A 144,179-nucleotide genomic window follows, 5' to 3' on the forward strand; every position below is an offset into this window, starting at 1 on the left:
TTGGTCATGGGTTTGAACTCTGGGCCTGAGTGCTATCCCTCAGCTCTTCATCTCAAGGGGAGCTCTCTAATACTTGAGCCACAGCGCCACTTCCGAATGTTGAACTTTTCAGAGTATTTGAATCTTTTTTTGGGGGGGGGTGAGTCTTGGGATTTGAATTCAGGACCTACACACTATCCCTGAGTCTCTCGGTGCTCAAGGCTAGCCTAGCATTCTACCACTTGAGCCACAGCATCACTTCTGCCTTTTTCTGAGTAGTTTATTGGAGGTAAGAGTCTCATGGACTTTCTTGCCCTGGCAGGCTTTGAACCATGACCCTCAAATCTCAGCCTCCTGAGTAGCTAGGATGACAGATGAGAGCCACTGGAGCCCAGCTGGAATCTTGATAATAAATATTAGTCATGTGCTGCAGCATAAAACAAGAAAAATGTATACTTAAGCTTTTGAGTTATCCCTATTTTCAAGGTATCCAATGATTTCTGTTTTATTACTATTCTTTTGGTGGCACTAGGGTTTGAACTCAGGGCTTCACACTTGGTAGGTAGGTATTCTGCCGTTGAGTTACATCTCCAGGTTTATTCATATTGTAAATAACTGAGACACCTCTCAGAATGTGTGTGAAATAGTATCTGGCCAGTGTGTAGACTTGAAGCAGGAATTATCTTCATGCTTTGAACTTGGTAGGAAGACTAGGAGATGTGTTTGAACTGGTCTTGATGAGAATTTATAGAGCAATTTCCTCCCCCAAGACAATTAAATAACAATTTGTTTCCATGAATTACCCACAAAGTAATTGAAATAATGTGTTTTTATGCAGCACTTTTATTTTTTTCAGTAATTGTATCTTCTCATTGAAAATTTATTTCTGATGCAATAGGAACTAAATAGTCTTTGGAGGGGCAGACTTGGAAAGTAGTCCCAATTTATAATATTGTTCTTCTAGAAAGTGTGCATTTCTTTCTAAATACAAAATAAAAAGGCTTCCAGGGGAAGGAATAAACAGGTCTATTACAGATTGGGAGCAGTTTCCAGAGAAGTTTATTGCCCTGACAAAAATCAGGTAGATTACAAATTACTTTCTTCCAAAGGAAATGGGGACTTTGAACAAGTCTGTATGTCTGTGTGAGAAGCTACATGTGTGTGTGTGTGTGTGTGTGTGTGTGTGTGTGTTCTATGCTATCACCCCTTTTACTTTTCAGTCCCTGTAGTAGGACACACATTTCAGGTCCCTGCAGTAATTTTGCCCATGTTTTCCTTGTTCACATGCTGTGATTTCTAAAGACAAAATAGTTTCAACTTCCAGTTGAACTTTCAGCATTTCATTCACTCAAAGTACTTTTTTAACCTCAATTCATGCCAGAACAGAGCAGATTTCTTTCTGTATTCTTGAAATGGAACATTGCTTTAAGGAATACACAGAAGTGTCCACTTCTTTGTAACAAAGTAATGTTGATGCTCTATTAGGGAATGCTAACAAGGTTTTCTTTCTGGAGATTCTATAGAGGGAACATGTTCTATAAAATTAATAATGTTGTGATATTTATTGGGACCTGTCCAAATCTAACCCTTTTACACTGTACTTAAACCTTTAAAGATGTTTGGATGATTTTGTTCATTTCTGGGAATTACAATTACACAAAGATTTACACTAAAAAATTAATAATGTTCTCTAGAATATTTGACATGTTTTTCTTGGAAGATTTTTGAAATGGTTGAATGCCAGGGTAGTGGTAATTTCTTCCTAAGTAGGTTTCCCAGGAAGTGTCTGACAGTTCTCAGATGTTACCTTACATTAAATGACCCTTTATTAGAGGTCATTTATGTAATTTAATATCGGCACCCAGAAACTAGGGATTTAAAGAGCCAACATTAGAAATCAATTAACAAGAGATAATATAAGACAAAACCACAACAGTATGATTTCTGATAGGAAATCCCTCAGAACTAAATTAGGAAAGTAACAAAAGCCCTATTTTATGGAGGAAATAAAAGTATTAAAAAATTGGAACACAGTTGGAAACTGGGACATTTCATCAGCTTTATTTCTGATGCTTTTAAAATGGTTTATGTTTATTTCACTTAAGTTATATCAAGCATTTTTCTTTGTAATTAAAATGTCACAGAATAGCATTAAGGAATGTGCAGTTTCCTATCTATATGGCCACAGTTACAACAAATTATTCCTCTAAAGCTGAACATCAGGCTATTTCTGCTATATTTGTCCTTATTACGTGCCAGTGAATGTCTGTGCATGAATCTTTGTCCTGTTGTGACTTTAAGATGGATTCCTTCAGAGGAAATTGGTAGGTCAAAGGCTGTGCATATTTATGACTGTCATTACAAATGACTTCCCAGAAAGACTGTAGCTATCTGTGCTCTATCCACCTTTCGTTATGTATCTTACCCATTTTTCTCTAGGATTCTGAGATTGGGAATTGGTTCACAAACTGATTGACAGCTCTGTTTCCTGGCAGCCATGATATGAACTGTTCTATTGTACCCTGCGCTCCTTACCATGATGGATTGAAACCTCTGTATCCTACTTAAAGGCAGGAAGGCCTTCCCACTTCCAGCTCTCACCGCTACACACATTTCTGTGAAGATGGAGGAGGAGTTTCTGAAGATTCAATTTAGAAGTGTTTGCACTTGAAGATTTGTCTTCCTCTGTTACTGACTCAAGTAAAGAACTTTATTGGAAGCTCATTCCTACAAAGTAGCAGTGATACATTAACTTTTTTAACAACTGAAGTAACTCATAAGTCAATGCTTATTGTAAAAATTCAAACATGTGTCCCTCCATGAAAAATGTTGCATGATTCTTTTAAATTGTCACCAAATATATAACACCACCACTTACAAACATAGTGGCTATATTCCAGTAATCTTCTTCAAGTTTTAAAAGCATTTCTTTCACAGAACTGTAGTTTAAGCTTGATAATTATTTATGTTAATTTACATTGAAGGTGGTTTATTCCAAGTCTTGTAATTTATTTCCTAATCTCATAATACTTTAAAAATACTTCTGCTGTTATTTTGCCTTGGGAGTTATTTATGTATAAATCATTCTCTTTTCCCTAAGCTGTAATTTCAAATGCAATAACTATCCTATTTCTTTTTTTGTGTCTTCAGCTACATTATGCATAGAAATTTAACTTCTCTATATTAAACTTTTGATTTTAAGATAGTTTTGATTTGAGATAATTGTGCTAGATTTGCATCTAGGTCAACACATAGTACAGAGAAAGATCATACACCTATTGCCTGTTTTTTCCCCACACCAGTAACAACTTGAAAAATGATAGTGTAAAATTATAACCCAGATACTGACATTGATTCCAGCAACAGGAAGATCATGTCTGGCATGGGATCCATCTTGATGCTCTTTTGGAGCCATACCCTCCCCCTCTTGACCCATACTTTCTTAACCCTTGTCAATCATCAATTTGTTCTCCATTTCTGTAAATATATCATTTCAAGGATGTTATGGAAATGGAACCATACAATATGCAACCTTTGGGATTACATTTTTTTGTCACTCACATGAAGTTCTGTAGATTGTTGTATAAATCATAGTTCATTCCTTTTTATTGCTGAATAGTATTCCATAGCACAGCAAAATATAGCCTAACATAGCTTAACTGTTCACCATTTTCAGTTCTGGGAAGTTGCAATTAAAGTTACTATGAGCAGTTTTCTTGCAAAGGTAAAGCAAACATATGCACAAGCAAGCACACCTCCCCCAATAACTTTAAAAAGAAGTCAACATTTGCATATAAGATAAAATTGTTGTGTCACAGAAGGTTGAGAAATTAAAAGTAAAACTTTCTGTCATACATTTTTGTGAAGTCCATTGCTCCTGTGTGGAAGGAATCATTGTGCTGGGCAGTGGGCGGAGGTGGAGGGATTCATTGGCAGGGATATCATCAGTTTAAAATTTGTGAACACCTCTTTTCTGTTTATATAAGATTATACTAGGGGACGATGCAAAGTGTTTACTTACAGGGCTTGTATCCCAGGGCCCAATTCATCAACAGGGAAGAATTCTGTAAACATAAGTGCACTCAACAGCAATCTCTAGGAACGGTTCAGTGTTTCTGGGGAAGGATGGATCAGGACACCCAGCCAGGCAGGAAGAAAGGCTAGCTTGTGGTCATCCCAGGACACTTGGTAAAGGCTCATTAATATATGAATAGCATGCATTTGAAAAAGGTGATGCTATCTATCCAGTGAAATCAGATATAGAAAAGGTTTGAAGTACAGCTAGTAGTTTAAAACATTGATGTAGACATGGGAGAAGGGGCTACTCTGTTTTCCACGTAAGTGTGACATTAAAGATACTTTGTTAGCTTAGGTTTTGTTTTGTTTTATTTTTTGTAGTGCCATTCCTTGTGGATAGTAGGCAAGAAATCTATCATGGGGACACATCCTCAGCTCAAGAAAAAAACTTAATTAAAAACATTTTTTTAACTCAAAATCCTCCTGCCTCAGACACCAGAGTACTGGAATTATAGGCATGCACTGGAAGGACAAGAAATTTAAAATTTTAAAATATGAGACAAGCTGAGCACTGGTGGCTCACACTGTAATCCTAGCTACTCAGGAGGCTGATCTCTGAGAATTGAGGGAAACCAGAAATAGTTGTGGCTCAATGTGGTAGAGTACTGGGCTTGAGCAAAAGAACGCAGGGACAGTGCCCAGGCCCTGAGTTCAAACCCCATCACACATCCACACCCACACCCACACCCCCTCCCCCACACACGTGAGACTATATATGGGACTATATCTTGTTTATCTTCCATGATCTTATCTTCTCTGCCCTCTTTTGTCTGACTTAATTTCTCAGCAATTTGAGAGTAAAATATACATGTTGTTATGTGATATCCCTTAATATATATTAAAAGTAAGAACTGTCTTCTGTATTATTCTATTGCTATTATTGCACTCAGTATTTTATATATGTTACATAAATTGCATATAATAGTATGTGATTCCAATAGTATATGCACATATAATGAGTGTATCTATCCAAAAACACACATATATCCATCCTCATACCTGTCTATGCTATTTTTCTTCTTAATTTCTTTGTTTTGAAGACATTTTGTAATATTTTGTACATACAGGGAATATGTAACAATATTTTTGTACAGTATGATGAATGTTTATATAAAGTAAATGTGTATCCTACAAAATTAAAAAGCACAGGGAAGAGGTGGGTAAGGGAGGAATGGGTAAGAATGTTGAAAAGGGTGACATTGATCAAGATATACTGTATTCATCAACTGCTTTGTTAAATGACAACTCATTTGTACAGCTAAAGATAATTGTTGAAAATAACTACAAAACAAACTAAGCATTTTGTAATGTATTTATTCATGTTGTCTATATGAAATTGTTTTTCATAAAACATCTATTATTTATGCAAGATGAGGGCTGCTGGAGATTTGTATGACATAGTGCTTAGTATTTATGTTAATAATATGGTTCTGTGCACTTTTAAATATATTTAAAGTATAGATCTCATGTTATATATTCTTACTATCAAAACAAAATGCAAATATTATGAGGAAGGTTTTGGAAGTGAACGATATGCTTCCGATCTTGATTGTATGGTGGTGTTGCAGTCTATACTTCTGCCCCAATTTATCACCAAATATGTATAGTTATACCTTAATAATGCTTAAAATGAAGAAACTTAAACATTAGGCAACAAAATGAAGATAGTTTCATGTCACTCATCCTTATAATATTTTGTGTGTGCGCACGTGCATGCGTGTATGTGTGTGTGTGCATGCGTGTATGTGTGTGTGTGTGTGTGTGTGTATGGAATCCAGGCTTTGTTCAGTCAAGACAAGTTCTTTATCTTATCAAAGATTCTTCTTTATTCAAGACAGGTAATTCCTTATAAGAGTAGAAGTACATATGTTGTTTACCTTGGCTATGTGTCACTAAGTTACACCATAATTCTAGCTATTCGGGAGTCTGAGATCTTAATCTTGAACTTCTAGTTTTAGTGGGGTCAGATGTAGCATTATGCTATCCAGTCTGTGGTACTAGTTGTTTGTTTGTTTCTTTTATTTTTTGGAGACAAGGACTTGCTATATAGCCATGTTGGTTTTAAACTCATGATCCTCTTGGCTCCTGAGTATTGGGATTACAGGTGTGCACTACTGTGTATAGCTTAGTCAGTGGTATTGTTTGGGCACTGTGGCTGACCAATTTACACCTATCTATTCATCACTATGCTAATCTATAGTGACTCCTTTTAGAGATCTTGGGACATATTTAATTTTTATCACTAATATCAGTGCTACTGAAAGTTTCTTTCCATTGCCCATGTTTACACAGAAATATTGGGAAAGAATGATCCATTTGGCCTCCTATCAATCTCCTCGGAAACTACATTTCCTGTGGCTTCTCTCATGTTATTATGTACTATTTCATTTCTTCCTTGATAGCAATAGCTTTTATGTCATCTGTCCAGTGGACCTGTAGCTTGCATGCAGCAGGTGATTATATTCTATAAATCCTGTCCTGAACAAGGCTGGTGCTTAAAAAAAAGTTAAGTGGTTAGTTGATTGACTTAAATCTTCAGACTGCATTTGGGAACACAGTGACCTTGATTGTTTGTTTACCAGATTTACTTATAAATTCAGAGTTCATGAAGAAGAGAGGGGGACTCGTGGCCTTCTTTCGGAAAATGTGAATTTCAAGATAGGGACACAAACATCTCTTTTCTTTCTTGCTATTGTTTCTAACATATTTATAATGTACCATGTGATTTTCTCTTTGTTTCTTTGCATGTTCCTCCCCCACGGTATAACCCCTGCTTTCACTGTATTTGATGTCAGTGCCCTGCATCTTGTGTATCCACGTCTCTAATTTGGGGAAGGGAAGGGACAAAAAACAAAATGCTCAAATAAGGATACAGGTTGACCCATTCTAACAATGAGATGTACAAGACACTATGTTGAAAATGAACTTTACAACTTTGGCTGGGGGAGGAGGGAGAAGAGTTAGTTGTGGAGGTTAAGAGGGAAGGGTTGGTAGGGAGAAAACAAAGGAGGAGGCAACAATGCTTGATAAGAAATATACTCATTACCTTGCTCATGTAACTGTAACCCCTCTGTACAGCATTTTTACAATAAAAAAGTACACAAAAAAAGAGAATGTGAATTTCAGGAGTCCCTGGTTCTGAGACATGATATTCTGGCCTGTTGTTTTCCTCTGGGATCCAGAGGTAAATGTAGACAAACAGCAGGTGAAGAGGAAGAAGCCAGTGGAGCAGGCCACAGAGTTGTAAGCAACAGCTGCCTTGCTGTAAACAATGGAGCTATATTAAGAAAAGCATCTGCAGCATCTATTTGCGTCCTGCCGCCTAGTGGCCATACTCCTGAACTTTCGCTGGACAGTGATGTGACATGATGTAAAACAGACCTGAGTTCTTAGACATATTATTGTGCAGTTTCTCACGGTCTTATTGTGACATGTGAAATGATTTCAGATGGCTCAGAAGATGACATTAAAAGAGGTGAGTACACATCAACACAAATGAACAAATACTGACACTGAACATTATTTCCAAAATTCTCTGAATCTTTTTAAGTTGGGATGGAGAAAGTGTCTGTGGCCTTTGGTGGGCATCTCTATGAACAATCCACAGCCTTTCCTTTTAACAGAGAACATGATTCTCTTCTGCACTGTATGTCTGCTGCTACCATTTGATTTCCTATTAAAGTCTTTCTTAAATTAGGGTCTTTCTTTTCTCAAAATGGGTCCCTTTAAGAAAAGATAGTACGGGAAGTGGCACTATGGCTCAAGTGGTAAGCACTAGCCTTGAGCTGAAGAGCTGAGGGACAGCGCTCAGGCCCAGAGTTCAAGTCCCGTGACTGACAAAAAAAAAGAGAAGCAGAACAAAATTAACCAGTAAGAAAAGATAGTACAGTTGATATTTGAATAAAGAGAAATCTGGGGAAGGTGGTACCCAGAGGGATACAGTGCCTACTTAAAACTGTCTCCACTGGTTTTATATTGAAGAAACTGAGGCCCTTTAGGGAATGTTGTGCTGAGAGGCTGAGTTGTGAGACTTGGAACACTGACTAGTGACATCTTAAATGAGGTGGAAGGGAGCGGCTGTTCTAGAGACTGACCCATCTCCCTCAGAAGTGGCTGTCCCAGAGAGATGATCTATTCCGCGGTCACAATGATGCCTGGTGTACAGGGAGGGTCTCTGATGTGTTATCCTTTTTGTGGTGTACAGAAGTCAACACAAAGAGCAGTATACATTGGAGAACTGGGAGTGTGGCCTCCAGGACATTGATTGGAGGGTATAGGGAGCAAGATACTTTCAGTCACATCAAAGACAACCTGTCAGAAGAGAATAAAGCTTGACTGGGATCTCTCTCTTTTTAAATGCCATTATTATTATTATTAATTATTGGTGGCACTGGGGTCTGGAGTGAGGGTCCCAACACACTTGCTTTGATCATTTGGCTAACACACTATCATTTGAGTCATACCTCTAACCTAAGTTTTTGCTGGTTAATTTTTTTTTGTCAGTAATGGGGCTTGAACTTAGGTCCTGCACTCTGTCCCTGAGTATTTCTGCTCAAGGCTAGTGCTCTATCACTTTGAGCCACAGCTCTATTCCGGTTTTCAGGTGGTTCATCAGAGATAAGAATTTCATGGCCTTTCCTGCCTGGGCTAGTTTTGAACTGCAATCCTCAGATCTCAGCTTGCTGAGTAGCTAGGATTAGTGATGTAAGCCACTAATGTGTAGCTACTGGTTAAATTTTGAAGGTGGAATCTTTCTGACTTTTCTGCCTGGGCTAACTTTGAATATCACTGCTCTGGATCTTAGGTTCATACTGAATAGCAAGGATTTCTGATATGAACTACTGGCTTCTGCCTAGATCGTTTTCTTGAAATCAATCAAATTATTATTGTTACATGTATTATATACCTTTAGTGTAGAAAAATAGAACAAATTCTTGTCCCGTATCTATGGGGACTGATTTCACATACACCCTTACGGACACCAAAATGCATAGATACTCAAATCTCTTATATTGAATGGTGTTATGTTTGCTCACAACCCATGTTTACCCTCCTATGTATTTTAAATTCTCCCTGTTTACTTATAATCCCCAATACAGTATAAGTTTTATGTAAATAGTTGTTGCAGTATATTGTTCAGGGAATAATGACAAGAAATGAAAGTCTGTACATGTTCAGTACAGACACAGTTTTTTTCCCTCCTGATTATATTTGTTCTGTGGTTGGTTGAATCCTGGGATTCAGAGGCTGTGGAATTGTAGCCAGACTGCATGTGAAATTCACAGACAAAGCAGTGAAAATAAGCAAGTTTCTTCATTTTCACGAGCCAGCAGACTCTATTAAGAACCATCGCTGAACTTCAGAGCAAGAGAATTAATCTAATCAACACCCAGTTTTCTCTGTCATTTCAGATTAATCATTCCTGGAGTTTCCTTTCTCCTTTCTCTCCCTCCTAGGGGCTCTTTCACTTCTATGTTACAGCTGGAAGATTGCAGGTGGGGCCTTGTCTGGCTGTGGGAGCTTAGGTATGGTCTGGATCATACTTCAGTCCCTGTGGGCATCTCTCTTTTTCATGACTGCATCTCTGCCTCTTCCTCCCTGTGTCTTGTGAGGTGAGGTTTACTCTCACCTTTCTGCTTCCTCTTCACCATTCCAGTATCAGAGGGTACTCTGTGGAGTGGGCTGTCTCTATTCTCTTATACTTGATCTTCACCTGTGGCATTACCTGTGATGAAGGCCTCATGCTACAGCAGAACTGTGGGATTTTCCTCACTTTCCAGACTCCAGCTTTTCTGTCCTCAGGTTCCAAAACTGCTTGAGAAGAGCTCATTGGTAGCTTTGTACTGTATTCCTACATTGTGCTGCTCCAACAAAATATCATAGATGGTATAGCTTAAAAAGAACAGGTATTTCTTTCTCCTCCTGTTCAGGAGGCCAAGAAATCCAAGTTCAAGCTGCTGGTATCTGGTGAGGGCCTTTGTGCTGTGACAGAATGTCATAGAAGGCAACAAATGGGAGAACATGAGGAGGCTGAATTTGCTTTCATAACACACCACTCTCATGATAAGGAAGACCCTTCCAGGAAAATGATAATTCGCTTATAGCTATGTATGGTGGCTAACACCTGTTATCTCAGATATGTGGGAGTTATAGGTAGGCGGATTGCCAGCTCTGGGCAAAACGTCTAATATCCTATCTGAAAATGAATCTAAAAGCAAAAAATAAAAATGGAAGTGTAGATCCAGTGGTGGAGTGAGCATTTGTGATGCCTTGAGTTTGAACCCTAGTATTAGACACCCCCCATTCATTCGTGAAGGCAGAGCTCCTATGACTTAATGTCTGATTTTTTTGTTCTGTTTTTGTGAGATACGGTCTTCCTATGTAGCCCATGTAAGTCTCAAACTTGTGAACCTCCCGACTCGGAGTGTTGTGATTACAATACTCAGCCAAATTTTCTCTTAAATGCATCACCACTTAACTCAGTTGCATTGGACAAATATTTTCTAACTCATGAAGCCTTAGGGACAACACAGGGCTGAGCACAGGGTCCCTTTTCACCAACACTGCTCTGGTCTGGCTTCTCTCCTTTCCTCCGTTTTTCCTTCCAAGACCCTTCTCCGTTCCCTAGGAAGACTTCATTTCTACAACTTGGAATGGGATGGTTTGATTTTGTCCAAATTTATTATTTATGGGATGCACTAAATTCATAAAGCACAGGCTAAGGCAAATCAAAATGTTTTCTTTCACGTTTATTTTCTGAGTAATGAGTTTCAACACGCTAAATTAGAAGTTGATATAAACATTAGTATACAAGTTTTTGTGGTGACACAGCTCTCATTTCTCTGGGATAAATGTGTAGGAGTTCAATTACAGGGTCATATGATACTTAGATGTATAGAATTCTCTGTAAACAGACTTTAAGAGAGAACAGTTTCAAGTTAGCAAAGAAATGGAGAAGACTGTCCTGAGAATTCTCACATATGCTCCACTTATCTCCTTCTCTTGCAAACATCTTATGAAACATTCACACAATTCATAAACCAACTTTCCTTTAGTCATCCTCTCATAAACCAACTTTCCTTTAGTCATCCTCTTAGGATGAGAACTGTAAGCTGAATAATGGACCTGAGTGATATCAGGTCCCAGTCTCTGGGACTAGAAAATGTTACTGTTATAGTAGATAGAGATTTTGCAGATCTGAACTACTTACAGATTTCATTATGGCTGTATTATCTTGGATCAGCCAGATGGACCCTAAAATTTCAGCCATGATAAGAGAGAAGGAAGCTGAATGCTGGTGGCTCATGCCTACCAGCTCATACCTACTCAGGAAGCTGAGATCTGAGAATTGCGGTTTGAATCCAGCCCAAGCAGGAAATCCCATGAGACTCTTATCTCCAACAACAAAAAATCTGGAAGTGGAGATGTGACTCAAGTGGTAGAGCTTCAACCTTGAGCAAAAAAAGTGAAGGGACAGTACCCAATCCCTGAGTTCAAGCCCTAATACCAGCACAACAAACGAACAAAAGCAATGTCTTCTTGGAGTAAGGTTATCATCTGATGGAACAGAATGTAATTCTGTAGGCTTGTGTAACTCTATAGGCTCAAGAAGTAAAGATTTAAAGGCTAAAGGCATGGCTCAAGTGGTAGAGTGTTTGTCTACCCAGTGCAAGGTCTGAATTCAAACTCTAGCACCCTCCCCCACCTCCAAATAGAAGAATTTAGTTCTGCCCAGGAACCTTCCAAAATTTAAAAGATGCCTGAGGAATCTCAGAGCTTCACTCTATCCAGTTCTATTCCTAAAGGCATCCAGCATTACAAGGTTTTCACATACCTTTTTAGTGAGGCTTGATCAAGCAAGAACAAGCAACTATATCTTTATGTATTTCCTTCTTTTCACAGAAATGATATTAAAAACAGAAGATCCTGGGTAGGCAAGCAAAATAAGGACCCGCCCTCCCTCCCTTAGTAATCCTGTATTTGTTATGTCATAGCCTTGATATGTCCTGAATTAGAGCCTCTGAGCGTCATCATGTTATGGCCAATTTCCCTGGGACTTGCAAATGAACAATGGACTTTTTGGATTCCAGACGTGGGCAAAATATGGGCATCCAGTCAGAGGGGCTAAACAATGCACAGATTGCTTGTGCTTGAGCCTCTTATTGGGTCTGGGGAATGATATGACTCATGGGCAGCCCACTGACCTCGAGCCACATAGCTTTCTCCTAGACACAACTTGTAAACTCTAATACAATCTACTACAGGCAAGGCTCTTGCTTGGGACCCCTCTTTTCTAACAGAAGCTCTACTTAATCTTTTCTTCAATAAATCTTAGTCATTTTGCTTCTCTTTGTCCTAGGATACATCCTTAGAGGTCATCCAGATGAAAAAATTTCAGTATTGACATTGTCTTGTATCCTACTTTTCTGTCATTAGCAATAACTTTTGAAGATTCGCTCTACCTCGTTTTCCTTTTTTTTGATAAGGTTTTTGTTTTATTTCATTGAAAAGATGGATTTGAATCCGTTTATCCAATAACAGCCTGGGATTTAATGAGTAAGACTGTGTATATGTAATTTTGTTTGTATTTGATCTGACTATTCTTAGTGTAATTTAGTAGTCACACAAGTGTAGTGTAGGCAGTAAGTGGAACTCCTTGACTTTCATAACAGACTTTGATATCAGATTTCATTGGATCCCAGAGTTTCAACGTTATTCCGTTGTTGTTTTCTTCCTACAAATAATGAATGTGGGCATTGAACTTTGTCTCCTCAAAATTTACATGTTGAAGCTCCAATCTTTATTGTGACTGTATGGGAAAGTAAAATCTAGATGATGTTAAATGAAGTCAAATGGAGTAGGCTTTGACCCAGCAGACTTGTTGTCTTTATAAGAAGATATACCAGCAAAGAATGTGCATAAAGGAAAGATCATACATGGACACGGAGAGAAGGCAGCCAGCAACACGGCAATGAGAGTTTGGCTCACTAAAACCAGTCCTGATGTGGGGCACTGGTAGATCATATCTATAATCCTAGCTACTCTGGAGGCAGAGACATGGAAGGTGATGGTTTGAAGCTAGCCTTGACAAAAAAGTCCATGAGACTCCAACTCCAAAATAATCAGTGAAAATGCTGGCCTGGAGGCATGGCTCAAGTGGTATGAGCATCAGCCACGCAAACAAGTTGAGAGAGATAGAAAGGGGGGAAAGAGAGAGAGAGAGAGAGAGAGAGAGAGAGAGAGAGAGAGAGAGAGAGAGAGAGATCCCTGAGGCCAAACCTTGGTATAATTAAAAAACAAACAAAAAATAACCAAACAACTCCCCTAAAAAACCCCCAAAACCAAGGCTGAATCCCAATCCTACTATTACCTTTATCTTGTATTTTAGTCTTTAGAACTGTGGGAAAACATATGTCTGTTATTTTAGCCACTTAAGTGTTGTACTCTGTTATGGATATCCTAGAAGACTAATAATAAACAATTTTGACAACTGTTGGAAAATTGCTGTCCAAAGTTGGACCATTTTGTTTTTTTTTTCTTCAAGCCTCTGATCTTCTATGAATGGATTTGTAATGTTTTGTTTTTGTCAGACCTGGGCTTGATCTGGGTGCTGTCCCTGAGCCTTTTTGTGCTCAAGGCTACTGCTTTATCACTTGAACCATAGTGCTACTTCTGGCTTTTTGAGTAGTTTATTGGGGATAAGAGTCTCATGGATGTTTCTGCCTGGGCTGGCTTCAAACCATGATCCTCAGATCTCAGCCTGCTGAGTAGCTAGGATTACAGGCATGAGGCACCAGCTCCCAGCTGTAAGTTATTTTTGACTGTTAACAACAGTGTGTTAACAAACTTTTAAAATCAGAGTTTTAGTTTTGCTTTCCAATTAGCAGTTATATACATGATCAAAATGTACTTTCCAACTAATAGTTGTACACACAATAGCAAAATATAAACCCAACAAGATATCCACTGTAACGAGAATTTGCTTTAAATTTGACTTATGCTAAAAAAAGATAAACTTAGGCAGAGCAACCGAAGATACTTTAAATGTACTGTGGGTTGAAATTTTCCTTATGATGTTATCCTACATTTTCCAGAAGAATCATAAGGGCAGAAGAAAGGATCTTTGCACATTGTATCCAGAACTTGCTATGATTTTGAAGGATAGAAAGCCAAATTCAACCCAATGTGAACAGTAGATGGAACTCCTGGGCTTTTATAACTAAGAAGTCTGTAAGGTTGGAGTTAATTTCAGGAATAATTGGATTCAAGAGTTTACAGATTGTCTCTTTCTTCCCTCCTCTTCCTTCTTTTGTCTAGCTTCATTTTATTCTCATCCCCCCTTCCCATTAGTTTCTAGTATTAGAAGCCTTTTATGGAATGCAATATTAGAGACAATAGAGTCTCCTCTCCCCTCTGAACTCTCCTCCTTTCTTCCCTTCCTCCCTCCCTCTTCCATTGGTTTTGTTTTTTATGGAAATCTTTGGCTAATGCCCAGTGTCTGTTGTGCTATGCAGAGAGAGCGCAGCAAGAGGGTGCACATCTGGACCTTCCTAGGCTCATCAGAACTGGCTGCTGTGGGGTTGGAGTCAGAGATGTAACATTCCTTTCTGGCCTTTGGCTGTTGCTTAACCAAGATGGAGAACCAGAAAGGACTTTGACCCCACAGAAGTTGAATGAAATCAGAACCTGTTGACTAACTGCACGTAAGCATTTAGAGTAGAATAAAGGACCCTATGACTTTTCCTTGAAGTATGGAGTTGTCATCACACAATCTGAAAAAGACTGCAAAAGGAGTGTGTTTTGGATGAGTCTCAGGGGTTTTTGAGGCAGTGCTGTGTTTCACAGTGTGCCTCGCATCCCACTTGCCTTAACTACTTTAATTACCCTAAGAGGGTTACCAAAGCTAGTGTGATTCCCACTTCCAATAATGAAATGGAATCAGTGAGTTTACAGAACATTTTTTTTAATGTCACACTGGTTGTAAGTGATGGAAAATAAACTGAATGCACTCACCTCTCCCTCCTCTCCCCCTTGACAGGCATAGCTTAGAAATGTCCTTGCTTACCATCTGGCTGTATTATCTCCCCTCTGTCTCCCCTGAGCACACATAGCCTGCGAGCTTGGAAGAGAGCTTGAGACCAAGGCTCATGCTCATGCTCACATCCCTGATGAACACAGATGTTGTTGAAACCTTGAAACTCCTCAGTCAAAACAACATTGCTCTCCTTCCCTGCCTCCATCCCCCCCCCCCGCTTCCATCTGTCCTCCCTCCTCTGACTCATGTTTTCCTAATAGTTACAGGAACCCTAGTCGTAAGGAGGGTGTACCATTTCCTCTTTAGCCAGGCTGAAAGACACTTGGCTGACACTCCCAGGTTTTCCTCCCTCAATAAATCCTGTTGGACTGCAAAGTTCCCTCTTCTGCTCTTTTTCTTTCCTTATAGTAAGAGGTGGGGCTAGAATTTAACGCAGGGATTATATTACCTCCAGATTCTGGGTTTTGAACCAGTAGACTATACCGCAACCTAACATTAGATAGGCCAGGACAGCCACACCTGCTCATTAAGGCTGAAGATCAGTGAGTATTCTCCAATATGATTCTCTGCTTCCTTGATGGATGCATAAAGACAACACCTAAGACAGCTGTATTAGCTCCAGCTGACATAATGAAGGATAATGCACCTAGCAGCTCAAACAACAGAAACTTATTCTCTCACAGGGCTGGAAGCACAAGGTCAAGTATCAGAAGGTTGGCTTTTCTTTAAAGCCTCTCCTCTCAGTGTGCAGACAGCTGCCATCTCTCTGTAGCCTCACTTCGTCTTCCCTCAGTACATGCACACCCTTGTTTTCTAGCTCTGTGCATCCAAATTGCCTTACCTTAGAAGAACACCAGTGGGCCAGCCGCTGGTGACTCACGCCTGTAATCTTAGCTACTCAGGAAGCTGAGATCTGAGAATGGGGGATCAAAGCCAGCCCAGGCAGGAAAGTCCATGAGACTCTTATCTCCAAAAAACTACTCTGCAAAAACTGGAAGTGGCACTGTGGCTCATCTGGTAGAGTGCTAGCCTTGAGCACAAAGCAGTTCAGGAATAGCACCCCGGCTATCTTGAGTTCAAGCCTCAGGATCAGCAAAAACAAACAAAATACCAGTGAGACTGAATGAAGGCCTCCTTAATGGGCTTATCTGAACTGAGTCACCCCTGTGGAAGCTCATGATGGTTAACTTTAGGTGTTAATGTAATTGGGCTATGAGATCCCCAGGTAGCTAATGAAACAGTATGGGCTTGTATGTGAGAATATTTCTGGAGGCACTTAGCACTTGAATCAGTAGACTAAACAAAGGTCACCTTGATCATGGCGGGTGGCCAGCATCTATCTCCTGTCCTTGGATGTTGGTGTTCCAATGTTCCTGGTTTTCCACATTTTGGGCTAAGATTGAGTTATGCCATTGTCTCTTCTTGCTCCCTAGCTTGCTAGCCATCGTCCATTCTCTCTGTCTCTGTCCCTGTCCCTGTTTCTGTTTCTGTTTCTGTCTGTCTGTCTGTCTGTCTCTTTTTCTTCTTTGGGGAACTCTGATGAATTTGAGGTTCTATCTCCAAATATCATCACATTCTGAGGCTTTGAGTACTAAGGTTCAATATACATATTTTGAGGAAATACGAGTCTGCATGTAACACTCACCTTTAGGTTAATATGCATAAAACATAAATTATTTCAACATTATACTATTATTTATCATTCCTAATGAGAAATGTCTTCGTTAGAAGAAGGAGGTTCAAAGCCAGCCCAGGCAAGAACATCTGTGAGATGCTTATCTACAATAAACCACTCAGAAAACTGGAAGTGATGATGTGGCTCAAGTGGTAGAGCACTAGCCTTGAGCTGAAGAGCTCAAGGACAGCACCCAGGCCCAGAGATCAAAGCCCACAACCCAAAAACCCCCACCAAAAACACAAAAAAACCTTAAGTGCTCCCAAACCTAGTAAACCTGGAGCCCATTCTGGTGTCTTATACCAGGGACTCTATATGATGGTGATGACAAATGACAAACAGAGAGGCCACAAAGAGGTTCAGCAGGTCTGAAGACTCTTCATATTGTCTTGTCACCTTAGTGTATTTCTTTCCTGGCATTAGAAATGTAATATTTTGTATGTATCAGTGTTTTATATCTATAACAAAACACTCGAGGCAGACTAGTTAACAAAGATGAAAGGTTGATTCTGGCTCATAGCTCTGGATGTGCAACTTCAATATGTTGGGTGATTTCTTGCGGGCATAGTCCTGCAGATGTACAGAACAGCTCATTGCAGGAAACAGTAATGTGTGTCCACTTGTGTGTGCCTGGTCTCTCCCACTTTTCATAAAGCCACCAGGATTCAATCACGTGGACTCCATCTTAATGACTTATCTGATTTTTAATCACTTCCTAAAGGCCTCAGCTCTAAGTACATAATTGGGTTATGTTTCTGTCCCCTTAATGCTCCACAACAAAAATTAAGTTTCAGCTCTTGAGGTCTTGAGGGTATTCCAGTAATATCCAAATTGTATCAGGGTGCTAATAATTAATGATGACCTTGTGTTTTTATTGTAGGTGGTGACTGACTTGGGATGAGGGAACACGGGAGGGACTGGAAATATTCAGAAGAGTGCGAGGCAAAGGTTCATGAAGGTAATTCCTTTTTTTTTTTGCCAGTCCCAGGGCTTGAACTCAGGGCTTGGGCACTGTCCCTGCACTTCTGTTTTGCTCAAGGTTAGCACTCTACCAGTTGGACCACAGTGCCACTTCCATCTTTTTCTGTGTATGTGATACTGAGGAATTGAACCTAGGGCTTCATGCATGCTAGGCTAATACTTCACCACTAAGCTACATTCCCAGCCCAAGAAAACTCCTTTTAATAGAAGCATAAAACAACAACAAATATCCCTATGCCCAACTCAACTAGTACCTCTTCATTCATCATAAAGTAATGTTACCTTTAAAAAGGCTGATATGTAAATGTAAATCAGTATGGACCTTTAAGTATATGATACAATAAAAGGAAGCATTACAGGGCTGGGAAGGTATCTCAGTGGTAAAGAGCTTGCCTTGCATGCCTGAGGCCCTGGGTTCGATTCCTCAGCACCACATAAGCAAAAAAAGCCGGAAGTGGCACTGGGTTCAAGTGGTAGAGCGCTAGCCTTGAGGTGAAGAGCTGAGGGACAGCGCCCAGGCCCAGAGTTCAGGCCCCACGACGGACCCCTGCCCCCAAAAAAGGAAGCATTACAGATTGAATACCCCTTATCCAAAATATTTGAGCTTCTGGAAATATTTTCATATGCCTTGGAGATATTTCATACATGCATTGGAACTTATACTGGTAGGTAATTTCATACAATGTTTGTGGAAATTTTGAACATGAAACAAAGCTTCATGGTTGCAGTATTTTACACACAGTACGATGTTAATACTTCAAATAATTTGGATTTTGGAATATTCTAGATTTCTGATGTTTGGATTTGTAATGCTCCACCTGTAGGCTATGCATTTTTTGGGACCAGTCAAAGGTAGCAAAACTGCAAAGCTGGAGTTTCATGTTGGACCTGTGACTTTATTGCAATATTGGTGTGGGATCTTTAGGAAGTTACTTTGACCTTTGGAGTTTTTGGTGTTGTTTCTCAGCTTATTCAGGAATCATGGGGGATTCTGATTAAGACAGACAGTGTTAAAACAAAAAAAACAGACAGTGTTGAAAGGATAGGTAGAGGGACCAGAAGTTGAGATATGAGGAGGAGAAAAAGAAGAGAGAGAGGATAAAGAGAAGAGAAGGGAAAAGAATGGAGGGAAAGGAAAGAGAAGGGGAGAATAGAAGAGAGAGAGAACAGAGGAGATAAGAAGAAGGGAAAGGAGGGGAGGGCAGGATGAGGAGGAGAGAAAGGAGAGAAAGAGAAAAGAGAGGAGAGAATGGAAGGAACAGGACGGGAAAGGAAGTAAACACATGATTCCTTCTCTTAAAGCCTAATTTTAATTATGTTCTTAGGTTATAAATCTTTGGTATTTTAAGTATGATAGTCATATTCCAGTTAATAATTAAGAATTCAACATTTTCTAACCAATCCAAGAGTTCAATAGCTTTTTTTTGTTTTGTTTTGCTGATGACATTTTCCAATTACCCAAAGATGAGAACTTCTTTATTTTGCCCACACGGTGGCACTAGTTGTTTGGAAAACAGTCTGCCTATTGCAGAAAACCCTCTGAGGCTCTCCTGAATGTGCGGAAATGAGCAGCAGTTGATGTTTACAGTAATTAATAACGCATTAGAAAATTTACTAACAGGGATAATCCACGTCGAGTTAATTAGAAAGCAATTGGAAGGCTAGAAAAGTAGGGGAGAAATGAGCCAGTGGAGATACTGACTCTTCTGTCTAGATGGTTTGGGGATTTTGCAAGATCAACCCAGGCAATGGCTTGGGGAATCTCTGCTCCATTCCCAACTCAAGTTCCTTTCCAGGCAAAGTGAGGCAAGATGGCCTTGGGGGATCTGGGTAGCAGAGGAAGAGATGGCTCCTTTGTGAAATAGCACAAAAATTCATGTGTGTGTGCATGTGTGTATGTGCATGCGTGAGTGCGAGTGTGTCTGTGCATGCACGTGCATCAGTCCTGGAGCTTGAACTCAGGATCTGGATACTGTCCCTCATCTCTACCACTCTATCACTTGAGCCACAGCTCTACTTCTGGTTTTTGGGTTGTTAACTGAAGAGTCTCAGGAACTTGCCTGCCTGGGCTGACTTTGAATTGTGATCCTAAGATCTTTGCCTCCTTGAATAGCTAAAACTATGGTGTGTGTATGTGTGTGTGTGTGTGGGGGGAGGATTGCAAGTGGGTGGCAGCAGAGACTCTTACCCTGGGACTGCAGAGATAGTGTTGAACATGGTCTCACTGCAACTCATTCCCACCTGTGACACTGAATGGGACACTTTGCCCTTCAGGTACCTTTTGGCACTTGGAAAATGCATGCTCTGGGTCAGATAACCTCCAAGTGCATTTTTAACTCTGGCTTTCGACTTGGGGGATGTTAGAAGACAAGAGTCTTGCTAGTTAGAGATGTATAGATACATGCTTGTGTATGTAATCACAGCGTTGGCTACCACATCTGCTGGATTATGATAAGAGTGCCAAAAGCAATGTTCACACACTCAGACCAGGGCTACAGGAGGAGATTTTGATAGATATCAGCAACTGGAGTTTCATTGCTGTTTGGGAAGAAATTGAATTTGAAAAGGTCTTTTATGAGGGCCTTTGGGGAGACACACGGAATAAGTGTACACAACATGCTAAGAAGAAATTGGGTCTTGGATGGAGAGGTGAGTGAAAAGGACAGCACGAGCTAGTGCCTGGAGGATCCCGGACACAGAAGGGCCTGTCGACATTTTCAGGATTAGCCACAGCTAATCAATCACTCAGCCAGCCAGGCTGTACTGAATGAAGGCTGGAACCTGGCAGGGAATTGTCCAGGCTCTAGTTTGCCCTTTTCATTGCTTTGCCTGCTACAAAATGTGTCCAACGCCTGTCAGCAATGCTTTACTTGTAATTTGCTGGAAACACCACCAGAGCCTAGGCAGCTTGGACTTAGCAATTTTCATGATGAACGTCAAGGATTGCTCCAGGTGGGAATGTTGCATGGAAAATATTTGAAAGAATCTTGGGTGGAATTTCTGTTCCTATGCAACAAACAAACAAACAAACAAACAAAGTAAGGTCAATGGCTCAGCTTGTTTTCTCAGGTGGTCTAAATAAAGTCCCAGCTCAGCAGGGTCAAGTTAGGATTTAAATTCAAGATAGGATTTAAATTCAAATGCCAGAGAGAGGCTGTGGGGTGACATGGGGAAGAAGGAAGTACTGGTGACCCTTCCCTTCAGTACCTGACATGTACAAATCCAGACTTCCAAAGAACAACACAGTCATGAGTTTATCCTTGTGTGTACAAAACATTCTTCTCCTATTCACTTTTCTCCATTTGCAGATCAATGTGGATACTTTTATTTGTAATTTAAGATGTTTTTTCCCATGCATTTATAAAAATGAGACCTGTCGGATAACTTATGCAAGACAGAGATCAATGGTAAACATGGTGCAGAGATGGGCTAAAGAAAGAGAGAGAGAAAGAGAGAGAGACAGAGAGAGAGAGAGAGAGAGAGAGAGAGAGAGAGAGAGAGAGAGAGAGATCTTCCAAAGTTCAGTACTGACCCTCCCATTCCCACATCCTCCATCTTCCAAGGGCATGGTGCATGCTTTGGTGGTTCTGTTTGGCCAGGTAACTTTCCCCCCAAGAAAAACTTAAAAGGATTCTGCTTATAAATATCTGAGCTAGAGGCTGGGAAGGTGGCTCAGTGGTAGAGCGCTTGCCTTGCATGCCTGAGGCCCTGGGTTCGATTCCTCAGCACCACATAAGCAAAAAAAGAAAAAAGCCAGAAGTGGCGCTGTGGCTCAAGTGGTAGAGCGCTAGCCTTGAGCTGAAGAGCTGAGGGACAGCGCCCAGGCCCAAAGTTCAGGCCCCATGACCGGACCCCAAAAAATAAATAAGTAAATAAATATCTGAGCTCAACTTTTCTCATTCTGACTTGGAGTCCAATGGTGATCAACTAACCCTGCCTTGGACTCTCAATGCTAAGCCCAGATGAGCCCAGGGCCAGCAGGATGGTTTAGTCACACCAGGTTCAGTTACTCTCCAAGTGAACAGAGAGAACTGAATGAAACCTGATCCTGGGAGATTTGAGATCTTCCTCTTTCCTTCTCCTCCTCCTCCTCCTCCCTTTCTGTGAGATAGTATTTTCTTTTTCTTACAAGGTAAAGCATGAATATCTCATCCTTTCTGCGCCCAGTGGAGATCAAGGTTCTGAAGAGTAGGAGGATGGCTGGGCAGCAGTTCCTGTGTGAGTCATGCTGTGACTCCTCTGTCTTTGACCCCATTATAGGGGAACATAAAATCTAGAAAGCACCATACAGGTTGAACATGCACATCATCTTCAGGAAGTGCTCAGCTATGGCCTTTCCAGTTTTACAATGTCATCTCAACTATTGGCCACGGGTTAAGGCTCCATCCCCTTGGGCATAAACACACTGAAGTTTCCAGAGGCCATGGGTCAATTTGGCCTCTCTCCCAATACTGTACTGCCGTGATTTTTTAAGCCACATCTCTAACACAGCAAGCAGAGCTCTATCTCCAGGACGGTTGTGTGGTCAGGCAGGTGCAACTGCAAAAGATCCCGGGATATGAGAGGGTGTTAAACGAGGGCAGCATAGAACAAAGAAATCCTTGCACCTGTCTGCCTGGCAGTTTTTGCTGAGGATCAAACACACAAAAAGCAATTTCTCATTGTACTAGTACAGAGGTACTTTGAGAATAAAGCTGGTCTAAGACCTTTAAAAGAGATTTGAAACAGCCTGTACAAGATACATACTGCCCAAGCCGTCCTCAGGTTGTTACTGCCAAGTAGTTTTCATTATTCTCCGTTTTCAGCAGGGGAGTGAACTAAGAACACAGGTTTGCCATCTCGTGCTAGCTTCCCTAGTTGATGGCTGTGACCATGTGCTGGTTCCTCCAATACTTGGAAATTCTGTTGCTTCCCTTTAGATATAATACCAAGTGCATATGATTATTGTGACAGTTGAAGAGAGACGCCTGCTTCATTATGTTTAATAGTAGAAATTGGTATTATCAATTTTGGACTGTGATGATGAGATAGAAACTCATAAAGTTTGAGTAATGGATGACAGACAGGTCTGAATCAAAATTAAAATCCATATCCGTTGTTCTCAAAACTCTAGTTCATCGTTCAACTTAGTTTAATCTCAAGGAGGACCAACCTTTCCTGGCCAAGAGTTAAACAGGTAGAAAAGTTCTGGAAATGTTTACATAGTAGTTCAAAATAATAACAAAAATTCATAGCATTGTTTTTATTTGGTAAGTGTCTAAGAGCCAGGTTCACAGTCCAATAATTTTTCTGTCATAAGTCTCACTGTATAAACTCACTGGTTCTTTGACCTTTAAAGGCATTTCCCTCTTATAGATGCAGACATAGAGGCACAGAATTGTGCTCAGACTTCAGGCAGGCATCAGAAACTATATTTGCAAGATCTTAAGATCATTTCCCACCCAATCATCTTGGAGACTAAAACACGTAGCCAGTGCTCCAGCACATAGCCATGCATGGTTGCACGCTCAAATCCCCCAGCTGAGCTTCCTGAAGGGCCAGGTGCCATCTGGAGTTAGGGGGCTTCTGGCCTGTGATTGGCTGTCACCATTTGTGGTTAGCCCCTTGTGGTGAAGTAGGCTGGGAAGGACAGTAGGGGCTGATAAATAACCCAGCAGTATGCACTGACAGACAAGAGAGCAAGGAGGGAGCAAACACACTTTGCTTTCTCTCTGGTATCGAGTGATATCAAGCAAATTGCAGACATCCCAAGTCTTTGGCCGGGCAGCCTGCTGAGCAAGGTAATGCTTGTACTTCTCATGCCTTGAGCCAAAATATTTATTACATTTTTATGTTTCTAATCAAAACGACTTGAACTTTATTTTCTTTCCCCTAGCAGGCAATGAGGGGAGGGAATGAGGAAAGCTGGCATCAATTTTATTTCTCTTTCTAAATAGAAAAAAGATATCGAAGGCCATCTATAAAGGCTCAAAGAAAAGATGCAACATATTTAAGTTAGCATAAACAAATGTTATTGCAGAAGGGAAGTTAAAGGAGAGTTTCTTAAAGGAATAGGTAAGTGAATCATCAGAGGGAAAGATGTAAGACTTGGGGGAGAAATACTGGTAATCAGGAGCAAAGAAATTTCAGGGAGAGAGCAAAAGCATGGTTTGTTGGCAGTGCCAGTATTGTCAAGCATTTCCTGAATTTTGGTAGACCGTGGAGGAAATCTGTGTTTCTGTAAATGTTACTTGTGTGCCATTACACCAGGGTCACTAAAATTCTTGTTTTTTAAAAAAGGCAATTTCTGGACTCCATCTCACTCAACCAGTCTCTCTGAGAGCTGATGACCTGCATTGTGCAAAACAATTTCTCTAGCGCTTCTGGTTTGTACTAATTTTTAGAATTGCCGTGGAAGGGAGTCTGATTGCAGTTACATTCTTGAGTTGGAATGTCTGATCCCAGTGTGACTGTACATTTCTTTCTCAAGTGATTCAAGGAAGAATTTGTGTGGGAGAAAGGCAACAATCTTAGGTGATTTTGTGGTTGCCTGAGACTTGCATTAAAAAAAAAGGACTTTGATATCATCTACATTTTGATGTGGTAAAATAGTAGACAATAGGATTTTTGAAGTGAATCTTGGCACTCCACAAATCTTTGTAGACTGTGGCATTTGGGTTCAACCTGGTTTCTCAGAAATCATGTAATACTTATGACAAAGTTAAGAGAGGGATGGTGAGCCAAGGACTAGGAGAATGTGTATGTTAGGAGCTGGGAAGCTGGGATGGGGGAATGGCAGTGGTGCTGCTTTCGTGGTGTAGCCTCCTGACATAATTAATGATCATACTTAACTGCAGAGCTGTGCAAGCCACCCCAGGCTAGTGTGTCAACATGAGCCCGTGTCTTGTGGAGCAAGGGACCCTTCAGCCATGAGAGAAAAGGCAATGCTGAGAAGACAGTTTCCATGGGATAAGACTGAGCCAGCAGTCCTAGATTCTGGCCTTTGTTACAAGAGAAGAGACAGACCTTTGTTTCAAGAAAAGAGAGAGAGACTGAGAGAGACAAAGACAAGGACACACAGAGAAAGAGAGGGAGAGAGGGAGAGAGAGGGAGAAAAAGAGACACAGAGAGACAGAGACACAGAGAGAGACAGAGAGACACAGGGAGAGACAGACAAAGAGACAGGGAGCGTGAGTGCAGTTGCAGAGGGTCCAAGCCAGATCACTCTTGCATAACCTTATATTCCTGCTAACTACAGGTTGATAGTTCAGTTCCCCTTCTACGTATTAACAGAAAAGGAAGATTAGAAACTTAACCAGGTCTTTTTTTTTACTGTTCTGGGGAAAACTTAAACGATGGAAAAATGACTTCTATTTCAAACAGTGTTATCCAAAATGAATTGATCACAAAATTTGAAAATGCACATGTACTGTGAAAAATTCAACTAAAATAAAATGTTTTATTCCACTTACTGTTAATTCTATGTCTTTTCATATGAGTGTTTTTTCTGTGTGGGCAAAGCATATATAAATCTACTTTCTATGTAATTTTTCTTTGTATGTCTGGACTGCAGTTTATTTAATAGTATTTTCTTGCTAATTATTTATATTTTTCCTGTTTTTTTCTTATTTTTCAAAGTGACAAACAACTTTCCAGCTAAATCTAGCTTCACATAAATATCAGTCTATAATCATGGGACTATTTCTATAGAATAACTATAGAATATCTACTCAAAGGAAATGTATGGCACTAATGAATGTAATTTAACCTTTCAAATATGTATCAAAGCATCTACTAGAAAATTTATAACAATTAATACTCCTCCCAGGACTGTAGAAGGGTATTTTAATTTTCTCATGCCTTCATTAACACTGAGAAGCATCAATAGTTTTAATCTTTGTTAATGGGATTGAGTAAAATGTCTCACTAAATCTGATTCTTGAAAGTTCTACCTTTTTCCAAAAGTAATATATGTTCATTTTAAAGAATGAAGGTCATACATAGGGATGAAAGTATGAAACATTCTGCATCTTCCATGAATAGCTACCATCTATATACTCTCGTGTGTTTCCCCCTAACTTATACTTGCCTTTATCTTCTTGCTTTTAGTTTGCATAAAATTTTGCCAGTTGAGTTGAGAAATAAAATCTGCATGCTGTAGATGTCATCAGTTAATAACTACTTGGTGATGACACTCTTTTCTTTCCATGAGAGTATTTAAATGAACATATTTTCATAATTTTTCATAATGTACAGTTAGTGGAGAAAGTATAGAGGACCTGCCCACAGGGTTGACTTACTCATTGTGAAAGGTCATTATTTAACTTGATGAGTTCCACAAATGGCCATACACATTTTTTAAAGTAACTACTCAAAATATGATTTTAGAATGTCAAAGACAGTGCTTTAGTAAAAAGGCTAGGCAGTGAATGCTAAATAGGAAAAAAAGGCATTTGGGATGGAGTTTAAGCAGAATAAGGGAAGACAGGGAACAGCCTACCACCTGCCAGAGGAGAGAACTAGGAAACAACATAAATAAACCATAAACAATGTTGAGGTATTTTTTGGGTTACATTTGAAGTACTTTTGAAGTCTCTGAGACCCTTGAAGTGGTTTTTCCGGTTCTTTAACTCTCATATAGCATAGTGAACAGCTCTGCTGGCTTCCCTTTCAATCAAGTCTTAGAGATTTGCTTTTAATTTTTAATAAGAAACACTAGGCATAGTGCACATAATGTAGAATAGGTTAGATCATTGAAAGGGAAGATTTTTTGTTGTTGGTAGTGGTGGTCATGGGGCTTGAACTCAAGCCTGGGCACTGTCCTTGAGCTATTTTGCTGAAGGCTCCACTTCCAGTTTTCTGGTGGTAAATTGGAGATAAGAGTCTCACAGACTTTCCTGCCTAGGCTGGCTTTGAACTGTGATCTTTAGATCTTAGCCTCCTAAGTCGTTAGGATTAGCATGAGCCACCAGCGTCTGGCTTAAAGGGAAGATTTACAAAGGAACTTTGGTAACAGGAGCCAGGACTAGACCTGGCCCTTCTCCCTCCTCAGAGCCCAAGTCCCATCCCTGGTCAAAGTATATTCTTTCAAGTTTCTCTCCATTACTATTAAAGGTAATTAAATTATTAAATTAAACTATTAAATTATTATTAAAAGTAATTTCATCTACCCTGTTAATTAATTGAGAGGACAACCAATGATGCTTGAAATAGCTAGTAGGTCAAAAGAGTTAACTGAGGCAAGTTTGGGAAATGTGGTTAGTATGGTATACTGAAAATACAGTGCTGTCTTTCCAACTGTGTAATGAAGAGTTTTGCAAAGATGAATCTAACTAGGGCTGAAGAATACTCAGATGTCACTGTTAGATCTGCTCCCCTCCCCATCTATTTTTTTTTTGTTGGTTGTGGGGCTTGAACTTGGGGTCTGGGCTCTGTCCCTGAGTGCTTTCACTTAAGGTTAGTGCTCTATCATTTTGAGCCACAGTGCCACTTCTGGTTTTCTGGTGGTTAACTGGAGATGATTCTGAGCCTTTCTTGCCTGGGCTGGCTTTGAACTGTGATCCTCAGATCTCAGCCTCCTGAGTAGCTAGGATTAGAGGCATCAGCCACCAGCCCTTGCCCACAGCCCCCATTTTTGCTGACACGTATAAAACAACACAATTTGATTGGTTTTACTCATGTATATAATTTTTATTACCAGAAGAAAACCATTCTCCCTTTTTTTAAAATTGAAAACGGTATTGCTAATGGCCAATGACTTTCAGAATGACCCCTGCAAGTTTTTATCCAAAGCCACTTGAATTTTTTGTTTAAAAAGTCTTTTAGCATCTGAATATGTGCAGACTCTGGCTTGTTGCAGGTTTCAAGAGCTCTGTGGTCTTTGTTTCTAACGTAGATACAGCCTTATAATTTACAGCAGCTCTCACTAATTAAAATTGTAAGCATAATTACTATCCATGATACTTATTATTAGGTTGCATCCATAAAGCTCAAAATTCACTTCATCCTTTCAAGTAGTGAGTAATTAGTTTCTTTGGGTTTGTAGCTTTATCATCTCTTTATGACCCGTTGGGAGGAAATAAACAACCAACCTCCCAAAAGACTGCTTTAAAAAGCCAGAAATATATTGTCCAGCTCGTTCAATGAGGCTAATACAGTGTGGAAAATATTGCTTTCCTTTGCTTTAGTAGCTATTTTATCTTCGCATTTACTAAAAAATAATTACTGAGCATGCAATCCTAATATGCAATATTAGGAAGATAAGATCAATCACTCAAATATTCTGTCTTAAATGACATTAAAGTGTTTCTAGAAGAATTATATCACACACACAATTTTAAATTATACAACTACATGATATAAATGATCCTAACCATTTGTCAGGACAGGGAATGACTTTTTTTTTTTTTTTTTGCTGTATGATCAACATCTAATTCCCAATAGTATATTAAAACAAGAGATCTAGCTAAGTTACAGAGTTGGCCCAGATGCCCTACAATGGATGAGTGGATCAAGAAAATGTGGTACAGCTCTTTCCCTCTGACAAGGTGAAGGCCACGGCAGCTACTTGTAGTTATGGCTGAGATTCAAGCTTGGGATCCGTGCGGCAATAAGGAGGAGCTGCCGCAGCAGCTTGGACCACCTGAAGGTGGAGCTGTCCCAGCTGCCATCGCTAAAGTGATGGGTGGCGCAGTGTCCAAAATACAGTGGTACAATTTTGAATTCCTATGAGAACTTCTGTGACTCAGAATCTTCTTGGAAACAAAGGGCAACCTCAAATAAAAGCTTGGAGAATGGATACAATAGGAAACAGAACAAGGAAAGTGAAGAAGTGAAAAGTTAAAAAGCCAGCCAGGTTATGGGTGGTTCATGCCTGTAATCCTAGTCCTAAGGAGGTTGAAATCTGAGGATCTAGGTTTGAAACCAACCCTGGGGAAGAAAAGTCCATGAGATTCTTATCTCCACTAACTACTAGAAAACTGGGAGTGACACTGTGCCTTGAAGTTCCTAGTCTTGAGCAAAATAGCTCAAGGACAGCACTCAGGCCCTGAGTTCAAGCCCCACGACCAAAAGAAAATAGTAAATATTACTCAGTATTGGATGGAGAGAGGAGGAAGACCTTGAGAAAAGGATGCCAGGCAGAATGTCCAGCACAAAGGAGGTAGGGGGATACTTGCAAGACAGTGAAAAGTTTGTCACAGGAACTTGGCGGAGACTCTGACTTGGGCTGAGATCCACACATGTCTGGTCTTGGCAGTGACAGAGCTCACATAAGTTGATGCTTGGAGGGGCCTTCTGTTCTGTTTGCACAGCTAAAGCATTTTCTGTGGTGGATGTTGAAAAATGAGTCTTAGTAAGTTGTTCCAGACTCAGAGGGTTAACTGTGCCTTGAATCAGGGTTGGATGCTGAGTCTGAAATCTGTATGGCTGTGTCACCTCAGTGAGCTTTGGAGGAAGAGTTCTAATATTCTTCAGGATGGCACCAGGTACAGTCTTTGTATTTGTTGACAATGGCTGATAGCCTGATGTTGGAGGTTTAACCTCAGGCTCCAGCTGTGGCTGTGGAGGCTGAGTTGGGTCTTCCACTGAGGCTGAGTTAGAGTCTTCCAGTGAGGCTGACTTAATGGCTTCAAAAGAGGTTGAGTTGAGGTCTTCTGCCAAGGCTGAGTTGAAGTCTTCGGCTGAAGTATAGTTGGGATCTCCTGCAGATGCTGAGTTGGGATCTCTTGCACAGGTTGTGCTGGAAGCTCATATAGAGGTTGTGTTAGACTTTCCTGCAGAGGCTGTGCTGGAGTCTTGTGCAGAATCTGTGTTAAGGTCTCATGTGGTGAATGAGTGGAGATCTCCTGTAGAAACTGAGTTATCGAGTCTCCTGCGGGGGCTGAGTTGGGATCCCCAGCAGAGGTTGTGCTGGAGTCTCATGCAAAGCCTGAGTTGGAATCTCCTGCAGTGTCTGTGGCGGGGTCTTTTGCAGAGGTTGTACTGTTTTGGTCTCATGCAGAGCTTCAATGGGGGTCTCCTGCAGACACTGTCTGCATATTTGAAGAAACTAATAGGTTGCTGACCTTGAAGTGGATTTGTTACTTGTAGAGGAACTGTGGTCTTCTTCAAGGATGGAGAATTTTCACTCTCTGTAGTAGGTCCTGACGTTGTGGAAAGCAGTAGGCATTGGTTGAGATGTGACCTTGTGTGTCATTGGAGTCCAGGTTGGAGTCAGACCTGTGATGGAAAATGAGGCTTGGGTTGGAGAATCCCTGGGTGGTGTTGAAAGGTCAGTTAAGGTATCCTGTATGGTTGGAGACAGTGCAATCTCCATATTGGATTCTGGAGTGAAGGTAATTTCCACATCAAAAGGATGAACTGTGACTTCAGTCAGATGGGGATGCTGAGACTGAATCTTATCTGGGGGTAGAAAGGTTACCTCAGGTTCTTCTGGAGAAGTTGTTGCCATCTTCAGAGCTGAAGAATGTTCATGCTCTATGGTGGAGTCTGGAGTTACTGTAACTTCCAGGTCAAATTGTTGAAATATCACATTGGGAATGCTGAATGCTGAGTTTCATTCTGACCTGTGATGAGAACTGTCACCCCCTGATTTTCTTCAGATTGCCCCACAACCTCCATAGGTGGCTTTGTAGGCAGACCTGGGGCCTCATCTACTATTGGAGGAAGTTCATCTTCAACAACAGCTTGCACAGTTACAGTCAGTTGGATGTGTACAGGTTGAAGTGTTTCCCAAGGTCACTTTTTTAGGTCCTTAGAATGTTTGGCTGTAGTAGAGATTTCTGGAGTGTGAGTTCCAGGTCCACAGGTTGAGATGTGACACTGGGCAATACTGGACTGTGAGTTACATCTTGATTTGGAATGGGAACTGTCATCTCATAATGCACTGGAGGTTGCACTACCATCTCATGAGGTGGCACTGGAAGCTGAGTTGGATCTTCATCCTGAGTTGAGGGAAGTTCTATGTCCACCGGAAGTACTAGAGTACTCCCCCTACTCAGGGAGTTGTGCAGGCAGAGATGAAGCCATTAGAGAAGTTGTAGAAGCAGTTTGCTGCTTGTGAGAATTTGGAGTCTGAGTTGTAGTCTCTTGATAAACTGAGGAAGATCCAACATTTTCAGGGCCTTGAAGAGGCTGGGAAGGGAGACCAGACTGGGTTGGAGAGAATTCAATTGGCTCATTAGTCTGTGGAGTTATGGTCAGATCTCCAGATCTACATGTTTCACTGTGGTTTTAGGCAATGCTAGTTCATTAGATCTAAAGGTGAAAATCCCCACTATCTGACAGTGGAGGAATACTATAGTCCATACTGGGTATTGGTGATAGAACTGGAAGTCCTTGCTGGCTGGCTGGAAGCTCAGTACTTTCGGAGGACTTAGGGAGCAGAGTTGTGCTCTATTGTTGGCTTGGAGAAGATTCTTCAGGAAGCTCTTGGCATGGTGAGCTTGGACCTCTCCTAGAGATTGAGCTGTCAGCTCATGGTTTGGGAGACTTGCGTCTATGCTCTCCATGGGGGCCTCTGGAGCTTGAACAGGAGCCTTCTGCTCACCTGAAGGCGTGACTCCCTCAAAAGGTTTTTCAGGCTGAGCTGGGATTCTAGATGGCTTTCAGAAGCTTATCCAAACTCTGGGAGCTCTGAAGGTGGAGCTCACACCTCTTGTTTGGTAGATGACAACTCTTCCTTCCAGAGGTCTCCCTGGAGGATGGGCTGCAGTCTGTTGGTGACTGGGAGTAGTGAAGGTAATCTGCACATCTGCAGGTTGAACTGTGGCATTTGGCAATGTTGAAAATCGAGTTTTATTTTGCGAATCATTGACTAAGGAGAGACCATGAAGATACCTTCTGGAAATGATAAAGTGTGTTTTGTACCTTTAAGTGCTGTCTACACAAACCAACATTTTTCATTGAGATAAAAATACTTAGGATTTGCATACCTATTGTATATTCGTTACTTCTCAATGAAAAGCTTTTTTTCTAAATTATCATTCCTAGGTTGGAATAAAGAGGAAACAAATACACATTAGTAGGAAATGCTAAAATAAACATCTGCATAGGTTAAAATAAGAAAATGTGGTACGTATATACAATGGAAATTTACTAATTCATTTAGAACGAATAATATTATATCATTTGCAGGGAAATGGATGAGCCTGGCAAAAATCATGTTACATGGAGTAAGCCAGGCTCAGAGAGACAGATGGAGCATGTTTTCTCTCAGAAGTGCAAGTTAGATCTAAAACACAAATATGAACGATAATATACACAGACTTAATACATTATACACAGAAACAAACTGATTAAAGGATGATATAGTTTGAGAAAGAATCAGAAGGTGTAATTCCTCAGAACAACTAATGTAGTGTTTATCAAAATGATTATCAAGAAGTAGAAACAGATTTTTCATGGGTGAGAGAAGGTCAAAAAGGGGGGACACATGAATGGAAGGAGGCAGGGTGAGCAAACACAGTCATTATATTCGATGTACATTATGTAAAACATGAACTATGTAACTTGAGGGTAGGAATAAGAGAGGGGAAATTCGGGAGAACGAAGGAAGTTGACACTGACCCAGAAGCACTGTACTTGTAACCTGACTTCTGGAATTGTAACCCCCTTTTACAACTCCTTATTAAAAATAAAAAAAAGAAAAAAGATAATAAAAAGCACTGGCAGAGCACGTCAAACATGTATTAAAAAAGGATGAGTGAGTAATTAAATGTCGCATTTGTTTTCTTTGTATGACTCTCAATATGCCTCTGTAGAATATTGACGTGTTTCCTGACCTGGCTTGTTTTCACTATCCCAGGCACCTCCATCAGCATGGCTGTCTCCTTGCCACCCACCTTGGGATTCAGTTCTGCTCCTGATGAAATTCAACATCCACATATTAAATTCGCAGAGTGGAAATTTAAGCTATTCAGGGTGAGATCTTTTGAAAAGGCACCAGAGGAAGCCCAAAAGGAAAAGAAGGAGGCATCTGAGGGGAACCCTACCTTAGAGCAATCACCATCAGTCCCGGAAAAGGCTGGAGTTCAGAATGCAGTCCTGGTTCAACCAGCATTGCAGGGCCAACCTAAGTTTTCAAAGAAAGCCCACGATGATAAGAAAACAAGAGCCAAAGCCATCCACCAAGCCAACCTCCGACACTTCTGCCGCATCTGCGGGAATTCTTTTCAAACTGATAAACACAGGAGGAGATACCCTGTCCATGGGCCGGTGGATGCGAAAACCCAAAGCCTTTTACGGAAGAAGGAAAAGAGAGCCACTTCCTGGCCTGACCTCATCGCCAGGGTTTTCCGGATTGATGTGAAAGCAGATGTCGACTCGATCCACCCCACTGAATTCTGCCACAATTGCTGGAGCATTATGCACCGCAGATTTAGCAGTGCTCCTCGTGAGGTTTACTTCCCCAGGAACACAACCATGGAGTGGCATCCCCATTCACCATCCTGTGATATCTGCCACTCTACCCGGCAGGGGCTCAGGAGGAGGAGACATCACACCCATGGGCAGCTCAGCAAAAGAATCAAAATGATGCTTGATCGAGCCAGACAAGTCCGGCAGCGCAAGAGAAGAGCTCGGGCAAAGGTCAGCAGCAAGGCAATCATGAAGCAGATTGCCAGCTGCAGTAAGATACATCTCAGTACCAAGCTCCTGGCGGTGGACTTCCCCGCCTACTTCCTGAAATCCATCTCCTGCCAGATTTGTGAACACATTCTGGCGGACCCGGTGGAAACCAGCTGCAAGCACGTCTTTTGCAGGGTCTGTATCTTCAGATGTCTCAAAGTCATGGGGAGCTATTGCCCCTCGTGTCGCTATCCCTGTTTCCCTACGGACTTGGAGAGTCCAGGGAAATCCTTTCTGAGCATCCTGAACTCTCTCCTAGTCAAATGCCCCGCCAAAGAGTGCAACGAGGAGGTCAGCTTGGAAAAATACAACCACCACGTCTCAAGCCACAAGGAGTCGAAAGAGACGTTGGTGCACATCAATAAAGGGGGGCGACCCCGGCAGCATCTCCTGTCCCTGACCCGCAGGGCTCAAAAGCACCGACTGAGGGAGCTCAAGCTGCAAGTGAAGGCGTTTGCCGACAAAGAGGAAGGTGGAGACGTAAAATCCGTGTGCCTGACCTTGTTCTTGCTGGTGCTGAGGGCGAGAAACGAACACAGACAAGCCGACGAGCTGGAAGCCATCATGCAAGGCCGGGGCTCGGGCCTGCAGCCGGCCGTTTGCTTGGCTATCCGGGTCAACACCTTCCTCAGCTGCAGTCAGTACCACAAGATGTACAGGACTGTGAAAGCCATCACGGGCAGGCAGATTTTCCAGCCGCTCCACGCCCTGCGCAATGCCGAGAAGGTCCTCCTGCCGGGCCACCACCCTTTCGAGTGGCAGCCACCTCTGAAGCAGGTGTCATCCCGCACCGACGTTGGCATCATCGACGGTCTGTCGGGGCTGTCCACCTCGGTGGATGATTACCCGGTGGACACCATTGCCAAGCGGTTCCGCTACGACGCGGCCTTGGTGTCGGCCCTGATGGACATGGAAGAAGAGATCTTGGAAGGCCTGCGATCCCAGGATCTCGAGGACTACCTGAGCGGGCCGTTCACCGTGGTGGTGAAGGAGTCTTGCGACGGCATGGGGGACGTGAGTGAGAAGCATGGGTCGGGACCAGCCGTCCCGGAAAAGGCCGTTCGCTTCTCCTTCACCATCATGAGGATCAGCGTGGCCCAGGGCGCACGCACGGCGAAGGTGTTCGAGGAAGCCAAGCCCAACTCGGAGCTGTGCTGCAAGCCCCTGTGCCTGATGCTGGCGGATGAGTCTGACCACGAGACCCTGACGGCCATCCTCAGCCCTCTCATCGCCGAGAGGGAGGCCATGAAGAGCAGCGAGTTGAGGCTGGACATGGGAGGGATCCTCCGGACTTTCAGGTTTATCTTCAGGGGCACCGGGTACGATGAGAAACTGGTCCGGGAAGTGGAAGGCCTGGAGGCTTCGGGCTCCGTCTACATCTGTACCCTGTGTGATGCCACCCGCCTGGAGGCCTCCCAGAATCTCGTTTTGCATTCGATCACCAGGAGCCACGCGGAGAACTTGGAGCGCTACGAGGTCTGGCGTTCCAACCCCTACCACGAATCGGTGGAAGAGCTGCGGGATCGTGTGAAAGGCGTCTCCGCCAAGCCTTTCATCGAGACCGTCCCTTCCATCGACGCCCTCCACTGTGACATTGGCAACGCCGGGGAGTTCTACAAGATCTTCCAGCTGGAGATCGGAGAGGTGTATAAACACCCCGGGGCTTCCAAAGAGGAAAGGAAACGCTGGCAGGCCACGCTGGACAAGCATCTGCGGAAGAAGATGAACCTCAAGCCCATCATGAGGATGAATGGCAACTTTGCCAGGAGGCTCATGACCAAAGAGACGGTGGAGGCGGTCTGCGAATTAATCCCCTCCCAGGAGAGGCACGAAGCTCTCAGGGAGCTCATGGACCTTTACCTGAAAATGAAGCCCGTGTGGCGCTCCTCATGCCCAGCTAAAGAGTGCCCAGAGGCCCTCTGCCAGTATAGTTTCAACTCGCAGCGCTTTGCCGAGCTGCTGTCTACCAAGTTCAAGTACAGGTATGAGGGCAAAATCACCAATTACTTTCACAAGACCTTGGCACACGTCCCTGAAATTATTGAGAGGGATGGCTCTATTGGGGCTTGGGCTAGTGAAGGAAACGAATCTGGGAACAAACTGTTCAGACGTTTCCGGAAAATGAACGCCAGGCAGTCCAAGTGTTATGAAATGGAAGATGTTTTGAAGCATCACTGGCTGTATACATCCAAATATCTCCAGAAGTTTATGAATGCTCACAAAGCATTAAAAGATTGTGGGTTTACCATAGATTCTAAGGTAACCGTCGGGGACACATCGACCCCGGAAGACTATCTGGAAAGCCAAGATTCAATGGAGTTTTGAGTAGGAAAATCCCTCAGGAGTTGGTATTTTTTATCTTGTTTGGGAGGGCAGCTCAATCTTCCTTTGGGTTGCAAGGAGGCCTTCTAGCATCATTTACTTCAGGAATCACCACCCCAGAAGTTGGAGTGAGAGGCCACAGGTGCTGTAACCAAGGTCAGGCACGGATAACGGATGAGCCGATTGCCCGAGCCACTTTAGTAAGCTCAGAAAAGCAACAGGAGAAATCAGTTATTTGAAAGCTCAATAGCTCAGCGCAGAAGTAACTGCAGGGGACCCGAGATGAACAAAGGTGTGTGTGTGTGTGTGTGTGTGTGTGAAGCTTGAGCATCCTGGAAATCAAAGCCAAGTTTGTCAAAGAACAGCCAGCAAGGCCAGGAAAGGATTTTGTCTTGTTGTCTTTTTATTTAAGTCTCAATTTAGTATTTTTTTTTGTATTGAGAGAAATGTTTTTTTTTCTATTTCATTTTTTGGTAAAATTCTTTATTTTATACATTTCGAACATCTTGACTTATTCTATAAGATTAAAACGCGCTTTGAAGGTTCCTTTGACAATAGCTCACATTTTGAATGGTGCAAATGACACCTACAGAATGCTCTCTCAGAGCATTTTTTTTCATTCATTACATATATGCAGAAATAACTTACATTCAGAAAAGTTTCAGGAAATCAGCACTTTTCTGAGTTGAAGTGGTATTTCTATTGCCACCTTTGGAGTTTAAGAGGTCATCTACTGCTGTCCTGAATTTTTCAATAATGAAGTTAGACAATACATTTCTTCCCCAAATACTTGTTTCATTAGCTATCAGTAGTCAAGTTTGATTGTGTTTCCTCTTGGATTTCAAGTAATTTAGAGTCTAAGATTTTTTTCCCCATACAATCACTAGGTTATAGAGTCTTTTTTTTTTTAAAGTTCGCTCAGTGTCTAAAATCACATTTAATGTCATACTGAAATTTTCTGCTACATTTTTCTCTATATAAAATTTGGGACAATTTTAGTAAAATATAGATTTCATAGGGTCTTCCCCCTTTGCTATGTGTTATTCCTTCAGTTATGATCAGTTAAGTTTCAGTGTATTGAAATTTTCATAGCCATATTAACTGCACTTTTCTCCCTTGTTGAGTTTAGCTGACCACTCATAATGCAGTGGAAGAATTAATATTTGTATATTGTTTATTTTTTTCATGTTGCTATTCTTTTTTATACTTACTTTGTCTCACAAGAATTCTATGGTGTAGGCATTATATTGTATTGGATGGAAGGTTCAATAATTTTCCTGAAGTTACAGGGATGATCAATACCTGATCTTGAATTTGAACCTACTCTTTTTGTTTCTAATTTTCTTGGTTTTGGTTTTGTACCACTAAAATTAATCACTAGTTTGGTTTATAAATCAGTATCAGAATCAGGAGCCACAACTGTCATTACAGTTTATAACTCTGAGATGACATCTTTCAGGAGTGAGTAAATTGTGTGTGTGTGTGTGTGTGTGTGTGTGTGTGTGTGTGTGTGTGTGTGTGTACTGGTACTTGAATTCAGGGCCTCCAGATCTTTGATTAGCTTTTTTACTCAAGACTTGGCATTCTACCACTTGAGCCACAGCTCCACATCTGGCATTCTGCTGGTTAATTGTGGATAAGTTTTATGGACCTTCTTGCCTTGGCTGATTTCAAACCTCTCAGTTCTCAGATCTTAGCCAGCAGAGTAGCTATGATTACAGATGTGATATACCAGTGCCTAGCTTAGAACTGGGTGAATTAAAAAAATTATTGTAAAGGCGATGTACAGAGGGGTTACAATTACATGATTCATATAATGAGTACATTTCCTTTTGAATAGTGTCATCCCCTCCCTTAATCTTTCCCAGTTTTTCCCATCCCCCCCCCAAGTTGCACAGTTCATTTCCAACATAGCGTGTCTAGTGGATTTCACTGCTGAATTAGTTTACCCTTTGTCCCACCATTTCTGTGTTTGCCCTTCCCTTCCCCAAATCAGATAAACTTATATATAAGGCATTTGTAGTATTGAACTTTCTGACAGAAGAAAGTAATGCTGTACTTCTAAAGAGTCAGTGAGAATCTCTTCTGGCTCCAGTAATTTGAAAACTATTGTCTGCATCCTTAGGAATTTGGGATTTTCCAGTTGCTAGCAATTTAGAGCAAGCATGGAATTTTATGTTCTAGTGAGTCATAATGATATGTTAGTGTTAATTAGTTTTTTTCTTCCTTTGATTTTATTGGCCATAATTGCCACTCTTTATGCACAGTATATCAAAGAGCTTTGTAATTTAGTTGTCAAACATGCATCAGTGACATTATCTTAAATGGTATGCATTTGGTGCTTTTTACAGGGATTGAACTCAGTGTCTTCCATTAAAAATGCATCAGTTTTCCTTGCTTTTTACATGGAGAATATCAAAGACATTCATAATTTAGTTGTCAAAACATGTACATATGTTAATATTGCTTTTTTTCTGGCTAACTCTTCATTTTGCATTTTGGAAATAAATGGGCTTTCCAAGAGACCCCCTCCCTTCCTTCCCTCCATCCTGACTTATCCATACAGCATGTCTGTGTACTAATAAGCCACTAAATTCATATAATCATCCTGCTCCTTGAAGCATGCTGTTTTGTAGACACCCAGCCTCTTGTTTCTATCTGTTACTCAACTGGTGGCACTGTAAATACTTTCCAATATTAAATCCCCATTTTCTAGCATTGTAGGAACTATTTCCAATGTATGTGACTAAGAACATGATTTATAGGACAACCTTCCCACTGGTTCCTTAATCAGATCACATTTTTGAGAAACCTCAAGAACATCTGGCCACAGGAATTTCAATATGAATGAATGACTCCTATCGTTATATATCCTAAACCCTGGGTTTGTATTTGAGTTTTATTCTTTAACAATGTTCATTGTAAGTGCAGTCACATGCTTCAGGGAAATTCACCACAGTGAATGGAGTATTATTTTTTGAAGTATAGACTGGGACTTCTGAAGTGCAATGTGTTCTGTTTTTCTTTTTCTTTCTCCTGTGAAACATGCTTCTGCAAGTTTCCCTGCCAACCCACTGAGGTGCACTGCAGGGACCAGTGAGAGTTGCTGATGAAAATTGATGAATAGTTGGTATGAGGTTAAGAAGAGCTTTGGGACTAATACACACGCTCACAGATGCCAGAGCAGTAGGGAAAGATGTCTTTTTCTTCCAAGTGAACTGGAATTTTGCTTTGCCTGAATTTGTTTTCACAGAATATGGATGGAGATAAAGATTTGCTTGGCTAACAGTGGGGGACTCATTTACATCAAAGAGAATTCAAATTTCATAAGCCAGAAGGCAGGATTTGTAGGTACCACTGCTGGTTTTTGATTATAAATGTTTGTGTCATTAGTTGTTGTATGACTGATGTTTTATTCTTTCTATGCTAAGAGATTTAAATGAAAGTAGGCATTTTGTAGCCATCTCACCTTTTCCCCATCAACTACAGGAATCTACTCTAAGTACACCTCAGAATTAATTTTTTATGAGAGTTTTCTTCTGATGGAATCACACTTCATTTTACTTTCTTGCAAATAATCATACATTTTGTTTAATGATTTCCAAGAGTTTTTTTTAAATTCTCTTTAAGGAAATTTTGAGTACCAGGATGCAATGGTTTTATTTCATGTATAGAACCTGTTAATTGTTATTGTTAATTGTTTTCAAATTAAAAGGATTGACTTTCAACTTATTGTTTTGATATTTTCATTCATTAATAATGTCATTATTGTTCAGTTTTGAAGTTGTGTTTGAAATAAAAGCTTAATATTTGAAAAGAACTTTGATTTATATTGTCATTACATTTTTGCATTTTAGTAGCATTGAGTACAATACTTAAAACACCTTTGCCTTGAAAGAAATACACATATATTTGTTATTCTTTGAAGTAAAGAATATTAGCATACTCATAAAGAGCATAATTTATCCTAAAGTCAGAGGAGGTAATTTGTTTCCAGATTTAAATAATAAACCTTTCATTTGTTTTTCAATTTTTTCCAAACCTGGTGAAAATATAAAATCTTCTCCAGCAAATTATCTTTTGAAAGTCTAAGATTTTATGTGTTTATAAATAAATTATTGGACACAAAGATAGTTGGCCCAACTACATCACAAAACCACAAACTCAAGATAATGCAAATTGCATTTTATTAATCAAACAATCTTTACATAGAACTTCAGGTGAAGTTGAGAGAACAATGTGTTTATAAGGTTGCTTTATAGATGAGCATTGTGTTTCCAAAATGCACCAAATGCCAGAGCTTTTGGGATACTGTTTCTTTTCATAAACATAATGCAAAGTCTGGATGCTGAGATTCTGACATCACCTGCAATCGTTCTATTTATGTAATGCAAACAACTTTCACATATTTCAAGTGGGAGACCTTCTATATTATGTCCTATCCTTGATCTATTTCTCAATCTTGGACTTTTAATAAATGCTTATTGCTAGATACTGTCCAAAACACTACTGAAAGAGGAATTGAACTGTAGATTCAGCTCCCAAACTACACTTACTGATCAACCTTCAAAAGGCATATGATTATACTTTTCCTCCTTATTCAAGTTAATTGAATACATGTTTGTTAGAGTGATGTTTGGAGACAGGATGAAGAATTACTTCTCTTAGAAGTGACTGTGCCATGTTAGATTCTTCTTGACAGAATTAGGTTTGGGAAAAGATGGTGTCTTTCATGGTAAATTCCAAGTCAAACAGCAATTTCCATACTAGTGTGAAGTCTGATAGCGTATAAGTAGTTTGGAATTCTTGTCACTGGGGATTATAATGGCTGTCTGTTCTTTCTAAATTTACCATGATAACTATTCTATATCATCTGCTTCCTTTCAAGTAGAAAAATAATAAATTTAACTCAGGACCTAATTTCCTTCTGTAAGTTTTGCTGTACTTTTGTTTTCTGAGTTCCAAGGTATTATGATTGATCAAAGTATTACTTAGAACAATGAATTTATCTTGACAGTCCATCATGCATTTATCAGAGTCATAAAAATCGCAAGACAACCTCAGAAGTGGCTTCCTTTCTGTCTATATATAATGAACATAATTCAATCCAATGAACATTTATTGAACAATTATAATGAACCTCAAATTATGCTTTCTGTTGGGCATATACAATTAAGAAAGAAACTGTGGTTTCTTTATAGAATCCCACTGCCAGAAAAGACAGATAGATAAATAATTGCCATGTAAGTTGATCGACACTATAAAGAGAGAGAGTTTGGGTGAAAAGGTGAGTGTTAGAATCTTTTAGGCTAAAGTCTTCCTGGAGAACATCATTATTGAATAAAGCTTGAAATGGATGATAGGGGAAGGATTTTTCCATTTGGAGGATATGCAGCATTGATGGGGATCAGGTATAGAGTATAGGAAAGGGGAAGGATGGCTCTGCAGACTCATGCCATGCTATAATAAAGCATTTGGATTTTAACCCAAAGAAAATGAAGACTTTTTTAGGTACTGAGCTTTGAACTCAGGCCCTGAACTTTTTTTGCTCAAGGCTAGTTCTCTGCCATTTTAGCAACAACTCTACTTCTTTCTAAATTTGATTTTATTGCAAAGGTGATGTACAGAGAGGTTACAGTTACAGAAGTAAGGTAATGAGTACATTTCTTTTCAGTGTTACCTCTTTCCTTATTTTCTCCTGCTTTCCCTCCCCCTGACTTTCCTTCCCCCAAGTTGTAAAGTTCATTTCCTGCATAGTGTCTAGTGAGTATCACTGTTGTATTGGCTCATCATTTGCCACACTGTTATGTAACAAGACTTAGTAAGAGATTATACTAGAGTTGTTTAGAGAAACACAAAATAGACTGTTTAAAATTGTGAGTGGACTTAGATTTGGTCACATACACACAGCATTGACTAGAGAGTAACCAGGGCTAGGATGTAAAAAATAAAACAAAACAAAACAAAAACCCCACACAAACTGGTAGCTGTTTAGTTCAAGAAGCTGGACACCTGAGAACATGAGAGAACACCATCTGCTCCACAGGAAAATGCCTCATGTTTGACCTTGGACACAGGCTGCCTAATAGGCCTCTCTTACATTCTCAGCTTTTTTTTTTTTTATGGTGAATTGGTGATAAGAGTCGCTCAGACTTCCCTCCGGGGAAGACTTCAAATTGTGATACTCAGATTTCAGCCTCGGGTGTGACTGACCAACACCCAATAAAAACATCAGATTTCAAAGTTTTGGCTGATGGTTGTATTTTCAGAAAAGTCAGAGGTGTAGGAGGATGGAGGAAGTTGGGGTACCAGTTGAGAGCTGCTTAACATAGTGTAAGCGAAAGGTAGTAAGGGAAACATAGAGAATGGGTAGCTTTTCTTAGTTCAACATAGTTACACTGGTACTGGTTATTACTACTTCAAAGTAAATAGCTCTACCTCTCTGGGGTGGTTAGATATACTCTGCGTTGTAGCTGCTGCTGGCTAAATGCATGCATCCATTTCTCCTTTTTGGGCATACAATTAAGCTCCATTCCAACTTACCCTCTCAATGGTGAGGAGTCAGCTCAAACTCTGGTGATGAGAATTTGCCAATGGTGAATCATTTTCAGATTGTAATATTTGGTTGGGCATACTTTCTCCATGTTTTGTTTTTCTTATCATTGTCTCTGAACTCTTGAGGACATATGATGATAAAGATAGAAGACTTACTGAACAGAAAAAGCCTGACAAGCCTGAAATAGATTTTGGAAGAAAGCCACTCAGGAGAATAACTTGATATTTGCATAGGCAAGAAATACAATTTAATTGTGCAAATTCATTGGATTATTTTGGACTGTTTTGGTTTATTGCTTATTATGCTAAGACTTATTTTTCTACTTTCACCTATGCAGTCAGTCAGAGGTTAATTGGTTTCATCTTTAGTTTACTCTCTCTCTCTCAGTAGATACTGTAGAGTCAATAACAAACTAATAATATTTCATGGTGGAATTGAGTCTACATGAGGAAAAACATAAGCAATAAATAATTATTATAAAATAAATTTTATTTGCTCACCCTCAATGGAAGGTAGATGAAATTCATTCAAGCATTTGGTTCAATGGAGTCCAACAATGTGCCAGGCATTAAGTATCTAGAAATTACAAGGACTTTCTTCTAGTCCTGGGAGAACTTATAGCTGGTTGGAAAAGTCAGATATTCACCATAGTTACCAACCGGTATTTTGTTGGTTTAGACACAGCGGCAGAAGTCATTACAAGGCAACATGGGCAGTGACAGTGCTTATATTAAATAGGTGGGTTTGCACGGCCTGAAGCTTTGAATGCTAGAATCTTGGAAGACAACACGAGACTCGTTTTCTTTCTAGTTCTTCCTTTTATTCTAACTTTTCATTTCAGAAGTTTATGTTTCATGGGGGGACAGAAAACTTCTGAAGCCATTAGTGTTATACTTTGAAGAATATCTAATAATTGCTGATGGATTATCCCTTCAGTTATTCATCCTTCATTCATTCTCTATTTATTTTGTGGCTTACATGACTAAGAACTGTTTCCGTGATGACATAAAAGAATTCTGTAGGGAAAGTTAGAGGGAAAGATGGAATGCGCAGACATTGGGAGTTTCAGTAAAAGGAGTCTTTGTGCCCTTTGCTGCAGAATTTAGGAGGACATTAGACACCTCAAGTAAGTTTACAGGAGTCAGGAACAAGGGCGATGTGTATCTTATTTCCATGGCAGAATTCCGGGAGACAGGGATGAACTAATAGTGACATCTGTTTAACTGAATAACAGTGAGATTTGCTTTTTGCTTTTTGTTTTTATTTTATTTACTTATTTTTAGTGACAATCAGGAGGTATCTGAGAAAAGTAGTATGGAAATAGACAACATCTAGATGATTGGAAGGAAGGCATGCTGATTAGCGTGGGGAGGAAGGGACAGAATTATTTATGTTCATGTGAACTCACCAGGGGTCTGGAAGCAGTGAAAAGAGGGAGGGAGAGAGAGAAAGAGAGAGAAAGAGAGAGAGAGAGAGAGAGAGAGAGAGAGAGAGAGAGAGAGAGACTTAGTGAAGTCTGATGGTTAATACATCTTCAAAGACTGATAACAGCGAGGCAGGCAGAAATGCAGACATTATAGCAGAAAGTAGTATGGAAGTATGATGGCACAATGTATATGATGTTTTCTAGAAGTCATAGAAGAGTCATTCTGAAAATATTCAAACTTCACCTTTATTTGGGTAATTATAAATGGTAATAATCTGAACAAATCCATACAAATAGAAGACATGTTTTACATTTTATTATTTTACACACATAATAGACATAAAAGTCCATACATCCACTTTCCCCAAAGAAATATTTATCAAGCAACATTATCAAAAGAGAATACAATTTTGTTCATCAAAGTTAATTCCAGTATCAGGAGTTTATCTCCAGGGTGGAGTTCAATTTATTAATATTACCTTACTTTTAGCTGAGTGAGCTTCTATAGCTAAACATAAGGAAGTATTCCAAAAATACTTCAGGAGGCAGGATGTTTGTTTCTAAATTTGTCTAGTAATCAAATGATGACTTGTAGCTTCAGTATTTTCTTTAAACTTGATCCAGCAAGTATCTAGTTGAATCTTGGCAGGTTCACTGATTTTATAATATTTAGCAATAACAAACTCTACATGTTAACAGAAAAATACCCATTCATATACATTTCTCCCCAACTTCAACCTCCTGCTTGCTAAATTTGAAAACTATTATTTTGGCAAATAACGTAATTCTTTTCCATTAAGTTTATTTGGTGCTAATTTCTCAGCATAAGCTCATTTCCCTATTTTTCTAGAATTCTATATTGCAATGATTTCTGTTGTCTTATGAATACTCACTCACATGATTAACACATCATCAGGGTATCATGTCATAGAAAGAGGGGAGTTTTGAAGGAAATACATGATGCATTAAATTAAATGGGACTAAATTTAATGTCTAGTCTTCCATCATGTTAGAGGAAATCATACATACATATGTATAATTATATATATGTATATATATGTATAATTTGTTCTTTTCATATGGGTCTAAGCCATGAGATTGCCAAAAGTTATAAAACCACTAGGGTGAGATATATACAGTTAATCATTTTTAATTTTCAGCCAAACTGCTATGTTGAGCAAAACAATTTGACTTCTTTGTGTATTAGTTTTTTTGTGTGCTAAATTTGCATTACCTATTCTACAGGTTCTTACCAAAATTGCTATAATGGCTACACATGCACTTTAATTATTATTACATCTTTCCTGAGTGAAAAACAATCAGATAAAAATTCTCCTTTAAGACTTCTCTGAGTAAAATACTTAAAAAATGTATCTGACAGTAGTTAGCTTGCATTAAAACACTAGCACTTAATTCACATACCCAAAATAAGAAGTTTAAATAAAAATCAGAGTTTCATTTTATTATTGTTATGATTTTCAAAAATAGGCCTAAAACAATTAAGTTTGAATATGAAAGGTTTTTTGCAAAACTAATCAAACAACCTCCTAAGGAAGGATTTCTTGGCAGGAGTCAAGAGTTTCCCAGATCCTTTCTTGCGGTGAGCTTTCATTGGAGGCCGTTTTAAGGGTAAGACTCGTTTGGGAGTTTGTAATGCTCTTGCTATCTCCACATGCTCATTGCAATAATACTTGTTGCTTCCTTCTGACAAGTTTATGAGTGTGTGTTCTGCCAGATCCATGCACTGGGCGTGGACCCAGTGTCCATCTCCGTGAGAACAATAGATCATGGCAGGCTTGTTGAGCTCAGTTGAATAAAATGGTACCCATGTGTTGATATCTACATCACAAGTAGGGCAGCACGTTATCCAGTAGCCTGTCACAGATTCATCTTCTTCGTCCTCTTCATTATAGGTGTCAAATTCATCATCGCCATCAAAATTATTTGCTTCTGCACTGAAACAAAATTCTTCTGAATCCTCAAAGGGAGTAGAGTCCCCTGGATCTTCTGTTGAAGTCTGACTGTTTGTGAGTATTTTCTGATCTTCATTCACAACATCTTCAGAGCACTTCAACATATAGAAATAGAAAGCATCTGAAGTAACCTGTTTATTATCTCCTGGGATGCCAAGGAAAATAGTTCCATTTCCCATGTTACTTCCAAACCATATCTTGCTATGCTTAATGTCTGGTGTCCAATCGGGAGTTTCCATCTCATGAATTTCTATCTTGTTGTCCTCTAAAGAGACAATGTTGCAGACCATTCTTTTTTGATTTTCAAGCTGATAGCCACCAATAATAACAAACTCATCACTGTTTGTTTGAGTTAGTATTGCACTGGAGACAGAGATTCCTCCAGGTAAGACTGTGCAATTCACAGCTGGGCTACCCAAAGGAAGGTCAACCTTTATTCTGTATAGGTTGGCAGGCCGACTATTAGTAGCAAGGGAATGTCCTCCTAAAATATAAACAGTATCATTTCTGGCAAGAGAGACATGGAAAGATAGTCCATCCTGAAGTTCAGGGAGAATATATGATGTAGTACACCCAAATTCAAAATCCACCAAGAAAACATAAGGCAGACAATCAGCTACACTGTTCCATTTTTCTGTGGTTCTTTGAGTAAAAGGTATATATGACCTCCCTCCAAAGAGAACACCCATGCTTTTCCCTCGACTATACACCACATCAATGGAATGGCCATATCTGGCTTCAGGAACATCTCCTACTAAGTCTTTCTCTGTGCACTGGAAAGTCACTTTTTTGTTGTTCCTGCAAATAAGAGACATACTGTAAAACTTATCTGAAAGTTCATTGTTTGGTGTTTTTCCTCCATGAATGATATATTGATACTTTTCAGAGTCAAGGCCACTTTTAAATGAACAGATGGCTGGGTACCGAAGAGGAGGTAGGTAGCAGGAATCTTTGGAGAAAACAGCAGGTTTCAGTTTGAGACAGTTATGTTTTACATCAAAGTGGAAAACTCCCGTGGGGCAGGACCTCTTTGGCCAACCTTTTTGGCCAAAGAAAAAAACTTGCCCATCAAAATTCATCAGTGAGAAGCCTGGTTGAATTAAGGCTATGTTATTGCTGACTGTTACCATTTGCAGTGACATCTTTTCCGACTGAGAGCAGATCTTCTAGCTGAAAGAATTACAAATTACATGATTTAGAATATTTCTTTATGTAAATCACTATGCTTAAAGACTCTCATTTTTTTTTTTAATCTTGAGCATTTGTGGAGCATGTGGTCAAATTATATTTTATGCATGTATAGCAATACTACAATGAAATCTTACTATACAATTAATATATGCTTAAACTAACAACAAACAAGCAAGCAAACAAAAAGAGTAAGTTCAGGCAGTTGGCCAAGCAATAAGCAGCAGAACCTTCCCACTGGACACAATCTGAACAGCCGGGACGTGTTTTCCAGCCGTACCGTCTTTCCTTTAGACTTCTGGGAGTTGTAGTCCAGTTTTCCTAGAGCGTCCTCACAGGTCGGCCAAAAGAACTACATTTCCCAGGAATCCGTTCTCGGCGGGAAGTGCATCTAGGATAATTTGCCTTTGTTGCTCTTGGAGATGAGACTTCTAGGGTGTCTGTCTGAATGAGGGCGCCAAAAGTGTGAAGTGACTAGATGGGAGCCGAAACAGACAACTAGGGAGTAGGAGGTGAGAGCTGGCTGACACAGACCCAAGGTTGGGGTAGGGACAGGCTTCAGCGGCCGGAAGGATTCCTGGCAAGGCCTGGAATGGCCAGATCCTCCTGGGATGACTCTCAAACAGGTGCGCCGGTAGTAGTGGACCTAAGTGTGCAGTTGCCTGGCAACCGCGGTCGGAAGGACGTCAGGGCTCGGAATGCCTGTGCGGATGGCTGCGTGGACTTTGTAGATCCATTCAATTGCACCCTTGAAGATCCGTGGGTTGCTGGGCGATGGGGGTGGGGTGGGAGTGGGGACGGGGCGTAACTAAGGAGGGGGTGAAGTTACCACAGCAGTGACCGACTAAAGCAAAAGTTCTGTGAATTGCCTGATAATGTCACCACTCCTGTATTTAGTAATGATGGAGATACAGTAACTTTAGACGTTTGCAACTGCTGGTGTAAAGCCTCTCTCCCGTCCCCTTTTTATTCCTTAGCTGCTTTTCGTGCTGTTTTTAGGAAGCACAGACGTTCTTTCTCTCCCCGCCTAGGAGAATAGTTATTTCAGATCTCTTTCCAGCCCAAATATTCGAGGTAATTCTTTAACGATTTTGTACTAATCAGGACCTAAGCAAGAGGTTCCGGATATTCAGCGTTTTAAATGAGTTAAACAGTTATTTACCAGATAATGTAAGCGTGCTAGATTTTTATTGTTACCTTAGTGAGATTCAAAATAGGGCGGTTCCCCATTTACAGAATGACGTTTTAGGCACTAACGTTAGAAGAAACAAGACAAATACATTGACTCCCCCCCCTTTTTTGGTGCCAGTATTGGGGCTTGAATTCAGGAGCCTAGGCACTGTCTCTTAGCTTTGTCACTTAAGACTAGTTCTCTACCACTGGAGGGACAGCTCCACTTACGGCTTTTTGCTGCTTAAGTGGAAATAAGACTCTCATGAACGCTTCTGCTTGGGCTGGCTTAAAAGTGGGATCTTAGATCTCAGCCTCCTGAGTAGCAGATTTATTGACTTTTAAAAGAGTAAATTGTTAATCTACTTAAAGACACAGTAGAGTGGCAGCTAAGAGTATGGACTCTTAGTGCTGTATGGTTAGATTAAAGCCTGGCACTGTCCCTTAGTAGGTACATGCCTTTAAGCAAGCTATTTAATATGTCTGTGCTCCAGTTTCCTTATCATTAAAAGCAGATAAATTTATTTATATCTTGCGTTGATGTCAATTATGAAAACACTTAGAACACATGATAAATCATAGTTATTAGGATTGTCCTTAAATTTATCAAAAGCAAGATTATTAGTGTATAATTATCTACTAGTAATGAGAGCAGATATTTATAATGAATGTTGGAGATGGTTGGGAGGGCTTTAGGACATTGGATTCTGGACCATGAATACAGAATATTTTAAAATTCAGAATTATATATACACACAATCACACATTTATGCATGCATATTTTATATATTTACATACTTGTTTATAATATATTTCATATACAGAATGGAGATAATATTAGTGCTTAGTTATTTGATTATTTGAAAAAATTAGTGAGATGACACAGGTAAGTCACATTTTATGTGTCTGACATGTAATAAGTAGTCAACAAATGTTAGTTGATATTATAATTTATTTTTACTCCCCCATGTAAACTTTCCTGGGACCATGTAGAGTCTTGCCACTCTAATAAGATGTTTTATTTGAAGCACTTCTGTAGATTATGTGTCACCTATCTCCAAACATTATCTTGTGCTTTTAATTTTTTGTGTAGTAGGGAGAATCTTTAAAGTATGATCTTTCAGTAATCCACTGTGAGTTATTAATGAAATGAGGAAGAAATGGTGCTTCAGAATGACTTTTAGCAAAGTTGTGTTAGCAAGCCTCTCTTCTCCGATCACAGTGGGGTGTAGTTCAATAATTTGCCTTGCTCATAAAATAACCTGGGCAAATGTCCTATGGGATGTCCAAATATGCAATAGATAAGACAATTAAGACAATCTTATCTATAGGAAGTAGAAGAAAATATCTTTGACCTTCACTTCAGTCAATAACAGCCATAGATTAGTACATTCATGACAAGGAGTGATTGTTCTAAGAGAGTTTTCCCATTTTGGGTAGAGAGAACACCCAAGACAAAGCTTGTTTATTTCACATGAAAACTGATGCTGGGATATAAAGAAAGCCATGGAGGGATAGTAGCTTCTAGATTGAAAGAAATGTTCAAAAGTGATTACTTTTAAAAAACAAATTTAGAAAATGTTGTCACTGTAGCCTGTCAGCTTCATCTTGAGATTTTCAGAGGTTTTGACTTCACAAACTAAGTCAGGATTATTGTGGAATAAATAGAGACATTTTCTTGGGCAAGATGTAGGGAACATCTTTGTTCAGATTGTTAAAAACGGGTAAAATTTATTCCTGTGAATACTTACCTCTTATAATAGTCAAGTATTTCTGTATTTGATTTGTAGATTAGCCATTTTAACCTGATGACTTCTGTATTTAAAGAATAAACAAAACATTTAAAATATTTTTGACTTTTTTGTCACACTGACTTACTTTTTGAAAATTTGGTGAGTTGGTTTTGACTTCACTGGAGTAGACTATTGTACATCTCCTATGGTTTTCATATGATCATATTAGTCTTAGTTTTAAAAAACTTTTTAAAAGTTTTTTTTTTCTACCAGATCCAAAATAACCTACTGAAGGAGTTTTCTTTAAATAGACTAGACGAAAACAGGCAGATTTTTAAAAAAGAGCCACAATTATTTAATGAAGGAAAATTTCAAAGTCAACACATTAAAGAATCTTTTTTTAAAGGCAAAAAATACAGGAACCATACACTTATACAATTTTTCCAGCTCCATGATGGCATTTCTCAGCAGGGAGATTTTCATTTATTCACTTTGAAGCAGGGCATAGTTGAGTATCAAAAGAGGACTAATGGTATGCGGTCCGGGTTTGTAGTTTCCTGAGTGTGAACTGACTTATTTTTCTTTCCAAAGAAAGCTAGTGTACTCTGAAGCATGACATCTTAATGACTAGTGCTGCGCAGGGTTCCTGATTTCTCCAAAATAACAAGTAAACGCATGTAACTCCAGCCACTTAGTGTGCAAATTAACACTCTTTTTAACCACGGTGGAGGCATACATTATTAGGGTTTTGCTGGCAGTAAAACCAGGAGTTAAGGGTTTCTTATTCTTGTGTCAGAGAAGAATTTGTGTGCTAAGGTGAATAATAATGCTTTGGCAGCATAGAAATTAATTATTATCACAGCCTGAGAACAGGAAGGCCCATTTCCCAAATTCTGCATCACCCAGTCACCATCTGAATACCTCATTGATCTGTAATTAACACACTGCTGAAGTGTGGCATGGTTATTCCCTTAAAGTTTGCAGACATAGGTTCCCATTTTTTTAGCTTTGGTAAAAATGAAGGTATATTGGACCTACCTGAAGGCCAGAGGGGCTGTTCACCCTTCTCTGAATCTTTGCCGCTAAGCCAGGTACTAAAATCAGCACTTGGGGGAAGAGTCACTGACTGCCTACGATGAGTGGCAAGCCGAAGCTGGTGCTTCAAGAGTTGAGTATATGCCTGCAGATGTTCTAATAAACACTCATCTAAGGGGAGTAACTGACTGTGACCTTCTTCTTCTTTTTTCTCTTTGATGATTGAGGGAGATATCTAGCAAGGTTTACCTTCAAGATTTAACCCTTTTGTTACTAACAATAAGGGAAGCACAAGTCACGACTGGCTTCCAAAACAGAAACAGAGTTTACAGAATTTGATGTGTTAAAGTTAAAAACTTTTTTTTTTTGATGCTGGTCCTGCCAATTGAACTCAGGGCCTGGGCACTGTCCCTGAGCTCTTTTGCTGAAGTTAATGCTCTTCCACTTGAGCCACAGCTCCACTTCCATCTTTATGATGTTTAATTGGAGATCAGAGTCTCACAGACTTTCCTGCCTGAGTTGGCTTTGAACTGTGATCCTCAATTCTCAGCCTCCTGAGTAGCTAGGATTACAAGCATGAGACACTGGTGCCCAGTTAAAAGCATTTTAGAAAAAAACCAGAAGAAATTGAATGTAATTATTCTGGCTTAAATAAATACTGCTGTGAGTGAAAAGGGAAATGATTTTTTTTTTTTTCTGAAACAGACCAGAATTGCTTTTCTATGGTCTCATATTCTTTTTTTTTTTCAGTCAGTCATGGGCTTGAACTCTGGCCCTAGGCGCTGTCCCTCAGCTCTTCAGCTAAAGACTAGCGCTCTACCACTTGAGCCACAGCACCACTTCTGGATTTTTCTGCTTATGTGGTGCTGAGGACTTGAACCCAGGGCCTCATGCATGCAAGGCAAGCACTCTACCACTGAGCCACCTTCCCAGCCCAGTCTCATATTCTTTAATGCAGACTCAGAGGAAGGAGTTCTAATTATTGGAAGGAGTTCTACTATTGGATAATATTGTACAGTGTAATGGTAATAAAAATAGAGTTTGAGAGTATTAACTAAAGAATGGTATATACACAAGAGAATTCTAACAAAAGACTTACAGAGTATAACATAGTGAATACCAGAAAGCTAGAACTTGAAGGATCTGGGACAAGGGTTTGAGGTCAAGAGGAGGAAGGTAGATCAATGAAGAGAAGGGTGGGAGAAGACAGTCATAATATTCATTGCATATATGTGAAAATGGCACTAGGAAAGTGAAAGGGATGTTGAAGTTGGGAGAGATAAGAGAATGATAAAAGGGGTGACGTTGATTATGATGCGTTGTATTCATAAACTGACATGTTGAATTGAAACCCCTTTGTTCAACTACTTAAAGATAATAAAAATAAAGAAAGTAAAATTACAAAATATAGTGTTTGGGCTAAGCTGACCTGTTTTTTTTTTTTTTTCTGCCAGATCTGCCATTTCTTCAGGTTGAGTCATTTTAACTCTCAAGCCTATTTCTCCATATATGAAATGAAATAATAGAAATAGACTATTTCTTAGCCTTTTGGCTGAGATGAAGTATAAAAATGTATCATTGTTGAGAAAAGAGTAAATAATGAAATAATATATGTAAGGCCTTCATCTTAGGAAGATGTCAGAAATTCACCATGGCCTTACTAACAAAACCACCTTTATAATTTTTAATAGTTGCATAGAATTCCACTAAGTGAATGTAACATTGACTTAGTCACCCACTTTTGTTTGTCATTTAGTCCATTATGACGTAGCTTTGCTGATAGTCTATGGTGATCAGAATTAGATAAATCTGGATTTGAGTTTTAGTACTGCCAGTTGAGTTAACCTAGCTTCACTTTTCTTTTCTGGAAAATGGAGATGATACCTGCCTTACTGTAAGGACTAAGATACAGAGTCTGGTATATATCCTGTACACATACTTTCTTGATAGTTCTTCGAAGTTCATCAAGAAATAACAGTTGTAGGCCACTCAGCCCATTGTTAAATCTCAAGGCAGAATCAAATCCTATTTGAACATATTGGTGATCTTTCTTTAAATAAGTAGCAGTGAACTAAAGAACACAAGTCAATATAATTACAGGATAAAATGCCTTTATTTTATAGGAGACATAATAATAGTATATGTTGGTATAGTAATTGGGAAAAAAGTTGAAAGACAGTTTCACACCCATATAATCCTAATGATGATGGTATTATAGATATATATGTGCATAAGCAGCTGCTTATTTTCTTGTTCTTTTTTTTTCAAAATTTTAAGATTAAGTTTTTTTAGGTTTGCCTTCTTTTGGTGCTGGTCCTGGGGCTTGAACTTGGAGCATGGGTGCTATTCCTGAGCTTTGTTTTTTTTTTTCTTTCTTAAGTCTAGCACTGTACTACTTGAACTTTTTTGGTGGTTAGTTGCAGGGAAGAGTTTCATGAACTTTTCTGCCTGGCTTGGCCTCAAACCACGATCATCAGTTCTCAGTCTCCTGAGTAGCTAGATTACAGACATGGACCACCAGGGCCTGGCTAGGATTGACTTCTTTTTAAATGGATGGGTAACTCAGTTGCTTGCTTGGTTCTCATAATTTGACATGTTGTCAAAAAAAGTATCATCTTTTTAAATAACTTCCATGATTCTTTTTTGTCTGCCAAAGAACATTTGGTTATTTATATAACCCATTAATGGTATTATGTCATGGTAATGATTTTCAAAAGAGTAATGGTTTTCTCAAAGAGTTGATACGTTTGATATCTCTAATCTATACTTAATAGAATGCATGGGTAGGTTATGATTTTCTCAAAGAGTTGATACATTTGTTATCTCTAATCTATACTTAATAGAATGCATGGGTAGGTTTAGGCAAGTGTTTTAGACTGGGGTAACTAACATCATAAAACAGGTAATTTTAGCACAAGAATGTGTTCCTTAATTGGTTAGCTGTTTCTGGAGGTGACTAGAGATTATATAGCAATCATTTTTTTAATCTCTGGTCTTTACATTCCTTGGTTTCAGTTACCTGTGGTTAACTGTGGTCTGAGAATATTAAATGGGAAATCCATAAATATATATATTGTAAGTTTTAATTTGCATGTGGTTTTTTAATAGCATGGTAGAATCTGTTTTCCATTCTGTCCAGGACTTGAATTGCTTTTTTCCAGTGTATTTGTGTTGTGTGAACTACCCACTTGTTAGTTGCTTATTTTGACCTTCAGATTGACTGTCTTTGGCCTTATTTTACTTAATAATGGCCCAAAGCACAAATGTTATGATATTGGCATTTCAAATACAACAAAGAGAAGCCATAAATGCTTCCGTTCATGACAAATCATCACAATAAGAGTGAGTACAGTAAAAGAAACTATTTTGAGAGATACAGAGACTACATTTATATAACTTTTATTTAGAAGTTCTATATTATTATTTTTATTGTTAACATTCTTATTGTGCCTAATTGCTAATTATACTTTATCATATGTATATCTGAATAGAAAACAAAAACTTACTATGTGTAGAATTTAGTACTTTTCATAAATTTAGGTATCCCCTCCCCTGCCAGATCAGATTATTAACTCATGTGTATTAAACATCCAGTTTGTGCAAAGTGGATGGAGAATTACATAAGGAAATCATAGGCACAAGCCTTGTCCTTAAGGAGCATAGTGTCCTTACGAACACTAGGTCAAAGCACCTTTGGATTTCTAGTGAATAGAGCTTGCAGTCACCTTTTCTTAAAAGTTCTTATAAGTTTATGAAGAAATTATAGTTATAGGTCACCTAGCCCGTTGTTGAACTTTGAAGCAGAATCAATTCCAAACTCCTACTGGAAGATACTGATTTTTTCCCCTTCTTTAAATAAATAATGATGAGATAAAGAATGCAAGTCAAACTAATTACAAAATAAAATATCTCATGGGAGAGATAAAAGACTTAGTGACCGAATATAGTAATTGGAGCAAAAGGGGAGTATAATTGGAAAAATGAGGACAGACTACTTCAAGCACATATAAGCCTTTATTTTCACATTCAGCCACAGGATAGAAAGTTAAATAACTTGCCAAGAGTAACACAGGCATTGATGTACATGTGAGCTGGGGAAGGGATGGAGAAGCACTGTTTTAGAGCTCTTGAATATGCTTTGAAAAACGCAATGTGCCCTTCAAGCATTTCTGTTCCCTTTTTGTAACTGGAGGAACAACTTAAACTGTACTTTTGCTTCCTGAAGTTAGAAGTGTTGAAATCAGATCAGCATCAGCGTCTCAGTGTTAGGAAAGGCACAGGTGATAATCAGTGACTATTTGTAAGGGAAGTAATATTAATAGTATTAGAAAGGGAGGTGTTTTGGCCTGTTGGATGGATGCCTTATTAGGAGCCACAACTGAAACTGGTGAAGAGAAAAGAGGAGGACAAAGGAAATGCAGAGGCGGAAGCAATCTATAGTTATTGTAATGGATTGTCAAGAGCAGAACATGACAAGTGACTTGTCATTTTTATTTACAGTAATTAAATATGGTCACCTGGCCAGAATGACTGGTGTTTTCCTATAAAAGTTTCATGTGCTCTGATTTAAGGTGGACTGTTTGCTTTAAAAGAAAGAGGAGAGAAATGTCAGGAGTTTTGCAAGGTTATGATAGAAAAAAAATCACTAAAATTTTTATTTTCAGAGAGATAGGGAGTTTTTATTCTTCACTTTCTTCCTTTCCAGAATAGAAATGATATTGGCAAAAGGAACTTTATTTATATGTATAGGTGTATGTTATGTTGTTTATATTGAAGGAAAATGACAGATACAATGCTGAGAAATTGGAAGCTTGGGAAGCATTGTATTATTTCTTAAAACCCACTTATTATTCCATAGCCATGTGAATTTAGAATTAAAAATACCCAAGGAGCACATCTCCGAAATCTTACTTCTTTTAAGAGAATGCCAAATGAAAAGGTCGATTTTATTTGCAAGATCTGGCATTTTGAAACACTTAGAAATGCATTCCTACAGGCCATGTTGATTTAGTTCAGTTGGTCTCCACCTGCTCCTAGCCAACTGTGTGGGTTTTGCTTTTAAGTAGGCTTTTTGCTATTGTAAAAGTGCTGTGCATTATGCAGGTGGCTGACAGGCTCAGGAAGTTGGAGAGAAAGGGATAACTTTAATTAATCCTGGAGACTTTGTATTGTAGTTCTTATGCAAAACAGATAGAATAGGCATTAATGGGACATTGCATAGCGTGTGAGGGAGGAATTATACTTGAGCTAGTAAATCTTTTATGATTGAAACATTAGTGCCTGATTATAAAGTTATATAGTTAACTCAGAAACTATAGTACCTTATGGATTAACGGCTTTATCCAGGGCCCTGAGAAAACATTCACACTGTCACCATCCCCAAGCTATTGATGTGGTTGATAACATTTCTGAGACATAGAGATCAGTTCTGAACACTGTTGAAATGTAAGGCAATGTTTTCCTTGATAAGTAGACTAGTCTAGAGGTTAGAATGCAACTAAGATTTTTTGTTAGCCAGTCAAAGGGTCGGGTGTTTATTTGTGATTATACACAGTTGTGGAATTTTCAGCAGGGGTAGGTGGATGAGTTATGGAAGAGGCAAATCTAATCAAGTTACTTGTATGAACATATGGACATATCAAAATGAGCCCTTTTTGTACAACTAATTGATGCTAACAAAAATGTGGACAGAAACAGTAATGAAAGTGAAAGACAGTTTTATTGGATGTGTCTTATCATATCTCCAACTGATTCCCTGTACTTTATTTTTTTTTTTTTGTCATGGGGATTGAATTTGGGGCCTGGAAACTGTCCCTGAGCTCTTTTGCTCAAGGCTCTTACCACTTTGAGCTACAGAGCCACCTCTGTATTTTGAGTGGTTATTTGAAGAGAAAAGTCTTGGGACTTTTCTGCCACACTGGCTTTGCACCAGAATCCTCACATCTCAGCCTCCTGAGTAGCCACTGGTACCTGGCTTCCCTGTACACTTTTAATCTGTTTTTTTGTTAAATGATAAGAAAGGAATGGGAAGAGAAAGCTCAAATACTCAACTGTCTGCATTTTTATTTAATGGAATTGATAATTGTGAAATTAAAAGCAGTTTAATACTTATCTGACCTGCGACAGTGATGCAATGCTGAAATTTGTGGACTGACTTAAGTGGCTGGGAAGAAAAGCATATTTTGGGGAGATAAACTTGCTTTTATATAATCTGCTGATGAACAGAAAGGCTTATAAATGATAGGCTCAAGAAACCTCATTATAGTAGCTTGGATGGATGAACAGGAAAGGGAAGCAGGACTTTCAAGAGAAAAGTTTCTGCTTAAGCATGTAATTTTATAGATTAGTGTTATTTCCTGTGCCCTTGGGCCTTACGCAGGAGGAAAACAATCAACATACCTGAGTTCCAGCACTTGTTTGTAAAATAAAAAAGTGGTATTTTCCTGTTCCTAAATTGCCTTTATCTTAATTGATATATATATATCTATATCTATAGATATAGATACATATACATACATATCTATGTCTATATATATATATGTAGTCTTGTTGTGTTATGGATCTGTGGCCCAGTTTTATCACATTCAGTCCTTGATACCCACACTGTGTGAAGACAGATGTACTCAGACCACATTACCCCTTGAGATCCATCACCAGCTCCCCTCTCCTCCCTCACCCCTGCAGCCTTTAATGTTTTCTCCATTGATATAATTACATTATTTCAAAAATTTTATGTAAGTGGAATCTTAGGATGTATACATAGCCTTTTAAGGTTCCTTTGATTTTAGTCGGCCAAATTTCATTTGAGCCTTGCTGAAGTTGTCATGGGTATTGCTAATCATTCTTTCAGAACTCAATGGTAAACATGTAACCATTCACCAGTTAAAGGGCATTTGGATAGTTTCCAGGTTTTTTTTTTTTCTTCTGGAAATAGATCTGCTGCTATGAGTGATTTTGTACAAGTTCCTGAATGAAAATGTTTTTCTTTCTCTGGGATAAAAAAAGCCCAAGAGTGAAATTTCTGGTTTTGTGGTATGCTCATTTTTAGTGTTGAAAGGAACCTCCAAACTGTTTTCTGGAGTGGCTGAAGCAGTTTATGTCACCATCAGCAATGTGTGATGTATGTAGTCCCTCTGGATCCTTGACACTGGGTGTTTTCATGATTTTTCAGTTTAGCCCGTTCAATAAGTGTGTAGTGCTGAGTGATGTTTTGATTTGTATTTCTTTAATGACTAGTGAATTATATTGAACATCTTTCTATGTGATTATGTGCTGTTTTTATAGCCCCTTTGGTGAAATGTCTGTGCATGTCTTTTGTCCTTTTTAAGTTCGACTTAATGTTGAGTTTTATATTATGTGTACATTTTAGTGTTAGTCTTTTGTTGGATATATGATTTATTAATATTTTCTCCTAGTATGGGTCATTTTATTTATATATATTTGTTTTTATTGTAAAATTACTGTACAGAGGGGTTACAGTTACATGAGTAAGGTAATGAGCTCTATGTGGAGTCTTTTGAGGAAACTCCATACTGCTCTTCAAAGTGGTTGAACAAGTTTATAGTCCCACCAACAATGCAGTAGGGTTCCCTTCTGTCCACATCCCCTCCAGCATCTGTTGTTATTAGAGTTCTTGATTATAGCCATTCTAACTGGGGTGAGGTGGTATCTCAATGTTGTTTTGATTTGCATTTCTTTTATGGCTAGAGAAGTTGAACATTTCTTCATGTGTCTATTGGCCATTCTTATTTTCTCTTCAGGGATGTTTCTCTGTAAGTCGTTAGCCCACATATTTATTGGGCAGTTGTTTCTTTGAGGATTTGTTGTTGGGGGATTTAAGTTTTTGAGTTTTAAGTATATTTCAGATATGAGATGCTTGTCCATTGTATGGCTAGTGAAGATTTTCTCCCAATCCATGGGCTTTCTTTTTGCTTAAACAGTATCTTTTTTTTTTTGGGGTCCGGTCATGGGGCCTGAACTCTGGGCCTGGGCTCTGTCCCTCAGCTCTTCAGCTCAAAGCTAGCGCTCTACCACTTGAGCCACAGCACCACTTCCGGCTTTTTTCTTTTTGCTTATGTGGTGCTGAGGAATCGAACCCAGGGCCTCAGGCATGCAAGGCAAGCACTCTACCACTGAGCCACCTTCCCAGCCCCCCAATCCATGGGCTTTCTATTGATCTTGCTAGCTATGTCCTTTGCCATGCAGAAGCTTTGCAGTTTCATGCAATTAATGAGTCATTTTAATATTGATAAAGTTAGTTTATCAATTTTTTCCATATGGATCCTGCTTTTGGGGTCTAAGGACTATTTGCTTTGTCCTGTATCATAAAGATTGTTTTTTTTCCCTTCTGTTTCCTTTATACAGCCAGTTATCTTGATATGTTTTCAGTTTTCTTATTCATATAACTTTCTTCATTTTAAAATGCTTCCCCTCTGGTTCTTATTGCTTTAATTTAACGTGATCCCGAAAGGTACAGCAGTTGTTCCTGCTACTGAAATGAGTCATGTTTAGAATGTGTAAATTATACCTGCTTAGGGAGGGAACTAGACTTATGTTTGTTTCGGCAGTCATTATAATATTGATGTTTACCACAGGCATCTACTGAACCCACATGTTTTAAATTACGTGTTTTTTTTTAAATATGGTTGTATCCTTTTTCTCCTTTCCTTAAGGTAAGATTTTTGTTAAGGAAAAATGTATAGTTATTATGACATATCTGCTCCTGAGACCTCTGCATAGAAGACAATTCATCTGTCTTCTACAGCTTTGTAGTCAACAATAATTGCAAACCTTTTCTACTTTCCTCCAGATACCTCTTTTAGTATATGCTGAAGAGCATTGTGTATTGGAGAATTTATGTAGAAACATAGATGCTTTTATTATCAACTGTTTTGGTAGTAATAAAGAGTTCTATATGACTTTTCTGAGTTAGGCTGTTGCCGGGATTGTGTGTATTTAAAAAATTATCTTGATAAATTTGTATGCTTTTTTATTTATCCTCGTGTAAAATTTTAGGTTGTTTTCCATTGTATGGAACATATTTATATTTTTGCTTTTCCCTCATAGATATCTAAAATAATGGCATATGTACACACCTAGCCTTAATACATTTTGTATATTGTTAGGTTTAGAATGTAGTTGGAGGCCTGAGTACACCTATCCAGGGTGAATTTGTTGCAGTGTCTGAGTTCCTCCTGGCTCCATGTATAGCTTAAAGTTCACTCACTCATAGTTTAAGGTCCATGATCATGAGATCTCATTACTGTATATGAAATGAGACTCACCTATTACAGTTCACCAGTAGAGCCATAGTTGTCAAAAACTTCATGTGAATTTTGTTTCCAAGAGCCATTAGTTTTATTCTCTAGGATTAGATTAGATAAACTACAGGTTGCTCTCAATTCAGAGAATATGAATTTCTGTCTTTTTAATTTATAAAAGACAAAAAAATCAGAAGCGGCAGAATCATTGGAGTTCATTGGAAATCAGTTCTGGCCTGACCTTTTTTTTTAAAAATCATATAAGTAAATCTTTTCATTTTCAGTATAATTTTGATCTTTTGAAAGTTTAACCATTTATACAAATCAGAAAGAACATCCATCCTGTGAAGTGCTAAGGTTGATGTTTCCATTTTCTTAGGCAAGGTAAATTAGTTTGATTAACCCCTCATCTCCCATTTAAAATATCAATAGACTTCTTGTTCCAAGAATTGTAAAATTGGAGAGAGTACACTTTAGACAGAAGACTTTAAAATTGTGTTAACAAACCTTAGTTTTTTTGAAACAAAAAAAAATCTCTTTTGTAGACATATAGTCTCTGTACCTTTAAAAAGTACCAGTATCTTTTGAGAGAAGAAGACTAATTCTTAATGTTTACCACTGTTGTTGTATTTTGAGTAAATTCATTAGGCAGGGATTTGAAGATGTAAGCATCAAGGACATGTTAAGTCAGTGGTGATAATTCCACATACCATATTTCATAATAATATTCTTTCAGAGTGTGTAAACATGAAATAGCTTAGATGATTGTTGGTATCATTATAACAGAGAACACGACTTCTGGGAAATTCTGTGACTTTTCTCCCCAATTCTCAGTGACAGGGTAAGAAGAGAGTCTAGTTCCTAACCAGGCTTGTGATCTCCCAGTGAGCAGAGTCACCATGCTCTCTGTGTTGCCTTCTGGGAGGCTGTGATTGTGAAAGTGCAGCATATGACTTACCAGCAGATATTTATACACATCTATTTATCATCACAGTATGTTTTAGGTCTTTCATGTGGCACTCAAATTCTTACAGCAAAATCCAAACCTAACGAAAACAAGGACTCTTATTATCAGCAAATGTATGTCTTTTTCTTTTAGAAAAAATACTTCATGATAAAAACAGAAAAGTTGTGTGAATGCTAACTGAAAAAAAGTGTTACTTCCTTCTAGAAAACCACTGTGATTTGCATAAACCACTGGCCTGTCTGGTAATTGAAGATTTGCTTTGTCAGTCCCTAGAGATAATAGGTTCTAAATTTGAAGGTGGATGGTGGTTAAACTCTTCAATTTGTGAAATGATATCCTGAAGGATTTTTTTAAAAGTCATCAATTACCTGTATTGTTATAATCACAGAAAATTAAAAGCTATGTTGTGCTATGAATTGCCTGTTGTTTGCTTTTGGTACCAATAAGATGTGTTAAGAGTGGGTACTCAACATATACCATTTTGAGCATTGGAAAAGATGTTTAAAGGAATTACTCTTAAGACTCTTAAAATATCCCCAAGAAGATATCTACAGAATAGAAATCATAACCAGGCAGCTTCTGTTAGGTACTTATATTCATTGAAATAAATCAACAGGGATGACTTGAGGAAGATAATTGGTATAATACGTTGTTGGAATTTTTCTTGGCTAAAATTCTGGAAAAATAGATTGATATTGGAATTCTTGTAATTAAGTATAGGTCACTGTTCAGGTTATTTATCCACATTTGTTATTTAGCATCTAAAAGCACAAGAACTTGTCACTGATTAATGTGTATAAACTGATTTTTTTTCTACGCATCCAGAATTTCAGGTACAAATAGTTTGAAAAGTTTCTCCCATTTTAAGTTGTTAACCCGATACATACTTCCTTTTTTATTGTAAAAAGAAAAGGTGGTATACAATTACATATGTCAGGTAATGAATACATTTCTTTTCTTCTCATTTTCTCCCATGTTTTCCCCTCCTGGTCTCCCTTCCCCAAAAGGTTGTATAGTTCATTTTCAACATAGTATCTAGTGAGTATCACTGCTGAATTACTTCACCCTTTGTCCCACCTGTTTCTGTGCTTCTCTTACATACAAAACAAAAAGTACAGAAATCAAAAACAGCGACAAAAGGAGAAAAACAACTAAAGACCCCACAAAAAATAAAACAAAAAAACTTGTGTCTCCTACTTCTTGAAGTTCACTTCAATAAATATCATTTTATATGATCATATGTACATAGCCATTGAGCCTTTGTGATCCTCTCCTAAGAATATCCTCCTTTGGTCTCACTATGTGAATGCTTAGAGTCCTGTTTAATTTGTCATGTCCAAGTGTAGTTTTTTGTCTTTTACCATCCATTGTATTTACTTGTAGATTTATAGGCACATTCTAGTGACTACAAATGGGGGAAAGCATGCAACCTATGTTTCTTTGGGTCTGGCTTACTTCACTTAATGTACTTTTCCCCCCAAATCTTTCAATTTTGTTACGAATGTTGCAATATCATTCTTTCTAATGGAAGCAGAGATATTTCTATTCACTTTGTACACATTCAGATTTTTAGAGCACCATGTTTTATATAGGGTTGTGCTATACCATGAGTGATCATGATTTATCTTAGATATCATTAGTGTGCTCAAAGAGTGGCTATAGTCCTAGGAGATCTTTGTATAGGCATAGGGCAGAATAAATGAGATGGATCCTCGTTTCCACTATCACCACCATTATCTTCATCATAGTAGTCCTGTGAGGTACATGCAGCTACACAACTCCATACTTAAGTTTAGATGTCTTTCAGAATTCAGATGTTTTTGGAGTCTAGAGAGGTAATTGGTGAGTATGGCATATATCACAAATATCCAGTGGGGTCTGGGAAACTACCTCGTGTTCAGGTTTATTAGTGTTTTTGTAGGGAAACATGAATAGTCATACTGAATAGAACACATAAAAGCCATAAATGCTCACATTAATTCAGATCAGGTCTCCCCCTAAAAGAGTCAGAACTTCATCTTAAGAACACCCCCTTTTTTTTCTCTCCCTGAGCTTTTTGCAGTTGAGTATTCGGGGACTGAAGTTAAGGAAATAATAAGGCTTTACTATTGTAATGTTTTATAGATGAGAGGAAACTGAGGTCCAAAGAAGTCAAGCATCTTGTCCAGTGACACATAGAAAGAGGCAGAGCTGGTCTGTGATGATGTAGCAGTTTGAAGGAACAGGCTGTATCTGTAAATACGAAAGTAGTGACATATCCATAATAATTAGTTAGATTGAAAAATATTCAATTTCTAACTCCCCTACAGGAAAAACACCCACTTGAAAAAAATAACACATATTGTCATCCCATTTGGGACAATTAAAAAAATTCCCTATGCAAATTATAGAGAAAGATTTAGAAATATATTCACTAGGCTCTTGACAGAGTTGATTTCTGGTGGATGGGACTGGCAACTAACCAAGAGGATCATTAAATGTTTACCTAAGTATATCTGTGTCTTTTGTGGCTTGAAATGGTGGGAAATTCTATATAGAAAAAGTTACTACTCTTGTTTCAGAAAAATAGAAGTTTGGTGCTCACTCTCTGTCCTGTGGTATGGAGACCCCTTCCTTCTTGTTGTCCCACATTGTGTTACACTGGCTATTTAGGCAGTAACTCCTATTTTCTTTAGTCAGTTTCCTCAAAGCTGTGTAAGAATAATCTTTCCTACAGAGTGAATAGAGTTTCACAAGATGAAATATCACAAGTGAAGGTGAAGTTGAAGCTGTGCAACAACTGAGGCATTGTGCCTTGGCTGTCAGACAGCTAGATAACAGTGTCTAAGTAAACTGACCCCTGGAAGGGGCCACAGAAATGTGGCAGATAATGAAACTACAATATTTACACTGTGAGAATTAGTTAAACCTCTCCATGGCCAGCTCATCTATATCATTTTGTGTTTGGCTTTAGATGTCATCTTTGAAAGGGATGCAGGCAGTATGAAATCTTTTCCAGGCAAATTGATCAGACCGGAAACGATGTCAGTCAGTACAGGCAAAGGCAAAGTCAAATTTGTGTATTTCACAGGCTTATAGCCGTGTTTGGCTATTGTACCTGCTCAAGGGAGTAAGTTTAGTTCAGTATTGATGTACTACCAGTTCTGCACTACATCCTGAGTGTTTAGGATACACAGATAAAAAAAATGTATACTCTGTCTTTTGCAGCTCTGAGTATAGCACAGGACAGGGAAATGCACATATACACCTTCAGTGTGCTAAAATTAACACTACTCAGAGTAGAGGCAGCACAGAAAATGTATAGTTAACTTTTCCTGCAATGAATGATCAGAGGTAGGGCTGAGGGTGGTGGGTAAGGCTTTCAGAGAGAACTCAACTCTTGAGTTTGGTTTTGAGGGAAAAATAGCATATCAATGAATGGAATGAGAAGGTTGGAGAACCGCGTGCTACTGTTGGAGGATTTGAAAATATAACAGGCACAGGAAGAGTATTTGGTACACTCTCATGGGCCCAGGGACCAGGGAAACAGACTCAGACTGTTTGTGTAAGTTTTTAATAGAGTGTCCAAAGGCTTGAGAATGCCTCCAGGTGAGTTAAAACACAGTGAAGTCAGTGGTGTCAGTCACAGTACAGGAGAATGGGTTGCACAGTGGATAGAGTGACGCATCATGTAGTTCTTGAGGGCTTGAGTTCTAGGACAGGGTCACAACTTGCCAGTCCTGTGACTTTAGCTAAGCTTAGGGAGCATTATAATGGTCAGAACAGCACCCAATGCACATTTAAGTGTTAAATGATCCACTAATAAATGTTAATTATTATTATTATTATTATTATTGTGTCTACTTGGGTGTTAGTGTACTCTTAAAGAGCCTCTCAGCTTGACAGACTGAGTTGCTAATTGAATATTACAACAATATTCTTGTGACGTAAGATGGTAATAACAAAGAAACGAATGCAAACTGTTAACTGTTAATAACTCAGCAGCAACAATAGGAGTAAAACTTCAGTCTGAGCTAGAGATTCCCTGTTCTCTGAAATGTCTTCATCTTCTACCACCTGTGCTGGGTATTTTCTGGGGAGGCTGGGATTGTAATAGCACTGTAGTTGATGGGTTTTTCTTTGTTCATAGATAAAGTGGCCTGGAAAATAGGAATGCCTGCCCAAGTGTTGAAACTGAGGATAATGGATGAAGATCAATTAATTGAAGAAGTTCTGGATAAGTTTATTAATTGTCACGAGCAAACATATGAAGAATTTCTGAGCACTTTTACTCATCTTTCAAAAGGTAAAATGGAAAGAAAAGTAAATTCTATAGTAGTAGAGATAAAGGATTTTATTTTAAGTTTCTGTCTGCTGTCTTTTTCAGAAGACCTAAGTCATTTAATTCCTTTGACCAGGCAGTTCTTACTAGGGCATTCATGATGGATGCATGTAAATCTCAAAGTCTTTATACGTCCAAGAGTTGTATCATAGAGACATTTGATTTGATAGCCCAAACTGACCTGAAAAGGTGACTGAATTCATCCTCTCCATTTTGCCTTATTTTAATAATAATTATTACTGTTTTTTGTGCCAGTCCTCCTGGGGCTTACACTCAGGGCCTGGACAATGTCCCTAAGCTATTTTGTTCAAGGCTAGCCACAGTTCCACTTCTGGCTTTTTTGCTAGTTAGTTGTAGATAAGAATCTCATGGACTTTCCTGCCTGGCCTGGCTTTGAATTGTGACCTCAGATCTCAGCTTCCTGAGTAGTTAGGGATTTCAGGTGTGAGCCACTGGTGTCTAACTTCTTATATATATATATATATATATATATATATATATATATATATATGTATGTGTGTGTGTGTGTGTGTGTGTATGTGTGTGTGTGTGTGTGTTTTAAGAAATGAAAATTATGCAAAGAGTGGAAGTGGTGAACAGCATATTTAAAATTTAAAAACACTTCACGTTTTTAGGTTCTGACATCACTACCTGGTCAAAATGGCCATGCATTAAAGTAATTGTATAAAGTTACTTTTAGGTGTCTATGAAATGTAAGTGAATTCAATGTTTCTACATAAGTCCTATCCTCAAGATATTTCATTTTGTATATGCATCTATCCCCAAATCTGGGGAAAAAGTATCCAAAATTTGGAATATATTTGGTTCCAAGCATTTTAGATAAGGAAAAACTTAACCTATAGAATAACATCAGTATATATGATGTTTATGCTGAAACTAAGCTTATGGACTGTGAATTTTGCCTAGACTTAAGGGAAATAGAGAAATTAGGAATAGCAAATTAATTTCAGTGCTGTCTGTGCATGATCTTTTTTTTTTTTTGTCATAGGGCTTGAACTCTGGGCCTGGGTGCTGGGACTCAGCTCTTCAGCTCAAGGCTAGTGCTTTACCACTTGAGCCACAGTGCCACTTCTGGTTTTCTGGTGGTTTATTGGAGATAAGAGTCTCATGGAGGTTCCTGCCTGGTCTGGCTTTGAACTGTGGTTCTCAGATCTCAGCCTTCTGAGTAGCTAGGATTATAGGCGTGAGCCACAGGCTCACATGAATGTGGATCAAATTATTCTTGAGAATGGCAAAATGGCTTTTTAGTCTATAAACTTAGGTCTAGGAAGATGCTTACTTTCTCTGAACTTACTGATATAATTCTTACTTTTGAGGCTTGAGCATGGCAGTACACATGGCTGGGGCAAGGTGGTAGAAACAGGATTAAAACAGAGAGAATTAATACATTTTGGATCCACATTATTTTGAAAGTTATTGATATGGCTGGCTTTTTGTTTGTACCTTTTTGCAAGGAATTTGGTGTTTTTAATTTAATTTTATTGTAAGGGTGATGTCAGACGGGTTACAGTTACTTACGTAAGGTAATGAATACATTTCTTGTCCAACATTGTTCCCCTCCCATGTTTTCTCCCACTTTCGCTGGCTTCTCTCTCCTGCAAGTTGTAAAGTTCATTTCCAACATAGTGTCTTGTGAGTATTGCTGTTTCATTAGTTCACCCTTTGTCCTTTGTCTCTCACCATTTTGTTATGCCCCTTCTTTTCCCCAAGTCAGATAAACATATATACAAGACACACAGTAACACAATCAAAAACAGTAACAACAAGGGATAAACCAAAGGTGGGGAAAAAGGGAAGAAAAAAGAAATAACTTCTCATAATACACAAATAAACAAGAATGACATTGCCCCATTCATAAGGAAATGAAAAAAACCTTGGAAAAAATCATATTACATGAAGTAAGCCAGACCCAAAGAATCCTAGCCTCCATGGTTTCCCTCATTTGTAATAATTAGTGTATGTCCTAGCAGAGGATCACAATAGCTCAATAGCTATGTATATATGACTATATAAAATGATGCTAGTTGAAATGAACTCTAAGATATTGAAACAAGAGGGTTTTTTTTGTTTCATTGTTTTTTTTTTTTAAATGTACTATGTGGAATTTGGTAAGTCAAGTTGTAGTTTTTGGTTCTGATTTGGGCACTGCATATGGAAAAACTGTGAATGTGGTGACTTGGTTTTAAGTTCACTTTGGGGCCCCAAAATGAGCTGAAAGAAACAATGATTCGAGTTACATAAACTGAGTCTCCAAGTACACTTTTTTCTTCTTTTAAAATATCCCTAGGTGCCAGTTCACATTATAAACTAATGACCTGAAAAATTTCCTCTTGAGGCACAAAGAGGTCTGAAGGCTAATTATTAAATCAAGACATGGTTTTTTTCCCCTCTGAAATATTTAGATATCTTTTGAAAAACCAAACAAGTCTTAGGGATGAACCTTGGAGTAGTAGCCTGGAAAATTTGATCTTGAATTAGGAGTAGAGAAATTTTTTTTTTCTGTCAAGAACCATTTGGATATTTATAACATTCCCTCACAGATCTGGTTTACCCCTTTCTTTCTAGGCCCTTCATTTGTCTCAATGTGTTTGGTGGTTTTGCTCTTATGTCATATATCCTTTTCTCTGCTAAAGTGGTTATCACTATGCAGACTTGTGTACATTTCCTTAGTAAGTTCCTTTCTCAAGTCCATTACCGTTTCTACTGATTGAATGTTCTATTTACTTTTATAATAGCTATATGCCAGAGTGCTTATGAAATTCATTTTCTTTCCAAGTGTGTTAAAAGGGTCAGTAATCCTATTAAAAACATTTCTTTGGAAAAATTAAATTATAGCCTTATTGGAAGAAATTCACATTACTGCTTTAGACTCTTAGAAAACAGTTGGAAATTGTTAATATTGTAACATAATTCTCACTACCTATAATATATTTAAGTTTGATCATAATTTGGAGTTTTTTTCTTTTCTTTTTTAAACTCACTCTAGATTTTTAACCCATAGGCACATATTTTATAACACATATAATGTTCTTTTAATCAGACAGTTATAATTGAATTCTTAAGAGTGTCTTCAAGAATACAAATTAAGTCACAAGGTATGTGTTGGAATCACTATGTAAATTTTATTTTTTCATTGTTAGTAGAGGAGAGATAGGAGAATTATAAAAGGGGTAAGGGTGAATCAAGATGTATTGTACTCATAAGCTGACATGTTGAAATGACACCTGTATCATTCCAAAGCTGCCAAAGCAAGCAGAAAGAAACCCCTTTACACAACTACTCAAAGATAATAAATATAGTTTTAAAAGCTGAAAAATAGACATGGATTGTTGAAATTGTGGATAAAAATAACCATCAAGTAGCAGTCTGCTTTATCTGTTTATTTGTGAACAGAGTTTATACAACATTCTAGAATATATGTCAGGAGGAAAAGATCTTTCTTTTTGTCACATTTCTGGCATTTTAAAAGGTGAGAATGCTTATATTTGGTTTTTGTTAGGGTTAATGCATTCATTAATTCAGTATCTTTATATGGCTTAGATATTTTTTAGCTTCTGGGAACTCAAAATTAAATAAGGGATAGTTTCTGTTTGTAAGCACTCAGTAGTCTAGAGAGAGCTGAACAATCAAATGGGAAATTATACTACGGCATAAATAGCATCTGTGAAGAGAGGCCCTGAGTACTTGGAAAACTTACAGCCCGCCACCCAGCCTGTAGGAGAGGGACTTCAAGGCTAAGACTCTCCATCAGAAGCCATGCCTGAGGTGAATCTGAGATGCCAACTGAACCAAAACTTGCCTTTTCCTGACACAGAAATGTTTGAATGGGAAGAACAGAAATCCACATGTTAAAATGCCTCTGTTGGTGATGATCCTTTGATTCCATTGGTTTTTAGCATATTTGTCATCTGTTTGTCTTCCCATCTGTTTATCATTTATCTATTTTAGTACTAATTATATACTATTATATCTGCATATATACACTATTAATATATAGCACTAAATATGTATATATGTTAAATATATATGTTTAATTAGCTTATAGTTATTTGTATGTACTTATATATGGCAAGAACATCTTATTTGTGGATTTATTTTATGTACCTTTGATGAAGGCAAGTAAAAAAATAAATTTAAATCAAGATTGTTGGGTGCTGGTGGATCTCTTCTTTAAATCTAGCTACTCAGGAAGCTGAGCTCTGAGAATCATGGTTCGAAGCCAAGCCAGCTAGGTAGGTAGGAAAGTTTGTGAGACTCTTCTCTCTAATTAACTATCAAAAAAAATCCAAAAGTGGAGCTGTGGTCAAGTTGTAGAGTGCTAACCTTGAGTGAAGAAGCTTAGTGACAGTGCCCAGGCCCTGAGTTCAAGCCTTAGAACAGGGAAAGAAAAGAAAAGAAAGAGAAGGAAGGAAAGAAGGAGGAAATGAAAGGAGGGAGGGAAGGAAGAAGGAAGGAAGGAAGAACATTTCAAATATAAAAGCACATAATTCCTGTGTGCATATTACACAGCTCAGTTGATGTGGAGAAGCTCTCAGTCAGTCTGGGTTATCCTCAGTTTTGTTTAAATCATTGTGTAATCTGCTCAGTGTTTCTCTGCCCTTAATTTTTGTGAAGATGTGCCTCCCAAAGCAAATACTACCAACAAAGTAAAGTGACAGTTAAAGTGCTTAATTGAAGTGGTAAGGTGAAAAATTTAAATTTGTCAGAAGGCAGCATATCTTTAGCAGGAGTTGGGTGGTGTTATGGGAAAAAATGAATCAAGCTTACTTTGCTTAGTATAATTTTTTCCTAGTCTATTTCCTTACAAATGGGGAGATATTCTTTCTGACAGAAGCATAGAATTCCATTGTGTATATGTGCCATATTTTCTTGGTCAATTCGTCCACTGAGGAACATCTGAGTTGATTCCATATCTTGGCTATGGTAAACAATACTGCAATGAACATGGTTGTGCAGGTAACATTAGGGTGGCCTGGTTTGTGGTCTATTGGATAAATACCCAGGAGTGGAATTCCTAGTTCATAGGGAAGCGCTATGTTTAGTTTTTTGAAGAGCCTCCACACTGCTTTCCAGAGTAGTTGAACAATTTTATATTTCCACCAACAGTGTAGTAATGTTCCCTTTTGGCAAGCAGTATGGAGGTTCCTCAAAAGACTCCACATAGAGCTCCCCTATGACCCAGCAATCCCACTTTTGGGCATCTACCCAAATGTTTACAAACAAGACCACACTAAAGCTACCAGCACAACTATGTTTATTGCAGCATTATTTACCATAGCTAAGATATGGAACCAGATGAATGGATCAAGAAAATGTGGTATATATACACAATGGAATTCTATGCCTCCATCAGAAAGAATGACATTGCCCCATTTGTTAGGCAATGGAAAGGCTTGGAAAAAATTATATTAAGTGAAGTTAGCCAGGCCCAAAGAAACATAGGTCCCATGGTTTCCCTTATTTGCAATATCTAGTATATGTATGAGTCAAGCGGAAAAGGTCAGATAATGTGATGTTAGGAAAATGAATCCTTAGATATGTATTTTAATGTTTTTTTCTTTCATGCATGTGTTTCTAATGCATTTATAAAGATTATCTCTTTGTTGCTTTGTATGTCCCTCCCCCACAGTATAACCCCTGCTTTCACTATATTTGATGTCAGTATAACTTGTGGAGGAGATGGGGAAAAACAAGTAGTTTAAGGATACAGGTGGACCTGTTGCAACAATGAGAAGTACAAGTTGTCATGTCGAAAACGAGCTTTACAATGTTTGTGGGGGGGGGGAAGCGGGGAGGATTGGGTGGGGGGGTGGGGGGATGCTGGGAAGGGATGTGAAGGGTAAACAAAGGAGGAGGCTGCAATGCTTGATAAGAAATGTACGCATTAACCTGCCCATGTAATTGTAACCCCTTTGTACAGTGTGTTCACAAAAAAAAAAAAAGAATTCATGCTGGCCCGCGGAGTAAGTTCCTGTGAGAGTAGTTCCTGGCCCCGCTCTGGTCTTTGGTTGTCTGTTGTGCCATGCATTCTCTCCTGCTGCACACATTCCCCCCAGGATTCCATCTGCCACCAGACCCTCAGCAGATCACCAGCCTCCTCTCAGCAGAGTAGAACTTGAAAGTTCGAGAGCTGACAGGGTACTCTGGAACTTTCAGAATGATGAGCTCTAAAGAAATACCTTTTTCCAAACTTAGGAGTCATATTTTAATTGTGCCTTCTATGTACTGAAAATGCACATGAATCCAAAAGTTTTATAAAAAAAAAACAAAAGTTTCACATTTGCTACAACATCTTTGTGAAGTTTGAACGGAAGGCCTTTCTAGCAGATGATCTGTCACTTGAGACACATTCCCAGTTCTTTTTGCTTTAGGGTATTGTTTTTTTTAACTATTCAACAAAACAATGTGAATACGATATGTCTTGATCAGAAATGTCTTTTAATAAAGTGTATACCTTCAGGTATTTTGTAAGAGCAACAGAAAACAGACAAATATCTCTATTTACATTACAGTAATTACCAATTCTCCATTTCTTGCTCACTCTGAGTTTATTTTCTTTTTCTCCTCCTCCCCCCCAACTCACACACATCATTGTTCTGATTTTGTGTTTCAGTTGACTGATTAATTTCTGTGAAAGTTGCCTATATTATCATCTACTTTAAGTCATTTGGAAATTGAAATGAATCTACTGTGGTCCTGTGATTAACTGAAATATGTCTGTCAGTTTCATTCTATTATTTCTTTCTTAAAATCCTAGAACTCAATCTCCCAAGTGATTGTTCTAGTTTCTCTATTAGCATGTAACAACAGCTTTCTATTCACAGTCACATCTATCTACTTTCACCTGTTTTATTATGTATAGATGAAAGTTTTTTTTGCTTTCAGATTTTGATGTATAATTTATTTCTAGTTTCTTTGTGTTTTGCTCATTTCATTTGAAATACTTTAGGCTCTTAGCATTCCATTGTTCTTTTAATACCCTGTTTGAAGAAATTTCCTGTCAACTCAACCCCCATTTTTCTCCCTTTATACTTGTTATTATTTGAATTAAATTCTCCATTAGGGAGAACATTTTGTGTCAGAATGTTCAGGACAAATGGCCATGCCCATAAGTATATTAGCTGGCAGTGTTGTGGCTTTGGATAGGTTCAAAAAAAATTTTAAGTTTTTTTGGAACACTACCTAGATAGGTTCCATCTTTTCTTATGCTTTAATAATCTTAGAGTCAGTTTTCTTAGGTATTTTAGATTTTAATAATATTGTATAGTCATTTTAATCTGTATTCCTTTAATGCATACCTGACTATGTAAGAAGCTATGCTAATGTATCACTTTATTTCACATTTCAGTTACCATGGTACCACAGTAATCATATAGTTTGTGCTTGTATGGGCCTGCCTGTCCAACACAAAAATACCAGCTACATGTGGCTATTGTATACTTAAGTTGTGGCTAGTCCTACTCAGAATCTGGGTTTTAAATTTTATTTTCTCTTAATTAATGTAAATGTAAATTTAATAAATGATAGCTCATTTAGAAAAAAACTGAAAGATCTTTATAACAACTTGGGTATGTGAGTCTGTTTTTTAAATATAAATTTTTTGAAGCTTAAATAGAATCAAACATTTCTGATAAAAATTGGGAAGGTCACAACTATAAAATTTATAGTGGAGTTTTGAAAATTCAGCATAAAAATAGAATGTAAAGTATCTTAGTGATATTTCTATATTGATTGTATTTGATATGATCATTTGTTGGAAAATTGCTTCACTGGAACATACTATTAACATCAACACCACTTTCTACTTAAATACCTTAAAAATTTGAAACTATGGATGTTGCTTATGTTATATTTCTAATGGGTATCTCTGCCACATACAGACCAAATAGTTTTCAAACGGCTTTTGTAATGGCAAACTTTTTATGAAAATAGGCTTCCAGGTCTATTTGTGGGTTATGAAATGAGTTTATAGTGAAGAGTCTAGGAATCTTTATGTTCATAAGAGTCTCTAGGTGATTCTGGTATGCTACTTGTTTTGAGAAGCACTAGTTTAGTTGATAACCTTTCATGTTGTAGTCCTTTTAAAAGTTAGAACTGTCTGTCAGATACCAAGTAATTAATAAAGCTTGTTTTTATTTAAATAGTATGGTTGGAAGAGATAGCCTACTGCGCTTTGTTTTCGATTCATTTGTTGATGTATGCGCCCAACATTTGTCTTGAGTAACTTATTTAATTGTCACAATTGTGCAAAGACAAAGCCTGCCCTACTTCCCTTTAAGGTTCAGGGAACTAAAGCTCATTGTACATTAGAGTCTTGCTTGATGTCAGGCTAATATTCATGCTCCAGGCAGCTGACCCGCTGTATCACCTTGCTTCTTCTTCAGAGACATCTGGTGATTTGAGATTAGGAGAAGCTTCATGTGATTCTATTGCTTTCAGTACCTACCAGTTTTTAGGAACTAAGTATTACTCTTCGCGCTTAATGTGGTTCATCTCAATTATTCTTCATAAGAGGTTATTTTTAAACATTAAAATTTTAATTTACAGGGGCTGGGAAGGTGGCTCAGTGGTACAGTGCTTGCTTTGCATGCATGAGGCCCTGGGTTCGATTCCTCAGCACCACATAAGCAAAAAGAAAAAAGCTGGAAGTGGCGCTGTGGCTCAAGTGGTAGAGCATTAGCCTTGAGCTGAAGAGCTGAGGGACAGCACCCAGGCCCAGAGTTCAGGCCCACGACCGGACCCCCCCCAAAAAATTAATTTACAAATAAATAAAGAAACCAAGTTTTAAATTAAGTAGCCGTCATGAACTGAACTGTTCAGCCCTCAAATTTATCTGTTGAAGTTCTAACCCTAATTGTGAATTGCTTTTGAAGATAAACCCTTTAAATTAGATTTAATGAGGTCTAACCTAAAGTGATTAGTATCATGAAAGAGAAAGAAGAGAGGAATGAGGAGAGAGAGGGGAAGGAAGGGAAGGGCAGAGGAGGGGACAAGAGGAAGGATAGATATCAGGGAGGCATAAGGCAAAGTGAGAAGGTGGCCTGCACTTTCATCATGGACTTCCAGACTTTACTACTGGGAGAAAATGCATTTCTACTGTACCTAGACTGGCATTTTGTTATGGCAGCCCAGGCAGACGTGCTGAAGGTCATATAACAAGTTGGTGGTAAAGTTGGGTTATTAGCTTAGCCAGTATAACTTCAAACCCTGCAACCTGAACCATTTTGTCTTCTGCCTTTCTTACATGTGCTGGGCATTTCTTCTCAGTCTCTGGGAGGTCCTGACCTGTGGACAATATGAGCCATAGGAATGGATACCTTACCTTAAAACATATTGATTTGGATTTAATCTGTCTCCTGTAGAGTACAAACCCATGGGGTTGCCTTCTGGTAGGTTTTGTGTCCAAAGTCTAGGATCTAAAATGATGCCTGGGAATGTGGAATGAATGAATTTGCAATGAAAATTTGTTGCCTGAAGTAAAAAGAAAATAGGAGAAGACAGAATAGAATGGCAGACACACAGGGGGCCTCAGGTCCCTTCAATTTTAAGAATACCCACTTTGAATGGATAGACCTGGGAAGGAGAACCTTCACAAGAGGCTGTGGTGATACTCCCAAGTTTGATTTGTTATACTGGATAACAGACAGTACAACTTACAAACTAACAGCACTGTCACACAGTAAGAAGCAAAAATAAGTAAAGAGAGGAGTATCTAGCAGACTAGCTAGACACTTCTAGCTAGTACAGAAGTACAGAGGTAGAGGTGTGGGCTAAGGCAGTGGATGCAGAGCAAAAGGTCTTTGGGATGCCACAAACAAAGGCATGACAGACAGCTGTCACAGGTAACTGACAGGATCAGGGAGAAGAAAGTCAAGGACGAGCACACAGTGTTTTGCTCGGGAGAGGCTGAGGTCCACCGAGGCTGAGTTGACTGGTTCAAAGCTGCACAGTTCTCCCTTGAGGAGTCTTTTATTTGTTTATTTATGTTCTTATTGAGCGTATGCTCTGTCAGAAGCTTAGAATCATGGGTTGGAATTTAGTTTATACTTCTGGTCTGATAAATTTCGACTTGTCAGTTCAGCCAAAGGAATATCATTACTACCTCATACTTGACAACTTCTAAAAAAAATGTAATTAAAAATGAAACTGGTGACAGCACATAAAGCAACACATTTCTGAAGTGACACATTTTGGTCCCCAAAGCTATTTTGAGTTTGAATGTTAGAAATGCATCTTTAAACTTCCACAGAGGTACAAAGAGATGCCTTTCCCAGTCTGAGGAATAAAATTTAAAACCTGCTGTAGAAAAATACCACAGAGAAAAATATAGAAAAGCAGCTGGCCCTCTTACCAATTTCAGAGCAGGGAAGGAATTTCAGTAGAGCATAAAAACAGCTTTCTCTCATAAAAGAAAACACAACAAGAAAAATAATCCTGGCCGAATAGCCTTGTGCAGTTATTTTCTGTCGAGTATTAGATAGAGACCAGAGGGCTTAACATTGTTTTGATACCCCTGCAAGTGGCAGATTGCCTGCCGGAGGAAGTTGGAAACAAACTGGCTGGCCATACGCTTCCAGGTGGCTCTTACAGGCCACGTTTCCTGTGCTGCTGTTATCAGTCATTCAACTCCCTACTGAATACCAAGAGGTGTTTTTAGTTCACAACCTATTTGCAATATCTTTCTGTTTCCTTTTGTTCGTTAGCCACAAGAAAAGAAGAAAGAGAAAGAGAGAGAGAGAGAAAGGAAAAGGAAGGAAGAAAAAAAAAGAAAGGAAGAAAGAGAAAGAAAGCAAAGAAAATCAACCCAGGAAGCATTATTGTAAATGTGAATTTAGCAGTAAAGAACACAGTCACCAAAACAAAGGCAAATAGTAATAAACTGCATTAAGACATAGGCCATTAAGGGTATTGTTACCCTTCAAGAGAATTTGGGATAGTGTCTTACGAGGACTTGCTAATAAAAGTAACTAGGCAATTAAAAAAACCAGTTTACTTAATCTGGTATCCCAGGGGAGAGAATAGGAAGCACAATTGTTTCAAAGATTTTACATTTTGTATTGGGAAAAAAATTGAAAGGGCAAAAAATTTTTATAGCAAAAAAGTTTTATAGCAATCATAGATTCAATAGCTATGCGTATGATATTTGTTTATCATAAGGTTAACGTCAAACATCATATAGAACACTAAAGAAAGAAAAAATGTATTGAACAAAGTGAGCTAATTTCTTGCAGACTCCTAAGGAAGAATTGTCAGCATTTGCAGCATTAACCTGTTTTTCTCTTTGGGGGGAACATCTGCAGATTGTAATTAAGCAATTTTCACTTGTTTCTCTATTCCTTTTTGTCATCACTAAATCACTACACCAAGGGAACAAATTGACAAATTATGAAACAGAAAACTGCTCGTTTGGTTGCAGGAGGAAATTTCCCTTCTCAAACTATGACAGATTTTGAGCTGATGGAGCCATTTTGTTTTAGATCTATTAGCCTACATCTTCAGCTGAGGTTGTTACAATGCACGTTCCTTCTAAACATGAATATTTGGTCCACAGATAATCATTAGTTTTCCACATCTGTTATAGTTTAGACATAATGAGGAAACAATGTATTTAAATACGAACAACATTTCTAATTATAATCATAAATTTATTTTTGATATATTTTTGTATATTGTGTTACAGTAAATACCTTTTCTTGGTTTGCTTTCTTGGTCAAGTAAGATAATATAAAAATTACTTGTTTACAAATAAATGAATCATTTTCTTTGAGTTTCTATTTTTTTCAATTTTTATATGTTGTATGTAGTATATTTTGTGTGTGCATAAAAATGAACTGCATTTCATAGGCAAATGGAATTTAATTTAATTTTTAAAATTAGGAATATTAGTACAAGAAGAGTCCATTGTAAAAACTCCATAAATGTATAAAGTATTCTTTGAACAAGTTTTTTCTGCTAATGTATTATTTTATCCACTTCATTTCCCACCCCCCCTTCAAAGATATTTGGTGGGTTTCATTATGTGATATTCAACATATTATAAATATATATGTATATCTATATACATATGTATGCATATCCACACATGCATCATTTATGTATATATACACATTTATGTTTATAAATGTCTGTTTATCTGTTTATATATGTACTATACTTGATCCTCTTCACTTCCCGGAAACTTCCTCCTCCTTCCCCTCCTGTTTACTATCCCACAGTCCGCCTTTTACACTGTCTCATTGTTACTATCACAATAGACTTATCTTCTACATATGAATAATACCATTATACTTGGCTTGTTGAACTTGGCTTATTTTGCTCAATATGATATCTCTATGAAGTCCCATCCATTTTTCTATCACTTGGTTCTTTATGTCTGGCAAATGAGATTTTAAAGTTTTATAAACCACAGAGAACTACTAATAGCTAATAAACTTTTAAATTAAAAAATTTATAGTCGAATAAAATTGTAATAGTTAAGTTAAACAATGTTGAATGGAACATACTTGTTTCACATGTATTTCTCTGTAACAGGAGTCATTATTTTCACTCAGTGTTAAATGTATTGTTCCTTGAAGGTAAAGGGTAAATTGCCCTACTTGAAACCAAGGTATTTGTAAGACTTTGTTCTTTGATTCAATTGAATGAGCATGTATTCAAATTGGAATGGTTTTAGCAAAATGTTCTCCCAGCCATGAAACAATAATATTTTCTTTGAAATGGTTGACTAAGCCCAAACGGATACAAACAGGAAACTTTCTTTTAACCAAACTCCTATCTGCTTTATATAAAAATCAAACCACAGTCTGGCTAGTAGATTATTTTTATGTCTTTGGTTTTCTACTTGGGTTTGTTCCAGATGAGATAGGTTTAAATGATACTAGCTAGCTAGTTCTTCTTGAATGATTTTATCATTCTTATGGCTTTTCTGAGCTTGGTCTGAGCTTGTCTTTTGTGGCAGGTTTGTAGTGTCTTTTGTGCCACTGATTAGTAAAGAGGGATGGAACCCCAATCAACTAATTCTGAGTTTAATTTCTAATTACAGTTAGTCCAATTTTTGGTAATTTCCATAGTGTTTTGGTCATTTCCATAGTGTTGACTGTCTAGATAGGTTGTTTGCATTGAGCTAATATCTAGGAATACAGAGATGAATGAAACAGAGCTTGTACTCTAATGGAACTTGTGGCAGATGTGTTATTATATATTTCTATCAGCTTATAAAGGTTAGTGTGATTTCCAAGTCCTCTAAGGCTATGAAGGCAGTAGCAATTTATATGTTTATAATTTATAGATTGTATCATCAGCGATGATTAATCAATATTAATTACATAGTACCAATAAGTATTTAGAATATTATTTGTAATAATAAATAATATACTATACAATTTATTATTATTTATATTAAACAAATACTTTATAAGAAAAAGAACAATATTCTGAATGATTAGAATAGTGTACTTTCAGATTGTTTCTTGTTTTTTTAAAATCTGTTCTTGGAGGGTGTCTAGTTCCATACTCCAGTGTTCAAATCTTATTTCAGATTTTTGCAGAATGAATTATCCTACCTTTGAAAATTTGGTGATTTCTAAAGAGATTTATTTATTTGTAAAGAAGAGGGAAAATTACTCTGAGTTAAAGATTATTTTAAAGTGTGTATACATTTATGCAAATAGGCAAAAGGGCATGATCTAAAGGTGAAGGAAGATTTTTCTTCTTTTTAGGTTGAAAATATCCTGAGCTTATATTTCTCATTTTGTTATAGGTAGGGCAAGTGCAATGGAAAGGGTATGTTTTGGGGCTGGGAAGGTGGCTCAGTGGTAGAGTGCTTGCTTTGCATGCATGAGGCCCTGGGTTCGATTCCTCAGCACCACATAAGCAGAAAAAGCAAGAAGTGGTGCTGTGGCTTATGTGATAGAGCGCTAGCCTTGAGCTGAGGAATTGGGGGACAGTGCCAAGGCCCAGAGTTCAGGCCCCATGACTGCCCCTCCCCCCAAAAAAGAAGGGTACTGTTTTATCTTTGGTTAATAAATTCTGAGTACTAGTCCAGGTATTTAATTCCTTGAGATTGAAGGTCTACCACGTGTTTTCTGAATCTATAAGCTTAGTAAAACTACCTGTTGAGTATGTAGTGTTGAGTATATACCTGTTGAGTTGTAGTGAGGATCAGATGAATTATACATGAAGAAGGTACTGGTAAGTTTTCAGTTTACTCAAGTGTCAACTTTTATGGTTGGGTGACTATGATATAAAAAGTCACAACAAGGTTAGATGTTAAAGAAATCTTGAATGCATAGTATCAGAAAGTACAACACTAGCCACAGTGTTAATTGTACATACCCTGTCCCTTGAAGCACTTAAAACCAACTGTGTATAGCTCATACTGTGTAGAGTGTATGTATGTGGCCTATGATATAGCACACAACTGTGAAACTCGGAATAGTCCCACACTGGCCTCTGCTGGATGGAATAAGTACTGAGTTTACTCAGAACCAGATTTAACACACTCAGTGTCAGATTCATCATTTTAATTAGCATGACACCTTTATTTGAAAATCCTGTCTTATGTGTATGGAGGTGTTTACTTACCTGTCTGTTTTTAGAAATCTATTCCCAAGCTCAGATTGGCTAGTTTAATGTGAAATCCAGGAACCTTGACTTTCAGACAAACTTTGAAATGAGATGGAGGAGAGGTAAAGAGACATGAATCCTTTAAAATTGCAGGCTCATTTTGGTATCATACATTACATTTTTTGTAAGAATAAATTGGATAGCTTTTATGAAATTGTAGTACCAGGTCAAGAATAATTATATTGCTTTAAATATAACTTTTTGTTTAATATCAACATTTTATATTATTTTGAAGTCATATTTATCAGTGATAAAGTGTGACAGGGATAACTTCACTTTGGTCTTGCTGACCTCCAATTCAGAGCTGAAACAATAGCTTACAGAATTTTAGAGTAGGCTCTGGTTCAGTAGACATTCTATCCCAACTCTGCAAGATAGTTGTGCCTGTGTCTGTGGTCCTTGCCACTTCGGTCTGGTTTGCCAGAATGGTATTCTTAGTGAGCATTTTACCATTAGTAGGTACACAGGCAGAGGCTATGGAGGTATCTTGTTGCCCTTATATCTAGGAAATCCTGCTCGAATAATCTTGCTGTTTCTAGTAGCTTTTCTGCTGCTTATTTCATCCATGAAGGTGCTTAGGACACTATAAAGATGTATTCAAGTGTCCGGGATTATGATTAGTAACTGATTTAAAAGAGGGACATCAAAATTAAGTGTGAAATTAGGTTTGGAAGGAATATCTCAACTCCTTCAATATTAACTATGTAGACCCCTATAGTATTTTATATATATATATATATATATATATATATATATATATATATATATATAAAGGATCTTTTTGGAAGAAAGAAGATACCTGTAGATATTGTTTCTAAACTGAGAATTAGAAGAAGCTACATTGGACAAGATACTTTGCACCTCTGCAGATAAATGCTCATTTTAATTGCTTGATTCATGGTATGGTAGAAAAATTACTAAGTACTTAAAGGAGACACACAAGCAGGCAGCAGAACACAAGAGTGTTCCTCTTTCTGCAGCAGTCAAACTCTTAGCCTTTCCACCTCCATCGCCACTAGGGTAAAGATTACATGTCTTAATCTTCCTTTAGCCAAGTACAGCCATTTGACTAAGTGCCAGTGGGATGGGAAGGGTAGCTGACAAGTACAACTCCTGATTACAGCCTTAAGAATATGCTCTGCATTCTTTTTTTTTTTAAATGTATGGTCCTGTTGGCTGGAAATTGACATTACTAACAATTCCCTTCGACCCAGAAATGGAAGTCATGTGCTCAGATGGCAGCGGAGTCCAGCAGCCTGGATCCCTGAATCATCTCAGGGAGCAGAGCCTACCCATCTGTCACTAACTGTCGCGTGAGGCAGAAAATAAAATTCTTGTTCCAGTAGCTCTGTTTTGGTGCTTTTTTTTTTTTTACTTGGTACCTTAAACTGTGCCTTCAGTAGTAATAAGAAGTGATGTATGTATCTTCATTATCCTTTCATTCCTAGACATGAGCATGCTGATTGAGAGACATGTAATGCATACCGTAGAGCACATAAAAGTTTTCAAGGAATAAATTATATCTCTCTCTATATATATGTTATGGGTAGAAGCAATGTCACATAACTTTTGTAACTCTTCTCCTGTTCTCTGTCCTAGCAGAGGGCTGAGCAGAGGGTGTACACTCAGTGCAGAACTGTTGGTGGGAGGGTGAGGAGCAGTCTACATTTCTATCTTAACAGTTTTCTGAGTATTTTACTTTACAGGAGATAAGAGGATGCTCCTGGCACAGCTCCTGGCTTCTTCACTTTGTATGTTAGTGGGAAGAGATAGTGACTGATTTTACAGAAGTCGTTTTATATAATTTGAAGAAAACATGACTAGGTGACAGAGACTGGTCCTGTCCTTCTGCTATTAGGAGATGGGGCACCGGAGAGCTGGAGCCTCTGGCAGCATGTGCATCCCTCTTCATGGATGTGAAGAGAAGCTGAATAGTGGTTATGTGTTGGTTTGATTTCATCATGGGTGGCACTGCATGGAGCTGGATTAGTGATGATGGTGATGGTCCTTGGATCAAACTCAGTATCATACCCAAGTTGGGGGTGGGTGTTACAAAATATGGAGGCAGTCCCAATGGCTTTCAGCTGGTAGAAGGGAAAAAGAAAATACAGTCTTTTTCACTCTGTGCAGCATCATTTGACAATGAATTAGGGAAGCACCAGTGTAAACTATAACATAATGAATTATTAGTAATGTTATGCTAAGTGGAAGAAGTCAGGTCTTGACTTCATGTTAAGAGTCCAATTATATGGTCTGTCTAACAAAGATGAACCTGTAGTAACAAAAAACAGATTAGTGGTGGCCTGCAGTTGGGGGCAGGAATGAGAATTTGCCAATGGGTGCCAGGCACCATTTTGGGGTGGTTAAAATGATCTCAAAGTTCAATGGTGGCGATTATAATAACTCTGTATGTTTACTAAAATCATTGACTAGTATGCTACAAATGAGTGCAATTACGGCATATAAATATATAAAACGAAGTTGTAGAGAGGTAGAGGTGTTGCTCACGGACACTTAGATCCATCTCCTGAATTCTTTACAAGATCACCGTGTGGTGTTGTGCCTCAGTGTTTAGCTAAGAACCAAGAGGTTCCTCGTTGTGTGTCAATACTTCCTTTCAGGAAAAGAAATTATGTATTAACTTGCAAGTTTTAAGTAGAGAAGGGCTGTGTGCAGAAAGAAATGAACTTCCTGGGTGCTCTGGCAATTGTCACTCTGCTGTACATTCTGTAGTGTAAGGCAGCCATGTTCAGACAGGTTGAGTCTGCTCCCACTTTGGGCTTCTCATTCTGTGACTTGCATGCCAAACTGTAGTTTACCAGACAGTTTACCAACGTGCTATATTACTATTTCATTTATCACAGAGACTGCTAAAGTTTCTTAAGCATGCCAGTTTAAATGTGAAACAATGGTACGGTTTGCAGTGAAAAAGATAGGATTAGATTCTGTGCTATCTGGAAGAAACACCTCCAGTGGAAGATAATGTCTTCATTTCTGTTCAAGAAATGCAAAAAGAACTCGTGCTGCAAGCTCTTTTGTTCTTTGTTCTGTCTCTACACCATCACTTCAGCCATGGCTTCCCCTACTGCCCATCTGGATTACAGCAGCTCCATACTTGCTGCCTCCAGGACTGAACTACCTTTCTCTGTGCTGTCCATTTCACTTTCTGAGCACAGCTCTGTGGTGGCTGGCTCCCCAGCTCAAGTGCACAGTTTGGGTTAGGCCTTCAAAGGTACCCTGCCACGTGTCACTGAGTGTGTGCTCCAATCTTCCTGCATCACGTGGGGACCTTGTGTCTGTCCGTGCTGAGAGCTTCGTTCAGGAAATCTTCCTTGTATGGAATAATCTTGAAATTTTAGCTGTCTTTCACCTTGGATTCCTCAATCCTATTGAAGCCCTCCGAAACCAGTTGTGATTTTTACCAATTGTTTAATTGTATTGACTGCCACCAGCATCTACTGTTTTTGCAGTTTGTAGATATTATTTAACTTCTTTGTTTGTAGACTGTGAGAGTGGGCAGGCCTTACTCATCTTTGTCATCTTGATGACAAAGAATGACCTGTATAATTCAGCTATCACATAGATTTACCTCTGAAAAGTAAACTTACAGCAACTTTACCCTTTCTCCATGTGTTTTTCTCTAGAAGCGATAAAACTAGACATTTCAAAAATTTCAACATCTTGCAATATTGTGGCCCTCATTTAAGGCTTTTGACATACATTTTTTTTTTATTTTTCCAGGCTAGGCTTGTGCATTTGTGCCTTGGCAGGTTGATGGCTATGACTGTGAATAATGAGTCAATTATCATCCAGCCTAAGGGAAAGCACAATTATTCCTGACTGGCCAGGCTGAGGTAATCCTCTCCTCCCTGTGCCCTTTCAAATGGAGAACATAAAACAGTTGGAATTCAGAGCACTGCATAGGGAATTTAGACAAAACATTTGTGTGCTGAGTTTAGCTTCTTTGGATTTATTCTGATTTATGATTGATTGGTTTTTAAATTGCTTATTTAATCCTAACGACTATGGCTCCAGGGGAGGCCAGATACCAAGAAGCATGTGATCAAGAAGCAGTGGAGTGAAGTAGTTCGGCTGGACAAATCAAGAGCAAATATTATTGTCCTGAGAAACATTGCTCTAGGCTAGAAGTATAATGTGAAAATCACCCCCTGACTTTCAGAGTACCCAACCTTGTTATAAGCATGATTGCTTATTCCTTATTCTCTTTGCAGAAGGCTTTTTGCAACTGCTTGGTGTTGCACAGAATATTCCTCCTCCCCCCCCCCCATGAATTTTTCTTTCCTTCTAGCAATATATTCAGTATCTCATTGCGACTGAGAACATGCACTTGATTTATATGGCTATTGACCATAGTGCTGAAGAAAAGACACTTCGAGGTTGCTAGCAGGATTTGATCATGAATTCTGATGCTGTGTGTGCAGATCTACAGAAGTGACCAAATGTGTCAATGCATTCCTGCACATGGACACTGGTCTGGTTTTTGTGTGAATGCATTTGAATTTTAAAAGAAGTGTCGAAATCGAGTTCTCTAAAAATAATCACTTTCATCTGGAAGCTATATAATCAATATGTGGCTGGGGGTCTAATTTACCAAGGCATCGAAAGTTTCCACCTTTCCAAGGCATGTGACCTTTCTCTTTGGTCTGAAATTAGATGCTGAATGCATAGTAGTGGCCTTGTCAGCCTGATCTGTTGGATGCTTGTCTGTTTGGTATCAAAAGGAAATTGAAATTCCATTGCTTCAGAATAATAAAAACCTCTGAAAACCTTTAGGGGGGGGAAAAAAACCCAAAACACTTTTGTCTCATCTGTATTGAAGTTTTGACTCAGAAATGCCCAAAGAAATGCTCTTTCAGGTCTCAATAACTTACTTGTTCTCCGAAGAATTGCCGTTAGATTTCCAAACTGTATTATGCCTGGCACGTATTTCAAAGCATGAAATATTAGGGATAACATGAAAGGGTGGATGAAAACCAGAAACAGAAGAGGACGAGATGAACAGTTGGGTGGCACGTGTGGCCTGCCACCAGGGTCGCTCTGGGGAGCAGCATCTGGTCTCGAATCACATCCAAGTGAGACCGGGACCAGCATCTGCCATTCTGACATTATCATATTGAAGAAGAACTTATTTTCTGTCTCACTCAGCCAAGGGATTCATTATTAAGAAGGTTTAGAAAAGTGATCAAAGCCTTTTTAAGGAACACTTTTAAGTCTTCAGAAGGACATTGTATGTATTCTTGTGAATCAAGTTTTAAGGTTTAGGAAGAAGCCTTACATTGTAGGTTTAATCAGATAAGAAAAGAAGCTCTTTTCTGAATCTTCTCACGTTTCAAAAGTGAAAACTCTTATTTTTACAAAGTGGGATTTTTTTTTTTGTCGGTGGTGGGGCTTGAACTTTGGGCTTGGGTGTTGTCCCTGCGCTCTTCAGCTCATGGTGAGTGCTCTACAGCTAAGCCACAGCTCTACTTCCGATTTTCTAGTGGTTTATTGGAGATAAGAGTCTCACGGAGTTTTTTTGCCTGGGCTAGCTTTGAACCATGATCCTCAGATCTCAGCCTCCTGAGTAGCTATGATTATAGGTGTGAGCCAACATTGCCTGGCTACAAAATGGGATTTTTAAGAGTAAACAAGGATGTTTTTAGATTTGAGGCTATACTTATAATGTATATCACCATGAGTAGCTTGAACTTCATTACATTTTACTCTTTATTTCAAAGGAGTTTTATCTGGCTACCTGTCAAGTAACTTGAAATGTAGAGGAGTATGTTGAATATCATAAGAACAAACAGAGTTTGTTTTTATAAAATATTTTCAGACATTGCTGTGCTTTTCAGCTATTAAAATAGTGTTGTGCTGGGTACATGACATTAGTAAGCATTAGATTTAGATTGAAAGCATAGCATTATATTTAAATTGTGTTTGACTTAAAGGATATACAGAGAGGAAGGACCCTCTTCTACCTTGCTAAGAAATGTACTCATTACCTTGATCATGTAACTGTATGTAATCCTTCTGTACAGTATTTTCACAACAAAAAACTTATTTAAAAACAAACAAAAAACAGTGCACCAAGGAGTGGCAGTAGCCATAGGAAGTCATTTTCTCTTCTAAGTTTGTTGAAGTTTGAGGAACCTTTTCTTTCTTTTTTTTTTAAAAAAAATTATTTACTTATTTATTTACTTTGCCAGTCCTGGGGCTTGAACTCAGGGCCTGGGCACTGTTCCTGAGCTTCTTTTGTTCAAGGCTAGCATTCTACCAACTTGAGCCACAGTACCACTTCCAGCTTTTTCTGTTTATGTGGTACTGAAGAATCGAACCCCGGGCTTCATGCATGCTAAGCAAGCACTTTACCATTAAGCCACATTCCCAGCCAGAACCTTTTCATCCTTCAACTACCTCTTCCTATTTCCAGTGTCTCCATGCCTGTCTTCATCCACCCTGCTACCTCTCTTGTTGTTGTTTCAGTCTGATTCAGGACATCTCTGTGGCTATAACAGAGGAAGATGTTTGAGAGACTAACTTCTAAGACCCTTATGAAGGATCATCTTCCACTTGGAGTTTTAGCAACCCTCTCAGCACCTTACTCAGCCCTCCAACCCCCCCACCCCTTGGACACAAGTTTTATTGTGCTTCACACTGGAATTTCTACACCTTTATTAGGGTGAAAGATCATCTTTTCCAGTAATAGCTTGTCAGGAGTCACTGGTGTGGTACAGTAGGCAGTAGGGGTGAGCTGATCTGAGTGTTTTATTTAGGGATATAGCCTTTGTAAAGGAAAACGACACATTGGATATTTATGTTTTCTCATTCTAGCTTATTAGTGACATATTGATTATAGGCTGTTCATGTCATGAGGCCATCTCTACAAGCCTTAATTCTATCAATGATAGACTACTCAGAAACAAACAAGGAGTCCAGCTGGACTTGCACGAGGCTGTGATCTTCACTAGAGTCTCACTGGCTTTGATATCACGTAAATGTCAGCTCAAGAAATAGTAAAAAGAGGGGCTGAGAAGGTGGCTCAGTGGTAGAGTGCTTGCTTTGCATGCATGAGGCTCTGGGTTCCATTCCTCAGCACCACATAAGCAGAAAAAGCCGGAATTGGTGCTGTGGCTCAAGTGGTAGAGAGCTAGCCTTGAGCTGAAGAGCTGAGGGACAGAGCCCAGGCCCAGAGTTCAGGCCCATGACCGACCAAAAAAAAAAAAAAAAAAAGGAATAGTAAAAAGCGATTTAAAAAGAAAGGCATTGGAAATAATTTGTTGTGGTTATTCTGGTATGTAGGGTTATGAGTAATTTTCATATTTTACTTTTTGTCTCACATACATTTTCTAAAATCATTCATAGATTTTTTTTCAAAGTAGGGAGAAAACCTCCCAAATTAAAGAAAAATGAGGTAAGTAATGTCTAAAAGTCTTGTAAATGTACTTTATTGATGGAGAACATGGTAGGTGCTCCATAAATTGGTGTTGAATGTTGAATAAAATAGTGTTATTTTCCTTTGCACTTTAAGAAATAATGACATATTCAAAAGTACTTAAAGCCTCAAGAATTCCATTTGTTGAGTTCTTTAAAAAGATTTTTTTTTTGTCAGGTATGGGGCTTGAACTCTGGGCCTGAGTGCTGTCCCTCAGCTCTTCAGCTCAAGGCTAGCGCTCTGCCACTTGAGCCACAGCACCACTTCTGGTTTTCTGGTGGTTTATTGGAGATGAGTCACGGTTCATTTTCAACATAGTGTCTTGTACATCTTATTGTTACAGTGGGTCATCCTGTATCTTTATTACAGCATTTTGTTATTTTCCTTCCCCTCCCTGAACTTTACAACTTCGCTGGGGGAGGGGGGAGGGAGGAGTTAGGGAGGTGGGCAGAAAGGGATGGTAGGGGAAAAACAAAGGAAGGTAACAATGCTCCATAGGAAATGGACTCATTACCTTGCTCATGTAACTGTGACCCCTCTGTACAATATGTTTACAATAAAAAACATATATTTAAAAAAAGGTTCTGGGAAAATAGCTGGTTTAAGGAGTTCCTATAGTTTCTTAAGATGATTTCTCTTTTAGTATGTTTGCTTATGAAATACCTAAGTGGTTTTTAATCTACTATACTCTCAGTTGTGAAAATGGCGTCCTTTTCAGAACAAGCCTTGTTTAATTTTTTTCTTTAATCTTTTATTGGCACTATTTTTGTGTCTTTCAACCTATAACATTTCTAGTGTAGTTTTCAATCAAAAAAATAAAAGAATAAAAAACAAAACCAAACAACAAAAACAAAAATAGTGTCACGGACTTTCCTACCCTTGCTGGCTTTGAACCATGATTTTCAGAACTCAGCCACCTGAGTAGCTAAGATTACAGGCATGAGCCACCAGCACCTGGCTTAAAAAAGATTTTTTTGAAGAAAGTTTTTCAGTAAACAGACAGTAAACCAAACTCTTTGTGTGATGTTTTCTAATACTATGCAACTATCTAATACTATATAACTGTATCATTTCAGAGGATAATGGGACCAAAAACGGAGCACTTGGAACTGGTTCTTCAAAAACCATAGCTACTTCTGTCAAATTTACTCATAAAAATGAACACAATGACCATCATCTTAGAAAGACAGCCTTCTTTCTTCATCCTGCATCACAGTGTTCAGAAGAAGAAGAACAGGTAATACCATAGTGCAGTTACAAAAATGGTTTGAGGACCCCTCCCCCACCCCCCAAAAGACAAAACACAACGTTCCTGAATTAAAAAGAAGAGAGACCATAAAAAACATGGGACAGTTAGGAGGCTGGTAACTTCTCATTCTCATTCTCAAGTACCTGTTGGGGTCCTGGGTTGAAAATCATCATTACAACTCAGTAGTTCAACAAACACCATTAATGACAGACAGCAACTTGGTTTTCCTCAGTTTTCATTTAACAGCTTTGTAGGGAGGAACTATCTATAAATTCTCCTGGAAATTATCAGTATCTTTTGTTTATAACATTAGTTTGTTTTTATAGTTCTCTGTGTAAAATGGGATTTAAAAAAAATTACCAGTCCTATAGTAAGCTCCTTCAAACTACAGTAGAAACTCTTATCCAAGGTTTTCTGGGACTTTCTAAATCTCTGAGTTAGAAATGTGTGTAGGATCATAGTTCCCTCACTAGTTTAAGGACATTTCCCAGTGATGATTGTGAGATATAATTTTTCTTTTTCCTATGAGATTCACACTTTACTTGCAATTATTGATCATTAGGAATATGTCACATATTGAGTCTTTGGCCACTATATGAGAGGCAAGAATTGCTGAATTACGTTGTTTTCTAAAATGTTATAGTAGCATTCTCTGGTTTTTCCACCAGTGGTTCATTGCAATGGGACAGAAGGTGTGGAGTGTTCCTATTGTACACATAAGAACACTGGGGTTAACTTGATTGTAAGTTACATGGTGAGTCTAGAGGCCAGTGGTAGAAGTTACGACTCCTGAAACCCATTTTCTGATGCCTCCTATGGTTCAGAAACTCTGGTCTTTCATGTATAGCTAATTAACAAAACCCAGACAGGCTACAAGATCCGTTCTTTTATTTTTGGTGGTTTTAATTTCCCATCGGTATGTCCTCATTATGTTTTCAGATAGTGATAGATGAAGGCCTGAAAGTCAGCAGCTCCTTTCAAGGTGATCTGAAGTTGGCTGGAAAGGTGAAGGTAAGGCATGAGTTAGTTTTTTGTTTTTTGTTTTTGTTTTTCTTCATGGCAAGAAAACAAGCAAATAAACAAAATCATAATATTTATGATTGTTTTCTTTTATATAAAGTAGGGAATTCACTAGATTTTTTGTCCTTGAGATTTTTGTACATTTTAAAAAATATTAAGCAGCTGTACAAATAGGTTACAATTCCAAATTGTGGATACAATGAGTCTTGATCACTGTCACTTCTTCCATTGTTTTCCCCCGTATTTTCCACTCCCCTCTCCACCCCCACGTTATGTTGTTCAATGTTTATATAATGTACAATGAATATAATGACTGTATGTGCTTACCTTTTCTCCCTGCATTCCTTAGGGCCCTCTCCCACCATTCCTCTCCTTGTCCCAAAGGCGTTTGCTGGTGCTGGTAGGTGCTATCCCCTTAGCTTTTTTTTACTCAAGGCTGGCACTCTACCACTTGAGCCATGGCTTTACCTCTGGGGTTTTGGTGATTAACTGGAAATAAGAGTCTCATGGACTTTCTTGCCTAGGGTGACTTTGAACCATGATCCTCATATCTCAGCTTCCTGGGTAGCTAGGATTACAGGCATGAGCCACTGGAGCCCAATTGCTTTTTAACTGGTGATTGAATATCTTAGCTATATTCTAGATCCTTTTTCTTTCTTTCTTTAAGCCTTAATGAATAGGGAATGCCTTAATAGAGAAATGTGACCCACATCTCCTTTAGCATACCTGATCAAGAAAAAAAAAAGCACTATACTATACAAGATTCCACATTTTAGTATTGAAACTACCACACAGCAGATAATTTTTTTTTTGCCAGATACGACGTAATGATTGTAGTTGTATACTTAGATGCAATGAAAATTGCTATTTTAGATTCCTATGGAATAGCCATGGTCTGCCTATTACAAGTAGAGCTAGGGGAGGACAGAATTTATTCTTTGAATTGCAATTATAAAATCTAATTTGTAATTTTAAGGCCTTTTGTTACATACAAGTTTAGGTCATGGGCTTAAGAAGCATAGCAACCTCACATTTTACTACTTGTCATCAGTGCCAGTGGAGAAATCATTTTCTTATTTACACTCTCTGGTATTGCTCTGAGATGAATTAGTTGATGTCTGAAATGTTACCATTTTGTTAATCTAAAACGTCTCATTGTCAGCTGGCAGTGGAAAGCAGTATTCCATGAGGAATAGTTTTTTGTTGAAATGCTGCTATTGTGTCTGTAAAGGTCACCTGCTCTCCTTTTTACCTTTGAAGTAATTTTCAGTTTTATTTGCTAAAAAGAGAGAACACTTGATTTTTTGCCCTGCTCACCTCTCTTGTGATTTACCTAGGGCCAGATGATTTTGTTTTGAATGAACCTTTCTCTCTTTACTTTCTTTAGTCTCTTCTCTCTGGCTCTTCAGAGTGCTGCAAGAAAGCACACTGTTATGATAACAGCCAAACTACCACTGCCATTTTTTCTGAAAACACAGTCATAAAATCCAGTACACAGTCTAAAAATCAAGAAAATTGAGGGAAGGGGAAAGGTTGGGAGGGATGGGAAAGAATAATGAAAGGAGTGACATTGATCAAGATTCCTTGTATTCATCTACTACTTGAATGGTAACTCCTTTATGCAACTATTTAAAGATTAAAAACTAAAATTAAAAAACAAAGTGGTTTTATATATATATACGTATGTATATGTATATATTCTGGGTAAGAATCCGGAACGAAGTCCCTTTTTCAAAATTCTTTTCTATTATTCCCTTTCAGTGTAGACAGCTGACTAAGGTGTCTATAAAACCTCGGCCACCTTCCAGATGAACTGCTTCTCAGAAGGGAATGCACATGAACACAAAGGCTTTGAGCTGAGATTCAATAGTTAATGGGCAAAGTGGACTCAGCCACTTGGTTGAATGGGATTCAAGTGGATTCATAGACTTCATTGCAACTTTAAGTCTGCCTGACATGCATACAGTGATGTTAATTTTTTTTCTAGGTGGACAACTTCCTCAGTTTAGAAGATGTGGACATAGATGAAGAGACTGATCCCCAAATGAGCAAGGGTATGCTTTCTCTTTACTTTCTATGCTGGGTGAATTCTCTCTACAAACTACAAATGATGATTTAGGCAGCTTTCTTTTGGGGGAAGTGCTACCTCCCACCTGCCTGCCATGGGAACACTGATGTTGTGAACTTATTTTACTTTCATACCAAACAAAGATGATTTTATTCTAGATTGGTCAAACTGTCTTGTTTAACCTTTGGTTTTAAGCAAAAGAAAGCTGTTCCTTCTATCTTACCCCCTCGATTTAACAGAGGATTAATTCTAAAATAATTTCCTTACATAGATCTCTTATCATGTTAGCTCCTTATTTCCAGAAGTAGTGTTGTAAATTGAGGTAATTTTTGAGGGACACCAAATGATCATAAATATCATAGAATATCACAATTGATTACAAAAATAACGAGTAAGAAAAGCTAATTTCTTTTTGCTTTTAAATGTATTTATAAAAATTAAACTGGAGGTATGGCTCAAGTGGTAGAGTACCTGTCTGGCAAGTACAAAGCCCTGAGTTCAAATATCATTACTGCCAAAAAGACACTTAATACTGAAGATATATTGTAAATGTTTCTTTTGGTGCATTTTTTCACATGGGCTAGACTGGAAGAGGCTTTTTGCTGGTTCATTGATGTTTATGTAGAAGATGATTTTTTAAATTTCCTTATTAACATTTCTGTAGCATCTATTCTTCACTTAATAAGCAAGAGTAAAATCACATATTACAAAGAAAGGGGAACCACATACAGGCAAGAGTCAGGTAAAGAGTTAAGAGCTTCATATTAGTTCATTTTTCTTGTTGCAATGACAGAATGCCTGATTTAAGACACTTAAAAGGAGGAAAGAATGGTATAATCCCTGTTTTCACTGTATTTGATTCCCGTTCCTTGCATCTTGTATATACATTTTTCTAATTTGGGGAGGGGAAGGGAAATAACAAAATGCTGAAATAATAGTACAGGTTGACCCATTGTAACAATGAGATGTACAAGACACTATGTTGAAAATTAACTTTACAACTTTGGGGATGGGGGAGGAAGGAGTTAGGGAACTGGGGAGGGAAGGGATGGTAGGGGGGAAAAAGCAGCAGGTAACAATGCTCAATAGGAAATGTACTCATTATCTTACTTATGTAACTGTAACCCTCTGTACATTATTTTTACAATAAAACATATATTAAAAAAGTATTTCAAAGTCAGTGTTCAATTTTAAACAAAGGGCAATTTCTATGGGGGTTTGCTTCTTGGCCTCTGTTTCCTGTCTTTTGGTAGCATAAATAAGAATAGTTTATGGGAGCAGACAGTTTGTTTATAATCAGGCAGGAATTAAGGTGGTTGGGTAAAGTTGGTTTGGGGATGGAGACAATCTGTAAATTGTATTAGCCCCTGTTCTGTCTAGCTTCTTTTACTGCTTGAATTGGCAAGGCTTTGGTAATGGAAAGCAATTAACATTTTTATTCTGCTTCCAAACATCAAACTATTCCACTGATGGGGTTGTTTCTCAAGCACTTTATTAACCAGTAGTCTTTGAAGACTTTCAAGTTTCTTATTTGATGTCAGGGATCTAAATGAATCTCATTGTCCAGAGAGGGTTCACTGGCTTTACACTCTAGTGACTGGATTTTTATCAGAGCAGCTTTGGGACTTTGACTGGACTTGAGGGAGAGCCTGGATTTTCAGGAAGCTGTTGTTGGTAGAAATGCAGATTCCTACATCCTGCACCCATTCAGAAGGTCTTCAGGGACACTGAATTTTTAGTTAGTACCCCAATGATTCTGATATAGTTTGAGGTTGACAATTGAAGACTAATGTTTCTAGTCTTCATGTAACACATTACCAATATAAAATCAATTTTATAGGAAGGCAGGAAAAAAACCAGTGTTGGGCATTTCTGGGGTGGTTTAAATTTCTCAACCTCCTCCCACCAATGAGAAGGTCTGTATTTTAAATCAATATAGCCAACAAGTTTGGTTTTTGTTGTGTCTATCTTTTAAGTTGTCTTTTTATCCTTTGCTATTATTTTCACATTCTTTTCTCTAAACAGTTTTGAAGTTTCCTCTTTTAGTTTGTGGAAAAATGAATATAACATCTCACTAATATGATTTTTTAAGGAATCAAATAACAGGCAGTTTTGCATTTGGGTATACATGATTACTGAGGCTGAACCAAGTCTCAGTGGACTTGAATGAACTAGTCAAACCTTCCCACATGGAAAATAATGTGCAGACCCTCTGCTGATAGTTGATCTGGGTTTTAGTGGTCTATTCTAATTACAGAGAAGATCACTAGGGCTTCCCATTTTTAGAAATGCGCAATTTGGGTCACTTGAAAGGAAAAAAGAAATTTAATAGTCTGTGCCAAGGTGAATTCTACTTTGGGCCTAATTTGTATTACACTTTAGGAATGGGAGCAGAAGGCAAATATTTATATCAGATGGGAAAATTGACATTTTAAACAGGCAAGTTGCTTGTATAATTTTGGCAGCTGAGAAGTTTACTGATTAGATTCTGTTGTTATTGTTTAAGCAACAGATTTGCCTGGGGCTGCAAGGAAGTAGGTTTTGTATTGTTTTCCTGCCATTGATTTTATTTGAACACCTTATTCACTCTCATAAATATTCTCTAAGAATTGGGTGTATGATTCTTTCCATGATGTTTACTTTGGCAGTCTAGGTGGGAGAGTAGATACTATATTCAGTGGTATTGAAGAACTTTCTTTTATTAAAAATTTTTTATTTCTTTTTTATTGTGAAAATACTGTACAGAGGGGTTACAATTACATGGGCAAGATAATGAGTACATTTCTTATCAAGCATTGTTGCCTCCTCCTTTGTTTCCCCTTCCCATCCCTTCTCATCCTCCCCCAGCCCCCCCATCCTCCCCTCCCCCCCCCCACCAAAGTAGTAAAGTTTGTTTTCGACATGACAACTTGTACTTCTCATTGTCACAATGGGTCCACCTGTATCCCTATTTAAACGATATGTTTTTCCCTTTCCCCTTCACAAATTATACCGATATCAAATACAGTGAAAGCAGGGGTTATACTGTAGGGGAGGGACATACAAAGCAACAAAGAAATAATCTTATAAATGCGTTAGAAACAATCCCATGAAAGAAAAAAAAACATTTGAATACATATCTTAGGGTTCATTTCCCTAACCTCACCTTATCTGACCTTTTGTGCTTGACTCATACATATACTAGATATTGCAAATAAGGGAAACCATGGGGCCTATGTTTCTTTGGGCTTGGCTTACTTCACTTAATATAATTTTTTCCAAGCCTTTCCATTTCCTAACAAATGGGGCAATGTCATTCTTTCTTATGGAGGCATAGAATTCCATTGTGTATATATACCACATTTTCTTGATCCATTCATCTACTGAGGGGCATCTGGGTTGGTTCCATATCTTAGCTATGGTAAATAATGCTGCAATAAACATAGTTGTGCTGGTAGCTTTAGTGTAGTCTTGTTTATGAACATTTGGGTAAATGCCCAAAAGTGGGATTGCTGGGTCATAGGGGAGCTCTATGTGGAGTCTTTTGAGGAACCTCTATAGTACTTTCCAAAGTGGTTGAACAAGTTTACACTCCCACCAACAATGCAGTAAGGTTCCCTTCTGTCCACATCCCCTCCAGCATCTGTTGTTATTAAAATTCTTGATTTTTGCCATTCTAACTGGGGTGAGGTGGTATCTCAATGTTGTTTTGATTTGCATTTCTTTTATGGCTAGGGAGGTTGAGCATTTCTTCATGTGTCTATTGGCCATCCTTCTTTCCTCTATTGAAGAACTTTCTGAAGATAATGTTTTCCAGGAAGTTTCGTGTTGTGTGTTGATTTCATATCAACTTATAAGCCTTTCCTTTCTCTGATTTGGAATAAGACAGTTAACTTGAAAACTGTTATGTTTTCAGACAAGATGGCTCAAATTGTTATCCAGCACAATTGCAGTTTGGGTTAACTAGTTGCTATTATACTAGGGCCATCAGCATAAGAAGAATCTTCATTTTATTATATTTTTACCTCCTTAATTGGCCTATTCTCTTCTCTGGCTTAATGAAACTAGCTAAAGAGATTATTTTTAAGGTCTAGTTCTCAGAATTATACTGCCTGGACAGGTCTTTTGACCAGTGGATGTACTCATGCTATGGTTAATTGTGTTAAATGACAGTGGGTCCTGGTTCCTACTCAACAATTGGCAGCCCTCTTCAATTTTTTATTTTCAACGTTTCCAGTACTTTGAATCATTTGTAGCTAGGAAGAGGCAAGTGCCTACAAATGAGGGATCAGTTATCTCTCCTTTAAAAAAATATGATTTAATTCTTTGGTTATCCTCATCTTTGAGCAGCTTTAAGCAGCCTGTGAATGGCCAGGGATTCATACTTAACAAATGTTTAATACCTGTGACTATAATGAAGAAAAAAATGTTTAATACTGTGACTATAATGAAGAAAAAAAATAGACCATGTTTCTGTATTCATACAATTCATAAATTATTAGAAGAGTTTCAGGTATAATGATATAATCACAAACATGTCATTATAAATTATTCAGGATCTCTCGAAAGCATTTGAAGGGGAACTTAAATTTGTCTGTAGGATCAGAGAAACCTCTTTAAAGAGTGCTGGGCGCCAGTGGCTCATGCCTGTAACCTTAGCTACTCAGGAGACTAACATCTGAGGATTGCAGTTAGAAGCCAGCTTGGACAGGAAAGTCCATGAGCCTCTTTATCTCCAGTTAGCTACCAGGAAACCATAAGTGGAACTGTGGCTCAAAGTGGTAAAGCACTAACCTTGGGAGAAAAAACTCAGTCAGTGCTCAGGCCCTGAATTCAAGCTCCTCAACAGACTTAATAAACAAACAAACAAACAAATAAATAAAGTGCTTTAAGAGCCCCAGACCCAAAGGGTAAATAACCATGAACTGCTGAAGGGGTGAGGGAGAAGGGCAGATAGGAGAGGATAGGACAGCATAAGAATGGCATATATAGAGGTGATGGTTTAAGAAAAAAATGATACATTTCAAGCAACTTGAAATGTAGATACTGTGTTATATACTTAGGATATTAATATCTTCTTCCATGGCTTCATTTATCATTGAAAACATCAAGAGGGAGAAAATACACAAGGACCTGTTTTACAGTGGTCCTCTAGTCCTACTTCTCCAAGTTTTACGTATGCAAACATATACCCATCTCTGAAGGTCTAGTCATGTTAACCATGAGGACAAGCAAAGGCTTTTGCCCTGTCCTTATTACATCAAGAAATTTTCATTTTGTTCTTGAGAAGAGAATTGGGAGGATAATTCTCTTCTTATCCCACTGAGAGAAGAAAAGATTTATTTAATCAATCCCTTCATTTTGCTTCGGGGGTCATGCTGCTTGGAAGCTGTATGTCTTTTCTTCTAGTCCCGGAGCTTCCCTTTCCCCAAGTGAGTTACAGCTGAGAATCATCTGTTGATGGAAGGCTGAGGGACTCGCTCTGGGTCTCTTAAGGGCATCCATAGAGGTGGTTTTCATTACCCCTGGTTCGGTGTCATTTGTGCAGATATTCTCCCAGGTGGATAGTCTAACCTTTCTGTCTGGAAGGATGCCCAGTTGTGGCTGTGAAACAAGCCTTACTTCCAAATTTAACTACACTAGGCATAAAGCTCCTACTTAGATTTCCACCATTCTGACTCCTAGACACACTTCTCATTTATTTTTGTACAATTGCCCTATCCACGAAGTAACTTTCCCCTAATCTTCCTTACCATCTCTTGGATGGGCAGTAATCATTCTCTTTCTACACCTCCACATTATTTTCCTTTATTTTATTTGCAGAGTATTTGTTAGATCACAGATCACTTGCAAGTAGCGTATCACTTATGTATGTATGTGTCCATGTGCATGTATATATATAAATGTAAATATAGATGTATATACATGTATATTCTAAATCCTGATTTAGTGGAAGTGGTGTTACCTACTTTCATTAAATATAGTGAAATCATCTGGCTTTGAATCTGTTCACCTTGCTATTTTGTTTTCTTCCTCTCCTGATCATTTATGTCTAATTCCCCCTTACATTTTTTGCCTATTGTGGAATAACTAAGAATTATTTAAGCCCTATTTTAGTACATTTTACAGTTATTTTCTTCCAGTGTTTTAAAGATATTCTAGGGTTTTTTTTGGTGTTTATTGTTGAAGGTGGCTCACTGGTAGAGCGCTTGCCTTGCATGCCTGAGGCCCTGGGTTCCATTCCTCAGCGCCACATAAGCAAAAAGAAAAAAGTCGGAAGTGGTGCTGTGGCTCAAGTGGTAGAGCACTAGCCTTGAGCTGAAGAGCTGAGGGACAGCACCCAGGCCCAGAGTTCAGGCCCCATGACCGGACCCCCTCACCCCCAAAAAAGAAAGATAATAAAAATCATCTGTCAGTCTGATTGCTGTCCTATGAAGTTAATGTTCTCTCCCCTCATTTGACTGTTTTTTTCCCTTTTCTTCAGTAATTTTACTATGTTTATGTTGTTTTGTTTGTATTTGTTTTGCTTGGGGGTGGTGGAGATTCTTGTGCTAGGAAATTCTCTGCTCTTATCTCCTTAAATATTACCCATGATCCTATCATTTTTCCATAACCCCTATGTCCCTTTTGCTCTTTTCTGTATTTTTCATCATTAAAGAATTTTGTCTTTCTTGCTTCAGTCTAAATATTTTCCACTATATTCTAGCTCATTAATCCTTTCCTGACATATCAATATTTCAGTGTTGGAATACATATCTATTTTTATTTGTCTTCACTAATGTTGCAGAAGCAATGATGGTTCTATGCTGGTGCGTTTGTGTGAACCAACATAGTGGCACTAACTATACTAGCAGTTATCATCTTCATTGCTGTGAAATTCACAACCAATATAAATGCAAGTTTCCGCTGAAAATGTCCTTGATAAAGTTGTAAAAATGATTGATTTTTACTAATTCCTGATATGCTGACCACAACTCTTTTTTTTTTTTTTTTTTTGTTGGTCATGGGGCTTGAACTCTGGGCCTGGGCACTGTCTCTGAACTCTTCAGCTCAAGGCTAGCACTCTACAACTTGAGCAACAGTGCCACTTTTGGTTTTCTGGTGGTTAATTGGGAGATGAGAGTCATGGACTTTCCTGCTCTGGCTGGCTTTGAACCGAGATCCTCAGATCTCAGCTTCCTGAGTAGCTAGGATTGCAGGCATAAGCCACCGGCACCTGGCGACCACAACTCTTTTAATGATCTATATGTTGAAATAGTATATACCCAACAAGGAACTTCTGCTACATATGGGAATACAATTAGTTATGTGGAAAAATATGTGTGAGAGAGAGTGTGTGTGAGAGAGTGAGAGGGTGTTTAACTGTTTTCTCTTTTCTGAATCACAGTCTCTTTAAAAGGATGACTGACAAACTATGATTTTAAGAAAGTATCAAACAAACTCTTCTACAATTAATAGTACTCATCGCCAGTGATAAAACTGATATTCAAACAAGTGAAAATTAGAATTTTAGGAAACTTGGTAAAATTGGTGATATTGACTAATGTGGGCTTTATTCTGCATAATGCAACATGTCAATATTTGGAAGAGCTACCTAACAGTGTGAGTCAATATTTTCCAAATAAACAGTTAATTATAGTGTAAAACTATGCATTGAAGAAATATCCATTCAACTTGAAAGTTAGGAGAGTGACTTTTAATATAACAATGTGAAACATTCAATAGTATGGTTTCAGATTACTTACTGAAACTAACCTTTAAAAAACTATCATTTGTCACGTTTTGGTGTGGTATCTAAAAAAATACCTGTAATCCTATGAAAAGACAAAATAATTTTCACCTTTTCAGCTATTTACCTGTTTGAGACTAGATTTTCCTTATATCAACTAAAAAAGCATAATTCAAAAATCAAATGCAGAAACAAAGAATCAAACTTTCTTCTATTAAGCCAGACATTAAAATAGATTTGAAAAGATGTAAACCTGTACTTCTCACTGATTCCTTTGTTTTTTGGAAATAGATTATTCATAAAACATTTTAAAATTGAATTAATTTTAATGATTCTATAAATAATATTAGAATATTTATTTGTTTAATTTCAATATGATAAATGTTAATAGATATAACCCATGTAAGTAAGAGATCTTTGTGATCTTTAGTAACTTTTTTCTTATTTAAAATTTTATTATTTTATTTTATTGTAAAGCTGATGTACAGAAGGGTTAGTTACATAAGTAAATCATATTAAGTGAAGTAAGCCAGACCCAAAGAACACAGGCTACCTGGTTTTCCTCATTTGTAATATTAGTATATGCTTAAGGTAGTCCTAGAGGATCACAATATCTTGATAACTTTGTACATATGACCATATAAAATGTAGCTTATTGGGGCTGGGAATGTGGAACAGTGGTAGAGCACTTGAAGACCTGGGTTCGATTCTTTAGTACCACATAAACAGAAAAAGCTGGAGGTGGTGCTATTGCTTAAGTGGTAGAGTGCTAGCCTTGAGCAAAAGACAGTGCCCAGGCCTTGAGTTCAAGCCCAGGACTGGGGGAAAAAAAATTCCATGATATAGAAACAAGAGGTTTCTTCCTCCTTCTCCTTATGCTCCTCCTCCTCTTTTTTTTAGTGTTTCATTTTGTTCCTCTGTTTTATTCCCTGTGGTCACTGTTTCTGAGTACCCTTTGTCTTTTATACAAATTTACCTGATTTGGAGAAGAGATGGGGAATTGGAAAAACAGTGGGACAATGGGTGAAATAATGCAACAGGGATTCTCACTAGACACTATGTTGGAACTGAACTTTACAATGTGGAGGGGAGGAGAGTCGGGGAGTGAGAGAAAATGAGGGAGGGCGTAACACTGTTTGAAAAGAAATGTACTCCTTACTTGGGTAACTTTTAAGAATAAGAACCACTAAACTAGCCTGGCATGGTTAACTCATCCCTATAATACGAGCTACTCAGGAGGCTAAAATCTGGAGGATCATGATTTGAAACCAGTCCAGGCAAAATGTCTCAGAGACTCTCTCTCCATTTAACCAGCACAAAGCTCCACTGGAGGCATGGCTCAAAGTGGTACAGCGCTAGCTGTGAGCAACCAGTAAAACAAAACAAACAAAACAAAATTCACCAAGCTGGACTTTTATAGATAGTGGTTGTGTTGTGGAGACTGGAAAGCGAAACATTTCTCATTATCCTTTTCTTGGACATAGAGGCCCAAATGTTGAGGAAACGTGGTCACTTTACATGATGACACACAAATCGGTTGGCTAATTTTTATAACTATGCCAGGCAGATTAAATATTATTATAATCTGAATTATCAGGTAACAGGTAGGTTGCTTGCAAAAAAATGTATTAGATGACACGAGGACAGCTTTTGATTTGCTCATTATTGGCTCAGTACAGAAAGCTGAACAGCATATGTAGATCATTTGTAAATATTAGAAATTGGAACATGTAGTTGATAAGGAGAAATTAAAGTATTCCCATCAGTCTTGTCATTCAACCTCAAGAGTCAATTTGGAAATTGCTCTGTTTCTACAATGTACATCAGCTGATACAGTGACATTTAATTAAGATAAAAACAAAGCCTTTGGTTGTTTTAAAAATAATGTGGTCATCTTAAGCCCCTGAAAACACTGGAGTTTTAGAAAGTTTTACAGGGTATTTCAGAAATTCTTTTCACTGTCATCAACAAATACAATAATTATTTTTCCCTGGAGAAGATAAGTATGTGTACAAATAACAAATCCATATTGGCTAAAAGATGGTAATTTTCCTTATAACATGTATCCTATCCGTCTTTTCTCATCTACATTAATTTGCCCTTTCATAAGCCCATTGTATTTGGAGTTACTCACCTTTGTTCTTATTATTTAGTTAATTTCTGTGTGAAAGACATATCACTTCAACCATATTCTGTTTTTGAGAGTAATGATGATACTTCTTTTACATCATGCACAGAGTTGTATTGGCAAGTAGGTTCTCAACACCTGCTATTCAGTTTAAAAGACATGGTGCAGGAAATTCATTTTCTGTCTCCAACTGGCTGAGAATCACTACACATGCAGGGACTCTATTAGGCCCCAGCAGACATGCTGGGGTGAGTTTTGCTTTTACACTGAAGAAAAGGAATGTCAATACATGTTAGTTAAAATACAGAGGATGAGTCTTCTTGTTTTTGAAAGAATTGTATCCATGGCAGTGGAATTATTAGGAAAGAAATAATTTTTGTTGAAATTTCTAACTTTTTCTTTGCAAACAGATTAGAAAAGTGTAGAGTTGGAGTGAAGGAACTGCAAACTGGCTATACCATTTGTCAGTCAGAACAATGATCTGCAGTAGCCCTTAAAGCAGAATTGATTTTGATTTCACATTTGAGCCTGTTATTTCCTCTGGCAGCCAGAGGGTCTGGGGTATATTGGTTTTCACATTCAGAGGTCTGAACCTTTCTTTTGCTGCCTTGTTAGCAGCCCTGGCCAGCCATAGGTCAGTCCTAGTCAGTTACATGAAGGAGCTCCATGAGGGAGCTGGTGTTGAACTCACAAATAGATACATTAGAAAGCCAACTTTCTTGGATTTAAGCATGCTACTTCTGTCGGCCAAAAAAAAAAAAAAGTGTGGGAAGTGTACTTTATGCTGCCCAACCATGCTAATGTTTACTATAGTGACACTTCCAGTACTTGAGTTTGGATGCATAATTGAATCAAGTTAAATAAGACACATAATGAAAAGTCTGCTTTAAAAAGTGATATGGGAAATTTGATCTCTGAACTCAATACCAATTCACAAATAATGAGACCAGGATTTTGGAGAAAAGGAAATAAAAGGCTTATTAATTTTGTCAGACAAAATGAGGACATTGCATTGTTATCTCAGAAAGAACCACAGTCCTGCCTTCTGGAGAGGTTTTTACAGCCAAGCCCAGGAGCCTGGGCTTCTGGATGTATGTAAAGAGGCATGACTTAAGGCTGGATGGTGGTCTTGGGCTCTCTGACCTCTAGGTGTATCTCTATAGAGCTGTAGTTCCTTGCTGCCCAGCTCTGCAGGATAAGAAGAGGAGCATGGTGATGTCTGGAGCTGAGAATGTGTACTTCAGTTCCCTCCCATGGGGACATAGGGACATAATAGGGGAAGAGGTAGAAGAGTGAGAAAGAAAAAAAAAACTTATGTGAGATAGCATCTGGCTGTTGAGCTAAACCTATAGTTGTGACATATTTGGATATCTATTCCTGTTTACAAAATAAGTTCATGATGTGACATTGTAGGCTAAGATACAGGGCTTGGTGGATGGATTGCCCAGCCCTGCTCTTCTGTGGGATTGGTTCTAAGTGATTAGGAATCTGAGTTTATTCTCACTGTTTATCACCCAGGAAATAATAGAACTCTTGGAAGGATTAGCTGTGCTGATGCTTGTAAAATGCTGGACATAAAGTAAATGTTGGCTAACATTAGTTTTCCTTTATGCTAAATAGCAAGACCATATTCTAAGATTTTAATAATTGGTCATGACAGAACTATGTTTATAGTTCTACCAAACTGTTCTACCAGATTGATGATGAAGGCCTAACTTAAAGAATAGTGATTCTATTTTTTTATTTTTATGAGAGTTGTTGTCTACATTGGTGAACCATGCATTTCAAAAGGGTTTCAGCTTTTGTATATCAATACCAGCTTCAGTTATCTTGATATCTATCTATCTATCTATCTATCTATCTATCTATCTATCTATCTATCTATCTATCTATCTATCTATCTATCTATCTATCTATCTACCTATGCTGCCATTGGCAACAGCCCAGGCATGCCTGTTGCTAATTAATCACTTCCACTGAGAACTTAATTAGTGGCTTAATGAGGATCATTGTAGAGTAGCAGGCAGCATCTTCCTGAGCCAGCTGCAAGTTCCTGGCTAGCATCAGCTAGTCCTAGGCCTTCTGGTCCTTTGGAAACTCCTATGCTTCTGTTTGTCCTCCATAAAAATCACTGGTTGTCTGTTAGGCAGTCATTAACTGTCACATCTGTAAGGAAGGAACATATACATTTAGGTTGAATGGATCAGAAAGCCAAGATTGGTTGTTGAATTCTTGTGATTGTGCTAGTACAGGAAACATGTTATTGTTTGCAAGTGTTGAAAAAGAAAATGTGTATTCTGAATATGACAAAGTATTTCATTTTTCTGAAAGTTAAAGTGCTTTTCTTCTGGCATTGTTGTTATATGTATGTGTGTATATATATATATATGTGTGTGAAATATTGCTACACTGTTACTAGATGAAATAAGTACTCTATTTTCTTTCTCTGTACTCCCTCGGGAAAATATGGCAAAATGAGGCAAAATTAGCATCTTCTTCCTGCCTTAGTCTCCTGTAGAAGTAGAAATTTGTTTCAGATTTCAAGGCAAAATTGAGTTACTCACCAAACAGCATTTCTCCCATTCTCTCTTTTGGATAGACTGTGACTCTGCAACAGTAAGATAAAAACAAATGTACCAATCGCTTCTTCTTTAGAGAAAGGGATTTCTTTGAGTCAAGTTCCCAAAATGAGGACATGCTGCATTGTAGAATGGACCTACTTTGCATGAACGTATTTTCTGGTTTCCTTCTTCCTTCCTTCCTTCCTTCCTTCCTTCTTCCTTTCTCTTTTTCTCTCTCTTTCCTCCTCCTCCTCTTCTTAATCTTCATCTTCATCTTTTTTTTTTGCCAGTCTTGGGGCTTGAACTCAGAGCCTGGGCACTGTCCTTGAGCTTCTTTTGCTCAAGGCTAGCACTCTATCACTTGAGCCACAGTGACACTTTCAGGTTTTTTCTGTTTATGTGATACTGAGAAATCGACCCCAGAGCTTCATGCATGCTAGGCAAGCACTCTGTCACTAAGCCACCTTCCCAGCCCAATGCATGAGCATGTTTTTATCCTTCCTTTGGCTGTTAGATCACTGGTGCTAAGTGTTGAACCTGGCAAAAGATCAACTGAAATATTTTATAATCAACAGATAGGATGCTGCTTCCAGGAGAAGTGGAACAGGAATTAAGCACCTATGTTCCTTCTTACGTTCCTGTTGACCGGCCTCCCATCAATGAAGAGAAGCTGAAGCCTACTGTAAAAAGGACCATGGAGCAAGTGTCTGAGGTACTCCCCAGAGAATGTAGTGCCTAGATTTTCTAGTTTGTTCTATTAGGGAAATGTGCTCTTGTTCTGTGCTTTCTTTTTCCTTAGACATGGGGAAATTTAGAACTTGTTATTTAATTGGTTCCTCTTCTGTTGATTTTTAAGAAAATATCATTTACTTTATTATTATAAAGTGATGTACAGAGGGATTACAATGACATGAATAAGGTAATGAGTGCATTTTCTTTCATACAGTGTCCTCTGTTCCCTCACTCTCTCCCAGTCCCTCCCCCATGAGTTGTATAGTTCACTTTCATCAGTGTCCAGTGAGTTCCACTACTGTACTTTTTTCCCCATTTCCCTTGAGTTTTGTACCCTCCCCCAACCCTCCTGCAGATATACAAGTGAATATACCATGCATAAAGAAAAGCCAGACTCATCAAAAAATAAAATTTTAATAAAAAGAAAGAAAACAGAGATCTCTTATTTCCATATCTTGGAGTTCATTTAGATATATATTATTTTATATGAATATGGGTCTTTAATGATTATACTCCTTGTAAGCACACAGAGAAATTATGTTTTTATGTGGGAACTCTCTCAGCTTTATGATATATGTCATACTGAAGAATAAGCAATAGAAAGAAGAGACAGTTTTCTTATCTCTTTTGGCCTGAACTGGCTGTGGTTCTTATCATTTCTAAGGTCTTACAAATTTTTGATATTAGTGAAGATAGGACCACACTGCTGTAACAAAATCTTGATAATAATTCCAAGGCTGAAGGATGTAGAAGTCTATTTCTCTTACTTAGCATTCTAGAGAGAGGTCTTAGAGTGAATAGGTCAGTTCCCTAGGGTCATCGGAGACTAAAGGCTCCTTGAGGCACTGTCCCCAGCTAAACGTTCCAAGCCAGATTGCCACCATACTTAGAGGGGCAGGGATAGGAGCTTGGGGGTAGGCATGCCACTGCAAGGCCTAGGACTTTGGATCCTTCATTGCTGCTCATGTCCCATTGGCAACCACTTAAGTCATGTGTTCCTAGCTAGCCACAATAGAGACAATGTGCACAATGGCAGGAGAGAATAGACTCTCTGTTAACACCTTTACCCTCTCAGACATAGAACCTGAAAGCCACTTTAGTTATCATTTTGCTATTCTTCTATATATACTTGGCAAATGGGCACTAACAGAGGCTGCTGGTGGTGCTGGAAAGTGACCCTTGTGACCTTCCTTATTTTATTTTATTTATTTATTTATTTATTTTATTTGTGAACATACTGTACAGAGGGGTTACAATTACATGGGCAGGATAATGCGTACATTTCTTACCAAGCATTGCAGCCTCCTCCTTTGTTTACCCTTCACATCCCTTCCCAGCCTCCCCCCCCCCCCCCCAGTCCCAATCCTTCTTCCCCCCCTCCCCCATCCCCCCGCAGCTCATTTTGGACATGACAACTTGTACTTCTCATTGTTGCAACAGGTCCACCTGTTTCCTTAAATGACTTGTTTTTCCCCATCTCCTCCACAAGTTATACTGAAAGCAGGACCTTCCTTATTTTAGTATAAAGGGGATCAGCCCCAATAAGTTGTTAAGGGCTTTTGGTTAAATCTGTGGATTTCTAATGAACTCCCCAAGGTCTCTCTTGGCTAGTATAATCATTCAGGTACTAGTCTTGTAACTGGAATTTAATTCTATTTGTAGAATCAGTTGGAATTATGACATTCAAAAGTAATGCAGTGGAATTCTAAGCTGCCATGTTCCATGTTTAGTATTTTTAAAAACATCAAAATATCAAAAACATATATCCAAGGTGCTTACAGGTTTATATTAAACTCCCAAATTGGCTACCAGACAAATAGATCAGGACAGCCACTTTCTAATATGCTTTTTGAATTATAAATTACATTCTTGGACTTATAAAAAACTAAAATTGCAATACTATTCTTAGCAGGAATCAGTTTCTTTTTAAGGCTCATTTGTATTCTTGACTATTGGAAGTTGATCTTAGAAGTTGTTGTGCTAGCCATTGAATATGGCATCTAGTACCTTTGTAAAAACACAATTACACTTAAGTATATAAGTATTCTAGGACAATAGAGGAAAAAAAAGTGGTTTCAGTTATGGGTTAAAAAAATTCTGAATGATCTCGAATCTGTTGAATAGTAAAACACAAAACTGTATGATTGCATTAAACATTTTGATTTCTCAATTTCACAGGATTTTTGAGCATTTTTCAATGTTGGAATCAAAATAATATAAATGAATTTTGTATTTCTTAACTCATAAGCCATTCGTGAATAATTCGTGTTGTTTTGTAAATATCCTGACCAATATTTTGTTTGAGATCTTCCTTTATTCTTCTTTTTCCCTTACCCTTTCTCCTTTCCATCTCATCCTTCTTTTTTTCCTCTTCTTCCTTTCCTCTTCCTTCTCCTACTCTTCCCTCCTTTCTTCTTTCTGCTCTCCTTTCCCCTTTCTTTTTTCTTTTCTATTTTGAGACAGAGTCTTACTATGCAATTCAGTCTAGCCTTAAAGTTTATATGTAGTCCAATTTGGCCTAAAAGTTGTGATCCTCTTGCCCAGCTGCTGGGATTCTAGGTATGTACCATTATATCTGGCTTAGGATTTTTATTTCTAACTATTATCTGTAAGAGACTGTCTAGAATCACAACATTGCAACATCTCTGTCTTGGTTTGATACCATTAAGCTTATCTCAAGCCTTTATTATAATGTCACCAAAAAAACATAATCATCAGTTTCCAGCAGATGTCCTAAAAGTGCTCACCAAATGCCATTTGGAGAGCGGGGACAGCAATTGATTTTCTGCTGTCAGTGTGAAAGGTGAAAATGTGATCTGGCTGTCTTGACTTTCTCTTAATTTTCTCTTAAGAACTATTGATCCACTTTCTGATATTTTGGGCCTATTTGATATTTTTCTTAATATTAGCCGTTTTGTACATGTGAATTTTTTAGCCTTAGAGTTAAACCTTTTTCTAAGAACCTTCAATGTTGTATTTGTAAATAACTTGCTTTTTTTTCCTGGCTACTCTATTTTGAGAGATTTGGTAAGTTTTGAACAGCTTTATAGAGTTCAGGTTAGGAAGATGAAAAGTTGTTACTTGTTATCAAAACCATAAAAGAGGTCAGTAGACAAAAAACTTGATGTTTTAATGGGAGAGCTGCTTTTCCAGTTCATAATAGGATTCTAAAAAATGGCCATCTATAAAAGACAGTTTATTTACTGTATTACTTTGTATGCTAGCTTACAGCTATATGTTACCATTATTGATTTGAGCATTAGTTCTTTTTTCTTTAATTTGCCTATGTGGTACCATGAATGAAAATGATGCCTCTTTTAACAGTGTCTCTGGTAGAATAAGTCACATGAGCAATTTTAAGGAAAAGCAAAGTTTTCTAATAGTGTAACAAATTGTATTCCCTGAGAGGCCACAAAAAGATTTCAATTAGATTTGAAATTAGACACCTGAAATCCACACATATTTCTCTCAGCTCCTTAGGCAAAAACAACAAGTTAATAACTTAATTCACAGTTGTTGTTTTTTTGTTTAGTAGCAGGGGATTTGGTGTTCGATTGCACAAATTCTTGCCTGAAATAAATCAGAATTTCAGATTGTAATTTAAAGCCTTGCAGTCTTATAGTTTAGAACCCTGAAATAAACCAAATTTGAAAGAAGAGAATTCCCAGTCTGCTACAACAGTCAATAGCCTGAAAGGCAGAGCAGAAATGTAACCTTCCTATACTGTAAAAGCCATCCTCTAGTAGGCCACAGTGATGTTTACTGAATGACAGTGGACACCTCGTCTCACTTTGAATTATGTGTCTATTGCCTGTTTTGGGAGAATCCAATTCATTCCTCTCCTGCTTATCTTCATAAGCTTGTTTAGTTCAAATGTAAGATGTGGCTCAGTTCCATACATACAGTAGCCATGTAATAAACCATTGTTGAATGCACAAATATATACACACATCCTCACTACTTACTGGGAACAATTTTCTGACACAACACAGTTTGGGGGGGGGAGTCATTGTGTCTTTTCTTTTCTCTTGGTTAATTCCCCTCAATGTATAAACACATTCAGATCTCTCTGGTCCTTAAGAAAATGAGACAAAACAAGAAAAGAAAAACCTGCCCTTTGTTTTGGATCCCTCTTTGGCTACTGACTATTCCTTTTCCGTAGTTTTTTTTCCCCCCAGCCTTCAGAAGTCACTAGACTCTACTAGTTGATTCTGTTTCCTTTCCACTCAGCCCCCTTTCAGAATACCACAAAATGTCCTAGGCCTCCGTCGCTTGCCTGCATGTGTTCAGAATGAAGGCACTAACTACTTTATAGTGGCTCGATCCCGCCAATAAGAGATGAGTGGTTATCTCTTGCTACCCTCTCCCTTACACTCAGAGATGGCAAATTGGGAATCTTATTTCTATGACTTATTCATGACAGCCCCCCTCTCTGCAAAGCTATTCTTCCCTCAACCTTGTTTACTGATACACTTTAAAGATCCTCTTAGTTATTACCCCGGGCAGCTCTGAATCCTCGCAGGCCCATCCAGTCTGGTCTGGAATAGGCATCCTTTCTCTGCTCCTGTCATCCCTTTAGCTGCACCATTTGTGTTTACTGTATGGTATTATGCTTTGTTTATAGGTTTATCTCACTTGTGATTTTCCTACAGGTCTTTATCTTTGCATTCCCTGACACCTTACACTGACATTTTGACTCATGGATGTGCTGATCACATTGCATTATATTCCCCAAACAGTCTGAAATATTCTGAGACTCATTGTTTGGCCTTGCAAGTAGTTCTGGTTTATTTGCTTTTCTAGTTCAGCATTTAACTGCCTAAGAAGATAATCTGACAAAGCTACCGTTAATAACTCTTAGTTTCTAAGGGAAGAAATCTATCTGTTTAAGTATATAAATATACCCTTACATTTATTATAAATGAGTAATCCTTAACATTATTATATTTATTAACTTTCTGAAATTTCTTGTTCTTTTGCTTTGGTTAATATAAAATGACTGAAGAAGATCATGTGTCATAATGAAGAATTTAAGCATATGAAAAACAACTTAAAGGAAAATGCTATTTTTAAGAAATTTCTCTAACTGAGGTACCATAATTTGAGATGTTATAGTCTCAAGAGATACTGGGATCTGTGTGAAAAGAGAGGGAGAAGATGATAGTGGGCTGGGTCTGAAACTTACTTGGCTATGGGAGTTAGTCCTCATTTGAGATTCAGAAATCCAGAATGCAACCCCTGCACTATCAGGGCTGCTAAGACACGTTGAGTAAAAAGTGTGGTGATATGGGGGCTCGTAGGGTTTTCTTCAGGGTGACAGTACTTGATTGAGAGGAAATGGAGCTTTTTCATTTTTCACTCCTGTGCTTTCCTTTCCCTTCTTGCAATTCTATCAGTGAGCATGACCTGTAATACGAATATCAGTCATTTATTTCTGTCTCCTTGAAGTTCTTATGAAACCTCATAGACTCAGGTTTTGCTAGATTTATTTTGTATTCTCAATATCGAATACTTACAAGTTTTTGAGTAAACAAGCCAGGTGGGTGAAGTTGGGAATCCGAGGACCATTTCTGTTGGATAGAAGGAATGTGAACTCACAGCATGGTACTGCCGGGTTTTTTAGCACAGCAGAGCGATTTGTGTAATTTAAAAGTGTGTAATTTAAAATCTTACATGAGAAGTGAACAAAGCAAAATGACTTCACGTGGTGAGGATGGCTGTCGACAGAGGCCACACAGTGGAGATCTGAGTCACAATGCAGTGAGCACAGGCGGAATGAGCTTGGCATCATTCATGAGGGCATGCGTTTAGACCAGGCATAAGAGAGCAGAAAATGCCATCCGATTGGATGTGCTGTCTTCTTCACACGTACTGCTAGGTTCAGGGTAGAATCAGTCATCCTCCATCAGGATGGGATAGGGCTGAAGTCTGCAGGCCTCAGTACTGAGTGGAGTTGGAGATGGTGTCCTCGTCTTGGGTTATTGTGTGTTCTTTGAGTTTGTTGTAGCAATGTTATCCCTCTGTCATTTCAGCTGTGGTGAGGATTAATTTAGTCTTGGAATGTGATAGAAACAGACGGGTTCATCATTCTGCTCTGTAGAAGATTTGCTTCCAATCTGAGTTGAATACAGGAAATAGGCTTCAGTTTCCTTGTGGCCTTGAGAACATTATCTATGGTCGTTTGTGGGAACTGCTTAGCTTCCTCGGGAATTTTGAATTGGTTGATTCAGTTTTGGCTTGGTTGATTCTTACTAATGTTTATTGAGCAGGTTCAGTTTTATTCAAAGCAGAAGGCCCTGGATTCAAATGATGCTTTTCTCTCTTATTAATTGTGTAGCTTTACCCAAATTCCATAGCCTTTAGGAGTTTCCTCAGATGGGATAACAGTGAATTGTGGAAGGGTTGTTTGAAGTCTGTGCTGCTGTCTACGTGGCTCCAGGTCTTAGGGCTGGCATGTCGTGGGAACTCAGTGGCAGCTCTTTACCATTACTCTTGTCATAACTTTCTAATAGAAACAAAATACTTGCGTCTGTAAAATGTGTTTCCTTGCTAGTTTACTAAGGAAGAATGATAGATCCCTGGGTGTTAGTTACTGATACCACACACCTAAGTGTAGGATATGACTGCCAAACAGGTAGGAGAGATCTACTCCTGGTGGCTTATTTTCCACCATTAGTAGCAACACATATTCTGAGCAATATGCTCCACTTCATAAACAATGAGATCATCTTCCATGTAAAACTATTTAAAGCTAATGATTGTTTCTTCATTCTTGGATAAACCATACTTTTCAATTATTTTGACCTTACCATATGGTAGAGCTGGATGGATCTCATTATATGACACACCATTTACTTTTGGAGAAGCTTTTTAGGGGATGACATCGTGAGATTTTTTTTTAAAATATGCTTTTTTATCTACCGTCCTTTAGCAAATGTTCAAAACTCACACATTTGAATGAATATGTACAAAATGATTACCTTTCCTTGCCGCTACTCACTTTACATAAACTGGAATATTTTGAAATTTATTGGTAAGAAAACAGGGATCCTGGACTTTTAAGATGAAACTTTGTGTTTTAATTCCTTCCTTTTTAATTACCTTTGTCTTTAAGTAGTTCTACAGAGGAGTTGCTAATCAACAAAGCAGTTATGAATCAATGCACCATGATCAATGCTACTTCCTTCAGCCTTCTCCCCCATTCCTCCTACCCTTATCCTTTCCCTCGGTTTTCTTAATTTTGTTGAGTATGTATTGAGTTTTATAATTCTTTCTGTCATTGGACAGAAGATATCGATATTACCCAAAGAAGTATAGAAAATGTAGGATACTTTTTAATCATTGGAAATTATATTTTATTAATACAAGTGTTTTTTTTGTAAATGATGGAAAAACATTTACAGTTGATCAAAACTCTTAAGTTATATTTTCTCACATTTTAATACAATGCCTGTGTTTTCCATATCACTGCTACTACATACAAGTGCTAAGGAATGCAGTGAACGTGTGCATGGGAAACTTTCTGGTCCTTGCCTTGGGCAGAATTAAGCTAATGGTATTCATTCACATGCAGTATGGTACAAATGAGGCATATTAAGAGGTTTAAATTAGGTCAAATTGAATAATTGAATTTATTTCTTTACTTAAAAACAGCTTAATCAGCTGAGAGTGCTGAAGTCTAAAAAAGTTTAATTAAATATTAATGGGTAGTTTATGTTTCAACTTTATCCTTGTTTACTATGATTGTATGTTTTTTTTTTCCTTTATCACATTTTATAGATACTTGGGGATGAAGTTCAGCCCTTCTCACTTGATGAAGAATTTGATTATGACAATGTGACTCTCACCCCCAAGTACACTCCTGAAGATATAGACACCATCAAAGAACTGTTGAAGCAAGGGAGAAAGAACACCAGCACCAACACACAACAGTAACAGTTAATGAGAACCCCGCGTAACTGACACCTAAAGCTTTATTTTTATTTTTATTTTATTAAAGCAATAAAATAAAAGATAAAAGGAATTAAAAATAAATCAACCATAATTCTCTCTGTGGAAATTTTCATGTGTGGTTTAATTGACAAATTATCTATCATTATGGAGGAAGAGGAACTAACAAGACCTAAGAGAGGCTTGCTTTACAGAATTCTTTCTGGTCACATTACTAGTACACCCTGAGATTGGTCGGGGAAATGTGAGTGGGAAGTGGGACAGGAAGCAATGCCTGCCGAAGTAATTGTTGGATTTGAGCAGGTTGTATGTGCAGTGTCATGAAGACTGGACACATGTTTCCATGTTCTTGGGGGTAAGTGACAATGTGAGGGACATATAAAACACGCATCGAGGAAAAAGTGCTCAGGTGAGCAGGGGACTGGTTCCAGCTGTTGGGAGATAATAGTATCAGTGTGATTGTTTAGAGATTAGCATTGATTGGCAAAGGGCTTCTCTGAAAAAGACATCTGAGAGATGATTACAGATCATCTATGGAGGTCATGGAGTTCGTCTTCGTTATGAAACCATATGAGAAACAGAGTGCAAGGAATGGGTCCTGTCATCACAAGTTCAAAATACAGTTTGAAAAGGCAAGCCGACAAGAGAATGTAAAAACATAAGATGGGATATAACTTATGTAGGAAACTCTTAAAGGAATGAAGAAAGGGCTGAAGACACAGAATAATGCGATGAAGTGATTATTTAGTAATGAAGGAATCAGTAAGAAGTTCAATATACTTAGTCTTTACTGATTTTTCTTTTCTCTTTTGAATACTTTATTTTTTAGAGCAGTTTTAGCTTCACAGCAAAACTGAGAAAGAGAATTCCTAAATATTCTTTGCTGCCTGCCACTACCCTCCCCTCCTATACTCATCCCACATCAGAGACTACATTTATTTTGGTTTTGTTTTGGGTTTTCTATTACTTTCCTTCTCTCTATTGTCATCATCTTCAGTAAAAACATGTAACATGAGATCTACCACTTTACAGCAAGAGAGAGGAAGATGGAGAAAAAAAGAAACAAGAAAAGAAGACAATGAAAGAGGAAAGTGGGTAGCCGGAGTTCAATATTATGATTATATGGGCAACATTCTACAGCAACTCTTTAGCACTCATTTATGTATAAGTGAAAGTCTGCATACCTTGAACAACTCCCATCTCCCCTCCCCTCCCTCAGCTCCTGATTATGAGTTGAACTATTAGAGATAGCCCGTGGGAATGGATGCGCGGTATTTATCTTCTTTAACTGGCTTATTTCACTTACTCTGTGTGGTATCTTTCAGGTTCATCCAGGTTGTGGGTGGCACAATATTCCATTGTGATACATATACTACATTTTCTTTATTCACCAGCAAATTGACAGGTGGTTCTCAAATCTCCGCTATGGTGTCTAATGCCATGTTCATATGCCTATCATATGCATATCCATGTGTTTATGATTGGGCAAGAATGAAGACTGTCCTTACAATCTTTGCAGAAGATTTCTCTCAGTCTCACTGGGGATGCGACAGTAGAAGACAATCTGCATCAGAAGAGTGATGTGCATGTGCTAAGAGTTTCTAGGGTCGAGGAAGTTGGCATAATGACGCCTTGGGCAGCATAAACCTCACAGAGGGAAATGTCGGCAGGAATTTCCCAGGCGGTGAAATGGAGAGGGAATTACAGTCAGAAGGAATGCCACGGCATAATGATGTGTGACGAGCTGTGGCTTGTTTGAAGAAAATCCATCATTTTCCCTGGTGAGTGTAAGGGATAACTTGATGAAGTGCAGGGGAGGGGGTTGGAAATGTAGGCTGAGGCCTATTCTGAAAGCCTTATGTGCTGTCACCTCTGTTCTCTAGTTGATGGGAAGCTTCGTGAGATGTTTAAGCAGAGGAATAATAATAGCCAAACTATTTCAGAAAGATAACTAGTGTGTGTATGTAAGGTAAAATGAGCAGAGGTGACACTAAATCAGGGAGACAAGTTTGAAGAGCAGTTTGTGTGGGAGATGATAAGAGCTGGAATTAAGGCTGCGTGGGCTGCAGAAGAGGGCAGGGATTTGATGAGCAATGTGGCAGTGGAACTGGCAAGGAGAGCTGGCTGGATCAGTGTGGGGATGCAAGGACTTAGGTGGGGTTAGGACAAAATTTTAATAAGCGATCCAGGCATACCTTGACAACCTTACAGTGTGATAACTCACAGGGGGCAGAGAATCTCTGCTTGTGCAGCATTTTTTTTTTTTTTGGTATTTTAAATAAAGAGAAGATGTCACCATTTTTAAGACATGCTTCTCCTGTGGATTTCAGTTTATGATAGAAGAAACCAAACCATCTTTTCCAATGTTTATAAAGGCTGAATTTTGTTTAAACAGGCAAAAAAAACAAAAACCAAAAACCCCCCCCCCAAAATGGAGAATGTAACTAGGCAACTTCTCTTGGTTGGTATAATGTCATGTTGCAGGCTTTCATTCCTCCTGGCATTTTTAATTCCTGCATTGATTTGGGGGCAAAATTGTGCATTACAGCAAAAGTAACCATGGAAAATGAGTCCCTTAAAGCCTTTAAATGAAATTGTTTTGTCTCCATTGTACTATTCTTCCTACCCTGATGAACAAGTACTTCTCATGGTTGCCATTCAGATTGAGAGGTTCCTTAGATGGAAGGAAGTAGTTGGGTTTTCATTAACTGGCAAGTAAGCCTGTGCTTACATTGATGGATAATACTTCACTGAGTGAGGTAGTAGCAATATAAGTATGATTAGAAAAATGTAGCAAGGAAGGAAAAGCATGTGGGAACATACATTAAAACTGGGAAAGAAGAATATGGAAAAGTTTTAAAGTATCTTGAAATATTGTGGTGGTTACCACCCCAGTGGGATCTTAACTGCTTTCATCATTGACCCAAGGTGGGTAGCACAGGGGAGAGAATGAATCAGCCATGATGCTAAACTTCCCTGACTTGTCAGGAGTCTTCTTTGCTTTTCCCACAAGTGAAATACGACCGTGTCCCATTTAAAAAAGAAACTATCCTAGCAGACTGGTTGACGTAAAATACAAAACAAATAAACAGAAAACCAAAGCAATGAAAGAGTATTTGCTTGCTCCTTAGAAGTTGATGGTAAGGTGGATATAGTAACATGACACAAAAAGGAGATAATCTTACTGAGAATTTTCTAGAAAAATATTTCTCCATTTTAGATGAGATCCTACTTCTTGCCATGGCTCCGACCTTTTCAAAATACAGCTCCCCACTTGCCTCTCGTATCTCGTCTTGAACCATTCTACTTATTTATTACTATCTGGTTTGTTTTTATTTTTTTTATTGTAAAAATACTGTACAGAGGGGTTACAATTACATGGGCAAGATAATGAGTACATTTCTTATCAAGCATTGTTGCCTCCTCCTTCCCATCCCTCCCCCATACCCCCACCAGATCCTCCCCCCCACCAAAGTTGTAAAGTTCGTTTTTCGACATAATGACTTGTACATCTCATTGTTGCAATGGGCCCGTTTCTGCCTTAGGATCTTTCCCCTCGTCTTCCTTCTGCTTGGTCTGCCCTGGTTGTATGTCTGGATCCTTATTCAGGTCTCAGATGAGATATAACTTCCTGGAATCTCTGACAACCTTATTTATTCTCTACCTCAGCAGCCTTCATCCCTCTTCCCATGTATTCTGTTATCCTACTTTGTCTCTTTTATTATCCAACTTCTGTTTGTATGTAGTCTACAGGAGGGCACAATTTCAATCTACCTTCTCACTGCTGTATCCTTTGTTCCTGAAAAGGACCCAGAGTGAAGCAGGAATTCAATAAATATTTACGGAATGAATCAAACCTAAAACTATAAGCTTATTAACTTGAAGAACGTGGAAGTCTATTCCATCAATTCAATTTGGTTAGATGTGTGTTGAGCATCTTATATTCAGGGTATTACTTTTTAGACTGATGGTAATCTGTTGGTCAATGTGAAGCTTGGAAGCCTCACCTATCGGGACAGAACTGTCTCCCATTCAGTACATTCCTTCTTCTTATCCATGGAGAATTGAAAGAAGCTGGTTCTTGTGGAAACTTTACTCACTTCTCAGTTTCTTTTTCTTAAATGGTGTGTGTGTGTGTGTGTGAGAGAGAGAGAGAGAGAGAGAAAGAGAGAGAGAGAGAGAGAGAGAGAGGAGTGGGGGGAGAGAGACAGAGAGTCATGGGGATTGAACTTAGGCACTGACCCTGAGCTCTTTTGCTCAAGGCTAAAGCTCTACCACCTTGAATTACAGCTCTACTTCCAGATTTCTGGTGATTAATTGGAGTGGAGATAAGAGTCTCACAGACTTTCCTGCCCGGGTTGGCTTTGAACTGTGATCCTTAGATGTCAAGCCTCCTGAGTAGCTAGGATTACAGGTGTGAGCCACCAGTGCCCAGCTTGTTATGATTTTTTTTTTACATTAAAAGTCCTTTTTCAGGACTAGGTTTGGTGGTACACAATCTGAAATCCCTGATAAATCCCAGCTAATCCAAATCCCAGCAATGGAGATTGTGATTCAAAGTTAGTCCAGGAAAGTTAACACCTATTTGGAAAAAGCAAAGAATCAGACGTACTGGGGTTATGGCTCAAGTAGAGCACTTGGGATCCTCATATCAATTCCTCCTACTGAAAAAATAATCCCTTTCACAAAAAATTCATATGACACAACTTGGATATTGCTAGTTTCTGTGTGAAAAAAGTATGAACCAATGCCTAGGAAAACAGAAAGGGGCAGGAAAAGACACAATGAAGTAGGTAGAAAAAGGTCTACTTGGATAGCTGTCTGTATAACAGAATCTTTGCCATTCCTTCAAAATGTTAATGCTCGTAGAGCCATTGGACCTGAAAGATGCACTTAATCCCTGTTTTCCTTCCTTCCTTTATACCTCATCAGCTCTGTGTGAAGTCTAAGTCTTGAGCAGTTTTTCAACAGAGGAGACATATGTTTTGACTCACAGTTGAGGGGGGACGGCTGGAAGGGCAGCTGAGCTGTGTTGGGTTGGGAAGCGGTGAAGCTAAGGGATTGCAGGACTGGATTGTGAAGTCCTTATTGTTTGTTTCATCTGTGGAAGTTTCTGTGATTTCATAGTCTAGGTTTCTGAAACTTTACGGTGATATGTGCTGGCATTGGTCTGTTATCTTCCTTTGTGGAACTTGTATATTTTTCAGTTTGTGAAAAATTTTCTCAAAATATTGTTTTTTTCTTTTTTGTTTTTGTTTTGGTCAGTCGTGAACTCTGGGCCTGGGTGCTATCCCTCAAGGCTGGCGCTCTACCACTTGAACCATAGCGCCACTTCCGGCTTTTTCTGCTTATGTGGTGCTGAGAAATCAAACCCAGGGTCTCATGCATGCGAGGCAAGCATTCTACCACTGAGCCACCTTCCCAGCCCAAAATATTGTTTTCTTATTTTCTTTACTTTTTGCTTTCTTCTGCAGCATCCCCTTTTTGGAGATTGAACTTCTTAGTTTTGTACTGTCATATATTTTTTTAAAAAATCTCTGCTTTCTGCATCTTCTGATTCCCTCAACTTTTTCGCAGTTGCATATTGTTTAGTCTTTTGAGTTTCCCCTTACTTCAAAATCTACAGTTTTATAGAAAGACAAATACCAAAGAAACATATCCTTCTCTGCCATTCTCTGCCAGAGTTGGGTTATCGGAAGTGTGGAGGTAAACATGGTGCCCTGTCCTTTATCCTGTTGAACATTGTGCCTCTTGATGGAAGCTCTGGGTTGATGCTCAAGGCATGAGCAGTAGGAAATGGAATGGGATAAGGAAGAGGGTTATGGCGATCCCTGTCATGTTGGAGACTCCGTCCAGTGTGACTTAGCTGTAGCTAGATAAACTGTTGGAGGGTTGACAGTGGAAGAGAGAGGAATGCATCAGGGTGTGGTCCATCTCTAGGTAGGCCTGCTTTGGGCGGTGTAAGGCACTGGAGTGTGAAGTTGCCATTCTCGAAAGCAGGTCTTCTTTCTCTTCCTGACATTCCTCCTCCTGTTTGTGTATCACCTCAGTGGCCAGACTGTTTATTTTGTGGACCACATTGGTTCTCAGGAGTATTTATTTTGCCTCTGTATTGCATTTGGATTCCAGTTTCTCTGCATCTTCCTGCAGTTAGTCAAGCCTTCATTTTTAGTTTTTCTTTTTCCTTCTGGAGTCCTCACTCACTAGCTGCTGAATGCCTCGATTCTTGTAATTCTAATTTGTCTTACACATTGCTTTCATACGAATCTTCTTGTCGCTCTCTTGTTTTAAAACTACTGCTAGCTGTCTGTGGTCTACTGAACATGTCCCAATTCAACATTCAGAGCGTTCTTTTTTCTCCCCACAAACTCCATAATGCAGACAAAACGGGCTACACCACGGTTTCTGCATGCATTCTTCCACTTGCATGCATTTGTTGTTACTGTTCTATCTGGCTGATCACACCTCATTTCTGCCCAGTGAATTTCTGTTCATCCTTTAAGATGCATCCCAGGGGTCACCTCCTTCATGATACCTTTCTGATTCCTTCACCCAGGCATAATTTCATCTTCACTAGGATCTTGATATGATTTTGTAACACTTCTACGTGTCACATCTTCCTTAGAGTTACTTGATGCACATTTGCCCCCATTCTCAGATCAAGGATCGAATCTCATTCTTCCTAGTGTCTTCATTGAACATTGTCTCTTGTGCATTGTGGTTCTTATCACTGGCTTGCTGAATTCAAGTGGAGTGCCACAAAAATGGATCATGTGACGATTTATTCATCCCATGAATATTTGTTTAGTATCTGGTTTCTTTGTTACATTTGGTTATAGAAATAAAGAATGTTGTGGTTTATCAATCATTGAATTTATGACAAAGAAACTACTGAAAACAATGTTCACAGATGTACCAACACAGTCATAGTCATAAAAAGTTATTCTCCTGAATACAGAAGAGGGTAGAATAAAAGACCAAACATGACAAGTCTAATGTAAGTAAATTTAGCATGAAAAGAGTATAAAAAGACAATTCCAAAATAATGACAAATCTGTGATAAAAGTTATGGTACATGATACTTAGCTATAATATTTTTTCTACCTATAAAAACGTCCCATCTTTCTTTCTTTTTTTTTGTTGATCTACCACTTGAGCCACAGCACCACTTCTGGCTTTTTCTGCTTATGTGGTGCTGAGGAAGCACTCTACCACTGAGCCACCTTCCCAACCCTAAAAATGTCCCATCCTTTTAAAAAGCTTATTGGTTGGTTCCACTTCAGATGGCCGTAGATTGTATTCCTATGGTAGGCACTTAGAATATTGACATCCCTATTAAGATTTAAAACATCTGATGACTTTACAAATTATGTTCATATTGGTTGTATTCTTAGAAAGAAATTAGCATCAATTTTCATTTAGATTGAAAGTCTTTTCAAAGGACGGCGTCTGTGCACATGGTGGTAGTGGTGCTTGAAGTAATTAGGATATTTAGTAACCAGGCTAGCTCCTCCTATACTCCCCCCTCCCACTAATTATCCTCATCTTCCTCCCCTCCCCACAAGGATGGGAAGCCCTGGAAAGGATTTGAATCATATGCAGACTGAGAATTTAAAAGAATTACAGTATTGGTTATCATTGCAAACATGTTTTCCTAAGTCCTTTAACTTTAAAAGAGGTGGTGTTTGGGACTGGTAGAAGAATTATCTTTGGAAAATGAAGGGTAACTAATTCCAGAAGAACTTTTAAGTTCTTCAAGAATACTTCTGAATGTTTTAGTTATCATGTCATCTGTTACTGGTGCATTGACTAGTGACTTCTGATGATTCAGTGTTTTTAAATTTACATAAACATATACTATATAGGCAATATGTGTATACATGCATATATATATATATATATATTTGCAGTAAATCCAACTTACTTTCAAATGTCAGTTAAGCTGTACATATTGTTCTGTGTTGCCTTTTAGTCTTTCTGAAATTGGGTTTTCTGACATTTCTCGGGGAAAACATGCAGCATGTGTCTTTACTCAGCTCATTCTTCCTTTCTCTTTTTTTCTGGCCCATGGACTGTGCTTCAGCATCTGCTTTGCTCCCCCCCCCCAGCTCCCCAATGTAAATGTCATACATAGATGGGGAGGGGTCTAGCATGTTTGTGTTTAAGTGGCTAAACACCTGGTTGTTTGTGTGCAGGTGCACATAACTCTGGAGAGGGATCTACTCAAAAACAAACAAAAGTAAGAATACATGCAGGTCACAGATGGCTTGGGTGTGGGACTAGCGATACTTCTATGTTCATAAACAAGGGAGGATGTGTGAGTCAGGGACAGAGTGAAGTGCTGGTCATAGTATTGTTTTCTAAAAAGAATGTCTTCACTGACATAATAGCTTCTTCATTTGCCAGCCTAAATGAGTCTACTATATCTTATTTAGATGTTGTCCTCAATTTGCAAGAGTTTTACACAGATGGCACCCAAAGTGATCACTTTGCCATGCTCTGTAATTAAGCTCTAATATGCTGTATATCAAACAAATAACTGGCTCAATGCTATCACCAGAGAAGGAGAGAGGGAGTAGACATCACAAAACTTTGTACCCACATGTCCATTTTCTTCAAATAGGAAAACCATTACATTTTAAAGCAACAACTGATCAAAACAGAAAATATTAAGACTATAGCACCAAATGTGTACCACATGTTCCAAATAACCTTTGTGAGATGTGGAAGAAGGAAAAAGAGGTGAATAAGTGCTTTATTACATTACAGAGAGGCAACTTTTGGCACAGAGAGGAGAGGTCAGTGCAATTATTTTTGGGAACCTACTGGTAAATTAAGAATATATTAGCTTGATCCTTGCCTCAGATGAAGTATTTGTGTTTTTTATAGCTGAGAGGAAAAGTAAGCAGATATTCTTTATGCCTGCCAGAAGTTGAGCTTAATGTTCTTTTGGCATATGAAGTGGCTCATTTCAAGCATTATAACCTCAGTGGTAAATACCTGAATGTGTATTCCTTGACTTGCCCTGCTCCCCTGCATGTTTTGCCACACCACAGATGGCACATGCTCATCTTGTGGTGTCGAATTGTTGACATCAAAGGCCAAGAAGCCCTTGAAACCTACACCTTGCAGCCCACAAGAGCAGTGTGTCTCTCCCACAGCGATGAAAGCTGGAGATAGCAGGGGCATTCCCACCGCTGTGCTCTCTCTTGTGGGGAGCCGACAGTTAACACAGGTGGGCGTAAAGAGTTGCCCAGCTTTTGAAGGTTGTCTGTTGAAGGGGACTGCCACCTCTCTGGGATTCGTCTCCTGTGGTGGGCCACAGAGCTGCTACTTCTGAGAAGTAACCAGGTGGTAAACACCTGCGAGGCTTTTCAGAAAAATCAGAGGTGGCTGTCAAGAAAGATCCCATTATTGTTCCACGGCTGCCAGGCAAGGTGGCTAGCCCTTGCAATGCCTGGCCGTTTGGGAAGCCACCTTGTTTCTCCTGTTCTTCAGGGGCCAAATTAGATTGTTGAGCAGCTGGCTTCTTTGGCCTCCTCCTATGAGCTATGGGAGGGAAGCTGGGTCTGTTCAGCTGGGAAGTATACACAGCTAAAGTGCATAAGGAGAGAAGCAAGTGTTAAATGAGTCTGCCATTCACCAAGCAAACATCATTTTGTTTAAATTACACTGTGCTATTTTATCTTGACCTGCAACCAAATGGAACTCATTGTAATACATTATCACATACAAGATAGTTGGCTCATTAATAAAACCCTAGGAAGGAGACAGGGGTAAACAATGAAAACTCCCACACATTAGCACCATAATGTACTACAACATTTTCTCCTTCTTCTCATCAAAATTCTCCACATAATTAAATCCTAGGAAAGTCAGCAAACAAATCCACAGCATCTTTTATGGTGTTCTTTTTTTTTTTTTTGGTCTAAAGTGAATTAGTTATTTTTCATGCTGCTCAGCAGCAACTAAGTACAAACTCCTGCATTGTTGAACATTTCCCGTATAGACAGGAAATACGTTTTGAATGTTGATGATATGCCAGAAACTGGCCCCCAGGAATTACAGCAGTGAATATTAGTTGCTATGGTAAGTAGTAACCTGGATGAAGTAAAAGAAGGCATTTGGATGGTAAGGGATAGCCACATTAAGGAGGCTGCATGTATACCGAGGCTGGATTGCCAAGTTGGAGCCATATCTACCAATGTTCCAGTTGAGCTAATACTTTAAGAAGAGACCCTAAAATGGGAACAGGCTTGATGAACATATAGCAAGAACTGTTTGGTTGGAGTAGACTATAGAAAGGCATACATTTTTGCAAACGGGAGAGAAGATCAGGAGTCTATATGATAATATAGGCTATGGTGAGGAGCTGTATCCATGGTATGGGAAGTCATTGGGTTAAACATTTGATCTACTTTATATTTTAAGAGATAAACTCTGCTTGATGAGGGTTGAGATGGAGTTCAGAGAAGAAGCAAGGAAATGTTCAGAGGCAGGTATTGTAGCAACTCGGGTGAGGTGGTACAAGTGTGGCTGGAATGTCATGGGGGAGGTGGAAGCAGTCATGGATCAGGCGCTGCTCTAGAGAAGGAGCTGATGATATTTAATGAGAGACTAGATATGAGGAGAAGGAGGGTATGAGAATGCACGAGGCCAGGATTCCCTCCCAACCTCTAGGGGTTAACTCAGGGGTAAAGAAAACCATGTTTTTGGTGCTTATTTGGGAATTTCCAAAGATGAGACTGTACAGAATCAGAAGGCTTCATCCTTTAGTAAACATTATGTTCTTTTAGGTCTAACCCCTTTCGGTCCAAGTGCTACTTTCCCTCTTTTCAAGTTAAAAACCTATAGATTATTAAATAATATAATTATTCTGCAATTTTCCCAGACTCATTAATTAACTGTCTTAAAGAGATTTTAAATAATTCATCTAAATATCACTGATTCCTTAATATGTAGCACAAACACAGAGATTGCCTAATAGATGTCTGCAATTGAATGGAATAAGGATTTAGGGTAACAACGTTCAGTGATATGTGGTTTTTGGTCCTATGCGGTTCTGTGACTTGTCACAAACTATTTGTGACTGATCCATTGCAAGATAACTTCATAAATTAAATGTAAACTTCATTTGGATGGAAGGGATAGTAAGGATACTTTAGAAATTTCTAGAGCAATTTGAAATTGTTATGTTACCCAAATAATACTTTATTCTTCTCATAATTTACTCTTTTTCAATAAAACATCAGAGATGAAATAGAAATTCATACTAAGACACAACAAATTGAGCCTTTCATCTCAGATAGTTTGAGAAACACAAGATGAGGGCATAAACAAAATCATTGCCTTTCCAAATTATATGTAGGGCTATCCTGTGACAGGCTGGGGCTAAAGATAGTTGGGGAACAGGTATTGTTCCCTGCTCATTTCTTCTTTGGCCTATTCCAATCCCAAGTGGGGTACAGATTACCTAGGGCTCTTATCATCTGTATAGGCTTTCCAGGTGTCTTGAGAAGTGGAAAGAAGTGAGTGGAGACAGTCCAGAAATAGAGGCATGGGCAAGGGCATAACAGAGCTTGAATGACAATAAAGAATTTATGTCTGGAGAGAACCAGTTTTATCCATGTCTTCTTCCAGAGAACATTCTGGAATTCATCCCAAACAGACAAATCTAAAATTCTTGTTACCATTTCAGAAGCCATAGAATTTGGAGTTGGAGGCTGCTTGCAGGACTGTTCAGCTCCAGTGCCTCATTTTACAGATGAAGGAACTGATATCCTGGAGATACATTCTGAGCCCCTGATATCTTTCTAGTGAAGGTCATTGGTGATTTTACACCATCGTCATTTGCCAGTGATGTTTATCAACCAATCCACATCTCTGTGAAACTGGAACTAGTGAGTCCATTTTCATCAGATTGTTTTGACAGAAACCAAAGTCCCTTTTCATTGCAAACTTGGGGAAATCTAGTTACATGCTATAATAGTCTTCCCTGTATGAACATCTGCCGTTGGAAATAATTTGCCAAGAAGCCTTCATGTGGAGCTTTTCGTGAGGAAACCGAGCAACAGGTGTGATTGCTCTACATATCCCTCTTCTACTTCCAAGAAGATTTTTCTGAGAATTTAATTGGTTTACTGAGTGTTCCGAGGCCATGGAAGAGGATGAAATTTGAGGTCCAGAGAATTGCTGAATTTGAGTTCAGCATGCATTATTTGACAATAGTATAGGTAATGTAATCTCAGTGAGCTTAATTTACCCACCAGCAAGTGGAGGTAGGATTTCAGACTTTGCATGATTGTTGGGAGAGTGACAAGGGATGAGAGTGCAAGCATGATGCATGACATAAAATAAGTTCTCACTTGAGAGCTGACAGATGTCCTCTGTCATGAAGGGGATGCGAAGACCAAGTGGCAAGAAAGGTTGTCAAGTCTAGTTGAGGATGATCTGTTGCTCAGAGAAGCGGAGATGACTGAACACTGAATAGAGAGAGCAAGGGCTCTGAACTGTGGGATGAATTTCCATCTATGCAAGGAACTGGAAGAGGCAACACAACCCATCCCCAAACATGAAGCCCAAAGCCTTAAGGCTGTGGGTGTCCCCGGAGGAAAGTCATTTGTGGGAAAGAAGAGGTTAGAGGTCCTTTTGAAAATCAGCCAGAGACGAGGACCAGGAGCAAAGCAGAGCTGTCAAAAGCAAGCAAATGAGATGAGAAATGTGAATTTGAAATGAAGGCAGAGGCCAGGCCATTCACTAAAAGAGACAAAGTTGGTCTCAGAGACAGTGAAAGCTGGATGGCCAGGATTTAGATCTGGTTTGTGGCTCTTGGTGCCACAGCATTCGATATGTCATTCGCGGGAGCTGGGTGAGCACGTCAGCATCAGTAAAATGTGTGATTTTGAGCAACTTTTGTATTCCTCTGTGCCACAAGGTATAAAATGGAATTGTAAGACAATTATGAAAGAATAGTGTCTGGTCCAACATAGTGTCTGGTATGTGTGTGATGGCTGAAACAATGTTAGTACTTTTATTTACTTTTATTTAAGAAAGATGGATGCATGACCTTCCTCTCAAAGCCCTAGTAAATAGAATAATTTACTCAGATTAGCATTCCCAAAGGTGAGGTCTTTAGAAGGTTAAGGCCAGGAAATAGTCTAGAAGAAAAAGTTTCTGTGGTCAAATATTTGAAATATCTCCTTTTGGAAAACAGATATTAGAACATTAAATGCTCTAAGAAGTTTTGTAGTAAGACTTTTAGGTTTAACCCAGAATGAAGTATTTCCAAGGGTAATGCTTTCTTTTCTTTTTCTTCCCTCCTTTCCTTCCTTCCCTACCTTCTCTTTCCTTTCTTTTCTTCCAAATTATCAGAGTACGCCAAGGTTTTGATGTATTTGTCTAAGGAACATTGGAGCCTACTTTGCATACCTGAATAATCCAATTCCAGAGGTATATTTAATGAAATTTCCATAGTCTTCAACATATTTAAATAAAATAAAGCATTGCTTGGAGAAAAACGTCCAGCTTTAGTTTCTGTCGGTTCCTGTGGAAAATAGCTTTCTCTTTAGTGGATTATCTCAAGCCTGATCGGACTTTCTAGAGCACTATTTCTCAAACTTTAATGCTTGTGTAAGTCCTCTATGGAACTTTTTATAATGGATTCTTATTCAACAAGTATAGTATAGGGTGGGAGATTATTCTAACAAGTTTCCTGGTGATGCTTGTTGGACAAGCAGACTTTCAGACTTCACCCTGGATTTAGTGAGTCAAAATGATCAACTTCACTCTCTCAGATGAACCCTATGCTTCTCTTGTAAGAAGCATTGTTTAGATCAGAGTTTCTCAATGGACATTGGGGCCTGATTACAATGATAATCAGATCATAATATTATTACTATTACCATTATTATTTTGCAGTATGAGGTGTTGAACCTAAGGCCTTGTGCTTGCAAGTGGCAGGGGTATACCATCAATCATGCCCTCAGCCCTTTACTCAGTTTGGCCTTAGTTTCTGCCTCTTAATTAGCTGAGATTATAGGCATATGCCCGCCACTCTAGCTCTGGTAATTCTTTGTTACCTTGTACATAAGATATTTAGAAGCATCTCTGTTTTCTACTTACAAGATGCCAGCAATTGACTGATGATTAGAAAAATTTCCAGAAATCAACAAGCATGCCCTGAGGGACAAAATTGACCAGTGGTCTAAACTTATCCAATGCTTTCCTCTTTCTGTTCTGAGCTATTTGGAAGCATTTTGAATACCATAATCAAATGACTATTGACCTTTATAGCATCAAGAAACACATCTAGGGAGATGTACAAATTATTATGGCTTATTGGGTTTGGGGAGAAATTTAGGAACCCAAATTTGTCTTGATCAGTTATGTGGTGTGTGTGTGTGTCTGTGTGTGTGTGTGTGTGTGTGTGTGTGTGTGTGTGTGTGTGTGTGTGTGGTGATGGCAGTCAATCCCAAGCCTCATGTTTGCTAAGCAAGGGCTCTAAATCCCTAGTTTAAACCTGTATTCTTTGGAAATGAGGCTAGTAGTATCAACTTGTGTATGATGCTTTAAGAGGGCAGTACTAGGCTTTTGAATTTGTGCCTCATGCTTGTTAAACAAGTACTCTATCATGTGAGCCACACTTCCATTTCTTTATGCATTTTTAGAAATTTTCAGGCAGGTGCTCACTTTTACCAAGTGCCAACTTTAGGCTGTAATCCTTTCACTTATGTCTCCTATATAGCTGAGATTACAGTTGTGAATAGTAACGCCCAATTTTTTGTATGAGATGGATTATTACCAATTTTTTGTTTGGGTTGACCTTCCTGAGCTTCAATAGCTCAGATTATCTGCATAATGAGACACCAGATCCTGTTTAGACACTGTTCTAGGAGCTTCATTCTTTTTTTTTTTTTGGGGCCCGGTCGTGGGGCCTGAACTCTGGGCCTGGGCGCTGTCCCTCAGCTCTTCAGCTCAAGGCTAGCGCTCTACCACTTGAGCCACAGCGCCACTTCCGGCTTTTTTCTTTTTGCTTATGTGGTGCTGAGGAATCGAACCCAGGGCCTCAGGCATGCAAGGCAAGCGCTTTAACCACTGAGCCACCTTCTCAGCCCCCAGGAACTTCATTCTTATAAGGCAGACATTATTTATTTTGCAGATGTAAAACTGATCTGATCTGCAGAGTGTTTTTTTTTTTTTTTTTTTTTGGTAGTAGGGCTTGAACTCAGAGCCTGAGAGTTATCTCTGAGAGTTTTTTCTTCAAGTCTACCAATCTGTCATTTTGAGTCACAGTGCTACTTCAGGTTTTCTGGTGTGGTTAGTTGGAGATAAGAGTCTTATGAACTTTCCTGCCCAGGTGGGCTTTGAAACTCGATCCTCAGATATCAGCCTCTGGAGTAGCTAGGATTACAGGCATGAACTACCAGCACCCAACATTACCTTCTTAACTCTAAGGTGGTGTTTTGTCCAGCGGAGTGTCTGTCTTCATCTCCATCCCTCGGAAACAGTGTCACAGTACTGTTGACCCCAAGGGGTTCCACATATGAAAGCCATGTAGTTCAATTCTCTCACCTTCTCAATCATTATCCACTTCAGTACTAGGAAAGATTAGACTGCTGTCATTTTTTGAGCTGAATCCTTATGTTCAGATGACTGCATTCTTCATTTCATCAGGGCATAGTAATAAACAGTTTGCCATTTAAGGCAAAATCTGATAGAATCAGACTTCTCTTGCCACTTCATTACTTCCCTTCCTCAAAGCGCTTGGCTTCAATCCAATACATTGTTCTATGTAGTGTGTGCAAAGCATATGGCACATGGAAACCATGTGTATACATTCCCTGTGAAAAGTCATTTTAAAAGACACAGGGCTGAAATGATTCTGGTTAGTGTCTCTGAATCTTCAGTCCGGAATGGACAATTGCCATTTATTATCCCAAGGCCTGGTGAAGACTTGATAGCATTAAAATTATGGTCAATGAGAATTGAATTGTGGTCCATGTGAAAACTGATGGGGAAAAAATATACTGATGGATGGTCTTTCACTTAGTTCCAAACACTTAAAGGGACATCCTCCAAAGTTTCTAGGGATGTTTCCTGGAATTGTTTTCAGCATTGAAGTTGCTCCAAATCATAAGAGCTAGCTAGCATAAAGGGTCATTTACTATATGTCAGGAGTTATTATAAGTTCTTTGTATCTGCTCATTTAATCTCCCTTCAGTGACCCTATAGAGTAAGTACCATGATTTTTCATTCTTACTCATGAGAAAATCGAGATAGGGAAAGGCTGTGTAACTTGTTCAAAGTCACACAGGAGGAGTGGCAAGAGGTGGAATTCCAACTGACTTTGGTAAGGGATTCTGTCGTTCTGTGCTAACCAGAACTTAATTGGACATTTTCTATGCCATACATTAATTTTTAAAACACAGAACAAAGGAGTTTCTAAGCATCATTTGTTTTATGGGTAGAATCTTTCTGACCATGGACTCCATGGAGTTATGGGGAAAGAAAGCATGTGCTAATAACCACACTTAACTTTGAAATCTTTTGGGCAAAATATGTGTGATGATACTGCTCACGATATCCTGGAGTTGCTTTCTTCTGTGTTTTCCATATCAGAGAGGAGTCCCTGCAATGCATCAGGAGGAAATTTAAGGGGTCAGGGAAGTGCCCAAGGAGAGATGCAGGACCAGAGAAACCTTTTCAGGATCCCCATTCATGACTAATGTCTGTTGCCTACATGAGGTGGACTCTCTTAGATGAGGGTGCCTGTTGAAGGTAAACATTGTAATCAAACACTTTTGCCCTGAAAGTTGAAAGCTATCATATACAACCAGGTCTTCCTTCTCCCTATTCTCCCAGTCTCAGATCCATGAGTAATCTGTCTTTACCTGGATTGATTAAAAAATCCATCGCACCAAGCTTATGGAGAGAATGAGCATGCCCCATCATTACTGCTGCCCTCTTCTGAGCACTCAGGAGGAGTTTTCAACAATGGATTTCAGGAACCCTGAATGCTGCTGCTGCTGGCAGTATCACATTAAAACTCCTCACTTAGATATGCCAGAGTCCCCTGCAGCCTGTGGGCTCTCACACACATGCACGTGCACGTGCGCACATGTGTGTGTGTGTGTGTGTGTCTGTGTGTGTGTGTCTGTGTGTGTGTGTCTGTGTGTGTGTGTATGGATGTGACTGTGTGTGTGTGTGTCTGTGCGACTGTGTGTCTGTGTCTGTGTGATTTCCTCTAAGGAAGTATTTTTTTAACTTTTGAAACTGTTGATTTGAGATATTTTGGAAAACCCAGTCTTTCAGAATTCTCATTTAAACTTGAAAAAAAAAGATATGAAAATCAATTAGCTTCACACATGAAAAAATTCCTCATATGGTTAATCTTCCTTTACATAATTTCTTGATTATGTTTGGAAGTAAATTGCCTTGATTATACCTTGGATGGAAAGGAATGTCTTTTAATTAATTTGAAACACGCTGTAGTGATGCTGATTTCTACCATGGAATGATAAATTGGTTTGAAAGCAAATAAGTCTGTCTGAAAGAAATGAGCTGCAGTTGGATTTTCATTTGTTGGACTCAGAACCTGGCATTCTTGAAGTAACAATACAAGGAAGTTGTGCCTTATTTGAAAGTCAGGCTGAGTGTTATTAGCTTTTGGTTACATGATAATCTTTGGGATTATTTGCCAACCTCTCCTGTTTGTCTCCCTTCCTTTCTTCCTTCTGATTTTCAAGATCATAAACAAAGACTTTGGTAACAAACAATGCTAAGAGCTCTGCTGTATTTGGAGCTAGATAAACGAATCCTATAACATTATCTAGTGGCTATTCTTTTTAAAATTTTTGGTGCCAGTCCTGGGGCTTGAACTCAAGACATAGGCAACTGTTTCTGAGCTTTTTTGCTCAAGGCGAGTCTATCACTGGAGCCACAACTCCACTTCAGCTTTTGTTGGCTAACTGGAGATAAGAATCATACAGACTTTTCTGCCCAGGCTGGCTTTAAACTTTGATTCTCAGATCTCAGGTCCCCCTAAGTAGCTAGGATTACAGGCATGCACCATTGGTGCTTGGCAATTTATTTATTTATAAAAATTCAGTAGCATCTATTTTACATACAGAAAATTGCACAGGAACAAATGATTTTTTTCTCACAATATTTTTATATATTTATACATTCATATTTATATTTATTTGTTTATTTTTATTTATGTATTTATTTATTTTTATTGTAAAGATACTGTACAGAGGTGTTACAGTTACATGAACAAGGTAAGGAGTCCATTTCCTATCAAGCAAAGTTGTAAAGTTCATTTTCAATATAGTGTCTTGTACATCTCATTGTTACAATGGGTCAATCTGTATCCTTATTTCAGCATTTTGTTATTTCCCTTCTCCTCCCCAAATTAGAAAAATGTATATACAAGATGCAGGACACTAGAATCAAGTACAGTGACATCAGCGGTTGTACCATGGGGGAAGAACATATAAAGAAACAAAAAAAATTATAAGTATATCAAAAGAACAACAAGAAAGATAAAATATCTTGTATCCCTATTAGGGTTCATTTTACTTAGCATCAGGTTGTATGGTCATATGTACATAGCTTTTGACATCTTCTGCTTGTCCTAGACATATACTAGTCATTGCAGATAAGAGAAACCATGGGACCTATGTTTCTTTGAGTCTGGCTTACTTCACTTAATATATTTTTTTCCAAGTCTTTCCATTTCCTAACAAATCGGGCAATGTCATTCATTCTGATGGAGGCATAGAATTCATATATATATGCATATATATATGAGGACATCTGGGTTGGTTCCATATCTTAGCTATGGTGAATAAAGCTGTGATACACATAGTTGTGCTGGTAGCTTTAGTATGGCCTTGTTTGTGATTGTTTGGGTAAATGCCTAAAAGTCCTCACAAAATTTAATTAGTGGATGTTTTCTCAGTAAAACCTTATGTGACCCATGAAGTAATGGAAATGATTATGGGCACAAATTGCAAATGCAAAACGGAGAGCCTGTAGGTGTCCTCATCAAATCCCTGGGGAGTTGCTTCTTTCTGACAATGAGATTGTCTCCAACCAAGAGTGCTCAGTGTTGCTTTTTCTGTGTGTCAGTACTTCCTTTAAAGCGCCAGAGAGATGAAATGAACTTCATAACAGCAGAGAAGGATGGGAAGTCAAGATATGGCAGAGTGTCGTTTGAACTACCACTCACTAGAGCATTATCTGCACTCATTCGAGCAAGTTGGAGCTTCTTGCCCCTTTTTATTCAGAAGCAGTCTTTGTCCCCACTACACGGAAGCTTTTTCGAGGGTAAGAGCCTCATCATCTCTGTCCTGTGTATCCAGTGGTCTGCACTCTGACGGTGAGGCTGTAGTGGGTTGTCATAAGGATCTAGACAATTTAGTTGAAGAGCTGAGGTAGGACAATAGGGTGGTATACACTTGAGTGTTGCATTCCCTTTCCCCTTCCCCCAGTCTTCTCTCTTATTTGTAGCATCCTCTTACCACTTCGGATAGTGGCAAGAGGGATACAAGGAGAAAGTTGATATTCCAATTTACACATTTAAAGTGGACATTTTTTTTCCCATTTTGCTTCTGTAGCAAAATGTGTTAGGAGGAAAATGTGTTAGGAGGCAATCTTAAGAGCATTCAAGCAGGAGTGCTTTCCAGGAGCAGAGCTCCCGCCTCAAGCTGGGACCAGGAGGGACAAGGCTTGATGCCCAAGAGAGCATCATTTGCAGAGAAAGCAAAATATCCAGGCTGCTACTCTGACATGGGAGGACCCCAAAGCTGGGGTGCAGGGAGACGAAGAAGGAGTAAAAACACGGGTTTTGATCTCTTGCAGATGGGCAGTATGGATGCATGTGTGTGTGTGTGGCTTCGTTTCACACATTGCTCTTGTAGCATCCTGTAGATGCATTCATCTAAGGATGCTGCTCAGCATGGCCTGGTTAAGCTTTAGGAGGGTCTAAAGAGATAAAAATTTTGCAGACCCTAGCAGGGGAGGTCAGAAGAAAGGCTTTTCTTCAGTGGGTAAAGAATCTATGTTGCTGAGAACAACAGGAAGGAGATTCCTGGCTAGGCCTTGGGTGTGTCTACTCTGCCAGCAAAAGCTGATGTTAAGTCTATCCAACAGACCCTGAGATGCTGGTCAAATTTTTTTCTAGACACAAGTAGTATGCTCAGTCACATGCTCTTATCCCAGTCAGCCCAGCCTGAGCCATCTGTAGCCATCTCAATTTATATTTCAAGGACCCCAGAGGCTAGCTCTCTCCTCTGCTCCAAGAGGCCAAGTGCCACACACTACCTCCCATATTCCAAGAAGCCATCTTGGGAGTGAAGCGGGGAAAGACTAGGTCTAGGTAAGTCATTTTGTGTTCACAGCCATCTTGGGTCTTAACCAGCTGACGGGGACTGTGCACCCAGCTTCCAAGACCTAGAGGGAGACAAGCCATCCTTTCGATTGCAGAGACACCAGGTGTTTAGATCCAGAGAGGATATGTAAATACATCATGTTGTTTGGCCCCAGGGAATTCCCACCTCCCAGGTGATGGGCATCACGTGAGTGCTTGAATCCCAAGAAGCAGGGCTTGGAGGATAGATGACGGGCCTGTCAGTCCTGTGTCTTGAACTCAGGAAACCGGTGAGTTTTCTGTGACCCTGTCCCCAGAGCTGACTGGATTTTAGGGTTAGACCAACACAGACACCATGATGGCAGGCCTCCTGTGCGGTGTCCTGTGCTGTGCGTCTCTGCTCAGGTCATCAGGTCATCCCACTTCAGCTCTCCATTGGGGTTGATCTGGGTTGTTGGTATTATTTTTCTGTTCTTTCTTTCCTCTCCTGCGCTCATGGCTCAGTTGTCTAACATCATTGAGTGTATTCTTGAGGATGTAGGTCTTTGTGACAATAGTCTGCTTGCAGATGCCAGGTTTCTAATAAAGACTCCCAATTCGACCTCTCAAAATGTGGCTTCGCTGTATCGCACTGACCGGATTCACCTTACAACAGGAGGAACAGGGGAAATGGGATGGATTCCTTGTGATACATGGAGGGTTTGTACGGAACCTCCAAGCAGAGCTGCAATACCTGTGAAGACTAAATTACTAGATTAAAACAATTCCATCCATTAGGTGGCAACTGAGAAAACCAGGTCACCGTACATCTGAGTACAGTATAAGGGAGCATTGATCCAGTTAGTGTGTGCATTAAAAAAATATATTTTCTAAAATTCTGCAGGAGTGAACACTTCTTTTTCAAGTTCTCAGTTAGATCCCAGTTTACAATGCTAACAGCAGGAGGTGGTGCCTGTTAACGTGGAAGAAGTGTGGAAGAAGTCTTTCCTAGCTGATTCTTTCTCTCTCTTTTTGCGGTAGGTAGGTCAGTCTATCTTGTGGCTTTTAGTTTATTTTTTAAATGTTGTCGTCCAATGGTTGTACAAAGGGGTTTCAATTTAACACGTCAATTGATGTGTACAATGCAATTTGACTCGTTGTCCCTTCCATCATTCCCTTTTCTCCCATCTCTGCCATCTCACCCACTTGTCTCTTCAAGTTTTCTAGTTTTCAAGTATGTACACTGAGTATCATGACTGCATTTGTCCTCCGTTCCTCTTTTCATTCATCTTCCCCCATCGCCTTAAATCCCAACTCCCTCTCCCCTCAGGCAAGACATGCTTCAGCATCCTGGTATTTGTGTTGTTGAATTGCCTGATGATTGTTCAACGTGTTTCCCATGGAACCTCATTCCTACATATGCCACCCTTTAGTCAATTTGATCATACATATATGTGTTAGGCCCAGAATATATTTTCAAGTATGTTTATATTTTAGGCCTAGCTTCTCTATATGAGAGAAAATGTATACTCTCTGTTTCTCTGAACCTGGCTTACTTCACTTATATGATTTTTTTTCCAGGTCCATTTATTTTCCTGCAAATGACAAGATATTATTCTTCCTAATGGATGAATAAGATAACTTTGTATGTATGTATGTATGTATGCATGTAAGCATATATACACTGTAATTTTATGTGCACATATATATATATATATATCACATTTTTTGGATCTTTTCATCTGTTTGTAGGGCAACTGAGCTGTTTCCATGATTTGGCTATGGGGAATAATGCTGCAGTAAATATGGGTGGGCAGATTGTTTTTTAAATTGTATCTTGTCTTGAAATCTTGCCTAAGAGAAATATCACTGGATCATAGGGTAGTTATATTGTTAGGTTTTTGAGGAATGTCTATACTGCTTTCCACAGTGATTGTAAGTAGTTTACATTCCTTTATTGTTGAGGTGTTTCAATTGGGGGGTGTACTTTCTCTCTGTGTTCTCACCAACATGTGTTGTTCATATTCTTGAGGATGGCTGCTTTGGCCTCAGTCAGATGGAACCTCAATATTGTTTAGATTTGTATTTCATTTATGGCCAGCGATGTTCAGCATTTGTTCATATCTTTATTGGCCTTTTCTACTTCTTCCTCTGAGATGGGTGCTGAGATTAGAATTCAAACCTCGATCTGACTTATTATTCAACTCTGTTGTTCCTTGGGAGAGGTGAGAAAACTCTCCCACAGGATCTGCCTGACAGATCTGACAGGTATCACTCACATTTTTTTTTTTAAAAATTAAATATCCATCATCTCTCTCTTAGTGAGCAACACCATGAGCATATCTGCTGCATTTATTATCTTCTCCAAAACACATGATGTGATGCTAGGCACATAGTATATGCATGAGTTTTTCACGGGCTGATGGTAAGGGACTACATTGTAGTTAGAACTTTGAAGCTACCTCGGTGCAACGTTTGGGGAAGGTACATTGAAGATAAACCATTTACTAGTGTGGCTTTTAAAAAAACTATCAAAATTTTATGACTTTTAACTTATTATCTTTAAATAGTTGCACAAAGGACTTTTCCATTTAACAAAGCCTTAGTGTAACTTTTATCCATTTAGAAATCACTTCTCTTTCCTAAAGTTCTAAGTGACCTGTTGGGATGCTTTGGTATTCACACTCGAAACACGTGCATAATCAATTAAGGCATTTCAAACAGCTATAGCATTCATTTCTAGAAATGTGTATTCTCTCTTAAATGGCCAACAGCTGAGGTTCAGGAATTAACCCAAAGTCATGTAATATCTACTAGCAAAAAGGGAATAATGTGGTAGAGAAGAGCAACATGGATGGAATGAGAGCTGAAAAATGGAACACTAAGACAGAAACCTTACTCAGGTACTGCCTGATTAACGTCATGTGTCTGTCTGTAAACACATCTTCTCCTCTGGATGTGCTGGTTTGTTAGCTAAAAATGCAAAGGTGAAATATATTAAGGAGGCCTGGTGAGAAGGGCATCTAATTGAATGATGGATATTTCTTCTGCCTCAGCCATTTTCAGCCAGCAACCGCTTGGTGGCAATGTTGCATCATTTCTCATAAGACCTTTACCCACAGCCTTAACTCCAGGTAAATTCAATTGCTGAACAATAAATTGGGAGATTCAGGATTGTATTGGTTTAACCAGAGAACATTACATTTGTATTTGGTACCATGGATGGTGTTTTTCCATAATAAAATATAGCATACTCCAGGAAAAGTAATATGATTTCACCCCCTTGTTAGAACACTCTCATAATTGGAGAAAATAAAACCTGGACACAGTTTGAAGTTCAGCCTTATGAGCCTGGTTTTCCTTAACACTACACTAATTAGTTCTGTTCCATCCAGCCAACACCTGCTTGAAAAAAACCCCTTTGGTGCCATATGATACACCACCCACCAAGAAATAAGGAAACTGTGAAAAGCCCACATTCCAACACCATGTTGTCAAGTCTGACTCCCAAAAGAAGCCTTACAACCTACCTGAGTGGGTTCTCTTTGAGGAAATTCTTCTTTTTAAATATATCTCTATTTTTAAAAAATATGAACTTCTATGAAAAAAAAGAGCTTCTCTTTTGGAGTGGTGAAATGTTTCGACACAAATATTGCTGGGAATCTTCACTCCTTCTTCAGAGTCCACTGCTGAGGATGAGATTAAATTTGGTTCCTTTGGTTTCTACTCATGCTTTTTGGGGAGAAAAGACAGACATGAAATTTGGTGGTGTAATTACATGCCATTTGATGCCTTGTTGAGGATGATAGGCTCAGATTAGATGCAGAATACTGTTCAATGGCTTTTAAGATCAGATTGCAGGTATTAGTCATTCTCCTCAGGTGTAAATGCTGGTGTGTGTGTGTGTGTGTGTGTGTGTGTGTGTGTGTGTGTGTGTGTGTATGTGTGTGTGTGATTTTGGCAGATAATCAGCACCACCTGGAGGAACTGTTAAACAGGATACCATCCTCACCATCCCAGATTCTGAGGTGGGGGTGGGTCTTTTTTTTTTTCAGGTAAGGGGTAGGTTTATTCAATAGACCTGCTAGGACCTGGCAAGGTTGGCACTCCACGTGGCTGAGAAAGGCCTGGGAAAGAGAGAGAGCTGGGAAAGAGAGAGGAAAGAGAGAAGAGAGCTAGAAAAGAGCAGAGAGAGGGGGTGGGTCTTGAAAGTGAGCATTTCTCATCAGGTTCCAGGCTCTGGGGATGATTTTGGCCTAGGGACTGTACTTTGAGAATTCCTAGACCTCTTTATCTGAAAGAATAGGTAACTGGATGATTTCTTCCTTGAAGGCTCCACATAGAATGCCAAGACATACTAACTCAGTGGAGTGGAAGCTCATTTTAGCTTCTAGAGATGAGGATTCAAACACAGATCCCATAAATTAGAAGTTGTATTTATGAGGCCAATAACTTAAGCTCCTTTAGCCTCAATTTGTCATCAAGAAAATAGGATTGTGTTCAATCCTAGCTCTGCTAATTAATATGTGATCTTGTGCAAATGACCTAGCCAGTCAGCCTGATTCTTCATGGGTATGAAGAAGGGTCATTATTTCAGAGTTTTGTTGTGGAATTGAAATACTAGATATGAAGCTGTCTCTTGCAGGATTTTCTGCTCCACCTCCCTCTTTTTTCCTTTTTCTCAATTTATGAAAATATACCTGAAACCACTCTATAAAATATAAAACATGAGTTAATATTTTACAGAGAAATTGCATTAGGAACAGACTTCCTGGATCGATTAGATAGTGTGTGTTCATAGACCAGATGAGCCTATATAAATTGGCTATTTCTCTCTCCATGATATCACTATTATTTGATTGAAATCATTGGGAAAATTCCACATCCACATAAGGAATAAGCACAGAAAAACTTCTAGAACCTTCTCCAGATGGGGATAGTTAGCTCTTTTCTCCTTAGCTTCCATTTTAAAATACATTTTTGGTTCTAGGGATCAAACCTAAAGCCTGCCCCTGAGCTACATGTCCCAACCCCTGGCTCCCATTTTGAAAGAAGCAAATAAAGTTCCAAGAGGAAATACGATTTAGTTTAGAGAATGGGTGCTGGATAGGTTGTGAGATCTTTTTGGATCCTGTTCTGGGTTCCAGGAGAGGATGGTGCCCAACCAGAATTGGCAGACTAATTTCAACTTTGTGGAAAGTATCTATCTGATGTCATTTTGACTTGTCATACAAACTGATTGTATATCTGTTGGTTTGAAGACATTAAAGATCAAATTCAGTTTTTTTTTTCTCTGGTAACTACTGGTACTACTTTGGGTCAGTCACTTTAGTATTGATAGACCCTGCTTATGAGTTGTATCATGAAAGGAAACTAACTTTCTAAATAACAGTAAAAGTTTACAAAAATAACGAAAGCCCAAAGAAAAGATGAAGCTACAGAAGGACTCACTAGTGCTATGTGGTGGCCAATATATGAATACGTCTATGTCAGAAGTGATTGAATCTGTTGCTATCTCTAGAATTCATCAAATTCTAGAGTACTCACTCAATTCATATGAGATGAATAGATAAACTGAAATGTTAATGTGATTATTTAAAATGAGAGAAGATCTCTCCCTTTCTGGGTCTTAAGCTACATTATTTGTCAGTAGATTTTTCCGTAGAGACTCAGGGGAGAGGAGCCAGATACTTTTGGGGAGTATTACCTCTGGGTAACAGTGAGGTCCCAGTTTGCAAATAACATAGCTTATGTTCTGGCAAAAAACCAAATGGATTTTGTTTTCCACCTATTAAGTAGGCGTCCTTGTCAGGAGGCATCCATCCTGATTCCTGGGTTCTTTAGGAGCATAATTCACTTTGTCCCAAGATACTGCTTTTAAAGACCACTTATTTTAGTTAGCTAGATATTCTTAACTATCACTGTGTGGTGTTCAAGTCACAATATGCCTTTCCCTGTCCTGCCCTGCTACTGGGGGTTACTGTGGGCCTAAGGATACCAACTTGAAAAGAATTCAGGCAAGGCAAAGTTTACTTTCACAGAAGAGCATGCTACCCAAATGAAGCCATGTAAGCAAGTGTTCTGGGGGAGACTTCCACCCAGGTTTTATCTCTAATGCCTTTGAGTCCTTTGTTTTGATTTGTCAGAAGTTAGGATCACAATATTGTGCCACTGGATACTTTCACAAGTGTTAAACATTTACTCAAGCAATGAGCCTACACCAGAACACCTGGCCTAAGCAGGCACTCATCAGAAAAACAAGTTTTACTCATCTGGTGCTCTACCACTTGAGCCACACCTGTAGCTCAATAGAAAAAAACAATTCTTTAAATAGGATATGGCTTAACTAAAACAAACAGCTTTTTGTAAGATGGCAGCTACCGTCAAAATGGCAGGGCTTTTGCCAAGCAACCACATTGACAGAGAAGATTTCAACTCCTAAAATGATGGACTGTCTCTGACTACTCAAGTCATCACCTCCAGGTACTCTGTTAAGTCCCTGTGAATGCCAGAGCTCTGGGAAAACAGCTAAATTTAATCTGTCTAAGGCAGACATATTTGACTACAGTTTTCCTCTATGATTTGTACTACACAGTCTTTGCATCTTCACAGAAAAGAAATGAAAGGAATGCATTTCTGGGTCTAGAATTTCAGACAATAGCAAATTGGTGGACTGAGTTTTGAGGGAGTGGGAGTGGAGGATGGGAGGCTGTCCATCCTCTCTCCCATTAAATCAGTCCTTGATTTATGTTTCTGGGTCTGAATATCCCACATTTGTTCCAAACTGTGCAGTTGGTATAACTGACAGAATGGTTATTGCCACTCCTTTGAGATCAAGCATGCATTAACCTATGGGGTTGTTTGAAAGTAATTAAGTGATAAAAACCTCTTCGAAGCTAGCATATGTATTGAAAGCTTTTGCCATGATTAGCAGGGATGTGAGCTCAGGATTTAATCAGCCACGGAAGTTCCTAGGTTCAAGTTGACATCAGCCCCATAGCTGCTATTCTCTATTGAAGGAAGGAAAAGAAACTCCCATCCACTGATGTGTAATATGTGTGCTGTTCTAGTCTCACTGAAATTTAGAGATTAATCTTTTTTTTCTTAATCTTAATACCCGATAGTCACAGATGTGAGGAGATGCACAGGTTTGACACAGTAGAATGTGTTTGGGATGTTGCATTATATGAGGTGTATGTGTGTGTGTGTGGGGGGGGGAGTTTGACATGATTTGTTTTAGATTTTAGAAGGATCTTGGCAGGCTGGAGAATGGATTGGACTGATGCCAGCAGGGAGCTGGAAGATCCACAAAAAGGCACTTAGGTTAAAAAAAATACTGTGTGTGTTGCTAGTCTGGTTTGATGACATTGTGGTTTCTGAGTTCTGGAAGTCTTTGCTCTGGGAACTAATTCCCTCGCTGAACTTCCTGTTGGTCCTTTAGTGATTCTGAATTATTTCCTTGCACTCCTATTTGGAAGGAGAGCATGTGATGAAAGCAGTACATTGGCTCTACTGTGAGAAGAAAGAAAAGGGAGGGAAGGATGGTAAACAAAAATGTGTTTCCCTGGGAACATCTGAATGAATGCTGATGAGAGAAGCTTGCTTGATGCTTTCAGGTGTCTTGATAGTGGGAGAATGAAGAAGGACACAAGATGGCTGTGAACAGTGAGTGGAAAGAAACCTCCTTATAGTTAGCCATACTCCACACTTAAGTTAGATTTTATAATAGTGTTAACAATAATTGCAATAATTACATACCTCTAAGAATTTTAAATATATTAGATCATTTGACCATGAGGGCAACTCTGTGAGCAAGACTAAACCCAGAGAAGTTAAGAAAATGCTGAAGACCAAGATAGTAAATGGTAGAGCTAGAATTTTAACCACAGCCAGGCTTTGGTGTATGTGCTTAAAATCACTGAGTCATCTCTCTATTTCATTGCTAAAGGAAGAGATAATTCCACAGATCCTTGAGTTACATCTGCTTCTTTATTTCAGAAATTCTAAAGTAAGTCACTCCAATGCTTCATGTGGTTTGGAACGCAGGAGAGGGAAAGTCTTGCCCATGGTCTGTCTTTGAATTCCAGGAGAGAGTCATGAGTGAGAAGGGCAATCATTAGGAGCTGAAGGATTCTTAACCTCCAGTCTGGACCACTAGGGGATGAAGCAGGTTGCATTTGAGGGAGTGCTGCTATTTCACTTGATCTAAAGGTAAGGTTTTTGAACCCGTGTCTTTTCTCCTCAGCCTGCTCCTGGCAGTGGTAGGCAGCTAAAGCCAAGACAAAAAAGGAGGGGATGAGAGGCAACTGAGACCTAACCAAGTCATGGACCTGGCAGATGAAAAGGTGAGTCTCGTTTGAAATTACATCTCTTGAGTCCACTTCAACACCTAGGCTTTCTGACAGAATTGTGGTGCACACACTTTTCTTTATTTTAAAAGGTAAAACATTGATTGTTCTGGAGACAAGAAACTCACCTTAGCTGTGAACTAATGTCTCAGTCGAATGTAGGGATCAGTGTCTCTATGGCTTTCTAAACCCTGGGCAATGTTTCATAGCAATTACCTGTACAACCAGTTGCTATAGTTACCTATTGTCTATGCTCCAGGAGGAGAAATATCTAGCAAGGCTAGTTAGTGGGAGAAATAAGGTACTGAGTTCTGACAAGAAAGAGTGGGATGTGCAGGAAAAATTTTTATCCACAAAGTGACAAGGTTGAGCTCAGTCATAGGCCCGTCATGATAGACCTTTACCACCATTTTCTTCATAAATCATCCTTATTTATGTGGCAGAGCCTAAAACAGCCCTGTTTAAAACAGATGACCACATTGTATCGTAGTAACTAATTGGACCTGATTCTGGTTGAGGCAGTCAGGTCTGTCCTGTGGAAATTGGAACAGAAGTTTTTCTAGACAGTCTACAGACACACGGCAGGAATTGGCTATGTCGGCTCACAGATTTGCAGACTATTTTCTACAATATAGCATATCTTGTGACAGAGGCAGAGGGGAGAAGAAAGGCATTCTAATAGTTTTTGTTCAAGGTTTTTTTGTTATGCAGGATTTGACTCCTGCTTTAGAGCCATTCCTTGCTCTTGTTCATTAGTGTTACTACTAATTTCTATCCTCACAGGCATGGATTAGTTCCTGCCACTCCTCTCACTAGCATTTATATTTTGGTCCCATAGAGGTTATTCTCTTAACTGCTGTTTGGTCCCAAATGATGCCCTCTCGCCTCAAATGTACGTATGTGAAGACCTGACTCCCAAATGTGAGAATGTTAAAGTGTATTTGGAAATTTGGTCTTTGGAGAGACAATTAAGTTAAAAAGAGGCATTATGAGGGTGGTTAGAACTAATCTAGTATAAATAGTGTCCTTCCAAGGAAGGACATGTGGAGACAAGGCAAAGATGTCTTTCTATAAGCCAAAGAGAAAGGCCTCAGAAAAAAACCAAATCTTTCTGATTTCTGGATGACAAAATTCTGGCCTCCCCCAGGATTCTTAGGAAATACATTTCTAATATATTAGGAAATATGTTTCTACTGTTGTATCCACCCAGAAATTTGTTATGACATTCCTGATAAACTGATAAACACTCCAATCCAAGACTCCAGTCTGTAGAAGATCCTTCTCTTTCCATCCCCACCAAAGAAAACTTGATAATGCTGGTGCTTTTCTTAACTAGCATTCAAAGACCCTGAAGGGGTATAGCACTAGTGAAATCCATCTTTGTAATGCTTCTCTTTGGCTTTAATTTAAAGTGTTGTGCTTCATGTCTTGCTATGGAAGGTTCCTGTTAAGCGTTAATGATTTTTTTGTGGGAAAATGATGTGGTATTTTTTCCCCCTAATTGGAATGAATGGGTGATCTTTCCCCAATTTCTTTAAACTCAAGTGAAAACAAAAGCGAGTCCCTTTCCAGGAAGTACTGGACTTGTAGATTCCTCCACTTGCCCTTGAGTTCTGAGGTCAGTGTATGTGAAGGCATTTTCATCCATTATTGCCACATTAGAGAATTAGGTAAAGAAAACTGTCCAGGTCTTACTTTTAACCAGGACAAACTATTTAGGGAAATGCTGTTGAGATTTCAGAAGAAAAAACTTGAGAGGAGAGGTGAAGGCCAAGAGTGAATGGAAAAAGAAAAAGATGTTGATTTAACTGAACAGCAGTGGCATTTAAAAGGTCGCCCTACAGTCAAGGCGCAGGGAAGATGGGAATTGTTTGTAGGCTCATATAACAACATGCACCCATAGAAACAGCTGCTAAGGGATTATGTCGTGTGTGTGTGTGTGTGTGTGTGTGTGTGTGTGTGTGTGTGCGCGTGTGTGTGCGTGCATTTGTGTGTGTGTGTGTGTGTGTGTCTCCTAGGGCTTTCTCTTTTCTTGAAAGAAGGAAGCTAGAACTTCATTTGGGGACATTTCGTAATACTCACCATGTTTCATAAAGGGATAGCACTGGCTACTATGTGGATGCACATGACAAACAAGATTCACCTCATAGACAGGTCTGAATGCTTGGAACATTATCTTCCAGGAAAATTATGCAAGGATGGATTCTGAAGGTACATTTCCACTTGGCCGGGCGGTTTATGAATTAAGACTGATTAGTGGACGAATACATAAGTGTTGTATGTGTGCCGATATTTGAATGTTGTCTATGAGACCAGAACTCACAAATTCATGGCCTCTAGTCTGTGTGGGGCCAGTGTGAGGTTTTGTTTGGCCTGAATGGTCACCTAAAAAAAAAACATTCAAGTGAAGCATCTAGAAGATGTCATATATTAAACCCTCACATTCCCAGAATCCTTTGTAAATTCCAGCAATCCTGGGTATTTCTCTCTGAAAGAACTAGATGAAGCGGGTGTTGACTTATTTCAAGCCTGGCCCCAAATGGATGAGAAATACGAGCCCAGGTCTACTGTGTGTTCTTATGGCTCAGGGATCAGGTGGCTAGAGATTGAAGAGGTAACCAGGAACTTCAGCACGAATTGAGATATAAAGACCATTCTAGCCTCATATGACCCCTTCCTC

General features: G+C 38.7%; 3 protein-coding genes across 4 annotated transcripts; 2 read left to right on the forward strand and 1 right to left on the reverse strand.

The window, feature by feature from the left end:
* Positions 1 to 32,546: 32,546 nt before the first annotated feature.
* Positions 32,547 to 35,678, forward strand: Rag1 (recombination activating gene 1). The gene has a single exon (XM_013019614.1). The coding sequence runs from the start codon at positions 32,547 to 32,549 to the stop codon at positions 35,676 to 35,678; it is 3,132 nt and encodes a 1,043-aa protein (XP_012875068.1).
* A 9,510-nt stretch (positions 35,679 to 45,188) lies between these two features.
* Positions 45,189 to 46,772, reverse strand: Rag2 (recombination activating gene 2). Its single transcript, XM_013019612.1, has one exon. The coding sequence runs from the start codon at positions 46,770 to 46,772 to the stop codon at positions 45,189 to 45,191; it is 1,584 nt and encodes a 527-aa protein (XP_012875066.1).
* Positions 46,773 to 47,204: 432 nt separating this feature from the next.
* LOC105988090 (chromosome unknown open reading frame, human C11orf74) lies at positions 47,205 to 112,835 on the forward strand. 2 transcript variants are annotated; one of them, XM_013019597.1, is made up of 7 exons: positions 47,205 to 47,330; positions 65,113 to 65,268; positions 88,462 to 88,622; positions 89,574 to 89,645; positions 91,642 to 91,708; positions 104,695 to 104,831; positions 112,631 to 112,835. In XM_013019597.1, the coding sequence occupies exons 2-7, from the start codon at positions 65,136 to 65,138 to the stop codon at positions 112,784 to 112,786; spliced, it is 726 nt and encodes a 241-aa protein (XP_012875051.1). In that variant the 5' UTR covers positions 47,205 to 47,330; positions 65,113 to 65,135; the 3' UTR covers positions 112,787 to 112,835. The 2 variants fall into 2 exon arrangements, with proteins under 2 accessions (XP_012875051.1, XP_012875052.1); XM_013019598.1 differs by lacking the exon at positions 47,205 to 47,330 and adding an exon at positions 47,521 to 47,577.
* The last annotated feature ends 31,344 nt before the right edge of the window (positions 112,836 to 144,179 follow it).

The sequence above is a fragment of the Dipodomys ordii genome, unplaced genomic scaffold, assembly GCF_000151885.1.
Source record: "Dipodomys ordii isolate 6190 unplaced genomic scaffold, Dord_2.0 Scaffold46, whole genome shotgun sequence".
NCBI lineage: Eukaryota > Metazoa > Chordata > Mammalia > Rodentia > Heteromyidae > Dipodomys > Dipodomys ordii.

Excerpts from the sequence above, each read along its gene's own strand:
- Rag1 (XM_013019614.1), top strand. The coding sequence starts at position 32,547 with ATGGCTGTCTCCTTGCCACCCACCTTGGGATTCAGTTCTGCTCCTGAT.
- Rag2 (XM_013019612.1), bottom strand. The coding sequence starts at position 46,772 with ATGTCACTGCAAATGGTAACAGTCAGCAATAACATAGCCTTAATTCAA.
- LOC105988090 (XM_013019597.1), top strand. The coding sequence starts at position 65,136 with ATGCCTGCCCAAGTGTTGAAACTGAGGATAATGGATGAAGATCAATTA. Across the intron at positions 65,269-88,461 it reads TTTTACTCATCTTTCAAAAG|AGGATAATGGGACCAAAAAC; the intron begins GTAAAATGGAAA and ends GTATCATTTCAG. Across the intron at positions 91,709-104,694 it reads TGATCCCCAAATGAGCAAGG|ATAGGATGCTGCTTCCAGGA; the intron begins GTATGCTTTCTC and ends TATAATCAACAG.